General features: G+C 34.1%; 19 protein-coding genes across 22 annotated transcripts; 9 read left to right on the top strand and 10 right to left on the bottom strand.

The window, feature by feature from the left end:
- Nucleotides 1-1,218: 1,218 nt before the first annotated feature.
- Nucleotides 1,219-7,072, bottom strand: LOC130015141 (uncharacterized). The gene is made up of 12 exons (XM_056104730.1): nucleotides 6,780-7,072; nucleotides 6,517-6,649; nucleotides 5,721-5,962; nucleotides 5,155-5,432; nucleotides 4,559-4,968; nucleotides 3,946-4,243; nucleotides 3,401-3,603; nucleotides 3,089-3,292; nucleotides 2,566-3,046; nucleotides 1,945-2,415; nucleotides 1,544-1,863; nucleotides 1,219-1,272 (listed from the first exon to the last, which is right to left on the bottom strand). The coding sequence occupies exons 1-12, from the start codon at nucleotides 7,070-7,072 to the stop codon at nucleotides 1,219-1,221; spliced, it is 3,387 nt and encodes a 1,128-aa protein (XP_055960705.1).
- Nucleotides 7,073-8,296: 1,224 nt separating this feature from the next.
- Nucleotides 8,297-11,703, top strand: LOC126666806 (uncharacterized). Its single transcript, XM_050359681.2, has 5 exons — nucleotides 8,297-8,888; nucleotides 9,503-10,038; nucleotides 10,283-10,465; nucleotides 10,559-10,757; nucleotides 10,898-11,703. Exons 1-5 carry the CDS (start codon nucleotides 8,369-8,371, stop codon nucleotides 11,539-11,541), a joined length of 2,082 nt encoding a protein of 693 aa, XP_050215638.1. The 5' UTR covers nucleotides 8,297-8,368; the 3' UTR covers nucleotides 11,542-11,703.
- Nucleotides 11,704-14,543: 2,840 nt separating this feature from the next.
- Nucleotides 14,544-19,551, bottom strand: LOC126670013 (nucleotide-sugar uncharacterized transporter 1). Its single transcript, XM_050363667.2, has 7 exons — nucleotides 19,176-19,551; nucleotides 18,862-18,995; nucleotides 18,290-18,495; nucleotides 18,115-18,208; nucleotides 16,715-16,881; nucleotides 16,430-16,600; nucleotides 14,544-15,555 (listed from the first exon to the last, which is right to left on the bottom strand). Exons 1-7 carry the CDS (start codon nucleotides 19,264-19,266, stop codon nucleotides 15,279-15,281), a joined length of 1,140 nt encoding a protein of 379 aa, XP_050219624.1. The 5' UTR covers nucleotides 19,267-19,551; the 3' UTR covers nucleotides 14,544-15,278.
- Nucleotides 19,552-21,152: 1,601 nt separating this feature from the next.
- LOC126668776 (protein FAR1-RELATED SEQUENCE 5-like) lies at nucleotides 21,153-22,821 on the top strand. Its single transcript, XM_050361953.2, has 3 exons — nucleotides 21,153-22,053; nucleotides 22,137-22,637; nucleotides 22,722-22,821. The coding sequence occupies exons 1-3, from the start codon at nucleotides 21,581-21,583 to the stop codon at nucleotides 22,819-22,821; spliced, it is 1,074 nt and encodes a 357-aa protein (XP_050217910.2). The 5' UTR covers nucleotides 21,153-21,580.
- Nucleotides 22,822-25,373: 2,552 nt separating this feature from the next.
- Nucleotides 25,374-27,962, top strand: LOC126669531 (putative serine/threonine-protein kinase). Its single transcript, XM_050363020.2, has 7 exons — nucleotides 25,374-25,461; nucleotides 25,622-25,825; nucleotides 26,071-26,201; nucleotides 26,391-26,604; nucleotides 26,702-26,933; nucleotides 27,216-27,366; nucleotides 27,456-27,962. Exons 1-7 carry the CDS (start codon nucleotides 25,440-25,442, stop codon nucleotides 27,780-27,782), a joined length of 1,281 nt encoding a protein of 426 aa, XP_050218977.1. The 5' UTR covers nucleotides 25,374-25,439; the 3' UTR covers nucleotides 27,783-27,962.
- A 129-nt stretch (nucleotides 27,963-28,091) lies between these two features.
- LOC126669533 (glutaredoxin-C4) lies at nucleotides 28,092-29,721 on the bottom strand. Its single transcript, XM_050363022.2, has 4 exons — nucleotides 29,489-29,721; nucleotides 29,261-29,334; nucleotides 28,430-28,528; nucleotides 28,092-28,346 (listed from the first exon to the last, which is right to left on the bottom strand). The coding sequence occupies exons 1-4, from the start codon at nucleotides 29,656-29,658 to the stop codon at nucleotides 28,273-28,275; spliced, it is 417 nt and encodes a 138-aa protein (XP_050218979.1). The 5' UTR covers nucleotides 29,659-29,721; the 3' UTR covers nucleotides 28,092-28,272.
- A 573-nt stretch (nucleotides 29,722-30,294) lies between these two features.
- On the bottom strand, nucleotides 30,295-31,926 carry LOC126669532 (embryo-specific protein ATS3B-like). The gene is made up of 3 exons (XM_050363021.2): nucleotides 31,768-31,926; nucleotides 31,574-31,681; nucleotides 30,295-30,889 (listed from the first exon to the last, which is right to left on the bottom strand). The coding sequence occupies exons 1-3, from the start codon at nucleotides 31,888-31,890 to the stop codon at nucleotides 30,569-30,571; spliced, it is 552 nt and encodes a 183-aa protein (XP_050218978.1). The 5' UTR covers nucleotides 31,891-31,926; the 3' UTR covers nucleotides 30,295-30,568.
- Nucleotides 31,927-33,030: 1,104 nt separating this feature from the next.
- Nucleotides 33,031-36,102, bottom strand: LOC126668775 (receptor-like protein 7). The gene has a single exon (XM_050361952.1). The coding sequence runs from the start codon at nucleotides 36,100-36,102 to the stop codon at nucleotides 33,031-33,033; it is 3,072 nt and encodes a 1,023-aa protein (XP_050217909.1).
- Nucleotides 36,103-39,639: 3,537 nt separating this feature from the next.
- On the top strand, nucleotides 39,640-45,431 carry LOC126669577 (uncharacterized). Of its 2 annotated transcripts, XR_007638508.2 has the most exons (5): nucleotides 39,640-39,965; nucleotides 40,065-40,298; nucleotides 41,048-42,301; nucleotides 43,572-44,285; nucleotides 44,568-45,431. XR_007638508.2 is itself a non-coding variant. In XM_050363083.2 (4 exons), the coding sequence occupies exons 1-4, from the start codon at nucleotides 39,727-39,729 to the stop codon at nucleotides 44,173-44,175; spliced, it is 2,331 nt and encodes a 776-aa protein (XP_050219040.1). In that variant the 5' UTR covers nucleotides 39,640-39,726; the 3' UTR covers nucleotides 44,176-44,382. The 2 variants fall into 2 exon arrangements, 1 of the variants encoding a protein (XP_050219040.1); XM_050363083.2 differs by lacking the exon at nucleotides 44,568-45,431 and having other exon boundaries at nucleotides 43,572-44,382.
- Nucleotides 44,435-45,161, bottom strand: LOC126669578 (uncharacterized). The gene is made up of 2 exons (XM_050363084.2): nucleotides 44,988-45,161; nucleotides 44,435-44,738 (listed from the first exon to the last, which is right to left on the bottom strand). Exons 1-2 carry the CDS (start codon nucleotides 45,159-45,161, stop codon nucleotides 44,586-44,588), a joined length of 327 nt encoding a protein of 108 aa, XP_050219041.1. The 3' UTR covers nucleotides 44,435-44,585.
- Nucleotides 45,432-47,489: 2,058 nt separating the features above from the next.
- LOC126669888 (homeobox-leucine zipper protein HAT9-like) lies at nucleotides 47,490-50,228 on the top strand. The gene is made up of 3 exons (XM_050363527.2): nucleotides 47,490-47,891; nucleotides 48,458-48,537; nucleotides 49,946-50,228. The coding sequence occupies exons 1-3, from the start codon at nucleotides 47,550-47,552 to the stop codon at nucleotides 50,136-50,138; spliced, it is 615 nt and encodes a 204-aa protein (XP_050219484.1). The 5' UTR covers nucleotides 47,490-47,549; the 3' UTR covers nucleotides 50,139-50,228.
- Nucleotides 50,229-56,541: 6,313 nt separating this feature from the next.
- Nucleotides 56,542-58,452, top strand: LOC126669610 (putative glucan endo-1,3-beta-glucosidase GVI). The gene is made up of 2 exons (XM_050363113.1): nucleotides 56,542-56,703; nucleotides 57,307-58,452. The coding sequence occupies exons 1-2, from the start codon at nucleotides 56,637-56,639 to the stop codon at nucleotides 58,251-58,253; spliced, it is 1,014 nt and encodes a 337-aa protein (XP_050219070.1). The 5' UTR covers nucleotides 56,542-56,636; the 3' UTR covers nucleotides 58,254-58,452.
- A 169-nt stretch (nucleotides 58,453-58,621) lies between these two features.
- Nucleotides 58,622-62,863, bottom strand: LOC126669609 (protein trichome birefringence-like 5). The gene is made up of 5 exons (XM_050363112.2): nucleotides 62,202-62,863; nucleotides 61,290-61,482; nucleotides 60,458-60,651; nucleotides 59,874-60,032; nucleotides 58,622-59,514 (listed from the first exon to the last, which is right to left on the bottom strand). Exons 1-5 carry the CDS (start codon nucleotides 62,792-62,794, stop codon nucleotides 59,181-59,183), a joined length of 1,473 nt encoding a protein of 490 aa, XP_050219069.1. The 5' UTR covers nucleotides 62,795-62,863; the 3' UTR covers nucleotides 58,622-59,180.
- Nucleotides 62,864-63,668: 805 nt separating this feature from the next.
- LOC126670115 (nascent polypeptide-associated complex subunit beta-like) lies at nucleotides 63,669-66,021 on the bottom strand. 2 transcript variants are annotated; one of them, XM_050363780.2, is made up of 6 exons: nucleotides 65,909-66,021; nucleotides 64,690-64,757; nucleotides 64,426-64,574; nucleotides 64,289-64,345; nucleotides 64,116-64,154; nucleotides 63,669-64,001 (listed from the first exon to the last, which is right to left on the bottom strand). In XM_050363780.2, exons 2-6 carry the CDS (start codon nucleotides 64,755-64,757, stop codon nucleotides 63,841-63,843), a joined length of 474 nt encoding a protein of 157 aa, XP_050219737.1. In that variant the 5' UTR covers nucleotides 65,909-66,021; the 3' UTR covers nucleotides 63,669-63,840. The 2 variants fall into 2 exon arrangements, with proteins under 2 accessions (XP_050219737.1, XP_050219735.1); XM_050363778.1 differs by lacking the exon at nucleotides 65,909-66,021 and having other exon boundaries at nucleotides 64,690-64,763.
- A 5,444-nt stretch (nucleotides 66,022-71,465) lies between these two features.
- LOC126669672 (bifunctional D-cysteine desulfhydrase/1-aminocyclopropane-1-carboxylate deaminase, mitochondrial) lies at nucleotides 71,466-76,330 on the top strand. The gene is made up of 9 exons (XM_050363197.2): nucleotides 71,466-71,841; nucleotides 72,567-72,761; nucleotides 72,846-72,956; nucleotides 73,361-73,452; nucleotides 74,755-74,847; nucleotides 75,121-75,178; nucleotides 75,261-75,374; nucleotides 75,652-75,749; nucleotides 75,960-76,330. The coding sequence occupies exons 1-9, from the start codon at nucleotides 71,500-71,502 to the stop codon at nucleotides 76,162-76,164; spliced, it is 1,308 nt and encodes a 435-aa protein (XP_050219154.1). The 5' UTR covers nucleotides 71,466-71,499; the 3' UTR covers nucleotides 76,165-76,330.
- Nucleotides 76,331-86,686: 10,356 nt separating this feature from the next.
- On the top strand, nucleotides 86,687-90,788 carry LOC126667339 (glutamate decarboxylase-like). Its single transcript, XM_050360297.2, is given in 6 exon segments — nucleotides 86,687-87,106; nucleotides 87,277-87,477; nucleotides 88,267-88,585; nucleotides 88,588-88,731; nucleotides 89,246-89,298; nucleotides 90,233-90,788. Coding segments are annotated over 6 exon segments (1,458 nt in total). The 5' UTR covers nucleotides 86,687-86,815; the 3' UTR covers nucleotides 90,683-90,788.
- A 1,143-nt stretch (nucleotides 90,789-91,931) lies between these two features.
- LOC126668990 (uncharacterized) lies at nucleotides 91,932-104,049 on the bottom strand. 2 transcript variants are annotated; one of them, XM_056104519.1, is made up of 11 exons: nucleotides 103,535-104,049; nucleotides 102,699-103,446; nucleotides 101,206-101,833; nucleotides 100,855-101,026; nucleotides 99,374-99,686; nucleotides 96,651-96,761; nucleotides 95,078-95,429; nucleotides 93,331-93,556; nucleotides 92,982-93,203; nucleotides 92,316-92,460; nucleotides 91,932-92,215 (listed from the first exon to the last, which is right to left on the bottom strand). In XM_056104519.1, the coding sequence occupies exons 1-11, from the start codon at nucleotides 104,008-104,010 to the stop codon at nucleotides 92,204-92,206; spliced, it is 3,405 nt and encodes a 1,134-aa protein (XP_055960494.1). In that variant the 5' UTR covers nucleotides 104,011-104,049; the 3' UTR covers nucleotides 91,932-92,203. The 2 variants fall into 2 exon arrangements, with proteins under 2 accessions (XP_055960494.1, XP_050218221.1); XM_050362264.2 differs by having other exon boundaries at nucleotides 91,932-92,200.
- A 1,467-nt stretch (nucleotides 104,050-105,516) lies between these two features.
- Nucleotides 105,517-108,241, bottom strand: LOC126668993 (uncharacterized). The gene is made up of 8 exons (XM_050362267.2): nucleotides 108,084-108,241; nucleotides 107,599-107,730; nucleotides 107,375-107,496; nucleotides 107,069-107,204; nucleotides 106,851-106,966; nucleotides 106,139-106,322; nucleotides 105,852-105,984; nucleotides 105,517-105,681 (listed from the first exon to the last, which is right to left on the bottom strand). Exons 2-7 carry the CDS (start codon nucleotides 107,657-107,659, stop codon nucleotides 105,875-105,877), a joined length of 729 nt encoding a protein of 242 aa, XP_050218224.1. The 5' UTR covers nucleotides 107,660-107,730; nucleotides 108,084-108,241; the 3' UTR covers nucleotides 105,517-105,681; nucleotides 105,852-105,874.
- A 1,913-nt stretch (nucleotides 108,242-110,154) lies between these two features.
- Nucleotides 110,155-116,390, top strand: LOC126668774 (uncharacterized). Its single transcript, XM_050361951.1, has 10 exons — nucleotides 110,155-110,444; nucleotides 110,522-110,674; nucleotides 111,118-111,249; nucleotides 111,446-111,596; nucleotides 111,701-111,739; nucleotides 111,829-111,903; nucleotides 112,173-112,232; nucleotides 113,036-113,100; nucleotides 113,666-113,756; nucleotides 116,060-116,390. The coding sequence occupies exons 1-10, from the start codon at nucleotides 110,155-110,157 to the stop codon at nucleotides 116,102-116,104; spliced, it is 1,101 nt and encodes a 366-aa protein (XP_050217908.1). The 3' UTR covers nucleotides 116,105-116,390.
- The last annotated feature ends 1,196 nt before the right edge of the window (nucleotides 116,391-117,586 follow it).

Below are 117,586 nucleotides of genomic sequence, written 5' to 3'. Positions count from 1 at the left end.
GCACCGCCGAGCTAAGGAGCTGCCCGAAGATTACGACATGCCAGCAGATATCGAAGATTATCTTGCTGATGATCAAGACCAAGGGCCGAACTGATGCAGTGTAATAGTTGAACAATTTTCCTTTTTCTCTGTAAATTTTTGGGATATTGAGCTTCGAGCTCTTTTTTTTTTGTAAGTTTGAATATTTTCTTTTCCTTGAATGAATTTTTTTTTCCTTTGTATATATACATCTTGATCTTTACTTGCCTATGTTTTCTTTGTTATACTCGTGTTATTTCCTTGAATGATGTTTTTGTTTTCTATCTTTGAAAATTTTGGTTAAGTATGTGACAACGCGTTTGCATACTTAATTCGGGCTAGTTTCCGAGCTAGCTCCAGTAGTGCAGACTTTTTCTAGCCTCTTGTTTTTATATGTTGGTTCTTGACTTGGGCGTGGGATTAAAAAATGCTAGGATAGGTTCTTAGTTATTCATAGACCAAGTTTAAGCAATTTTCTCGGCGTGGATAGCCTGTTGTCTGGGGACAACTCGGAGTTGTTATTGCTCGGGGTTGAGAATTGCTTCGTAGTACGCAGGTGGCACCTAGCACACTGGTGGTGTATAGCTCGCGAGTGGCGCATAGCCCGTGGATGGCACATAGCCCGGGGATGGCACATAGCCCGGGGATGGCACATAGCCCGTGGATGGCACATAGCCCGTGGATGGCACATAGCCCGGGGATGGCACATAGCCCGTGGATGGCACATAGCCCGTGGATGGCACATAGCCCGTGGATGGCGCATAGCCCGTGGATGGCGCATAGCCCGTGGATGGCGCATAGCCCGTGGATGGCGCATAGCCCGTGGATGGCGCATAGCCCGTGGATGGCACATAGCCCGTGGATGGCACATAGCCCGTGGATGGCACATAGCCCGTGGATTTTTTACCGAGTAGAGTGCTCGGGTTTTTTGGAAAAGACATGAATTCTTTTTAATCTTTTATATTCATTGAGGGGAAAAACTTATGTTTGAGTTTTACAAAAGCCTAACTCAAACATAAGTGAAAAAACCCCTAGGTACCTCGAAAATGAAAGCAAGTAACTACTGATAGTATTTCCGAAGAACCTGGGAGTTCCAAGTTCTCGGGAGCACTCTGCCCGACATGTGAGCTATTTTATAAGCTCCTGCTCGTCCGACCTCAGTGACTCGATAGGGGCCTTCCCAGTTAGGTTCGAGCTTTCCTACTCCCGCGTTTCCCTTAGTAATGTCTGCCCGTCGTAGGACCAGATCGCCAACTTGGAAACTCAAGGGTTTAACTCTCTTGTTATGATACTTAGCCATTCTTTGCTTGTATGCTTCGATTCTTAGCGCTGCCTGCTCTCTTCGCTCTTCCAGCAGGTCTAAGCATAATTTCTGTTCTTCCTCGTTCTTAGCTTCATCAAAGAACTGGACCCTTAGAGTTGGCATCCCGATTTCCACCGGTATCATCGCCTCGCACCCATATGTTAGAGAAAACGGGGTGTCTCCTGTGCCTGCCCTTGGCGTGGTTCTGTAAGCCCATATGACCTTCGGTAGCTCTTCCAGCCACTGTCTATCGAACTCCCCTAGCCTGGCCTTGAGCCCTTTTAGGATCGTCCGGTTGGTTACTTCAGTCATCCCATTGCTCTGCGGGTGAACTACTGACGTGAAGCGCAGGTCAATGTGCAAGTCGCTGCAAAATTCCTTGAAGGCTCGGCAGTTGAACTGCTTTCCGTTATCAGTTACCAACGCTCTGGGTATACCGAAACGACACACAATTTGTCTCCAGAAGAAATCCCGAATCCGAGCTTCCGTGATGGTGCTCACTGCCTCTACCTCGAGCCACTTAGTGAAGTGATCTACTGCCACTATCAAGAATTTTTTCTGCCCCGTGGTTGGCGTGAAAGGCCCCAGGATGTCAATTCCCCACGTTGCAAATGGCCAAGGACTTGTAATAGGACACTGCTCTGTAGTAGGAGCATGTCGGATGTTCTGGTGTCTCTGGCAGTTCTCACACTTCTTTACTATCTCCTCTGCTTGCTTAACCATCAGGGGCCAGTAGTAGCCCTGCAATACTGCTTTCTTGGCCAACATGCGAGGAGCTATGTGTGCCCCGCAAATACCCTCATGTATCTCTCTCAACACATACTCTCCTTCCTCCGCTGTCAAGCATCTCGACCACGGGTGGGTGAATGATTTTCTGTACAAGACTCCGTCGAGGAACGCGTAGTACGGAGCTTGTCGCAAAATTTTGTAAGCTTTATCTCTGTTTTCTGGCAGAGTTCCATCCATCAGGTAGTGGGCTATACCTTGCATCCAGTTTTCCAAAGGCTGAGTTAGAAAAATGGTTTCATAGTTGTCGATACTGGAATGCTTTTGAACAGAGAAATGGACTCCTGGTATCTTTTCGTTCACTGTTGCTGCTTTGGCCAATACATCGGCCTCTTGATTTTCCAAACGAGGAACTTGCTCTATTACCCATTTTCCTCCGAGCTCCTGAATCTTGTTCAAGAAGAACTTGACTCTGTCTACGTATCTCCTCATTTCCGAATCCCGAGCTTCAAAAGTACCCAGAGTTTGACAAACGACTAACTGAGAATCACTCCTTATCGTTACTTGTTCGGCTTTGACCACGTTTACCATTCTCAATCCAATCAACAGAGCCTCATATTCCGCGGCATTGTTGGATGCCGGGAAATCAAATTTTACCGAGCTTCGGAGTGTGACTCCGTGGGGGCCTTTCAAGACTACGCCTGCCCCGGATCCTTCTAGATTTGATGCCCCGTCGACTTCTAATACCCACCGTAGGAGTTGTTCGTCAGGTTCTTCAGGTTGGTCGCTTGCAGTGGTCTCAGCTATGAAATCTGCCAGTACTTGTGCTTTCAGAGCCGGTCTTGGTTCGTACCGGATGTCATATCCTCCCAGCTGGACCGACCAACTGACTAGCCGTCCCGACATTTCTGGCCTCTGCAGCGCCTTTCTCAGAGGTTGGTTCGTACGTACTACAATGATGTGAGCCTCGAAATATCTCCTTAGTTTTTCCGCCGCCACCTTCAATGCCAAAGCAAATTTCTCAATTTTTGGGTATCTGACCTCCGGGCCTTTCAAGACCCTGCTGAGATAATAAACCGGGGTTTGCAGACCCTTATCCTCCTTTACCAGGACTGCCGCTGCTGTTTCGTCATTCACCGAGAGATACAAGTATAAGATTTCCCCAGGCTCAGGTCTACCCAGCACCGGGGGTGTGCTAAGGTAAACCTTCAGCTCTTCAAAAGCTGCGTTACACTCCTCTGTCCACTTGAAATTCTTTGTATTCTTCAGGATTTTGAAAAATGGCAAACATCGTTTGGCCGAGCAACTCATGAATCTGCCCAACGCCGTTACTCTCCCGTTCAACTTTTGTACCTCTTTCACCGAGCTGGGTGCTTTCATGCTCATTACTGCCTCGATTTTCTCCGGGTTGGCCTCAATGCCTTTTTCCGAGATGAGATGCCCTAGAAATTTCCCAGAGCGGACTGCGAAGACACATTTTTCTGGGTTCAGCTTGAGGTTAAAACCCTTCAGCTTTTCAAAAGTTTCTGCCAGATCCGCTGCATGTTCCTCGATCCCTTTAGATTTCACGACTATGTCATCCACATAAACCTCGACATTCTTGCCCAGTTGATCTTTAAAAACATGATTCATGAGTCTTTGATAGGTTGCCCCAGCATTTTTTAGACCAAAAGGCATCTTCTTGTAGCAATAGGTCCCCAGATCCGTTGTGAAAGCTGTTTTTTCTTCGTCATCTTTACTCATCGGGATCTGGTGATATCCCTGAGAAGCATCTAAGAAGGCATAGACCGCAAATCCGCACGTCGCGTCCACCAGTTGGTCGATGTTTGGCAGAGGAAAACTGTCCTTTGGGCAGGCATTGTTCAGATCAGTGAAATCTATACAAAGCCTCCATCTACCGTTGGACTTCTTGATCAAGACTACATTAGCCAGCCATTCAGGGTAGTCTACTTTCCTGATGAACCCGGCTTTCAAGAGCTTCTCCACTTCATCTCGGATAGCAATCTGTTTCTCTAGAGAGAAAGTTCTTTTCTTTTGCTTGACAGGCTTGCATTTCGCATCCACATTTAACTTGTGCGAGATGATCTTAGGGTCTACCCCCCCAATATCCTCTGGCTTGTTAGTGAACTCCTCCACGTACTGTTTTATCCGAGCTATGATAGCCTCCCGGTGCTCGTCTGGCCAATCTACCCCCAGCTTTACATACATCTCGGATCCCTCTATAAGTTCAATCGTTTCTAAGTTTTCTCGGGGTTTCTGAGCTTTTTCCTCTCTGATGAGCAGCTCGGGTGTATCGATGTTCATCGTTTCCACCGTGCTGCCCATAGTGGCCATGTAACATTGCCTAGACAGGGTTTGGTTTCCCCTGATAGTTATGACCTCGTTTTCCACTGGGATTTTCATCATCAAGTAACGAATACTAGTCACTGCACCTGTGCTATACAACATAGGTCTACCAAGAATACCATTATAAGCAAGAGGCATGTCAACTATCATGAACAGTGAACGTACCTTCCGTGTTGGTTCCGCCAGGATTCCCTCTGTTCCGTCCTCCTGAGGTATTTCGATGCCGAGCTCCAGATCCAGCTCGACCATGCCCTCTGGGGTGACCGGAGCTCCCCCCAGCCCCAGGAGAGGAATGTTCACAGGCTTGAGGTCCGTCTTGGATCCTCCCATTGTCAGAAAAACTGGCAGAGTCAACAAGTTAACCGAACTTCCATCGTCCACTAGCAATCGTTTTACCCATTTCGATCCAATGATGGCTGACACGATCAAGGCGTCTTCATGAGGAAAATCTACTCCTTTCGCATCCTCTGGCCCGAAAACAATGTTAGGCCATGGCGACCCAGCAGATACCGACATGACCATCTTTTGCTTTTTCTTTCTGCGCTTGCGACCGTACTCAGATTCTGAGGTTCCCCCTGAGATAGTGTTGATTACTCCCGTGACTTGTGTTTTCTTGGATGGGGATTGGGCTTCCCTACTCCCCCCGGGCTCCGACCTGACCGAGTTGACCCTCGTATTTCCCCGGTCTTGGCCCTCCTTGGCCACAACAAAATGTTGTAATCGCCCCTGGCAGACTAATTTGTCTATCTCGCTTCGCAAACGTCCACATTCCTCCGTTTCGTGGCCATAACCATCATGAAAATCACAGAACTTGGATCGGTCTCCATCTTTCACTAGCCTTGGTGGATAACGAATCTCTTCGTTGTTGTGCTTGATCCAGGACAGAATCTGCTCTCTTGGCGTGTTAAGTGGCACGTATTGTCTCGGTACTCCTGCTCGGTCCACATATCCTTCCGTTCCTCCTCCAATACTGAAACTTGGCTTAGGTCCAGGCCCCGTACCCGGCGGACTGGTCTGAACATTGAACGGCTTGTTACCTCTGTACCCCGAAGTTTCGTTCAGAGGTCGGTACCGATCTTGGTTACGGTTAGATCCCTGAGTATTCTGCGTTTTACTGGGAACCGGGCTAGCTGTCCCGTAAGACTTCCTCTGCCTTTCCTCGTCAAGATTGATATAATTCCAAGCCCTGTCCATCAACTCGGTGTAAGTGTCAACCGGGTTGGTGATCAGGCTGTCTCGGAAGACTTGCATGCTGGTGTTATCTTTCATAGCATCGATGGCGGTATCATCGTTCAAATCTTCTATCATGATCGCCTCGGCATTGAACCGAGCAATGTAAGCTTTTAAACTTTCTCCCGGTTTTTGAAAACACTTCTTCAAATCACTGGATCTTTTCTTTCGTTCGATGCTCGGGGCAAAATGGGTTTTGAAAGCCATGGCGAGCTCCCTGAAACTGGTAATAGAGCCCTCCTTGAGGTTCTGGTACCATTTTTGCGCTGCATCACTCAACGTTGAAGGGAAAACTTTGCACACCGTGGCGTCCGAGACACTTTGAACTCCCATGGCAACCTGAAAGCAACTTAAATGAGTCATCGGGTCGGATTTACCGTTATATCTGTCAATGGGCGGATATTTAAACTTATCTGGAAATGGGTCATCCCATATAGCCTTTGACAAAGGGCTAGCAATGCCACAGGTAGTAAAAGGTCGAGACTCTGCCTTGTGCCCTTTATGCCTATCCAGCTCGGCTTGGACCAGACGAGTAACTTCGTCATGCAACGTTTTCTGATGCTGTGACGCTGCACCCGAGCTATGAACACTTTCCGCCCCGTTTCTCCTGACCGGTGGAGCTCCTGCTCTCGCGGTCCGCAGAGGATCTGCCTCCGGGTCTGGGTCTCCCCTCCCCAAACCAGCGTCTCCGCGCTGTGTCCCCGGTGGTAGATTCTCGTCTTGCACCCCCTCCCTTCGAGGAGGAGGAGGATCATTCCGACCTTCGTCTCTCGGAAAAGGGCGATCATGCCGACCTTCGTCTCTCGGCAGATTAGTGTCACGATGATCTTCGCCTCTTGGTGCTTGATGCTCTGTGGGACCCCTAGGTCTGGGTCGTGGGTGATCGCTCCGACCTTCTTCTCTCGGAAGACGACCATCCTGAAACTCAGAAGCTCTGGGCGGTGCGGCCACAGGGGTGGCCGAGGGATTGTAACTTGGGTAGTACTGGGACATGACTGCAAAGTGCATCTGCTGCGCCTGGTGCAGCTGGCGAGCCATGTATTCTAAATATTCTTGAGCTTGTAAGACCGCCGGAGGTATATCCTGCCCAGAAGTTGTTCCCGTTCCCGTAGCCACCAGTGTAGCGTCTATCGGGAAGTTGAGTTGAGTGGGAGACAAGGTATTGTGGAGGAAACTCTGAGGCACGGTGGTTCCTGGGGTTGATAAGTGGGTGTGACTTGGATCTGAAGCAAAAGGGTTCGCCCTTGGATAGTTTTCCGACCCGTGCAAAGGCACAAATCCAGCTCCACTGCCGGAGGCCCTGGATCCTCCCACCTGAGCATTCGCCGGAGGAGTTAAACCAGTGATCACAGAGGTCCGACCACTAGCAGAGACTCCCCCAACCAAGTTAGCGTCGGTAACCGTAGTTCCCAGAGGATCTACCCTGTCCAAAACAGGATCATCAGCCATTGTTTCTTGTCAAGATCTGATCAGCAACGTCAAGAGAACCAGAGTAGAACAGGGGAATACAAAACGACTTCCCACAGACGGCGCCAAGTGATGAATCACCAAACTGAATCCGAGCTGTAGTGACCTGCACACCACAAGCAGACAGAGGTCAGAAAGAACTCCGGTGGGGGTCACCGGACGTTCACTCCGACGCTCAAGTAAGATTTTAGGTAGAGGAAGAAGAAGAAGAGAAAAGAGAGTGTTTAGAGTAGAGAAAAAGAAATTACCTAGGGTTTGTCCTTAAACCCTCTATTTATAGTTAGGGTTTAAGGACAAACCTGCCTTGCTGGCAGGCTGTGAGCCCAGTGGTCCCAGAAATCAGTTATGCTGACGTGGTAGAATATCCCTGCGGGAGGCACGGGTTGTTAGGTGTGTCAGAGGGAACATTCCCCACGTACCTGTCAGAAGATCTTCTGTGGTCCCAGGATCTGGTACACGAGTGAGCGCTCTTTGGACGGGACCTCGGAGCCCGGATAACTTGGGAGTCAAGTTATCATAGTTCCCGTATCTGGAGCAGCCCAGAGCTCGAACCAGATGGTCCAATCTTTCGGGCTTAGGAGCTCGGAGCTCGGCTCAGGTCTAAGTCGAGCATACGTCAGAGCTCGGGTAAGATTCTTGGTCCGACCTTATCAGGCATGATTGTCTCGGATGATGTTTGAATTCCCATCGATCCGGTGACCCCCCAAGTCATGCGTTCTGTGGTTTCGAGAAGGTCGGAAATTGTTACCAGGTCGGTGAAATGCTTGACTTAGCGATGTTCGTTCCTGGCGAGGTTGCTTCGCCCCTACTAGATGTGCTACGTTATCAGGAACAGATAGATTAAATAATGACCTAACCAAACAAAGAAACAGAGCTAGATTAAATAAAAACGACTTCACCAAACAACGACCACATCAGAATAATACAACATGGCAACGGTTTAATTAATTAAATATTGATAATAATTTATATTTTAATACACGACTATTAGTACAGGTAAATGTTTTATAATAATGTATTATGAACATGCATTGACAAATATAGAGGCCTATGGTGTGAATTCATCGGTGTCGGTGGTATCATCGGAGTTATTTATGTATTTCTGATACATATACAAAAACCGTTGACGTTAAATTGATCCAAAAAAAAACCGCTGAGGTTAGATATATAAAAAAATATTTAAAATATGTAAAAATCTCTTTTATAGTCGAAAGTTTTTTAGAAAGCAGATAAGTGAAAGAAAATAACTTCAAATTAGTTAAATTTCTTCAATCTTTTATGGCAGAGGAGAGAGGTAGCATAGCCTTCTACTCACAACTCAGACCACCGGCGCTGGACATATTTACTTGTCCGGTTCTGGCAACATCAAGCGGAGATGAGCTTCCCATGACTGACGGAGTCTCCTACAATTACAACTGCCGAGCCATTCCGACAGAAGCTCTCACGACACTTATCAAGCATCCCAAACTAAAATCAGAAGCCAACGAGGATGACGTTAGAACGGGCCGTCTCTCGGGGTTTGTTTTCGTGTCCGAACGAGACAACGGCCTCGAGACGCTTCATATCGGACTCCGCTTCGGTGACGGTGACGGAATACCTATAGTTAAGGTGTTCAGTTTGGCTGATGTCTATGGCACGTTCAATGGCATTCGCATGGAAGACAGTGGCTGCATTGCCGGTGGGCATTCTCTCGTCTATGTCAGTACCATGGAACGTCCGGTAGAACGTCGGCAGCCTTGGACTGCCGTTTACAAAACCAATCTCTTGACCGGAATAACCGAACGCCTTACTCCATCAGGTTCTCTCATTCAGCTTCTCAGTTAGTTTTTTTTATTGTTGTATAAAATAATGTTTCTGACATCATGGGATGAAATTTATCATTTTTATGTGCATATAGGCTTATTTTTGTCCTTTCGTGTACACTAATGACAAAAAGATAATGAAACCTGATAGTATGTTTTAAAAATAAAAATACTAATTTAAAATAAGTAAAGATTTTAAATATTATAAAGTAGATTCAGAAAGTTTAGGCATCCTTAATAAAATATTATAATTTCAGATTATTTTTTTCATTTCAAATTAATAGGCACCACCTTGCTATTTTTGACGTTTCAAATTATAGATTCTGTTTGGACTGTTAGTTCTTATTTGTCCTTCTGATCCGTTTGAATTGAGAGTTTAAAAATTGAAAATTGAAAATTTAAATTTTTTGAAATAGAGATTAATAGATTTATAAATTCCTATGTTTGAATATGAAATCTATAAAATTATAATAATATTTTTGAAATAATTAAAGTTTAACATAATCCTTCATTTCTTAAAAATGATATATTCTTGTGTTTGCTCAAAACCGTATATATCATTTTGGGTCAGATAAAATAATATTAAAATTAACTTGACATGGTTTAACAGGAGTAAGTGATCTGAGCCCTTCTGTGTCTCCATCTGGAGAAAAGGTAGCAGTGGCTTCATTTCAGGGAAAGGGTTGGACTGGTGAGATTGAAGATATGAAGACTGATATTTATGTGATGAACATAGATCGGAATCCATTAGATCGCAAGAGAGTGATCCAAAATGGCGGGTGGCCAACATGGGGAAGTGACAATGTCATATTTTTCCATCGATTTGTAGTAAAAGGTGGAGACGCGAAAAATGATTTTTGGGCTGTGTTCCGAGCCGATATTAGCACCGGTCGAATCGATCAAGTGACGCCGGATGGATTCGACGCGATGACTCCCGCCGCCGTTGATGCCACCAAAGTGGCTGTGGCAACTAAGCGCCAAGAATCAAACTACAGTCGACATATTGAGATTTTTGATTCAAATGTTCCAGACCAATCTGTGAAAATAACTCAGATTATCAGACCAGAAGCTGACCATTTCAACCCCTTTGTCATGGATGGAGGAGACCGCATTGGCTATCATCGTAGCAGAGTCGAACCTCTCCCGGTACTAATTTTTTCCGTGAAATTCATCGGTTTATTCTGGTGTTGTTAAAAATAATCTCACGCTGCTTAAAAACACAAATATAAATAGATTTATAAGTGTCAAGGTTCAACCACCTATTAACTACTAGTTATTAAGTCATGGTTGAACATGAGCACATTTCATAAACATGTGCGTTGTCACAATCTCACCTATATAAAATCATATTTCTAAAAGGTATATGCAGCTAATATTGTTAGTTTTGCAGAGTGGAGAGCAAAGCAACATAAATCTCCAAAAGTTCAGCTCGCCACATAAAGATGTTGGACTATTTAGGGTGCCTGGTAATTTTCCCGCATTTTCTAAAGACGGATCCAAACTCGCATTCGTTGACAGCGAGCTTAAATCCGTCTGGGTAGCCGACAATCAAGGCTTGCGCGTTGTCTACACGGTATAATTCATCCAATCATAATTATTTTTAACCCAATGACATTTGATATTTTATACCGTAAATAAATGATATAAAATATATTTGATTGTGCAGACAAAAACTTCAAACATCTTCGCACCTGTTTGGAACTCAAATCCTGACAAAGATTTGCTGTATATTTTGATGGGAGCTTCTATTGTGGCCGAAGAAGTGCAAATCTGTGCTATCTCCGAAGTATCCAAAGGTGTCGGACAGTTTCGACAACTCACATTCGGCTCGTCAAATAATGCCCTCCCATCCACCAATGAAGCTGGTAAATAGATTTATGATTGTTGTCTTTCTTTAAAATATCATATTATTTTAATCTTTTATTATAAATTTACTAAATATGTATATTTAAATTTTTATAAAAACTAATAAAAAAATTGTACAATGTGTTGAAAATTGTAAAAGGGACGAAATTAGTTTTCCGATCAACAAGGGATGGAGGAGACGAAAAACATAAAAATCTATACATAATGGATGCGGAAAAAGGAGAAAGCAGCGAGATCACAAGGCTAACAAATGGTGCCTGGACTGACACACAATGCCAATGGGCTCCGAAGGGAGATTGGATAGTGTTCTCATCGACTCGTGATAAACCTAGCCAGGCACCAGCGACTGACCATGGTCTCGATCCAGGGTATTATGCGGTGTACATTGTGAACGCGGAAAATTCAAAAGTGGTCAGAGTTGTAACAAGCATGGATGATATTGCGGGGCATGTGAACCATCCATTTTTCAGTCCCGACATGAAGAGCATTGTTGTGTCTGCGGATCTTGCTGCTATGTCTGTTGATCCAGTTTCCTTACCTATGATTAATCACTCGGGGAGGCCTTTCGGAGATATCTTCACCGTTGATATTGACTCTGATGATCTGAAAAAGAACGAGGATCTGAAAAATTTTGTTCGCCTCACACATAGTAGATATGAGAATTCTATTGCAACTTGGACCGGGTTTCCACTGGGGGATCAAATTGCAAAATGGAACATGCTTTCCAATAATTCTTACTCCCCAAAATGCCCTTACTTGAATTCTGATGGAGGTAAAAATTAGCTCATGACGAGTCATCTTTGTATCCCTAAAAGGCGTTGTTGATTGTTTTTTTTCTTTCGGTTTAATGGCTTGGTTTTTCATTCTGCTTGTTTATGTTAATTTTGTTTTCCAGTTAATAATGTATTGAAAAACTTTAAATAGTTTTTCATTCCGCTTGATTTATGTGATTTTGTTTTCCAATAATTTATGTATTGAACAAAATAAAAAAAGCTATTTAACAAAAATTGTTTGCATTGTCTTCTACTTTAATCACATTTTCTGTATTAAACATAAACCCTAAATTAGATTTTCTTATCGCTTCGTTCTTGGATTATTTTCATTGTTTTGTCGTCGATTATTATTAGTTTTACTTTCGAATAAGATACGATTTATATCAGTTTCATATTCAGTATTTATTTTAGTCTCAGAATGAATTCGATAATTATTGCTTTTAGTATTTTTATTATTATGTCTAACTAAACCGTTCATTGGAGATTATTAATCGAATTATATATGTTTAATTAATTTGAACTTATGAGTTTTTGTTCTTAATATGTTTTAATTATTGTGTTTAATGTTTAGCCTAAATTGATCACTTAGTCTATGTCATATGTTTTGGTTTTAGCTCGAGAGAGTAAAATTGGAATAGAACAACATAATTAAGAACGTAGGAGTTAATTGCGTGAGAGTGAATTAACGAGTGCGTGTTCTTAGGATTCACTTTATAACCCTTCAATTAGTTAGTAATTAGGTTAATCATTGTGCGAGAGTGAGTATTAACCTGCTATTTATTAGTTTTATGCTTTTGCTGTAATTACTCGAGAGAGAGTTTTAGGTGCATGCTTTCGATTAGTCCGACCTATATCAGAACAATACAATCCATAACCCGATCAAATAAACAGCATAACAAATATTAATAAGCCCTGTTTTTCTCCATATTTGTTAAACACCAATTTTAATTGCAGCTTTAGTTTACTTTAACTTACAATTGTTAAATTCTGTCTTTTAATTACACAACAAATAAAACTGTCTTTTCGACTATCCAAATAGAGTCTTTTAACTGGTTGTTTTTAGAAGGTTTCTCTGTGCATACGATATCCAGACTTCGCAGACTGTATTACAAGTTGGCATACGTACGCTTGCGTGTTTTTACCAACAGTTTCTAACAGAGTAACCACCGCGGAGGAGGCGGTTAACAATGGCCATTGGCGAAGCCTAAAGAGAAAACACCGCTAGTAAGGCAAACAACTTTATCTCGGTGATCATAGTTGATCGGCAATGATTTCCATGTTAGAACAACGCGAGCCTTTGGATTCTTTGTTGATTTCAAACGGTTAAATGACATTATATTGAGTAATGCACTTAGGTTGCCATTTCTTGAAACTTTCATGATTTGTTTCTATTTAGTTATTAAATTTTAGTTGCTTTTCAATTTGATTGTTAAACCTTAATTCTTTTCAGCGGGGAATTTTTCGGTCAAAAATGCATATGTAGCAACCGAATTTTATCTTTTTTTACCTAGTAACTTGACATGTATGCATAATTAGCGAAAAAAAGAACTCGTTTAATTCGAAGTTATGAATAAGTGATAAGTTTTCAGAAAAACAAAAACAAAAGTACTATAGTAATCATCTATACTAATTTTATTATGTAGTATTTTAAATCATATATTTTAAAATTTTCTTAGTACAGTTTTTTCTTTTGAGGAAATTTTATATAGTACCTCTTTTTGAAACATAATTGTCTTAACACCTTTTTTTAATTTATTTTCATGTCATACCTTCTTTTAACATGACGTACCTGTTTTAGAGTTTTAATTTCAAAAATATATTTTTTACTTTTTTACGTTTTATGTCTTTTTTTTATAAACTTTTTATTTATTTATTTTGTATTTTATGATGGTGTTTTTATGATCTTTTTCCTATGGTGTTTTTATAGTGTATTTATGGTTTAATTGTATGGGTTTTATTAGCGTAAATACACAAATCAATTCGTTGTGTGCGAAATCGGTAGCTTAAACACCATAAAACATAAACCAGTTAATTATTTACGAAATCAGTAGCAAAAACACCACAAAGAACATAAATCAATTCGTTGTGTACTCAATCAGTAAAATCAAAACAAGAGAATGAATAAGATAACAATTATATGAACAATAAAACAACTATATTAACAAAAGATCAATAGATCAATAGATCTATAATAATTCATGTACAAAAAATCTAGAAAATAAAAAAAAACTAAAAAAATTCTAAACAACCACAAAAAATTTAAAAAACGGAAGATCGATGATGATAGACGAAAATGAAAAAATCACCAGAAGGAAGAGGACGACATTATGGTCGCAGGTCTAAAAAAAGAGATGGAAAATCGTAGATCTAAAAAATAAAGAAGAAATAAGAAATTTGAGAAGAGAGTGAAAGAGAGAGGAGAGTTCGATAAAAATGAGAAAAAAATGGAAGAAAAGCAATGACGCCTTAATTAAGAAATATCATTTTTAAAATTAAGTTAGCAAGTAAAATACCGACTTACATTATAAAAATTGGCCAAAATTATTGTAATTAAATTTCAAAAGTAGGGTATTATATAAATTATTCTTTTTTTATTTGAGATAATAATCTCCTCTATTAGAAACAATTGTTAAGAGAATCAATGAACTGTATAAAAATAAATCGTTTTATTATATTGGCATGTGGTCTATTATCAAAAGTAATTAATCAAGATCATAAAAATAAAAAATTTAAAAAAAAATTAAATTATATTTAAAAAAAATTATTAAAACAATAAGTGAAAAGAAATCGACAGCAATAATATTATAATTAACAATGAAATGTTATTAGATGTTAAAGTTTAGCGTATGCAATCTACATTTGATAAAGGATATAGCATATGCTAAATTCAAACTATAGCCATGACTCAATGTTAGCATCTCATTTTAACATTTGCATTAGAGATGTACAAAGAACTTCAATAATACATGCTTGTAAATCGAACATATAACTGAACACATACAAAAAAAAGAATAACTAAATACTATTTAATTTCTGTAACTTCTGCAAGTCAGCAACTCGTCAATATATACAATGTCGATTGATTCACAGGGGTAAAGCAGGTTGGTACCTACAAAGTAGGCTAATCCTCTAAAAATCCCCTCACCTTTCAACCCCCTTTCGTTTGCACCCTCACCTTTTAAAATCCCCAATTTTACCCTAATTACCACCTTTCACTTTCAATTGCACCCTCGAAATATTAAATTGACCTTTTTTTCACTCAAAAAATTTCAAATCAATATTTTTTATTTTTACTCATTTTCTAAATAGTACTAAATGTTAAAATTTCAATAATAAAAGCATCTTCTCTAAAAAATATTTCAAATATTACTAAATTTCACATTCACTTTTATTTAATTTTACCGTTTTAATTCCATAAAATTAATTAAATTGGATACTATTTATAATATTTGTTGAAATATAAAATATTAATTTGAACTTTTTGCAGTAAAAATAGGTCAATTTAATATTTAAAGGTGTAATTAAAAGTGAAAGGTGGAAATTAGGGTAAAATTGGAGATTTTGAAAGGTGAGGGTGCAAATGAAAGGAAATTGAAAGGTGAGGGGTTTTTCAGGGGATTAGCCTACAAAGTATTAACCTGAGGTTTGGTTCAGACTCACGGCAAGTCAGTCGACACTCTACTTGTAAAATTAGAATTCCAATTGTAAGAAATAATCTAGATCAACAAAAACGATTGACAAAGATAACTACACAGATTCTCCGCCATATCCATCATGGCTATCTCCATTCTCTCGACTCAGCCTAGATTTTGTCGCAGACGACTTCTGCGGAGATGTTTTTCCTGTTTGTGATTTCATATTGTGTAAATTGAGGTAAGTGTAACCGGACATACCCGCAATGGCTGTAAATGCACCAAAAATGCTGGTGGCTCCTGGATTCGAGTCAAAGATATAATAGTTTCCGAGAAGCAAAACGCATGTTTTGAATTGACCAAGAACTACGTGTGAAATGGCAGACGTTGCCCTGCAAATTAATAAAATAAATTGATTCAAAACCAAACACAGAACTAGAGAGAAAACATGTTTATAATTTCAAAATTACAATTTATAACTAAGCTTTATGCCTACTATCTATGTTGCGCGGAAATTTATCAGCATTTGTTTCCTTTTCATAAAAGGCTTCTCTAAAACTGCAAATTTTATATTATAAACTATTCTAGGAGCATGTTGTTTTAAACGATGGCGAATGTTTATGGAATAGAATTCGAAACCGACAAACGAACATTTAAAAGTATAAAAAAGATTCATCGTCCAAATTAGAGTATCTCTTCCGTCTTTTACTTATAAGTTTACGAAAATTAGGAAAACTCAACATGACAGGAAGCCAATACTTCAACTGATAAACGCTTCTAAGAAGGGATACCACATTTCAAAGATCTGGACATCATGCCTAAAGGGTAATGAAGAACATGCAGGAAGCATAACTGGAAACAGGCAACCGGAAATCCAAACAATACAACCAGAAAAGCAAATCAGCAAGTGGAAATGAGAGAAACAGCAAAAACTATTATTTATTGGAGTGAACTTCCCATTCATTAGATAGAGAGCATATTGCGTGATCCGCTCCCAAACTTATTCCAATTCAATAAGAGATCTCGGATTGAATCAGTAATATATTAATGTAGATTTGATCCGAGATCTCTTATTGAATTGCTCATTCAATAAGCATTTTGAGAAAAACATTAATATCTCGTTGTGAAAATCTAAACTATATCTACATACTCCAATAATAGTATCCATATTTAGGTTTATCTAATAACATTTACATACATAAAGTATGAAAGTATAACTTTGTGCAAAAAAATTAGAGATAAAAAAAGAAAATACAAGTCACTCACCCGAGTGCTAAAGCGCCTGACCATTGAAGCAAGAACCCCAGAAAAGCTGACACAAGAACCAATGATGTGTTAGTGGCATTCCATTGATAGGAGAAGACACCTGGCGGATCTAAGAATGGAACCAAAGAAGCCAGGAAAAACAAAGTGATTGGTGTTGTCTTCCACATTAACCTATTCATGGAATTCAGACGTAAGATGCAAAATACAATTTTCTACTCGGATAAATCCAGAGCAGAACAAGTCCGAAATTCTAAACATGGGAGTTAGATAGGTCATGAGACATACGCTAATGCTGTCCAGTTTTCTCGCTGCTGCAGAGTGGACCAGAGGATTTTATTGACAGCACTGGGAATTATCCATGCCAATGCTATACATGCACCAAAAACGCTGAATTGCAAATCAGTTACTGTTGCAACAGAAACACCAATAGACACAACTGTAAGGGCAACAACCTGAAAGATTTGATCGCAAGATTCCAAAAGGACATTGTCAGTCAAAGCTTTAGTGCAGAAGGCATGACTCACTCTACATACAAAATAATCTTGCACATGCAAAGACTTAAAAGCATCTAAACATATACATTTGTATTCACTCAACAAATATTTCTCATATATGGCTTAGTGAAGGATAGACGACTTATAGATGAATTCAGCAAATAATTTTATAGGGATGACTGAGGACAATTAAACAAACTCTACAGTTCATCGTGGTTTTTGCAGAGATTATCTTGTTTTCTTGTGATTTTTGTCTTTCATGCCGGATTTAGCAATTCCATTACCATCTTGCATAATTAAAATGTTATTCAGTTCCGAAGTTTCTTAGTGTGGACAGAAACAGCTTGATTTTGTCTTTCATGATTCTACATAAAGTATTCTACTAGTCTCTATGAATCTATGTACTTTATAAACAAATTATGTTTTGATGAGTTAACAATTATGTGAATAGGAGCGCTGGAGAATCTAACTTTTGTTCTTTTAATCTCTCTCTTCTTCTCCTTTTCTTACCGTCAAACTGTTTCCGCTAGAACATCACATCTATTATTCTCATCTATCTTTCACCTTAGAACAACTTCTACAAACCCAATTTCAACTCTAGAACACTATTTTTGTGAAATCCTTTCCAAACTCATTAAACACCAGTAGACTCTTAATCCATCCAACACCACCACCTCTCACCATTTTACAAGGATTCCAAATCCTTGCAAGATATATTCGGCATTAACCATAGTAACATTCTCATCTATAAGACAATCAAACATGCTCCTACTTTCTTCATCCCTTGAACAAAGAATCACGGTTGATCATGTTTCATCACATTTCAACAAATTGTTTAAAAAAGGTCAAGTCTCGCAGCACACCGGCACCCCTCGACCACCACCAGGAAAGCCATTTATGCTAGATGAGCCTTCCCCAATACCTACAAATTAAGGAGCCCCCTGAACTAAGGATACCTCATATATATGCTAAGTAGCTCATAGGCATAAGAAGGCATAGTCTATTTTATGTTAACTATTTAATTTAAGAGAATCTGTTTGTCAATCAAGCACTTCAAAAATGCAATCCAGAAGGAAAAAAATCCTCCGAGTCATGTTACTGAATAATCAGAAATCATACTTGTAAAGCACATGTTACAAGTAAATTATAATTATGGTGAACAGATATGAACAAACATACGCCGCAGCTTACCTTAGTGAAAGAAACACGCTTTCCAAACCATACGAATTCCAGTAAAACAATTGAAGGTGTAACAGCAATCTTAGCCATCTGATAGAAACCAACACTGACACGAAATAAAGAAAACATTAAAGCGAAATTCAAACAAGAACACACAATGGAATCATAGATGAATAAAACATATAACCTGTTGTACTTCAAGCTGACATTAGCAAGGCCCGTGGATAGAGACATGACAAAGCCGAGAGTAAACAAGGATACAAGACTGGATTTCGAAGGAGGAGAAGCAGGAAGAATAGAACATGCTTTCAAAAGGGCCATCAATATCCAACTTATTAAATAATGAATAAAACTTAAGCAAATTGGGAAATGAAATCCAGCTCCTTGAAGCACCTAATGCAAACAAAAAATCAAAGGAAGTTAACTTAACAGCACAAAAGCTGGAACATTTTTGGGTTATTTGCATATTAAATCTCAATATTTCACTTTTGTAGCAATTCCATCTCAATCTTTAAAACGTTGCATCGCACATTCAGCCTTTCAATTTTTAGCATTGTGTAGCACATTTCCGTTTTTGTACACATTCTGTAGTTTTACATTTGGTGAAAAACGACTATAGGCTACACAATGGAAAAATGCGAAAGGTTGAAATGTGCGATGCTAACATTTTAAAGAACTTGATTAAATCGCTACAAAAGTGAAACATCGTGATTTAGTATACGAGCAAAATAATGAATTACCAAGAGTAAAAAAGTTTACCCATTTATTAATGAAAATAATACTAATAGCAACCACAAAATTGAATGAAAGAGCAACAAAAGGATCACATTTGCGTTGCTCTTGCCGCTTAACACTGTTGAACAACAAAGAACGAACTTCTTCTAAAGCTTTTCCTGAAATTAATGAGCCAAAACCCAAAAGGAAACAAAAATCTATAAGCAAAAAAGATGTCATTTTTGTATAAGCTGTAAATCTGCAATAATATTTAAGGACCCAAATGAAGAATTTACTTAATTACATACTAATGAACAGAACTATAAGAACCCAACTGTGAGAAATTAATGATAAATTACCTCGTTCACCAGCATCACTGTCTTTTCGTTTGAGTATCTTCCTGCCATCTTTCTTAACCAAGAAACTCAAAATCTGACTACTAAACAGCATTTTTCTCTTTAAAATTTTAAAACTAAGCTTAACTAAGCTAGCTAGAATGTGTCTAGGACTTAAAATGTTTTTAAAATTGAGATTGAGTGTTAAAAAGGTGCAGGATAAAATTAACAGAAATGGGGGCGTTGATGGCGGAAATTTAAAAGCTGGCAGGTAGAGAGAGAAAGCTAGAGAGAGAAACAGTGCGAGTGAGTGAGTGAGTCTGACTCACCGACCGAAGCAGAAAAAAAAGAGTCCTAGATTAGTAAGAGTTGTGTGAGTTACTGTCTTTTTCTGTGTCTGTGACTCGGAATTTTTTTGGCAGAAATTAAATTCCAATTTTCTTTTTTTACTAATTATTTATGATTTTGAGCTGTTTTTTAGTAGGTCCTGTAGATTCAAGATTTTCCGGAATTGGATATGATACTTCTTTTTTAAGGTTTGTTTTCAATTTATTAAAGTGCAATTATTGCCTTTAACAAGCTTCAAATATAATATTTGTGGAACTTTTTTTGGACCTACAATGTTAATAAATCATGAGATTTTTTTTAAAAAAGAAAACGGATATAATTCGAAATTGTAGTAGTGATCGCATTTTTTGAATTTTATTATAATTATTTGAAATAATTTTTAAGAGTTTAAGCTGAGCTTGCTTCAAATATCAATTATAAGGGCTCGTGAGACCTACGAACTTAAACGAGTCTCATGTAGTAAATTTTAATTTTTTTTTATTATGTGAACTAATTGTACCTCTAAATTTAAATATATGTAATGTTAATTGGTTAATTATACATTTTATAATAAATTAAATTTGCTATTTTTTAACAATATTTTTATTTTTACGAGCCGAGTTCAAATAGTTCAGATATTGCTTGCAGCTTTTTCGCGGCATTCCTTCTCAGACGTCTTATTTCTCGCCTAGCTTTTTGACTCCGGCTCCGGCTTATTCTTAACACACTGACTTCAATTTCGAGCCTCTGTAGCCATTTAGACATCAGACTCGAGCTCGGTCTAGCTCGAGCTCGGCTCGGTCCATTTAGACCTCTTGCATTCTCGTGTCTAGTAGATATTTATGTTGGTTATGGATAGATGTGGCGAGTCTAATGTGAGATACAGATTTAACAGTATTATATCTGTGAGGGTGTGCCCATGTCAAGTATTAAATCCTTATTATCTTTCGAAGTTGCTTATGTCAGGCGTGAGTTGTCTCAAGATCTTGACATTTTAATTCTAGTAAATTATGGGTTTTGCTATTCGCCGCCCCCTTTTGCTTACCACCGCACAGGCAAAAGACATTTTCTGCCCTTTTAGAAAAATTTGCAAAAAAAAAAAACCAAGATTCTCTCAACTTATTCGAACACATTCGGAAAAATATGTAAAAAGCCGAGTAAAATGACGGATAACGAGTATAATTCGTCGGGAAACGAGTATCGGCATTCGGAAACAAGTTTTTCCGGCTTTTCTGGGGTAATAATTAAATTTTTTAAATATTTTTTTAAATTTTTTCAAGGGGGACGATTGGATTTCACGTTCCCTCCAGAGGAGGGGACGATTGGATTTCACGTTCCCTCCAGAGGAGAGGACGTGAAATTCCACGTCCTCTCCTCTAGAGGGGACGCCAATTTTGGGCGTCCCCTCTTCTAGAGAGGACGCTCGCGTCCTCTCTAGAAGAGGGGACGCCGGCGTTTGGCGTCCCCTCTAGAGGAGGGGACGCCCAACTCTACGTCCCCTCTTCTAGAGGGGACGTGGAGCGCCGGCGTCCTCTCCTCTGGAGAGGACGCCGGCGTCCCCTTTTCCGGCCGCGACCGAAACGTCGCGGCCGGAAATTAATTAATGCTAAAAAAAACGTTGAAATTAACTTTTAATAATTACAGTAATTTTTTATTCCATATTATTACGACTTTTTATTACATATTATTTCGATTTGTTAAACGTAAGTATTTATGTTTTGCAGGTTGATTTAGAAGATTATGGCGGTGATGGAATTGATTACAGCGATTGGTTTAAGCTAGATCATGGGTTTGATAGTGATGTTGAAGCAATTACTTGGGCTAAGAGTACTGCTATAAAGATTGGATTTGAATTAGTCATTTCGTCACATAAGAACGAGGGGAAAAAGAAGCTTCTACGATGTGCTCGGGGTGAGCGTTACAGAGGTTCATTCACAGATTCTGATTCCTTCGTACGGAAAAATACGAAGACAAAAGCGTGTAAGTGCAAATTTAAAATTATTGTCAAATTAGGAAAGACTGCATGGTTTATACTTACAGATCCTGGTATTTCGAGTACACACAACCATGCTCTAGCTGTGTATCCTGAAGGATACCGTCAGATGAGTGGGCTGAGTGGCGAGGCCAAAGAAATTGTGCGAGATATGACTGCGGCACAAGCGAAGCCGTGTTCTATCATGGCAGCTTTAAAAGAAAAAGTACCATCTGACAACCCTAGAATAAAGCAAGTGTACAACTATAGAGAGACTTTGAGAAAGTCTAGCTTTGAGGGTAGAGATGTGGTTGGGCAATTTTATCACATGGCTCAGCAAAATGATTATGTACACTGGACTCTTGCTGAGGAGGATACAGGTGTGTTGACCCATATTTTCATGGCTCATCCTGATTCAGTGAGACTACTTCGTACGTACTACTGGATCATCGGCATGGACTCCACGTACAAGACGAACAAGTACAAGCTGCCTTTTTTGGAGATTATTGGAATGACTCCTTGCAACAAGAACTTCATAATTGCATATGCAATTATGAAGGATGAGACTGAAGGGAGCTACAGATGGGTATTGGAGAGACTGAGGTATTTAATTATAATTATGTTATTTGATATTTTAATGATATTCAAATTCAAATTACTTATTAAATCATCGGGCAATAATGCAGGTGCTTGATTGGGGAACATATTCATCCGAGCGCTATTCTTACTGATCGAGAATTGGGGCTTATGAGACCAGTGTCAGAGGTTTTCCCACGTTCTTCTCATCTACTATGTACGTGGCACATAAATAAGGACGTAGAAGATAGAGTGTACAGAATTAGTGGGAAAAACCAAGAGTTTGCTGAAATTTTCAAGAATAGTACATGGAAGAAAATTATCAGAGCGCCAAGTTTTGATAAATATAACATAGCTGTGGAGCACTTCAGAGATCGGTTTAAAGGTTTTCCAGGGTTGATACAGTACATTGAGGGGACTTGGCTGGGACACAGAGAGAAGTTCGTATCTTGCTGGACGGACTTAGTCCTACATTTTGGAAACACCACCACATGTAGAGTCGAGAGCGCACATGCTCAGCTTAAGCAGTGGCTCAACTCTAGCACCGGTGCTCTGGACACAGTCTGGACGAAGGTCGACAAAGTTATACAGTCGCAGCTGATAGATATCCGGTAACATTCTTCTCGAGTAATATTAGTACTTATACAAACTATGTTGTCATTGTTATTAACATAAATGTTTTAAAATTACTGCAGCAAAACACTTGAGGACTCCAGACGGACTATTGGCTACATCGACGCGGTTTTCCATTTGACAAGCTCTCATGCAGAGTGTCGCATTACTGTCTGGATTTAATATCGAAAGAACTAAGGCGTATGCGAGAATTGAGTACCGATGTCTACGATCGCTGTGGTTGTGTGGTTAGATCAACACATCAGATCCCCTGTGCATGTGAGCTGCGAGCGGTGGTCGATTCAGGTATCACGCACCACTTTCATTGAATACTAATATTAAAAATATTAATATTGTTATTGAAAGCTAATATGTGTTATTTGTAGGTAACCCGATCAGCCTTGACAGTATACACCCGTTTTGGACGAAACTTGTTATTCTCGGCGATGGGTTGGACACATCTGCGCAACCCGATTTTGCTGGTTTTCAGACTGAGGAACATCAGTATTTTCACGAGGTCGCCGAGGAGGTCATGACTAAGGATCCTTCAGTGTTGCGTGATATTTCTCGTATTGTTCGAGAGCGACTTCACCCCGAAGACTTAGGCTACATGGAACCAGAAGTTAAAACAAATGTCAAAGGTCGACCAAAGGGGAGCAAATCAACGAAGCGGGATCCGAGTCGTCATGAGTACAAGGACCGTGTACCTGGTCGTCCTAAATCTTCCAAAGCTCAGAAAAATCGTACATCCGCGTCAGGTAATTATCATCCACTAATATTCGTTATGTACGTCTACTGTAGTAGTATCCTTGTTATTTATAATAATATTTTTTTTATTTCCCGCAGCTGGTTTGCAAAATGCGGAGGTTATTCCAGGATTCCTTTTACCATTCGTTGACGAGCTTGTGGACGTGCGTGGAGACGGCAACTGTGGATTTCGCGTGGTGGCAGACCACATATATGGTGACGAGAAGATGTGGGGAATGACTAGAATGAACTAGAATGAACATTGCAAAAATAAATTATATTAAATTACGGAACGGGCGTCCGGCGTCCCCTCCGGAAGAGGGGACGCCGGACGCCCACGTCTCCTCCGGAAGGGGGGACGCCGTTTCCGGCGTCCCCTCTTCCGGAGGGGACGCCGTTCGTCCCCTCCGGAAGGGGGGACGCCGAAAACGGCGTCCCCCCTTCCGGAGGGGACGCCAGCGTCCCCTGTCCCCTCCGGAAGGGGGGACGCCGTTTCCGGCGTCCCCCCTTCCGGAGGGGACGCCGCACGTTCCCTCCGGAAGAGGGAACGTGGGAAATCCACGTTCCCTCTTCCGGAGGGAACGTGGGATTTCACGTCCCCTCCGGAAGAGGGGACGCCGGTTTCCGGCGTTCCCTCCTCCGGAGGGGACGTGAAATCCCGTTTTCTATTTTTTTAATTGTTTTTTTAAAAAAAAAAACCGAAATTAATAAAAAAAAATACTTACCGGAGGTTGTCGATTTCTATCTCGTTCCAAATCCGACATTTTCGTAAAATATGAATTTGTGAAAAGTTGAATGAGTTGAGAGGATTTAGTATTTTTTTTATGAATTGGTTATCTATTGAAAATGTGAAAAGGGTAAAATTGTCCTTCGCCTGTGCGGTGGTAAGCAAAAGGGGGCGGCGAATAGCAATCCAGTAAATTATTTGATTTTCCATAGAAGGATTAAACCTTTCACGATTTTTTATTTTGCAGTTAATTTTGTGAAATGTAATTAAATTTTGGTAAATATTTTAAGTTTAAAAATTTAATAAACTTGATCATAAAAAAAATTAAAAAGTTCTTTTTATATATAAATATGTCTAATCGGCTATAATTATAATTAGATCAAAATTGACGTTTATTGAAAAATTATATTGTAAATTAAAAAAAAAATAAGAAAATATTAAAAACAAATTATTTTAAGGTCACTGAGCTATATTATAATTAACAGTTTGATACCTCTTGTTTCAAAAGTCTATTTACTGGTCCCTCAGTTTCAATTATGTCAACTATTAGACCCTTCCGTTAATTTCTAACATTTACTTTCAAATGATTTGATACCTCATCTTTAATATCGTAAACATTTTGGTCTCTCACTTTTAATTTTATTAAACGATTTGGTACATCGGTTTTAGTTCCGTTAAACGATTTAGTCACTCAAATTAACGGAAGTGTCTCTCAGCTAACGAAGTCAAAACTGAGGGACCATTAAGTATACTTTTAAAACAAGATATATCAAACTGTTAATTATAATATACCTCAGAGACTTTAATATAATTTGCTCAAATATTAAATATATAGATCAAGCCAAGATTTGTGTTATCATTTATTAAAAAGAATCTTTCGGCACTCAAAGACGCGTATTGAAAGATTGAATATGTAATTATTATTTTTGAAAAATCGAAAAGAATGAGGTTTTAATTGAGATATCATGTATTTTAAAAAATATTAAATTAACTTTAAAAATTTAGATAGATTTTCAACGATTTAATCAAATTAGAATATATTTACAACTTGTGAAAAGTTCGGATCGAAAAAGTTTACTTTTTGGTACAATTAGACCTTATTTTTTCAATTAAGAGCAAAATTACTTAGATGTGGCAATATTAATCTAGAAGTTAAAAGCTATGTGGCATTTTGGAATTTAGTTACGGTCATTTATATATTAATTTGGATACTCCCTTTACCTTCGATTCTTTCAATGTTACTCATCCCTGTCATGCTATACAACACAAAGAAACAATAATAGAAATATAAATTTAGCTTCAGAATTTGTAATTTTACATCTAAACTATGACTCGTGGAGCTTTGGAAGGTATTTATGATTATTCGTTAATAAAATTAATTTTTCTAAGATTAATGGTTATATATATATTACATGCTACTCATGATATAGCTAGTAATAATAATTTGTAAACAATAATTTTATTTTTAGTTTCTTAGTTAATGAATTGTATGCAATTAAACGTGTGCAGTGAGTTCTCCACCTACTCCTAACGTTCCGATGGAGGGCTCGTCGTTGTCATCGCCTTCTTCGTCGCGAAATTCATCTCTCTTCTTTTTCTTGGGAGGGATAATTTTTTTGATAACACTACTCATTCTTATCGTAGTCATATGGAAATTTGTTAAACCGGCAGTATCGATGAGGTTGCTAAAGAGAAACAAAAGCAATAACAAAGGTACTACAATAATTGATAAAGTTTTAATCTAACTAATTCTGTTATAATTTTATTCGCAGAAAAAATTATTTTATTATTAATTTGTGAGAAATTTATCTATTATTATTAATTTCGCTAAAAAAATTAAGTTATATACGTAGAGTTTATGAGACAAATTGATAGCTGTTTCAATTTTTTGACTAGTGTAATAATAAAATTAAAATATGTACTAACTGATCAATAATCTAATTTGTACAACAATGTAGGTGCTTCTGATTTTCTGAGTGGGAGCCTTCGAACGGTAAGCTATTACGATTTCCAGACGTTGAAGAAAGCTACTAATAATTTTAATCCGAGTAATCTTCTCGGAAGAGGCGGATTCGGGCCTGTCTATCGGGTATGGATACGTTAATGATGAATCTAAAATGTTAGTTTTATTTATTAAATTCTTCATCCTGATTTGCTTTCTTACTCTGATAACTTCCTGAAGTGTATTTGCACTGTGAACAAACAATTCATTTAACTTAAACGTAGCTATTATAGTATTATTGGTTGATTACGGACATTTGCCGGTGCTATTTGATAGGGAAAATTAGGCGATGGAAGAGTAGTCGCCATAAAAATGTTGGCGCTTGAAAAATCACAGCAAGGTGAATCGGAATTTCTCTCGGAAGTGAGGATGATCACAAGCATCCAACACAAGAACTTAGTTCGACTTCTTGGCTGTTGCTCTGATGGTGCTCAACGATTACTTGTCTATGAATACATGAAGAATCGGAGCTTGGACCACATCGTATACGGTAAATACCTAAAATGGTTAGCAAGATTTTGCAGAAAATTCCAGTGTACCAAAAGCTTCAGCTAACTTTAATAGATACGCTTGTTGAACTAACGCAGGAAAAAGAGATCAATTCTTGGATTGGAACGCAAGGTTCCAAATAATTTTAGGCGTTGCACGAGGATTACAGTACCTACACGAGGATTCACACGTACGCATTGTTCATAGAGATATCAAAGCTAGTAACATTCTCCTTGATGATAAATTCCAACCAAGGATCGGAGATTTCGGCCTTGCCCGGTTTTTCCCAGAAGATCAAGCTTACCTCAGCACTACATTTGCAGGAACTCTGTAAGTATTTTCTTAACAAAAGCAGCATTAGAAAATCATCCAAGATCACCTTCTACGGATCCCACACTATCCCGGATAATCTAAAAATCCTTATCTCCATTTATTATAGAAATGTCGTTTAGTTTACTGATGCATGTTTGAACGGCCTCAGTTAATTCTATCTTTATTTTATAAGATTCAATACGATCCTTATGAGGTTCCTCTTCTAAATGAAGTCATATTCAAAATTATATGTGAATGTTGAGTTACTAATTGTTCATGTCGTCGTGCTCTATGCTTCAGGGGCTATACGGCTCCAGAGTATGCAATAAGAGGAGAGCTATCCGAAAAGGCAGACATTTACAGTTTTGGAGTGCTTGTGCTTGAAATCATCAGCTGCAGGAAAAACACGGATCTAACTCTTTCATCCGAAAAGCAGTATCTCCCTGAATATGTACGCAATTGTCAATTACATCCGCCAAAGTACTCGGAATACGAAATCTGAAAACCTGCTAACAAATTTTACATAATTTTCCTTGGCAGGCATGGAAGTTATACGAGAGGTCTAGTGTGACTGATATAGTCGATCCTCGAATGCGAGAACATGGGTTCGTAGAAAAAGACATCTTGCACGCAGTAGACGTAGCTTTGTTGTGTCTTCAACCTCATGCGAACCTGAGGCCTCCGATGTCGGAAATTGTTGCCATGTTAACATGGAAAAAGGAAATGATGGGAACTCCTCTTAAGCCAGCTTTCTTAGAAAGAAGACGCCCCATAAATGATTATCTTTCTTGGGATACCGTATCCGAAGTTTTTCCTTCTCCTCCTCTGCCCAGTGATTGTTCATCATTACCCCGGCTACCAAATTGATTACGCGAATACATCTAATCTCAAGGAAAATGACAACAAAATCATGTAAATTAGCATCATTCTTTTTTGAAATAATGTTGTCTTAATACACTCTTATAGCTTGGTTATTGAAATTACACACTGTAACATTGGGGGATTAGTGTTTTTTGGAGTGCAATTGAATTACAAATTTACAGTAAATTACATTTTTTTCAAAAGGTTGCGTAATTGATGCTTGCTGCCAAATATGATCAAAGTTTCAACCATCAAAAGTTTGATAGTATTTGCGAGCATCAATAACTATTTCTACGCAATTTGAAGGAATACGAATTGGGAACAACTGTCGGATTGCATTGATATTCATATAACCACTAAAAGCAATATCAATAGCTTGAAGAACTTTCTCATCTAACCAGATACACCAAAACACAAAATTCTACCTTATTGTTCATCTCAAGGAAGTGTTCACTCTATGTTTATTCAGATAATGAAGAGCGACTAAAGAACCGGATCAAAGATCATCCTTACCCTCACTGATGCCTAAAAGTTTAGCCAGTTCTCCACTTTCGTAAGCATCCACGGTATCTGTTACCAAGAAATCACAGAGACTTATGTAAAATTTTAGATAAATTTTTCCGCATTTGGTACAACATGTAAGTAAGGCTTACCATCAGAGCCGCCAATGTGCTTTCCATCAATAAAGACTTGAGGAACTGTACGCCTACCAATTTTTTTGCTCAAAGCGTTCTGAATGAGATTCCCATCATCTGTACGACAAAGCAAACATTCCATACTCAATTCTCCTTGCACTTAATTCCATCCCAATAATGATGAAAAATAAGACATAACGACTTAAAATTTGAAATATTTGTCAATTATACCATCCTTTCGACTTTTTCTATTGAGCTCAATAATTTCAATTTTTTTTTCAATTTTACCATTCTGTTCAAATTGAATAAATCCGTCACGTCATCGCATTTGACACGCGAACTGAAAAATTAAATGTAAAACAAACTCTACTAACCAGAATACCTTGAATTGTAAAATAGAATTCAATGTATATACATCTTCGATCAAAAAACAAAATTACATAAGTTTTTGTTTTTAGACCGAATTATGAATTATGGGATAATTTGTAAAGCATACTAGTCGGCATTTGTTCGAATTGAAAGATTGATTGTATTTCACTAGCATTAGGCCTAAAATCAAACCAGAAACATAGAGTATATAACCGATAAGCAAGTCCATTTTAAATAAAGAAGAACTCGACACCACATCAGAAGATTTACACAACATGAAAAAGAAAATCAATAATGCACATTCCTATAATAAAGTAGGTAACATTGATCAAATCTATGATTACTTGAAATCACTGCGATTGTGGGAGGAAATGAACTCATGGCATTAGCAGAATGCTGCTAAACGCTTATACCATTTGAGCTATAGCTCGTCGCAATCCATAAAATTAAAGAAAAAATCAGCAAAAAAAAGTGACAAACCTCTCTCATCAAGCTCCACAACATAAGGTTTCTGGTTCAACTCTTTGAAAACCGCTTTGGCCTTCTTACAGTATCTGTACAGTACATACAAAACCACCATTGTTAACTCCGAAACCAGCATTCTGGTAAATTTATGGATTATTACAGATCTTGCTAAATTAGTTAAATTTATGAAATGGGCATTGGAAATATAAGATGAAAATGCGAATTAAATGAAGAAGAATTTACGGGCAATAGGATTTGGAGAAGATGACGATCTTGTGAGCAGCGATGGTTTTCTTGACGAATTTAGACTCAGTGGTGGCGGCGTATGCGAAGCTGAAAGAGGCTGCGATTACTGCTAAAACTGCAGCTGTTGCCAAGATAGATCTTGCGCTTATTAACCTTCCCATCTCCATTGATTTGCAGGGTTTAGTTATTGCCAGATTTTGAGTTCACAAATTTTACGATTATGGATGTTAAATTGTTAATACATAAAAATGAGGGCTTCTGATTGAATTTTTCAATTTTATTTCTCCGGTCCCTCGTGTCAAAATTTGTTGCTCTTTTGGTCCCTGTACAATCGATTAATTTTGTCATCATTAGGAAGGGTGAATTTTAGCGTTTGCGAGATAAATTGAACACGATTTTAACAGAATGTTGTTTTACTATTTGACCTACAATTAGTTATTTTGTGGACATAAATTTTAAGGCGGAGACACTCGCTGTTAATTTACTTATTTATTAATTATGTGATTATTAATTTTAGAATTTGCAACAAACTAAAAGTTAAGTGAAGCTTTTAATATATCAAGAGGGTTATGATGAAATGTATTGTATAAGTAATAAAGAGCTAGTTCAAAGAGCTGAATTGCATTGATTTTATAAGTTAAGAATTGAGTTGCATTGAATGAGAATTTAGGTGCTAATAATCCTTTCATAAAAGTTACAAACGTATTTACATTTTCTATTAATTTTAAACAAAACTAATAAGTACTATAAAAAAAATTAATTCCAAAAAAGTAATATAAACACTCTTAAAAATGCAATCAAAATTGAACATATCAAAATATATTATTTAAAATATAATGAATAATTAATAAATTATTGTATTTTAAAAATAACGTGTAATACATTTATCTTACAAACAATACCAAAGATCAATTGATTCGCGGTTGGTTAGACTCAGCCGGCTTAACTCAGATTTTTTATTAATAAAGGCACACAAATGAGCGAGATATATCAGTCGGTATAAAAGAGGATTCTAGCACAGCTTTACGACAACTCCACCTCAAACCGGACACCGTATTACTATAAATTTGAACATCATCATATGATGAGAGTAGCAAGAAGAGCCAGGAAGGGATACAACAACAATCCTGCAAGTGAAGAAGAAGCACTACTAGCAGTAGCACAGTGATTAAATCCAGACCAAGTACCATTTTCAATAGATCTATAGAAGTTAAATTGCGGCGGAAATGAATTATAGCCGTAAATCTTGACGCTTCCGGGGATCCAATCATCACTTCCGCTTCGATACAGATACACATAGCACACGGCAGATGTACACGGACCTTTCATATGGTATGTATCAGAAGAGCACCTTCTGAATTTACTTATTGACGAACCTCCCAAATTTGCTGCATATATCTACAATTGTGCATTCAGTTTATGAGTTCAATAATCATCCCAAACTTTTAAAGTTCGTAAACATATCAGAATTTGACAATTTTGCTATAAATCTATCCATTTATTCCAATCAATTTAATTGTCCAAATTTTCACCTCACCATAAAATTCATTTGCCTTTTCGTTTATTTTCGAGAACTCGCATTTTTTATTTTAGCTTCAAAAAAATAGAGAACTTAAAATTGAATTTTGCAATTGTTGTTTTTAAATTGAATATAAGAATTAGAGTTTGCGCTTCTGAAAAATAAATTTTTCTAATTAAAAATTTAATATAAAAATTCAATTAAAATTGGATTAGCAAATCATATAAACAAAATTTAAAATTATTTTTGGACTTCTTAATAGTCCGGTGATCAATGGTTAAAAACAAATCATTTGATACTTCTTTTAAAAATAAAACACTAACTAAGAAGAAATAAAAATTTAAGTACCGAAACAATTTATCATAAAAATTCCAGACACCGATACTGTAATTCTTCCTTTCAAAATATCAAAACAGGTCAATCTGATCAAATTACTTATCTAAGCTAATTAGTTGAACATTACACAAAGCAAACATAATTTAATTTATGGAATGAATTTCTAAATCAAAAAATAATCCAATTTTCGCTTTTCTTTAGGGGAAAAAAAGAAGAAAAAAATCGACCTGGTGGCCGGAAGCGTCGCCGAAAGCAAGATCGATTCGATCGCGAGTGTATTCAGGAGAGGAACAGCTGGTCGTTATGGTCACCGTATATCTACAACTCTCTAATTTCTGTTTTATTTAACAAAAAAGAAGCAAAATCAGTTTTAATTAAGTAACTAATTAAGAGGTTAAAACTGAAAATTAATGAAGTAGACCTGGAGTATAGTGAGATTGAAAGCATCTGTAGGTAGAAGAAGATGATCATCGGCTTTTGACATTGAAAATAAAAGTTGCAGCGCCATGGCTATGCCAAGCATCATCGCACAGAGTTTTTCCATTTTCAGTGATAGAGAGCCACTCAAAGCCACAAAATCAAACTTCTTTTATCTTTTTAGCTTAAATACTAATTCACTCCCTCAACTTATACATATGTATGAACTTTACGTTTTTAATTTATTTGGTTTTTGAAATTTTATTTGAACTTATTTGGTTTTTAAACTTTACGTTTTTAGCTTACCTGGTCCTTGAACTTCTATTTGATCTTATTTGGTCCCTAAATTTTATATTTTTTTAGTTTATCTGGTTCAACTTTTATCTGTTTGAGGATTCGAGAAAGCAAAAAAAATCAAAGTTCAAGGACCGAATAAGACCAAATGAAAGTTTAGATAAAATAAACTAAAAATGTAAGGTTTAAAAATCAAATAAAACTAAATAAAAATTCAGAGATTAGATAAATTAAAAACGTAAAATTTAGGAATTTTAAGATGAACTAATCATAAATTCTAATACACTTATGTTTTCCTAATACCTCATGTTAACTTTTATCCAAATGGCTTAAAAGGCCAATTTTTTTTAATGTGTCGTCACTTCTAATTAAATCTTTTAAAAAGCTAATTTTACCAAATTTATAATAAGTACATTTTAATTTTAATTTTAGTCAATCACTCATTTGCCACATGTCAACTTCCGGCTACCACCTAAGCATTTTTGGCGAGAAATATCAAAATGAAAAAAAATGAAAGTTCAATGATTAAAAAGAAAAAAAAAATAGTTTAGTGACTGAAATATAAAAACTCAAAAGTTTAGTGATGGTTAGGATCAATTACCCTAATTGAAATATATTTAAAAATTGATATTTTTTTGATAAAAAATAAATGATTAGCTAAAATTGAAAATTGGTGTCTTTAATTAGGTTTGGTTAGAATTGACTTGATCCAAAAAAAATTGGTGTTTCTCAGACATTCAATCTTATTTTTAATCAACTCTATCTTTTAATAAAAAGTATATTTATTTGATGAATTTTAAACACAATTAAAAAGGTTGCTTTTTTTAATCAACTCTATTTTTTTTTTTTTTGTTATTTCAATAGCTCAAGTGCCAAGTATATGGCAACTTTGTTTTTGAACCTGTCGATCATCTTTGATTTCCATGCATTACAGAATTATTTACCCTCAATTTTTCAAGCTTCTCTTAATTCCTCACCTCTTGTTTTTCTTTGTAAATCTTTTCCTAAACCAGTATTGTTTTCTTCTAGCGAACTCGTTCCCGGCTACTACTCCAACCGCCACCCCACTTGCATACCCCATTGAAACTATAATCGAATTTATTTGGAATTCTGATTCGAATGATACTTCTTCTATGAATGATGGAGGTGCAAATACTGGCGTGAGTTTTGAATTTCCGCATTGCTTCGTCCAAGTATCCACCCACAGGTTCGGATTCCCTTCATATGATCTTGATTCAAAAGTGCAAAACTGATTTCCCTGCGGCATAGGTCCTGAAAGATCGTTAAACGACACGTCAAACGATGAGAGCGAAGTCAGTTCGGTGAGCTTCATAGGAATCTGCCCTGAAAGTTGATTCTTGGAAAGATCCAAGCATTCTAATGCCTTTAAATCTGCCAAAGAAGACGGGATGGCACCCGTAAAAGTGTTGCCAGAAAGGTTTAAGAGCTGAAGGCCTTTAAGATTTCTGATAATGTCAGGAATTTCTCCTTGAAATTTATTGTTGGATAGATCCATGCCCACCAGAATATCGGGGATCTTCATGTAATTCATTTCCAAGCCTTTGTTGTACAATGTCATTGAGTAATCATAGTACCCAAAATAAGAAAACGCGAAGATAGAATTCGGGATCATATAATCTTGCATGTATGTCATCCGGCTCGTGTTTCTGACTTTCATGGCGTTCAGAATGTGAAGGAATTTTGACGGAATCTTTCTGCTGAAATGATTATTCGACAAATCCATGACTCGAAGGTTGGAGAATCCAGTGGCATCTAAATTTTCCACCCTACCATAAAAACCATTAGACCTTAGAATTAGAATTTTCAACTTGGAAAGACTGCCTAACCAAGAAGGGAATACGTCAATAATTTGATTGCTTCCGAAATCAATCATCTCCAATGACAAACAGTGCTGTAAGGATCTTGGTACTCGCCCTTGTAATTGATTGTGGCTCATACTAATCATTTTCAGCTTACAATCATTTCTCCACATTGACGGAATGGTTCCGCGAAAGCTGTTTCTTTTAAGATCCAACAGCAATAAGGAATTACTAAAATTTCCTAGACATTCGGGAAGCTTTCCGTGAAAATTGTTGAAGGACAAATCAAGTGTTTGAAGCGAATTCAAATTGCAAACTGAAGGTGACAATTCACCTGATATCTTGTTGTGCGAAACTAGGTAGAAATAAGTCGATGATGGGGGCATCGGAAGAGATCCTTGCAGCATATTATACCGAAGGTCTAGACTACGTAGTCGGGACAATTGAAGAATGGTTGAATCTTTACGAAAACCAGTTAAATGGTTACGCGAAAGGTTTAAAATTTCCAAGGATTTTAGACCTGTCCAAGACGGAATTTGGCCGTGAATATTGTTGGAGGAGAGGTCTAGAAATGTCAACTTATCTAATTGGTTATGTAATAAGAAGCTCGGAAACTCGGATAAATTGCAGGACCCCAATCCGAGGAGATAAATATTTTTGAAGCTTGTATTTGTCATAGTTTTGGCTACCAATGATACATGATTATCTGATAAAGAAAGAGTGTGTAAATACTTTAACTCGGAGAATATATTGAACTCCAACATGCCAGTCAACTTATTTGAGCGAAGATTAAGATTCCCAAGATTGTTGAGCCGAGATAAATTGGTAGGAATTCGGCCTTCGAGTTTGTTAAATGAAAGATCCAAGTGAGACATGACGGTAAGATGGCCAATCTGAGACGGAATTTGACTAGATAATCGGTTGTGTGACAAGTCTATATGTTTAAGTTTGGTGAGGTTCATGAGGCTTGATGGGATCGGACCAGTAAGTAGATTATTATGCATAGTAAGATGAGAAAGTTGAGTGAGGTTCATGAGAAAAGATGGGATCTCACCACTCATATTGATTCTGTTCAAGAACAGTTGAGTGAGCTCGGTGAGCTTACCGAGCCAGGGGAATGAAAAAGTAGTCGAGGGGTGATAGTTGAAGTGATTATTTGAGAGGTCTAAATACTGAAGCTTGGTAAAATTAGAGAATGTGGGTGGAATCGGATGGGTGAAGACGCAACCCGTGATGGTGAGTAACTTCAAGTGGACGAGGTTTTCAATGGAGGCAGGGGTGAAATTGCAGTGAGATAGCTGAAGCTTTTCCATGTAGATAAGGTTTCCTATTGAAGCAGGTATCTGTGTAGTTGAAAGTGTGTTTGTTTGAAAGAGGTTCAGTGACTTTAGAGGTCTCCCCAATCGAAAATTCGGGAACTCAATTTTAAGATACGGGTTATAGCTCAGGTCGAGTATTTTCAGATTCGGGAGTTGGAAGACATCAACTGGAAATTCGCCTATTAAACGACATGTAGCAAGCCGAAGAGATTCTAAAGATAAAACATTTGAAAGAAGCTTCGGAACACTTGAAGAAATGCTTACATACGAGAGATGAAGTTGCTTCAAATTGGTAAATTTTAGAACAATATCACTAAAACTAGGCCTTTGCAGGTTCAGGCCGTAGTTATTAGATAGGTCGAGGGAAGCCAAGTTTGAGAGATTCAGAAGCTGTGGTGGGATTTGGCCAGAAAAAAATGAATTGGAGAAGTTGAGATACATTAGACTTGAGAGCTCGTCTATTCGCGACGGAATTTGCGACGAGCGGAAGTCATTATAGGCTAGGTTCAGGCTTTGAAGGTGAACAAGTGCAAAAAGGGTTGAATTAGAGTTGATAGAAGCTGAGATACAACTGTTGCTGAGATCCAAGCTTATGACATGATTACTTTCATTTTCACACCTTATGCCTTCCCATGCACAACAATCACCTAATATTTTCTCGTCCAAGACTTTCGAAAGTCCGTTGCTAAATCCTTGTTTTCTAGTAGTTTTCCATGACTCAACTTTCGAATAATCAGAACGAGAGTAGCAATTGTTGCTACTCGAAAAGCTCTCTCTGAATTGCAACAATGCCGACCTCTCGTCATCGCGGCAGCGTTGCTTTATAGACGAGGACGCCGGTAAAAATAATGCTGCCAAATTATACAGTATGAAAAAGAAAATTGCATAATTAGAAGAGAATTCCATAGGCCGAAAAATATAATTATCGAGCAACTTTAGTGTATAGTCTCAACTTATATACTATCTTATAGTCTCAACTTATATCTTACTATATCAAATTCATTTTTTTTTTCACTCACTATCTTATTAAATTCATGATACAATATTAATTATACATCAATTCAATTCTTAACGGTCAACAACCAACTTAGCCGGCCACTCACTCAATGGAAACTATATATACAGACATACCAACTTAAATATTATTTAGCCGGCCACTCACTTGATGATATAAACACATTACCATAAAATAGAAACGTTCAATTTGTCATAGCCTTTGTCAAACAAAAGAAATTACAAATTCAATTTAATTAAGTTTACGTGTAAATTGCTTTGCAATCTTGATTTAATATCTATATCTATAGTGTACTATTATTTTAAACTTCAAATTAAGCATCATGAATATTTTAATAAGTTGATTAACTATAAATTGCCAAATGGAAATTTGTTTGTTTTAAATTGATTTATTTATTTTTATTAAATATAATTTTATATTAATTAATACTAATATTCATAAGTTATAAAATATAAAATATAAAACTTAGTTAAAATTATAGAATTAAATTGTCTAATGGTTATAAAATTTCAAATTCATGGACAACGGGTGAAAATAAGCCATTTTAGAAGCCCTATGTTCCATTTTGGAATATTTTATTTTAAAACTTTTATTTCTATTTTTAGAAAAAAATTACACAAAATTTCTATATTCTTTTTTAAATTTCCTTAAAAGAACTTATATTGAAAATTTCACTATCATTAATGAGTGTAATATAAAAAAATAGTACTTAATATTTTTTAGTACTTTTTTAATTTGTGTGTAACATAAAATAGAACTTCTAAAATGGGACGGAAGGAGTAGCTGTTTTCGGAAAACTATTTGTAAAAATATTTTTTTATATTTTTTAATAAAATATACTCTTTTGTAGCTATCCGTAGATTGTTAGTAGATTTTCCATATATTTTTAAAAATAATTTTTCCGTCTCATAAAAATAGAAAAAATAGTCTTTCACGAGAATTAAAAAATTTATTAATTATGATTAATTTATTAAAATTTTCTTATACTAACACTTTTAAAAAAATTCAAAAGTGAACCATTATAAAAATACTATTTTTAATGCCCATACAATATAATTATAAAAATATTTTGATAATTTTATTTTTAATTAGCATTAAATTTCTATTTTTTTCCTACACTACATTTTTCCTATTTTATTTACAATTTTACATTGTTTTTTTTGTCTTTACTTTTCTAAATTTTTTTTTACGAAAAATACCGTTTTTTTAATTTCACAAATACCTTTTTCACTTTTTAATGATTTATTCTTTTTTTATAGATTTTTTTCTCCTGGTATTTTTTAATTATTTTATCGTGCTTTTAGTGTAACTATGGTTAGGGATGGCAATGGGGCGGGGTGGGGACGGGGAAGCCATCCCCATCCCCATCCCCGCGTCTATGGGGAATCCCCATCCCCTTCCCCGTTTAATTAATGGGGATAAAATCATCCCCGTCCCCATCCCCATGGATTCCCCATCTCCATGGGGATCCCCGTTCCCCGTACAATTAAATATAATTTATAAATAATTTTATTATTTTCATAAGATATTTGAAAAAAAAATCATTATAAAAAATACTATTACCTTTTATAATATTATATATTTAAAACTAAATAGAAACTAATAAAAAAATTATGTTAAGTTATTTAAAATTATAAATAACATACTAAAACTTATAATATAATATAAATATATATAAATATAAATCGGATCCCCATGGGGACGGGGATGGGGATCCCCATGGAGTGAGGACTATACTCCCCGTCCCCTCCCCATCTCTGTGGTTGGGGAATGATTTTCCCCCATCCCCATACCCATGGGGGTAATTGGTGGAGATTCTCCGCCTCATTAGGGGCGGGTCCCCACGGGGAACGGGGAATCCCCTCCCCATTGCCATCCCTAACTATGGTGTATTATAGTGTATCTATTGTGTTTTTTAGTGTAATTATGGTGTTTTTATAGTGTAATAATAGTGCATTTATGACATTTCTGTAGTATTTTTATGGTGTATATCATAAAAACACTGCAAATACATCATAAACACTGCAAATGCACCATAGATATACTAAAAAAATGGCAGAAATACACAAAAATATAGATATACCGAAAAACACCAGAAATACACTATAAATACACCAAAAATAAAATGTAACGTAAATATATTATAAAAATACTAGAGATAATAAATCAATTCGTTCTATACAAAATCAGTAGCATTAAAATAAATAAATAAATCAATAAATAAGAGAAAGACAAAATAATTATATGAACAATAAAACAATTTTATAAACAAAAAAATCATAGATTTACAATAATTTATTTATAAAATGTTTAAATCATCACAAAAAAATCTTAAAAAATTACAAAACATATAAGAACGATGTCGAGAAATCCATATCGCTAACGGAGGAGTCGAACGGAAAAGCGCAAACGGAAGAGATGAAAGAAAAAGCGACCGGAAAAGACGAGAAACTCATCGGAAGTAGACGAACGGAAAAACGAGCGAAAGAGACGAACAGAAAAGCAACCTGAAGAGACAAACGGAAAAAAAGAAAAAAAGAAGAGAGAATTTTGAGAGAAAGAGAGAGAAGAGGGAGAAAAGAAAGTGTGACTATTTAAATTTTAACCCAAAATGAGATAAAACTTCTATATATAGTAGGTATTTTTGTAAATATATTTGTCATTAGTGTAGAGTGGAAAATTACAAAAAGATGGACAAATTTGTTGTAAATATATTACAAAATGAAGTATTTTAAAAATAATCCCATAAAGAATGACCAATTTTTTGTACGGGACGGAGGAAGTATATATGTAAAAAAAATACTCCCTCCGTTTCAAATTGATAGGCAATTTAGGATAAATATGGGTATTAAAAAATTTATTTTTTTAGATAAAATGACTTAATACATAAAATTAATACCATAGTTGTTCTCATTTAATATAACGGTAATTTTTGTAATCTAGTGATTTTTTTTTTTCGTATTTTTAAGATATTTTACATATTTAATGAAGTATATTTGACTATTACTTTTTTTGAGAAGTAAATGATTCTATTAAATCAAATTGAAAACATTTATATTTGTGAGAAATTCAGAAAAATAAACAGACTTATTTCTAATGACCTGAATAGGAACTGACACATTGCGCAAGAACATGCACCGTCCGATTTGCAGATCGCCTCAAAAAAAAATTTGAACTGCTTAACAAACCACCATCAAAGGCTTATAATCCACATACTCGGAATTTCTAATCTCCAAGATCACCTCCATAGCATCCAACTCCACAATCAGCTTGTTTCGACCCTTCAACCAACTAAGAGGTTCCCTAATTACCATAATTAATGAAGGTATATATGACTATTATTAGTAAATATCTAATTTCTATAATTTAGGATTACAAGTGTCTATCAATTTAGGACGGATGAGTATATAATAAGCTTATTTTTGGAAAAATTTAAAAAAAGAAAGGCGCATAAAGTGTAATTTCCCGTCGAGAGAAACCAGCAAGCATTAGCAAACAGCAAAATCAAGAAACAAATGGAGAAACCAGAAAAAAACAAGAGGAAGAAGCGGAAGAAAATACCAGAATCTCCATCTTTTTCTGTTGCCCTCGTCAATGCTGACACAATTTTCCCTCTCTTACTAGCAACTCTTTGCAACAGCCAACCACCGCCCACCTCTCAATCTCTAACCAAAAAATGCCTAAACAAATTGAAAATGAACGACCCACTTCCCAATTCAATCCTCTCTTTACTCCCTACACTTCTCACTTCAAGGTAATCAAATACCCATCTCTAATCTACTCATAAATTTCCAGTCTTTATGCTGTGTTGTATGTGTTTTTGGATTTATCAAACGCTGTGTTGTGTGTTCAGGTACCCGGATATTGCGTGTCGAAGCGCGGAGGTTTTGGGGGCGGCTTCACTGTTATCAGTAGAGATGAATGAAAGAATTGCTTTGGATTGTGTTATTGTGAAGGCTTTACTATTTTGTTTAGGGAGTTGTAAGAAGAATGTTTCGGTGTCTGCTTGTAATGCTCTTTTGGATTTGTCTACTACTTCCATTGGAAGGTGTCGGTTGTTCGAGTTCTCGGCTCTTGAGAGGGTTATGTGAGTATTACTAAATTATGTTCTTTGGTTTTGTGTGTTGTTTAGTGTGTTTGGTTGATAATTGTTTGTTGTTGAGTTCTTAGTGAAGAAATTTGATTTAGTTTTGATTTGGTATAGCAATGTAATGCTTGTGTTGGTGTGATTTTGGATGTTGTAGAATCTGATGTCAGCTTATGATGTACTGGTATTTTTATTTAATTGAGTGACTTAGCTGAGTGTTAAGGATCGTAATTTGTTTGATTTGGTGTAATTACAAACACATAAATATATTGTCAAAATAAAAACACAAAGATTTGTCTAGTAATGTGCTTGTTTGTAATAATAATAATCATTTCGAGAGTTTTATTGAAGTAAATTTATTCAAATTCATGTTATTTTTGGCATAATTTTGTTACTTTCATTTTGAAATTTACTCAATAGTGAAAAATGAGACTGAAGATAGACTAACATAAAAACAAGATTCTCCCATCTGCTAGCTTTTCTGCTAATGAATAATGATCTTATTGCAAGTGTAAAGTGTAAAGCTAATATGAGAGAAAGAAATGATATCCGTATTGTATAGATTGTTTTATTTCATATGATATTCTTATCAGGTTAATAAATATGAAAAGGCAGGCCAATTGTTCAAACATGCCATTTTTTAAACAACCCCTTTATCCACTGAATTTCGATGATTTTTATTTTTTTATTGGCAAAATTATATACAGAAACTTTTGGCGTACTTTTGCATGTAGCTGACTATTCATTAGTATTTGTTTTCTTCAGGTTCCCAAGTCTTCAATATTGATTTCTTTATGCACTGATGGCAGAAAAAATGTCGCTAATATCAGGATAGTATTTAAGGAAGACAGGCACATGGTGTCTTTATTAAGTGCTGCAATATCTCTAATCAACACCTGCAACTTGGAGCAACTGAGTAATATCCCAAGGAGTCTGTGTGCAAGTTTCTTGGAATTTTTGAAAAATCTGTGGAAAGAAGTACGCACTCAAATGTTACATGGCAATATTTTGATTTCCATTTCAGAGACAAGCTTATGTACAAGCAATTTTACAGTTAACAATTTGGCAGAAAGCATTTTTCGGCTTTCTACGAATACTGATCAATTTGCTCCTCTTCCGTCTGTTTTGGTCGAGAGTAGAATTTTTGGTTCGAGTAAGTGTAGTTTTGAAACTTTCATGTTATGCCACTGGGAGGCATCACCATTTCTTGTGAGAAGGTCCCCAACATCATTAGTCGAGGTGAATGAAATTTTCAGTCCTTTTACAGAATCATTGACTCATACTCAATCACCTTACACATTTTTTTCTCCCATGCTTCAAAATTTCATTTCTTGCCTACCTATTGCTTCAGATGAATTAGACATATTAAATTTCCTAGAGGAGGTGAGAAATGAATTGGGTTGCCCTGTAGTTTACCATCAGGACATACGCGTACTAAGAACAGATAAACAATCAAAAAAGGAGGTACACTTCTTTCCTAAAAATTCAGAGACATGTCAAAGTAAAAATCCCCATGGTCTCACTCATTCTGATATTTTGAAATGTGAAGAAGCATTCAAGCAAGGTTATACAATTGCTTTGCGTGGCATGGAGTTTCGCTTTGCGAGTATTGCGGCTTTAGCAGACACTTTAGCATGTTTGTTTGGTCAACCATCAGTGGGTGCTAATCTATATATCACACCACCTAATTCTCAAGGGTTGGCTTGCCACTATGATGACCACTGTGTTTTTGTGTGCCAGCTCTTTGGAAATAAGCAATGGAGAGTTTTTTCTGAATCAAAGTTGCAGCTACCTCGCTTGTATGATCCTATTGAAAATCAGGCTAATTTTGATTCTGAGAGTTCGTTGGCTGATCACACAAAGTATCATCTGAGAGAAGGTGATGTTTTGTATATTCCAAGAGGCTTTGCTCACGAGGCATGTACAGATGATATGAAGTCCAGTGAACTGGCCAAGTTCTCATTGCACATTACATTTGGAATTGAGGTCGAACCTCCCTTTGAGTAAGTTATAACTTACTGTTTCTTTATTCGTTTCACCTATTTTTCCTTTTTATTCCTCTCAACTTCTCCGCATGATATTGAATTTGTTGGCCATTAAATTCCTTTTCGTTTCCTTCTAATATTAGGTAGATGAACACAATGATAGGCCTTATTATGTGTCTACCTGCTATAAGATGTTAAAAAGTCTGACTACATTTTTCCCTAGTCCAGTCGACACGTATATGTATGACCACTCAAACGGAATCATCTATAGGTGATTAAAGAGGGTAAAAACTAATGATGTTGGCGCATTCAGCCATTGGGTATTTGGATATCTGTAACACATGAAATCCATGGATGCCACCAATGTCCTCAGGAACAACAAAAAAGTTGTCAGCTGTGTTTGGATTTTATCCTTTTTTCGCATTAAATTCTGTAATGTTAAACTATTTTGAACTTTTCTTCTTGAACTGTGTTTTGTTATTCTCCTCACTTGAACTCATAATCCACATCTGTTTACAGTTTGTTTTTACGCATTTAATGAATCCTTATCATTGAAAGAATTATTCAACAGATAGTAACCAGAGCTAACACTTAAACGCACATGCTGAGTGGCCCATACTTTGGACAAAGATTTTATAATGAAAGAATTTTTGTCTGAGACATGTGGACATGGTCTTGGGTCAATGTTTGTGGAAAAGCTGACTCATTAACATACCTTTTGGAAATATTCTAGATCTATTTGCATTGCTGTTCCATCTATTTTTTCATTTTAACGATGAAATTTGAGAATAGGATGTGAGACTGCCTTTTACTTGCATTTTGGAAAGAAAAATATTATGAAAAGCAGACCTGCTTTCTGGAGTGAAAAAGTGAATCAAATAACTAACTGAAAGTATGAGTCTATTGACACTTAACTAAGCTGAAGTGAGCTTGCCATTCTTGGTTATATAGGTCTATTGATATCCAATGTTCATAGGATGTTGAATTCACTTATTATTGTCACTTACTAAGTAAAATTATTTAGGCTGTTGCTTCAAACAGAATTTAGATGAATGCCAATAATTTCTGACAAATTTTATGAGTTTATAGTGTAATATGCTATTAAATTAAGAACCTTGCCATGTTAAATTAAAGATTTAAAATTAATTAAGAAAAAGAATGAAATGATAAAGGTTAGCAATGAGAACCAGCAGGCAGCAGCCATGTTCAGTGCGATGAAGGCGAAACAAAAAAAGCGCTGGTGAACATTATATTTCAAGGCTATACTGAAATTAAGTTTCCGATGCAGATGGACAGGATTTGCGCATGTGGCCCTTCACCATTGGAACCAGACCAGAAAACAGTCCCCTCATGCCATGGTTGAGCCATTTTCTGGAAGTTTGAATGCCATTATTTTGTATCTGTTAGATACTTTGATTGAGCTAATTGGTGCTTCTGATCCTACCTTCCGGAAGGCTTGCTTGGTTTGTGCACTTTCTTCCTCATCGGACAGGAAGGACTGGCTTTTTTCTAAACAGAAAACCACTTTCCACTATTTGATAGATAAAATTAATACGGAGTCAAGATTTTCTGAAGTTCTCAGTATCATGGAGATGGCTATTGAAAAGAAAGATCTCCGTCAGCGCATGAGCTGGATTCAGCTTCTTAACAAGCAGAATGAAGCAACCGGAGAACATGATTTATATACAACTTCTGTTGAAGTTGAAAAATTGTTGCCAGTATTTGTTCAACAACAAGACAGGGTAAAAGCTGCATTTATGCAAATGAAAACTAAGTTCTGTGCAGAGGTGTTATTTGACGATGTGATAGGTAGCTATATAATGCTATTTGAGAAGTATAAGAAAGCGAGAAAGCAATATCTCAACGGAATGCTCTCTCTGCATTGTTGTTAGTTTCACTCTTATTTCTGACAAGCAGATAACCTGCTCGAGGAATCCATTTTCTGTCTCTCATTGTGAAAATCCGATGTGCGGTGTGTGCATTTGTTCGAGCTGCGTTGCAGGTATGTGATGCTTTACCATATCTTTTCCTTTTCTTGTATAAATGAAAGAATATTTATTGCCAAATTGACAGTGGAACTAAATTAGCTTTGCATTGTCTCTTACCTTTGCCGTGATCTTTATATGATCACATCACGACATGTATGATAAGTAAAGAGGTGAAAAGAAAACTATATATTGATAAACCAGAAGTTCTGCACGAATACTCATAAAAATGCTACTACATTGCTGACTAAATTAGTTTGATTGTAAAATAACATGTATGTTTCATTTTTCCATCTAAGGGCGACAAGAAAGAGATTCTATGGTCTCGGATGTTTTGGAGTCGGCACTGGATGAGTAGTCACACCATTGTAGTCAATGTGGTAAAGAAGCTCTAAATCATTTCTGCTCTCATGCTTTTGTTCTCTGAAATGCTCTTCGAATATTACTCGCTTTTTGTTGTCATCCAGAACCTGCAACTCATATATTCAAACTCAGGTCCTAGGAATATAAAATCTAAATAATGAAATATAAGTACTGTTGTGCAAAAACCGAAGCAAACCAAATAATCGAACTAATCGATAAATTTAGTTCGGTTTGGTTGACATTATAAAAAAACCTCAGTTCTGTTTGTTAAAAATATAACCGAACTGAACAAAATGTAAGTGTCTCCGCCGCGGATTCAGATTAAGGATTTATCAGCAAACAAAACTAAATCATACCTGTTCTTGGTGGTGTTCATTGCAACGGTCGAGTTGTGGCACCATCCTCTGTTCTCTCAAGGATCTCCTTCCCGTAAGAAAGGTGACGGACGGAGATGAAACGGATAATATGTAATGGGAACAGAAATACAAAGAAGAAGTGAGAATACATAAGATAAGAAGCAAAAAATTCATTGTATTAACAGGTTTGATATCCTTAGGAAATAGGAGGCTATGAATGTGAGCAGAAATGCATAAATAGAAGTGAGAGAGTCAATTATTGGTTAAGGGGTTGGAGAAACAGTGCAGAACCCATCTCTATAATTATGTTTGCTTGTGAGATTTGACCGAGACATACTATGGCATGTCCAGATCTTGTCATTTTATTGCTATTTTTAGTGACACTCTTTTTATTATTTGAAAATTCATCTCTCAACTTTTTAGAAATTTTGGCTTTTAGATTCAGTTGATTTCTAGTGGTAATGCAGTAGAATGATATTTGCCCTTTTCTTTGAGCAAACACTCAAGCCGGTCCTTAAAATTATGACTCGGGGTCAAATGATTCACTTTCAGCCATTATTTTCTATTTTTAGGTAATTTAGTATGAACAAGTTAACGAGCGGGATAATCCAATTTTGTTCTCTATTTACCTAAAAATTGAGTGTTACCTTTTATTGATATAAAAATTGAGAGTATTATCTTTCATTGACCTAATAATAAAAAATATTGTCTTTAATTATTTAAAATAGTTGAAAATGAATTATTTTTATCCCGAACTATAAGTTTATGAATAAGAATGACCTTTTACTCTTTCTTTTTATAATGGAGTAGATGGAGCTTGAACCCTAAGCAGAGTATAAAGGAAAATTATATAACTAACCAATAAAATGAGAAAAATGTTATAAGTAGTGGCATATTAAAAATGTTATAAATAGTATAAAACATATTAAAAAAATGAAGGAAATCAAAATAAAAAATAATTATATAAATTGCAGTAAAATTTGAATAGTGCACATACCATTTAAGTTATAACTTATCTCTTAGAATTTTTATACTAAGAAAATTTAGTTCATCTTTGAGATTAATATCTCTTTAAATTATTCGTGATGGGTGTATAAGATTCTATGTTCTGTTGTAATATTTGATTCGGTTCTTCCAAAAAAAAATCATCAATTTTTTTTTATCATAAACTAAAATGGAAAATCAGTCAAAAAAAAGTTACAGGTGTCATAAATTAAAATTAGAGTTGACGAATGAATCGCATCTGGATACACTTTTTTATGCATAAATATAAGAGATGATAAATTGATAATGATAAAAAAATATTAAATTGGTAAAATTTAAAGATTTAAAGATTTAATGTAAAATATTAATAATTAAGGAGTGCCACTTAATGGTAAAAAATATTAATTATCAGCAAATGGTGTTAGTTGATGGGTTTTGTGTTTATGGTTAAATGAAACTTCAATTACTATATTGTGACTTCACAACCTATTCAAAAGCTAGCCAGAAGTTAGGCAAACCATAAAGTTTCATGATGAAATCAATTTGCTTGCTTTTATCATTTTATGTTATGATCATAAAACTATTTTATTAATCATAATTGTAATTATTTAAAATTATATTAAATAATAATGTCCGTATTATTCCTATATCTAAATAGGGTTAATTGCAAATTAATACACAAACTTTACCCTAATTTGCAATTACAACACAAACTTTCAAACTTGGCAAATTGGTACACCGATTTTCATTTTTTGGCGAATTAATACACCGAACTGGAAAAACACTAACGTGGACATTGTCATATAAAGCCACATGTTGTTGTATGATTGGTCGGTGTACTAATTTGCCAAAAAAATGAAAGTTGGTGTATTAAATTGCCAAGTTTCAAAGTTCGTGCTGTAATTGCAAATTAGGATAAAGTTTGTGTATTAATTTGCAATTAACCCATCTAAATATAATCTAGCCCTAATTAAAAAAATTCACAATCGGTTTAGAGCTGACGTGACATGATAAATTCGAGAAGATAATGTTTTATATGAACTTCTTTAAAAAAATTGACAAACGGATTAAAATTATGGCTAGATTTTCTCTTTTGAACTTATAAATCCCGGACTAGATAAAGAAATCTTTAATTGATCTATACTGGTGGAAAACTTACAGTCTCTTGATTTCATCCAAGAAACAAGAAGAGAAATCAATTCATCAATTTTACTTAATTTTTGTAGAAAAAGAGAAGTTATTGTAAAATAAGAACAAATAAATAGTCCTTTATAAACTGTAAAGTCAAATTTTGGAATGAAAAGAAGTTATGGTTTCCTTCTAAGGAGCTATAGTAGCATTAGTAACTGAAGTTTGTAATTAGTATACAGCATACAAGTAAGCACCAATTAATAATTAATTAATATATAATTAACCACTTGTGCTAATTAATAACTGATTGATCAATCCCATTAAATTCTTTGTTTAAAGTCTAACCCTAATAATAATAATAATAATAATAAATATCCATCTTTTCACCCAATTATTCATATTCTTTCTTCTTTCTCTAAACCCTAAAAATAAAATATTAGAGAAACCATGGAAGATCAAGGAGATTATAATATAGGACTTAATCTTGGATTAAGCATAGGTGATCATCCACCTCCAACAAAAGTAGTGCAAAAAAGACATAAAACTCCTTGCTTAGATTTGTCATTTGCTCTTTGCCCTAAACAGGAAGAAGAAGAAGAGGTGAATGTTAAAGGGTCAAATAGTAATATCAAGTCAAGTACTCATGAAGAAGATGAAGAAGAAAATAAAAGAAATGGGTTAATTAGGTTTAATGATAATGATAATATTAGCAGAAAGAAACTGAGGCTTACTAAAGATCAATCTGTTTTGCTTGAGGATAGCTTCAAGTTGCATAACACTCTTAATCCAGTATGTATTTTTACTCATCTCCCTATCTTTATAATTTCTAAATTTGTGTAATGTTTTAATTTGCATAATCTTTTCATATATTTCAAGTGATATATTATATGGAAATGTGGTTTTATTATAGTTTCTCTTAGGTTTCATTTTGGTTTATAAAAAAGTATGTACTGCATTCCTAATCTTGATAGTTTGTATTTCTTTCATATATTCCATCTTTTGAATGATATATGCATATAAATCATTAGAATATAGTTCCAATGTACTAACTGAAATTAAAATTAGATTCTGAATTTTCATCTTGGAACATATATATTTATCACAAAATTATTACTACTTTATTATGAATTGCTAAAGCTAGAATCAATATCGAAGATATATTTGTAAAATATGTATAATATATTTAGTATTATTTGATTATACTAATTAGAATCTCAATTTTCAAAGAAATAATATCAAAAAGAAAACTGTTCTAACCTATATATTTAAGTACTAGTAATTATTAACAAATTAAATTCAATTTTTTTTTCAGTTGATTATAGGACTAATAACTGATGGGATTTTAATGCATGCAGGTTCAGAAACATTCACTTGCTGAGCAATTAAATTTGACGCCAAGACAAGTTGAAGTTTGGTTTCAGAACAGAAGGGCAAGGTAATGTTTTATTTTGTTAATTAAATTAATGTCTTCATTAATTAATTCTTTGAATAATAATACCAATTACACATTTCATTGATAATATTTATTCTTCTTGCTAAACTGCATTTTCGCCTTTAAAACTCATCATGCGATCAAAGTTGTAAATTTTATTACTTGTAACTTTTGCAAATTTGCTGTAGTTAATTACACACCTAAAGTGTTTCAAATAATAAAATATATTAATTTGCATAGCTCAAAATTGAAGTTGATGCAGAATTCTAATTAAAATAATTAATTTCAAATTTAACATTTTAAAAAATAAAACGATAGTTATAATTAGATTATGATTAATAGTTCTAATTAAAAGAAGTTTAAAATTATTAGTAGTTGTTTGAAATGAGCTAAAACTCAAAGGCTACAGTGTTGATGGCTCCACGCGAATACAGACCTAATGTGATCTCCTTCTTAGGATGTTCTTCTTTAATTTATATTATGGTTGTTCTGAATTTATACAAATTACAATTTACATTTTATATTTAAAATTTCAATGTACTAGTAGATATTGTTATAATTTAAGCTATAATTTTAAAATACTTTTAGCTTGAGCGATAAGTTTATTTTTATTTGGCTTAATCACTACAAAATATCTCACCTTTTTAACTGTTTTTGTTTGTGACCTAAATTTTTACAATTGTCCATTTCAGCCAATTTTTCAATTTTCAGTTTTAATTGTAGCCATTAATTTGTTTAAATTAGAGTAGAAAAAAATTCAAATATATCCTTCATATTTGAATTTTTATGATAAAAAGGCAAATTAGAACTATTTGGAGGATTTATTTGAACTTTTATCCAATATAATTTGAGCAAATGACTACAATTGAAACTAAAAAAAAAAGAGAAATAAGCTAAAATTGACGATTTTGGAAGTTAGACAATAAATGGAAAAAAAATCAAAAATCGGATATTTTGGATGAATAAGCCTTCTAATTTTGAAAGTTGCACAAAGGTAAAATTTTAATATTTTCTACAAATAAATCAAACTAATTTATCAGGAACCTTTTAATTGAAAAAGAAAAAAAACTTCTGTCCTTAAGACTTTTTTAATAATTACAATTATATTTTTGAGTCTATTATAAAATAAAAAATAGTTAGTTTTGAGTCTATTTTTAGGAGTATGTATTCGGTTCAAACCAAATCCAATTAAATTAAAACTTTCATATTCTTCGCAATCAAACCAAATAATTTATCAAGAACCTTAATATATTTATTCAAAACAAATGAACCTTTAATAATCCAAAAACTGTTTCGTATTAAATCAATAGGTTTATTTATTTTTTTCGATATTGTTTGTATAGAAAGCGATTTTTATTTAAATCGAACTGAATATAATAAATATATTAAAAAGGCATTTGCATTGTAACAGGACGAAGCTGAAGCAAACCGAAGTAGACTGCGAATTCTTGAAAAAATGTTGTGAAAGTTTAAGTGATGAAAACTCAAGATTGAAGAAAGAACTGAAAGAATTAAGAAATGTAAAGCTTGGAAGAACACCATTGTGCCTTCATCTTCCTATTTGTGACAAAATTGGAGCATTTGGAGGTGGTCCTCATCAATAAATTTTAAAGGCGGCTTTTAATCTTCAAAACTTCAATGATATTAATTATTCATCATCCTAATTAATAATTTTATAGCCTTTTTTATCATCACTATAGATGCCTTTAATTATATATCCAACAATTTTATGCATTGTATTTCAACTCCTCCATAAGGGCAAAGTCTGAATAATAATAATACCAAAAAAATTGAGTTGGAATAATATTATGAATAACTTTTGAGAGATTTTCCCAATTATAAAAACTATACATAATATTATCTATAATATTATAAATGACAGCTGAGAGATTATGGTAATCTAATTATTTTTCAAATTTTTTTTTACAATTGCATCCTGACATAGAATTTTTTTTAAATTTATCCCATTTTTTCTTTTTGTGTTTCAATTGTATCTCGATGTATTAAATTGACTTATTTTTACTTGAGAAAAAGTTTAAAATAATCTTTCATCTTTAGCCAATATTTCAATTAGACGCTAATGTTATTAATAATATAAAAAAAGCCTTCTTCCTCACTAAAATCAATAAATAATAATTATTTTATATTTAATTTATATTAATTGTCAATAAATTTTAAAATCAAATACCGTTAAAATACCCTTTATGAAAAATAAAACAAAGTTGATTTACGAGAAAAACAATAAAAACGCTTCATCGAAAAAAAAAATCTGAATCTGCTCTTCAAGAAAAAACATACCTAGATTTGGGTCCGTTCTACTTCAAAGAACAGACCATCGGGTTGTTCATTAAGGGAAGAAAGGACGCAAGGTTTGTTCTTTCATTGAAGTGGTTAGTCCTTTGCTTGTTCTTCCAAAACAGACCCAAATTTTATTCTTCAATGGAAGAACACACCCAGATGGGGGTTTGTTCCTCCCTTGAAGAACAGACCCGATGGCAGGACGACGTCGGTTTTTCGGTAGACGGCATCGTGTTCTTATAACGGAGGAGTACGGCGGACGATAGTGGGTAGAAATTGGGTTTTTATTTATTTAATTTTGTAATAGAAGTTTAAAAATTAATTTATTTTTTAATTGAGATTTATTTGAACGTTTTTAAAAATTAAGAATTTATTTGTATTTTTTCAAATAAAAAAGTTTATGAAATTATATTTCTATTTAGTTGTTTTAAACTTTTTCATCTTTAAAGTAATTAAATTATCAACAAAAATCAATTTGGGATACAATGAAAACATAAAAAGACAAATTAAGATAAAACGCCTATACAAAAAATGAAGTTGGAATAATATTATGAATAATTTTTGAGATATTTTTCCTAATTCTTAAACCTATGTCCCTTTAATATTGGCCAAATTTACCCAACGATTTCCTTACTTTCCACTTTATCTTTATTTTGTTTCTATACGTTTTTTTTATTTGATTTTTGTACTTTTAAAAATATTTTTATTAAATTATTATGTTAATAAAAATATAAAAATATGAGAGATTAAGTAAAACTATTTTTAAAATTACAAGAATCAAGTAAAGAAATAAAAGTTCACAAAATTGTATTTAAAAGTATAAGAATCAAGTAAAGAAATAAAAATGTAGAGAGATGAAATAAAAAATAAAAAGTAGAGAAATCTTAGAATAAGTTAAACCTTTAATCTATACAATATAATAAACAATATGACAATGCATTTCTATAATTTTGGCTATTTCGTTAAATATAGGGGCAACACGCAGGGCAGCGGCAGTTGCAGCACGCTGAGCAGCAGCAGCATTACCACGTCGTGCATCTTCGATGCAAACAGCTTGGAGTGCAGGGAACATTGCATTGAACAACGCGTTTCTCTTATTTTCTGCGCATGCAATCTATGCGTCCCTCTTAATCTCCTTTAGGTCTCTCTTGGCACGTTGAGTAGTGTAATCGCCACGTTGTATGCTGATTTTGAGCTCTGTATATAAATTTAAGTTAAAAATTAGAGTTGACATTTTATCAAAAAAAAATTTAAGAACCATATTTTAGAGAAAAAAAATCAAAAGTTGAAAGAATAAAATTTATTTTTTAAAAAAATAAGGGGGCGATCGCCACCTCAATCTATTAGGTTGGATCTGCTCCTTATCGTGAATATATTTGGTAAAAATTTGAAAGATAATGAATCATGTTGAGAAAATTTACAATATAATAACCAATATGACAATGTATATCTATAATTTTGGCTATTTCATTAATATAGGCGCAGCACCCATGCTAACGGCAGTTGCAGCACGCTGAGGAGCAGCAGCATTCCCACGCTGTGCATCTTCAATGCACACAGCCTTGAGTGCAAGGGACATTTTGCTGAACAACGTGTTCCTTTTGTTTTCTCACATGCAATTTTTGCGTCCCTTTTGGTCCCCTTTGGGCCTCTTTTGGCATTGTTGAGTTGTGTAATTACGACGTCGTATGCTGATTTTGAGCTCTGTAAATAAATTTGAGTTAAAAGCTCTGTCCGAACTTTTAGATGAGGGACATGAAAGCTCGGTACAGACGACCCGAGCTTTGAGATACACTCAAACTCAGAAACTAGAAATATGTAATTTTGGTTCAAGCAATCCGGGCTTCAGGTTCTGACCGAGCTCCGAGATCTGGCCCACGAGCACACGCACATGTACCAGATCCTGGGACCACAGAAGATCCTCTGACAGGTGCGTGAGGAATGTTCTCTCCACCTGACACACCTAACAACCTACGCCCCATACGGGAATATCCTCCACGTAGGCATAACCGTTTTTCAGGGACCACTCCAAGGACACCCTGCCAGCAAGGCAAGGTTTGCCCTTAAACCCTAACTATAAATAAGGGGTTTAAAGGCAAACCCTAGGTATTCTTTCTCTTCTCTGAATATTCTCCTTCTTTTCTCTTCTTCTTCTTCTTCTTCCTTACTCAGAAATCTTACTTGAGCGTCGGAGTGAATGTCCGGTGACCCCCACCGAAGTTCTTTCTGACCTCTGTTTGCTGTTTGTGTAGGCTTGAGGAGCTCGGATCTCATTTGGTGATTTATCACTTGGCGCCGTCTGTGACCCCCCACAGTCTGGTGTTATTATTTTCTGTTTCTTTCTCTGTGATCTTGTGTGAAAATGGTGGATAAAGAAAAACAAATCAGTGATGGAGGAGTTCTGCTGAATAAATCGGAAGGAGATACGGTCAGGACAACTTCAGAGTTAACTGGGTTCGAAGGTCAGCCCATTGTTTCCGATGGAAGGCCACCAGTGGGTACAGATTCAAACCCACCAGTGCACACTCAGGACGGTAACAACCGTGCTTCCGGGAGCCAGCCACTGATGATTCCTTCTTATGAAATGAGAGATTTTCCTGCCAACCATCCTGGAGGTTGGAATATGCAACCACCTGGAGTCTGAACTCTGAATCCACTAATACAACAAGGTTTCTTGAGGAACACGCTAACTCCTACCCAGCTCAGTTTCTCAACTGAGGCAACTCCGCCCGTCACGACCACCGCAGGGACTAATGGGTCAGGAGTAGTTCACGCAGGAATGGCACAAGTACAGGAATATATGGAATATTTGCACCAACAGATGTTGCAAGCCCAGCAGATCCAGCAAGTGTTCATGGCTCAGATGAACCAAGGAGTTAAATTTATTTAAAAAAAAATAAAGGGGCGGTCGCCACCTCAAACTATAAGGTTGGGTATGCCCCTAATTGTGAATATATTTGATAAAAATTTAAAAATTGATGAATTATACTGGTAAAATTAAAAAATTATGATACAATCAGCAAAAAAAAATTAAATTTGTGAATAGGTAAATTTATTTTATCTTCTAAAAAAGTGATTATAGCATTAAAAAATGAACTATCAAATTATTTTTTTGCGATAACCACATATTAAAAGTCAAGTGAAGCAACAATGAGTTATAACTCAAATAGTATAAGCGCTGACAGTAATCTGCTCGGTTGTGGGATCGATTTTTTCCACAAGCATTCCCCCTTCCCCCAATTATCAAAAAAAGGTTAAGTGAAGTAGAAGATCTAGGCAGAATTTTAATGGGGTATATAATAACAAAATACCATTTATATATGTAAAACGAGTTGGTTTAATTTTTTTGAAGAAACGAGTTGATTTAGACGGTTGATCATAGTGGGTCTCGCATTAATTTCACTTTAATTAACTGTTTATATTAACTAATTTATTGTGTACATGCGCTACACGTAATTCATTTATCTTTTTTATTTATCATAGTTTATGTATTAAATTGTTGAATATGATTTGCTAATTAGATATGTAACTTGATTTATATATGAGTTTGTTACATGTAGTTTCTTCTTTTTCTATTTTTCAATATTTATATTTGATATTAGTTAAATATAGAATTGAAAAATTAAAAATTAAATTTTAATAAAAATAACTTAATATGTATGACCATACAAAGAAGGCAAAATATAAAATGTTTAGATGTATATGACTTATTTAGATTTATTAATTGCAATTCTTAAAATTAAATTGTATATGTTCGTGAATTTATTTTAATTTTTTTTTAATTTATCTACTTTTGTTTTAGATGTGATAGAGATTGTTAATTAGTATAGTGATTGATATTGTGATCCTTTGATATATTACTTACAATAATAAATATAAAAGTAATTAAATCTATATTTTATACAATAAATTATATATATAAATATTATACTTTATAAATTAATCATTTATCATTTATATTTAAAATTATTGAGCGTGATTTTATAGTTTTATATTTATTATAATTTATATTTGAGATTGTTGTCTGTATTTTATTTATATATTTATCGTGATTTGTATTTGATATTATTTAAATATAAAATTAAAAATTAAATTAATAGTATAAATAATATAATGCATATAAAAAGAATCCATTTATTGAAAAATTGCAATATTATATATTTAATTAGGATTAGAAAAAATTTCTAAGTGTTAGGCCTCGCTTTATTTGTAATTATATACTTCCCGGAAAATAACTTTCCGGAAAGTTAATTATTTAGGAATTTAATTACTAGGGAAGGAATAATCTATTTTCTTTGTTTTTCAACTTTTTAGGGAAGTTATTTTTATTTTTATGCATTAAATAATAAAGACAATAAAACTCTTGACAAATAATTAAAACAATTAAATATAAAAAATATTATTGTATTTTACATCTATTTATTTAGGGAAGTACAACTTATCTAGGTTTTGCTAATTAAGGGGAAGTTTGGCTATCAACTTTCCGGGAAGTAAGACATATAAAATGAACCATGCAAATATTTTTATCATTTTTCGGAAAATTCTATTTCTCTAGTTAACTTATCCCCAACCAAGCGAGATCTAGTATTATGAAAGATTTTTTAAAAGTTAAGCGAATAAGTACAAACTTTCTATGTGTACATAAGAGTTATTGATTGATTAGGTTTAGAGAAAAAAAATTATAATTAAAGTCTATTAAATACGAAAAGGGTATTTTTGTCGGTGAATGAAAGTGTTTCCTTTCACAAATACACTTTTATATAGATATATTATAGGGTTAATTGCAAATTAATACACAAACTTTACCCTAATTTGCAATTACAACACAAACTTTAAAACTTGGCAAATTGGTACACCGATTTTCATTTTTTGGCGAATTGATACACCGAACTGAAAAAACACTAACGTGGACATTGTCATATAAAGCCACGTATTGTTGTATGATTGGTCGGTGTATTAATTTGCCAAAAAAATGAAAGTTGGTGTATTAAATTGCCAAGTTTCAAAGTTCGTGTTGTAATTGCAAATTAGGGTAAAGTTCGTATATTAATTTGCAATTAACCCTATATTATATACATTATTAAGGAATCTTGTTAGTTATCGTAGGTTTAACTTATTTTTGTAATGTTAAAAAGGACACTTTTCCTTTTAAATATATCCTATTTTAGATGTTATATTTTATTTCTATTAATATTTTAGGTTAAAATCTCTCCTTCCTTATTATTATTTAAATAAATTACCACTATGTTGAACATAGAGAGATTTTTAGGTAGACTCAATTTATATCATATTATGACACGTCATTAAAATAGTGACACTATCGTAATTTTATTTATTACTTTTTTACACTTTTAAATAATAATATTACGATAGTGCCATTATTTTAATGATGCATTATAATGCGATAAATTTAATCTAGGATGACATGGTGGACTGAATCCACCTCAAAATTTCTCATTGAACATAATTTACAAGATAAAAATTACTAATTAAGAATATATATACAATAATTCTCTTAAAATGGAACAAAGTAAGTAATAACATTAAATTTTGGTACAAGAGATTGTATTGATCCTTCTATACTTATACGGTAAGAAAAGTAAAATAAAAAATATTGTAGTATTGCATATAATTTGATTTACTTTCCCATATATAACAAAGATTTCACTTCCTTTTATATCATACTTAACATTTAACATTAATGTTTTTTCGATGTATCTTTCTACTATAAAATGGACCTCCATAAGCTAATTTTTTTCATACTTCTTTAAATTTATAATTCAATTTTTTTTATTTAAAAGAAGATGCATCTCCTTCTCATATTATTTCTCGTCTTCAGTTTGGTTTTGTGCTTCTTTTACAGACTTGCAGGTTAGATTATACTCTTTTTTTATTGTATTTATTTGTTTATTTGAATTTAAAATCTCACATACGAACAACTCCTTACTAATTATCTTATATTTTGTTAGTTTATATTTTTTAATTAATGGTTTATGAGTAGAATTTCGAACAGAAAACCTGAAAGCTTATTTAATTAAGTATTGAAATATGTTTATACACTTGTACAAGTTATCTACATATTCTTATTTTTCTTATGAATTTTCACATCACTTATTCTTCTTGTTGTAAATAGGAATTGATTTGTACGTGTAAAATTATTTTTGTTTCTACACAAAATTTAAAGATTAAAAGCCTAAGTGATACCGAAGTTTTAAATATAGTCCAATTGGGTACAAAAACTTCAGTTCGTAATGATACCAAATATTTAATTTTTAATTCAAGGTGGCATACAGTTAATTCTAAGAATGTGTTTAACCTGATCTCCTAAAATAAAATTAATTTTTTTATACCATTTTGATGCAGATTAAATTATTAGTATCAAACTGAAACAAATGATCAAAAAATCAATACAGTTTTTAGTTTTACCTCTAAATTTCTTTTCAAACTACTTATATTGTTTCTTTTCCTATGAAGGAGCACAAGGGATCGGGGTGAACTATGGATTGCTAGGGAACAATCTTCCACCTCCAAATTCAGTAATAAACCTACTGAAGCACAAAAACATTCAAAAAGTTCGCATTTTTGAACCGAATCATGATGTTTTGAGGGCTCTAGGAAACTCTGGTATAGAAGTTGTCGTCGGTGTTCGAAACGAAGATTTGGAGAAACTTTCTTCTGATCCATCCTTCGCAATTCAATGGATTAACACCAATGTTGTACCTTACGCCCAGGCCACAATAATCCGATATGTATCCGCAGGAAACGAGGTGATTCCAGGGCCTTTAGCGCAATTCGTAGTCGGTGCCATGAAAAATCTTGATTCTGCCCTGAAATCGGCTAATCTTCATATTCCTGTCAGCACAGCAATCCATTTTGCAGCAATAGGCCAATCTTACCCACCTTCAAACGGGTTATTTTCTGACGTTGCAGCAAGCATAATGGCACCTATTATTGATTTCTTGGAATACAAAGAATACCCACTTCTAGCCAATGTGTATCCTTATTTCGCATATATATGTGATCCGCAAAGCGTCGGGCTAGATTACGCATTAGGAAATGCAAACAGTGTCATCGTTAGCGATGGAATTCTGAAATACAATAACCTCTTCAACGCTATGGTTGACACAATGTATTCTGCTGTTGAAAAACTCGGCGGCACGAGTGTTAGGATTGTTGTTTCAGAAACAGGATGGCCGAGTGCACAAAATGGAGATATAGCAACTATCAGTAATGCTCAGGATTATGTCAATAATGTATTAGCTCATGTTAATTCTTCGGTAGGAACTCCGAAGAGGCCTGGTCACTCTACGGAAACGTACATTTTTGCTCTTTTTAATGAAAACCTCAAGGCACCTGGTACGGAACAGAATTTTGGTATGTATTATCCTGACATGAGTGAGGTTTATCCTGTCAGGATTTAATTATTCCCAGAAAATATTGTTTAAGAAACAATATTGGAATAAGTATTAGTCTAAATATGGAATGGGTTCTATGTAGAAGTCAGGTTGAAATAAATGAAACCTTATTCCATAGTAGTTTTTCAACTCAGTTATAAGAGGGTTTTTGCTTGTACTATGAATTCTTTAATATAGTTTCAATTAGGTTTCTATGAAGTTTAAATATTTATTTTCTGTTGGATAATAGTTTGGCGAGTATGTTTGCATACAAATATTATGTCAACACGCTCTCCAGCTATTGAATATAAATTTATTCAACTGCACGAAAGTACGTTCATATTGCTCCTAGGACCGAATGATAAGATGTCCATAAAGTGGCAAATAAGTCTATGTTTGTACAAAAATTTGTCAAATCCTACATTTCATTTGCGTTTCTGAAATTCTATAGCTTTAACATAATTTTAGAAAAAATATTATTTCACCATTTCTCGTTTCAGTGTTTTCCGTTTCAACCTTTACATTTTCTTCAGTGATGTAATGTTTTAGGAGAATTGTGTTCTACAATTAAGGTGGCAACATAGTAGTCTTGTGTGATAGCACTGCTATATAAATTTAAAGAATCCAGACTGCCAAACACAAGAAATTGCAAGTCAGTGTATATCATATGGAAGCTTGCGAGAGAGGAGGCGTACCATAAGAAAGTAACACGGTGGTAGTCAAAAGACCAGAGATGGTACAACCACCAGCACCATCAGAATCGCCCTTTCTTGACCATCTGCATGAATACGACTCCACACAGGCATACACAAATATGCTTCGCAAGAAAATGCAGTATCACATCATCTTGGTTGTTGAAAGATGGTGCAAGACCTGAGCGGTACAATGAAGCGCAAACTCATCATATTTTGTCGAATCTTTGTCATTCCGATAGGAAAAAAATATATGTTTGTCTTAATTCTTGGAGAATGCTTGTCCAAAAACGAGACTAGCATATATCAACTCATTCCACGCATCAGGAACTCCTGGAAGACACCAGTGGCTACAATCTTGCCGTCTTGTGGAAGTTTTTCTACCCGCGGTTGCATTCTTGCTAAATACTGATGGATGTCCATCTTTTCTAAAATTGGTCAACCTTGTGACATTTAGTAGTTTCACCGGTATCTTCATCTGCCCGATTACCTCATCCACAATCTTCATTTTCAAAGGATAACTATTTAGAATTGCGCCACTCAATACTGGTTCCGTCTCCCCATTACATGACCCTCCTGAATCCCAGTCCCCACCCCTGTGGACAAAATCAATTTAAGCCCATAAAAAGAATTTCCATAGTCATAGATGTGTATATAGACTGAACCAAGCCGAATAGGCGAATCTACAAATTTGGTCTTGTCAATTTGATATAATAAAAAAATTGATTTTTGGTTCGGCTCTGTTTGGAAAGTAAAAAAATTCATGTCACTTTTGGTTCAAACCAAACCGGGAAACCAAATAGAACAAAAATGAAAAGGAAAACATGAGATTTAGTCTATTTCTCCCTTGTCGTTTCCTCTTTTAACATCCATTATCGTCAATTTTTTGTCTTGGTGGGTACTGTCTAAAAGAAGCAAAAGAACTTCACAAGGAAAACAAGTCAAGGCAGTATACCTGAAATGAGCAGACGAGTATCCACGATAAAAGACCAATTGCTTCGCAGGATTAATATTATCATCAATCCACTTTGCCCATGTCCTCAAAGACCTTCTGTAAGCTTCAACTGCATCAAACTGCGGATGAATAAAATCACCTTCTTTATAGTAATTTTTCCTGCATTAAAGCAATAATTATTTCATATTCTTCTAGAGATTCATAAATGTGTAACTAACTGCGAACAAGGCATCAACAAAAAAGACGGCAAGTATTTGTTTGAGACTCAAACAGATACACACACGTACATGATTTTTTTACAAGTAAAACAAATAAAGAGTTTAAACATCAGATAGATATGGATCACACATGCGACTTTTTCCAAATTTAGCAAGGTGTCTAGAATATCAATCACAGTGCTAATGTTATTTTGTTAAATGGAGAAAACATATTGGTTGTCTTCTCCAATCCTAGACTCAGAGTATACTTTTTCTATCAAAGAACAAACAAGTAGCTATCTAGAAAAAGAGCAATTAGCATTTTTTTGGGTAATAAAACTAATTCACAAAATTTAAAAAAATGACGGAGACATGAAGTTAACATACCCACGAGCAGTTTTTCCATGAGTCCACCAGTGCCCAGTATTAAAAATTAGAATGTCTGCCCGCTTCCACCGCCCTGATGACTTGTCAATTCGATCAATTGATAGAGTTGGATTTGAATTTCCCTGAGCATTGATACGAACCCCTTCCCTTACAAGAAAATGCGACCTCACAAATTCCACCGTGCAATTATAGTCCTGCCAAGCACTTGCAAAATTAACAATTGCATAAACAATGTCTCATCTACTATTAAATTAATCATTACTTTGGTTAAAAACAACCTCTGCATAATCAGCAACTGGCATTTACTGGGGGATAAAATTAAGGAAAGAAAAATAAACACTACAGTGGTAAAACTTGCATGCATGTTCCATCAGACAATGGACTACATCAACCACTGTTTGTATAGTGTAACCTACCAGCTAGTAAAGCCTTTACAATTTATGTCGTATGTGGCAATTAAGAATAATGAAAAAATACCCTCAGTTGCCTGCAGTCCAATTTATTTTGAATATTAGCAACTGAAAAATAATTTTGATATGAACTTTAAGAAGCTTGATGTGTTTTGCCCAATATAATTCTGTCTATGCAAGAGAGAGAGAGAGAGAGAGAGAACAAAACCATTCTCTCAACAAGATATAATGTCAAAAATAGCCAGGAGCAGCTATTACTATTAGTACACACAAGGACTACATCCTGACAGATTATAGGTAAATTTCATAGAATGGTACTTCCGTAAGCTCAGTCAACCTACATTACCCTTGCTATTGATATATTTCAGCCTTATGTTTTAATCGAGTTATAAAAGCAGCACATCAGAATGTAATGCAATTACCGCAAATTTGAAGACATAGTATCCTCTTCCCTTTGTTATTTTGTAGCCATGCGTTTCTTGCATTCTGTCTTTGTCAGGCAGACCTTCTCGGAGCATGCATAAAATTGATTCGAACTGATTCCGATTCATGGAATCTCCAACCAACATCAGCCTCTTACCTCTCAATCTTGTCAAGAAGTCTGTAGCATTAAACCTACACGTGAAGAGTGAATGCAGAAAAGAATTGCATTTTTCGCTAAATTAATCAAGTAATTATAAACAAGGAAGAATAGATATAGCATGCATTTCATTCTTTCATGAAGGAAAATCACTTCAACTTTCCCTAAATCCATCCAAGGGTCGATGGCCAGAAACTAAATAGACAGATGTATCAACGTACATTTGTGTGCAGACCAAAAACAATGAAAGCAATTATCGAGATACAGAGAGTTGAAAGATTTATGATAGTTCTGGATTTCAATTCCTTGACTGGGATAAGCAACCTATTGTCGTACTTTCTCTGTAAAGGTTCAATGCAGTAATGGCAATTTGAGAGAGCCAAGAGAGGAACAGACGGTCCAAATGCCATGGCATTCCAGCCATAGCGACAAAACTTAACCAAAAGACTATTTCGTACATGGATAGAGATAGCTAGGGATAAATCCAAGAAAAGATAAGCACACGACAAGACATCAAAAAAGCTGGAGTTTAATGCTTTTCTTACAGCATTATCTTTCAAGCTCAATTCTAGTTCTCGTTATCTTCTTTAAATCCATAACCCGCTACAGGCTTTTCCGATACACATAACATAACCTTTGGCACAGAGACTAGCAACACATAAACAAAAATCATACATTTCATAGAACCTGATACTCTCATGTTATCTGACTAATATTATACCAAAAATAAAGTAGCAAAAAATTAGACAGATACCTCGGAAGATCACAGCCGTCAGGCTTCCACCGCCATTTAAGATAATCAGAATCCCTCCTCCCATTATTCTGACAATCAAAAGCTTCATCAACATAAGGACAAGACCCAGGTTTATAAGTCGGGTAAAATTCCTCATCTTTCACCCAGCTTCCCATATACAAATCACAATCCCCACCATTACCACTCAATTCATCCGAAACCACAACTGGTCCCTCCTCATTTTCCCTAGTAATCTCCCCAGCAGCACGATCTTGCTCTAATTCTGCCGTTAAATTCGGCGAAAATGCAGGAACGAGCTGGTGGGTAGACGATCGATCAGGCTCAGAATCAGGTACTGGGTCTTCATTAACAGTGGTGGTAGTGGAAATCGGAGGTGAAGATTGGAGGGTAATTGAGGAATCATTATTGGGAGAATCAGCAGTGGAAATGTGAAGATTGGGCTGTGAAAAGGAATCAGAGTAGAGGTGAAGAGAAGGCTCGAGAGCTCGTTTGGTGAAGATAAAAATGGTGCAGAGGAAGATAGCAAGGAAGAAGAAGATTGGTACAGTGTAACGGTTCTTTAACGAAGAAGATGAAATGGAGGGACTTGCCATGCGGTGAATTGGGAGAGAGGCTTTGTCTTCTTCTTTCTTGTATTTTTTTCATTATTTAGTTCAACCATGTTTTTTGGTGAATAGTACATAATTTATTGTTTTTAATTATTTAATTCTTGGATACAATACAATTTTGATCAACTTTAAAAAAAAAAAATCGAATTCCTTAATTTATTATTATTCATGCTTATGCTTTTTAAAAAATATTTTTTTGGGAAATTTAATTATTTATAAATTATTATTCGCTTGGTTTATTTATTAATCTTTCAGGAAGTTAAATTTTATTTATGATTTATTGAATATTAATGACAATAATTTCTCCATTAACTAATTAAATTAAATTTAGGATGTCATTGTCTTCAACAATTCATTTAATTAGAAAATATGACTAACCTACCATTCATATTAGTTGTTTTTATGATTTTTAATTGTTCAGTTAATTACTTAATTCTATATCTTTTTTTGTTTAATTGTTTAATAAAAAAATTCAATTCTATTAATATTTGAGCTAAATGGTAATATCTAAATAATTTTAGGCTTCTTTTGAAGTTGAAATTTTTTAGGAAAAGAGGCAGATTTGGACTTATAATCGTGACATTCAGGGTGTAATTGATTCTAAACTAAATTGATTTATACAAACTCATTTTAAAACCCATGCTTTTAAATCAATGGACTCCTATCAAACACTCAAAGAAGTATTCTGAAGAGACTGAATTAAAATACTTTCATTAGAATAGGATTAAAACAAAGGCGTTTTTTTACAACTAGCTACAAAATTTACTTAAATTCATTTCAAAGTGAATTATAAAACCAACAACAAAAACCTGCGTTCTTGACAGTAAGGTAAAACAAAATTGCGTTCTTGACAGTAAGGTAAAACAAAATTGGACCGATAGGCAATCATAAATTTCGCAAGAACATAACTGGATCAGAACATCAAACAAGAATCATGCGTCACTAAAACATAAAAAAAGTGAAGATTCTGTAACAAAAACAAGGGCATAGAAAGTGTATAATAAATCACACAAAATCCCCTTCCTATCTCCTTAAGAAGCAGCAGTTTTCTCCTCTGCGGCGGCTTCAAATGTCTCCCCTGGCACAAGCTCTGGAACTTCATCATCATCCTCTTGAGCAATGGCACCTGCGCCCGGTGAGTGCTTCTGGATCTCCTCTGCCAACCTCTTAAGGTTGTCCAAATTATCAGGACCTACATTTCCATTTTGACCAAAATTATCAGGTTCTCCAATTAGAAAGCTAACCACTGGGCATCAAAAACAAAATCAACAACTTATTGTGCAAGAAAAATCAGAAAACTGCTTACCCAAATGTCCAAGAACTTGAGGAAGGATATCCTGCAATTCTGAAGGGAGCAAAAAAAGCAAAATGTTACATCTCATTCAAAAATCAGATAAACCAAATCCATCACTTTTAAAACGAAAAACAGATATAATAAGTGTTTATTCTAGCAGATTGTCGGGCTTATAATAGACATACTCTTAGTTTGTGGAGCACCGCTAACTACCCAAGTATTTGCCGCAATGGATGCTTGAACTGAAATACAAAGATAAGATGTTTAGCTAATAAGAATGAAAGGCGCAAACAAATCTATCCATCCAGAGAATTAAATTTACCTTTGGGGTTTGTAAACTGAATAACTATGTCATCTTTGAAAATGTTGACTTCCTCAATAGCAGGAATGGCATTCACTCCTATTCTCTTTAGAGTGCTTTGGAGCCTTTTATCATCTGTAGTTGTAGTCTTGTGGACAGCCTTCTTCTTTCTGCACTTAGAAGCAGTAAAGATTAAAAAGAGATGCCAAAGATCAGCAACTAACAGAAAACAGATGGGAAGTCCGCTAAAATTCGGAAAAACTAGTAGTAGATAACACTGCCCACCTTCTCACGCTGCCCTTTCCGCCAGTGCGAACCGCACCAGCCATCTTCATAAGCCTTTCCCTATTCATCTGCATAAAGAGATGGCAAAGGTCAGCAAAAATCAGAAAGCATGCCAGGTATAATGTCACACATAGCAGACAAATTACTAAAACAATAATTAGGTGATGTGCATATTGAGAGGAAGCATTAGCACATAAAATTAGCCACTAATGACATGGACCACGTGCAAAATTGCATCTATATATAAAACAGGGAGAAAGAGCTATCGAACAAAGCTATAATCCCATTGAATGAAGCTGTCACCTAAGAATATTATTTTAAGATTACCTGGTTGAAATGTACTATTTTGTACTCAATTAAGAATTGTATAAGAATAATTTTCTATTGGTATAGAACTCTTAACACTTCAAATCAGTCAAGAAATTAATCACCGATCTGATAAAAAAAAGCCAAGAGTCTAACACCAACTCCAAAAATGTAATCATGCCGGAACCTAAATACAAAGCCAAGCAATAAACCACTTCTCGCACAAACAGAAACGAAAAATATGGAAGTTTTTAACAATCTATATAATCTATTTCATTGCACACATCTTTTCCAGTAAAACAAAGGCAATTTAGTAAAACAAGAGCAGCAAAACAAAAGCTTCGCAAGCTGGAAGAAAAACAGACTGTCTAGGACACTGATGTTTAACTTTGAACTAGCATATTATTATGCAACAAATAATACCCCAACATTGTAAAGGACCAACCAATAATTCAAAACTAAAACTAATGAAATGAAATCTGGCCATACACTCAGTTTAAGACATTAATCTAAGACACTTTGCAAAGATAAACAGTAACTAATCAAACTACACTAATACATCTGTCCCATAGCTTGCTAAACTTTTACATCCACAAGACTTTAAACATCAACATAATCTCCTTGTTTTCAGCTATTTTCCATAACTGGTAGCTAAAGATCTAAAGTACACAGCAAATAAAAAAAATCACAGCATTAACTGCTACAAAATCATTAAACCAAACGGTAAAAACAATAAAAAAACACCATAAACCCAATTACAAACGGTTAACGTTATCCAAAGCAGAAACGAAAAAAATGACTACAATCTATTAAAACCCTGATAAAATAATTTAACAGAAAATAATTAGGGTTTAGGGTTATTAAAAAGAACAATGAAATGAGAGGTGCGTTGAGCAGATTGAAGAGTAATTACCTTTAGATTAGGGTTTAGGGTTCGGTGAGGTTAGGGATAAGAAAACAGAGTTTTTTGAGCTCACAGACGGCGCGGTCCCTCTCGATAATGCCCTTCCTTGCTTCTGTAAGAGAGTAGGGATCATATATACCAGATCCGACGGCTATTGTTAAGTTTGATGTAGCCACGTGTCAATATCCTAATGGATTCTTATTGGAGAAAATGACAAAAGAACATTGTGATAGTAAATTAAAATGTTATATTTCTATAATAACTTAATCTTAGTTGTTAAAAATAAGTTAATGTCAAAAAAAAATTATCAACTTTACACGTTTTCTCATTTTAATCACGTAGTTTAAATTTTCTCATTTTTATGCACGAACTAACACTTTTTCTCAAATTTATGCACGGTGCTGAGGTGGCAATCATTCATTGGTGTAAAATGACCTCCACCTCAGCGAATTACACCAATGGAGCCGTGATACCTCAGCACCGTGCATGAATTTGAAAAAAAATGGTAGTTCGTGCATGAAAATGAGAAATTTTAAACTACATGATTAAAATGAGAAAACGTGTAAAATTGGTGAATTTTTATGACATTAACCCTTAAAAATAAAGATTTTTTTTTACATGTTCATGAGATTTTCTGAACAAGTCTCAACTATGAGACAATAATTTTAAACCTTCCAAATTTAAACTAATCCCTATTTAAATTGTGTAGGTCTCTTGCGGGAGCCAATCTCTAACTCCAAATTTTAAATGACTGAATACATTAGTATGGTTTGAACCCACGATCTCACTTAAGTTAAAAAAGTATTTTACCAATTCATCTGCGTCTTGGGGTTTAAAATAAGAATTTAATAGATAAATAATTCATCTATTTATCTATACTATCTATACTATATATAAAAGCACGGATGGGGGGGGAGGACAGGCAAATTTACCGAATAATCATTTTCAGTTTATTACAAAATAAAGGTTTTATAGTCATTAACTAATTAGTTATTTAATTAATCACTATTGTAATTAAAATTATAATTAGAATAGGTAGCTAGATTATCTCCAATTTAGTTTTTAGTATGTAAAAAATAACTAAATTGTCTCCAAATTAGTAGGAATGCCTATTTTTTAGTTTGATTTAACTACAAAATTAAAATACTGTATTTGGTCAATATATTATTATTTAAATTTCTATTTTATTAGTTTTAAAGATATTATTAATAAAATTAAGTCAATTATTTAATTATGATTATTATAAAACCAAAAGAAGAATAAATTTAGTATGGAAAGAAATTTTAATAACCAAAAATATATTATATTTACTTTTATAAAAATTCTTAACTAATTTAATATTAATTATAAATAAAAAAATTGATATAATTATTATAAATTTACTATATATACATTGACGAGTTATGTTACGAGCCACGTGCATAGCACGTAAAGCGAAACTAGTATAATTAAGAAGACCAACGGAACATTCTTATTGATTCTCACTAAATAAAACATTCTCATGAGTTCATATTTTTCTTAAACTGCCTATTTAAATTTTATTTATTTTAATAGATTTTTAGTTCTCACTTTTATTAAACTACTTACAATGCAATTTTGGTCGGAATTCCACCTCCTAACCTTCATTAGTTCTTTTCTTCAATAAATCTATCGACTAAAGTTTTTTTTCTTTAGTTGGTTCAACAATCATTAGTCTGATCAAGAAAATAAGTGTCTTTTCTATCAAATTAAGATCCTCGAACTTAAGGAAATTATTGAGGATTTTAGAAATGTATATGTGTTTGGTTTTAATATTTGGTTTTGATGCTTGTGTTTGATTTTAGATTTATCTTTTAAATTCATATTGAAAATAGAGTTCGGAAAATATGAAATTTAAACGAAACAAGCGGTTTAATGAAGGAGATAGTAAAGTTGTCTCCTTCACCAATAGAAAAGATGAGGTATGTTTGTCTCCTCTATTAATGACGACACGAACATACATTTTCTCCATGGCTGGAGCAAACGAGCAAGTCTCGTTTTTTTTCCAGCCATAGAAAAGATGATTGGTGGCCGGATTGCAAGCTGGCGACGGTCGGAGTGGGAATGAGCGGCCGAAGTGACGGGTTTTTAAAAAATTATAAGTTTAATTTTTATTAATGAAAATGATGTTTTTTTATTTATTTGATTTTAAATAAAGTTAAAACGAATTATATATCTATCAAATAAATTTAAAAATTTATAACTTAAGTTTAATTAAATTAATTTTTATTAGTTAATTTAATAAATTAAATTTTTTAAAAATATATATAAATTTATAATAATATAATTAATTGATTTAAGTTATAATTGGGTTTGATTTTAGTTTGATTATCATTTAGGTTGCCATGAGGTTTAATGAGATGAGTAGGTGTTTCCACGTTAGTAATTTACTAATTTGGTAGTGATGTGAATGCCAAATAGGCAAAATTTCGGTTCGATTCAAAAAAAGTTAGAAATTGTTATGAATATCTCAAAATGGGCTAATCTTTTTGATTTTAAAAGGTTTGGGATATAACTGAGGACATAAGTAAAGGTTTGATATTAAAAAAATTCCTTTATATAAACTATTCGGAGTTTCTGTTATTATTTTTGTGTCTTTCCATTAAATACGAATGAAAAAGACTAAAATGCCATTTTATCCTAAATGACGACGTATTATGAAGGAAAAGAGACAAAAGAAACTTGCTAGAGGTTGGTTCATATGAGACAAACCCAGACGAAGGTTCGTTTGAGGCTGTGGTGGTTTTCGAAAGGAAGGCGGTTGCATGTGATATACTGTGAGGAGGTGATGGTGGGAAAAGGGGGGAAGGGGGGGGGGGGGGGTCGGCGATAAAATAAGAAATGAAGGTGAAGAAGAATAAAAGGAAAAAAGTGTCAAATTATCTCTAATTTCTCTTTAAATTTTAATATGATTATATGATATTATTAGATTTACATTTCTCATTTAAAATTTGACTAATTTTTTTAGACTGTAAATTAACGGAAAAACATTAATTAAAGCTCATTATCATTATAGGAATTAAGAATAAGGGGTCATTAACTATAATTTTATATAAATAAGGGAAAAGGGCTATCTATGTTGCTAAGATTTGTAGTTAGAATCAAGTGAGCTTTTAACGTCTAAAAATGTTACCTTATTTCCCTAACGTCTGGAAAATAAACAACATCGTTTGACACCGTCTCATTATTTTCCAAGTTTCGTTAGTGTGATCCTACTTGGCTAAGAAAAAAGGGTCATCATGTCCCAAAGGTTTGGAGCCAGAATCAAGTGAGCACTAAACGTTCAAAAAGGTTCACTTATACTCCCAACGTTTGGAAAAATGAACAATTAGGTCCCTAAGTTGACACTGTCTCATTTCTTCATACACGCCATTATTATGATCCTACGTGGCTAATTTTCACCGTCAAATTTTTCCTATGTGGCGACAGTCTTTCCCTTAGCCACAATAGTTCGTTGTTGCAAAATCAATTCATTAAAAGACCAAGCTAAACCAATATATCATCCTTCTATAACAATCAGACGAGAATTTCTCTTCATTAATCAGTGTCTTCTTTGATGAAACCTATAACGACAGAAACAAAAAACAAAAAACATTTGGCGAGGTTAGTTTTTGGAAAGATGTGATTGTCAAATTAAAACACACAAAAAAGATGAAGGAGCTGGACTTTTTTTTTATATAATTTATATTTCATCATAATTATGTTTAATACTCTTCAACAATAGCGAACAATTATTACCAATTAATTATTTTACACTGAATGCTTATAATTTGATTAAATGACAAACAATTGGCCACTAGGACCACATTAACGTCTAAGAAGCAACGAGACAGTATTTGACTGTTAACTTTTTTAGACATTGAAAATATAAGTAAACCTTTTTAAGTGTTGGCATAGATGACTGTTTTTCCTTATCCACGAGGATCACACTAACAATCAGAAGACAATAAAATAATGTCAAACTTAGTGGCTTGCCTATTCATTTTTCGGACGTTGTAGGCATTGGTAAACCTTTATAGACATTAAGGAATCACTTGATTCTAACACCAAACGTCTCTAAATTTTAAAGTCTTAAATGATCCTTTTATCAATAAAAATGGCTAATAATCACCCACGGCCCCTGACTTTAGGGGTACCTTACGACAAACCCCCTGATAAAAAAAAACGATCAGTAAACCCCCTAATCTTTGTGGCGGCGCTCGCTAAATCCCCTAAACCCCAAATATGACGAAAATACCCATGGCGCCGTTTTTTTCAGTCAACTGTCATTTTTTTGAAAAAAAAAAACAAATCTGACGGCGCCACATAAGCTGTCACGTCAGCAAAATACCATAAAAAATTTAAACACCCAAAATACCCCTAATTTAATTTGGAAAAAGACAAAAATAAAATAAATCAATCCAATCTAAACCATTTAATTAACCGACCCAACCACCGCCACCCGACCAACCCACCGCCCGACCACCGCCGGAAAATTTTCCGGTCATCTTCTCCGAGATGACCGGAAAATTTTCCGGTCATACTCAGATCTGTTCTTGGAACAGATCCACCATGGATCTGTTCAAGAACAGATCCACGCCATGGATCTGTTCAAGAACAGATCCATGGCGGGGATCTGTTCTTGGAACAGATCCACGACGGATCTGTTCAAGAATCTGTTCCAAGAACAGATCTGAGTATGACCGGAAAATTTTCCGGCGGTGGTCGGGTGGCGGGTTGGTCGGGTGGCGGTGGTTGGGTCGTTTGTGTTTGGGTTGATTGAATTGTTTGGGTTAGATAGAGTTGAGTTGAGTTATTCTATTTATTTTTTAATTAAATATGGGGGTATTTTAGGTGTTTTAATTTTTTTATGAATTTTCGATGACGTGTCAGCTGACGTGGCGCTGTCAGATTTTTTTTTTTTGAAAGTCAGTTGACCAAAAAGGACGGCGCCAGGGGTATTTTTGTCCAAAAGGGGTTTAGCGAGCGCCGCCACAAAGATTAGGGGGTTTACTGATCGTTTTTTTTTATCAGGGGGTTTGTCGTAAGGTACCCGTAAAGTCAGGGGCCGTGGGTGATTATTAGCCAATAAAAATATCAAAATTCATGTATATATATATATATATATATAAGGGGTTTAAAAATAATTTGCTATTGTAGTTTTATAAATCAATTCAATTTTATTTAGTTTTTAAGAAAATATTATTTAATCTATCAAAATTAACCTATCTGTACTGCTTGACGTGATATTTTTTTATTTATTTTTAAAAAAAAATGTCTCAGATTCTCTTTTTAAATATAGCTACTGGTTTGTTGACACGCCAGACAATAAAATAAAATAAAATAAGTTAATTGGAGTGGATTAAATAGCATTACTTTTAGACCATAAAATGGAATAGGTGCGGAATGAAACAACTATTTTATATAAAATAATAATTCTTTAGTTTGATCATGGAATGGATATTTCATGAAATTGCTATTTTAGTAATTTTATGGAATGAGTAGCCCTCTTAAAAATCAAATACCAATAGATACTATTCTATTTCTATTTGATTTGATGGAACCAATCAAATACTCTTGTCATTGTGGTCGGCTGGTGGGAAATGCTGTGCAATCATTGCATTCACTCTCTCACACTCACTTCTTCTTCTTCCTTGAGCTCACTCTGCAACAAACCCAAACCCACTTCCCACGCCAAATTCTTCATCAGATCATTACTCACAAACTCTCAAACTCATCATCAAACAATGCAATTCCATGAAAACAACAACAATAAATACAAATCTTCACTCCAATTCTTAACCCAGAAACCCTACACTCCACCTTCATGGGCAACCCATCTCAATCCTGTTCCCACCCATCAATTCTCTCTCGGTCTTTTTCCCACGCCCATTCATCGTTGGCATCTCCCCAATTTGCCTAGTGGCACTGAGGTTTATCTAAAGGTAGCTTACTGAACACCCATTTCTTTATTTCAGCTTTTCTTTTTCATGAATAATTAACCGTCTCACTGTTTTTTATGTTATTCGTGTAGCAAACTAATAAAAGACGGGCTATGTTGGAATATTTAATAATTGGAAATATACATAATTATTAAAAATTCGGGTTAATTATAAATTAAATCACGAATTTTAGTGTTTTATAATTACAAATTTATAATATAAATTTTGAAATTTGACAATATCGGAAATCAACTTTCACTTTTGACAAATCGAAACACCGTTCCTGAGTTGGAAGCCGGAATTGCCACGTAGGTTGACACATTGAAAAATAAAAGGTGTTTCGATTTGTCAAAAACGCTTCTGCCAAATTTTTAAAATTTATCTTGTAATTGTAAATTACACTAAAGTTCGTTATTTAATTTGTAATGTTGGCAATTACTGAAATCCAATATGTCTATGTATAGCAATTTTGGCTTCCAACTCAGCAATTTTACATCGGAAACAAACGGTGTTTCAATTTGTCAAAAAGTGAAAGTTGTTATCCTACGTTGTTAAATTTTAAGGTTTATGTTATAATGGCAAATTACGCTAAAATTTGTGACTTAATTTGCAAATAAGCTTAAAAATTTCCTATGTAAATTTTGGTTTGCTTGTTGTAAAAACAACTCCTTTGCATTTGATAAATTTTCTGCAAAATTTTATGTTTGTTGGTTTGTTTGTTTATACAGAGAGATGATTTATCTGGAATGCAATTGAGTGGTAATAAAGTGAGAAAGTTGGAATTTTTAATGGCTGATGCGGTGGATAAAGGTGCTGATTGTGTGATTACTATTGGTGGTATTCAAAGTAATCATTGCCGTGCTACTGCTGTTGCTGCGAAGTACCTTAATCTTGATTCTTATCTTATACTTCGAACATCCAAGGTTAAATCTTTTGTTGTTTAGTTGATGTTCTTGAATGTAGTTGGATGATTTTTTTTGTTGAAAATGTTCTTGGATGTGTTTCAGCTTTTAGTGGACCAAGATCCTGGATTGACTGGGAATCTGTTGGTGGAGCGTTTAGTTGGAGCTAATGTTCAACTTATTTCAAAAGAAGAATATTCTCAACTTGGGAGTGTGGTTTGTCATTACCACTCATTAATTACCTATGTTGCAAGGAAACTTTTGAATTCTCTGTCTCGACCTTTTGACTCCATTTTCAAAAATCTTCGGAATGCTAAAACTCTATAGTTATAGCCTATTCCTTAAAAAATGTCATTTCGCCATTTTCCTTTCTGCATTTCTCGTTTCAGCTGTCCCTTTTGTTAAAGGGTTTCACTGGTATTTATTTCATGAACTGATGGCAATGCTTTGGCAGCTAATGTAGCTTCTGATTGCTTTGACTAGCACATTTTGTTATGCTGTGGTTTTTTCTTTTTCTCTGTTTTCACACACTCTCTTCTCTCTGAATTAGTATTTTAAATATCATACTAGTAACTTTAATTGATAGCTTCCTAATTGTCTCTGTTAAAATTTTGGTTCAGAGTCTTACTAAAATCTTACAAGAAAAGTTGCAAAAGGAAGGGAGAAAGCCTTACGTTATTCCTGTTGGCGGATCAAATCCCATGGGAACCTGGTGAGTTAGGGTGAATAATGTATATCTTCCTTGATATGTCATATCAATTACCACGCATATAAACTGATACTCCCTCCGTCCCACAAAGATAGGCCATTTGGACAAGCACAAGATTTAAGAAAAATATAGTTAAGTTTGTTAAAATTAGTTTTTTTATTCAACTTTCCAATTTTATCCTTTTATAATTTTTAGATATACAAATAGTATATTAATGACTAATTTTTTTTATTGGTGGGTCTTGTATTGGAACATGAAGTCATTAATGCATTTGAGGATAACTAGACATATTTATTAAGGGTATATAAGACTTTGAGTGTTTAAGTTGTTTACCAAATATAGAATGTGGCCTATATTTTGGGACGCCAAAAATAGAAAGGTGGCCTATCTTTATGGGACGGAGGGAGTAATATTTTATCTTGTGAGCTGGTTAAGGATTTTTTTACATCTATCAATCTTTCATCCAGCACCTTATGCATAAATTTAATCACCTATGCTGGTTAGGTTTTACTTTTTAGCAGTTGCAATACTAATTCTTAGATGAGATCAACAGTGAAGCACTTCTACTAGGTGCTTGGCAAGGTGCATTTAACTAGGTAGTCATGAAGCTTTATACTAAAAAGCATGCTTTTCGCACAGACCAACAGATTTTGTGTTCCATTTTTAGTTAATCTTATGATGTTTCTTACGATGAGTATCTCCTTGCATTTATATTAAGTTGAGCTAAATGCACCTAGTATATTGACTTGAGCTAAATCTCCTTGCATTTATATTGAGTTGAGCTAAATCTAGAAGATAAGAGCACCTAGTATATGTCCCCCTCATGGGAGCTAATGAAATTTATCTTCAAATTCCTCCTGTTAAGTACAAACGTTCTGATGGCTTTCGTTTGCTCCTAATTTGGTAAGTGCGGGTCAATTATACTTTCTTATCACTTTCGTTTCTTATCACTTTCGTTGTCTTTGCTCTGCATTATACGCCTTTTTTAGAAGTAAAAGAGGAGCTAGTGGCATTGTCTACTCTTATGACTTGCTTGATCTAAGTGTTACAAAATGCAGTTCATACAATGTTTTATTCACTTCAATATGAATTCTGATCCATGAACGACGAATACAATGAGAATTGTAAGATTGACTATAGTAAATATGTCTCGTTGTCCGCATTTACCCTTATCTACTTCTTTTCCTCTCTATGGCATCAAAGTTTTTAGAATTATCATATGGAAGCTTTTCTTTCTTCTTATTGTACGCTCTTTCTATATCATTGAATTCAATATATGTATTATGTTTGAAAATCCCTTTTCAGGGGTTATGTTGAAGCAATCAGGGAAATTGAACAGCAAGTTCAAGCCAGTAGTGGCACACTAAAATTTGATGATATTGTTGTAGCATGTGGCAGGTTCTTCTCTACTGCACTCATTAAATCCTTATAGATTTTCTCCCTTTTATTTTCCACGTCCTTGGTTTGAATGTAGTATACGGAGATCCTCCAACTTATATCTCATATCAAGAAGGATTTTTTTTAGAGGGAACTATAGATGATTTGACCATTATGATTTTTGCTCATTTTAAATTCATACAATGAGTGAGATCTAAATTCTAAACTTATTGTTTGCAGATATGAGCTTTTCATCCTTTCCTACTAAGATTTCCTTTTCTTACTGATTTACAGTGGAGGTACGATAGCCGGTCTGGCACTTGGATCATGGTTGGGTACTTTGAAGGCAAAAGTAGGGTCCTATCAATGTTTTTAGATTCTTAATTTGCGTTTTAGATCCCAGTTAACTCTACTTGCATGTTCCTATTATATAGGTTCATGCATTTTCTGTTTGTGATGACCCAGATTACTTTTACAATTTTGCTCAAGAGCTAATCAATGGACTCGAAGCAGGTGTTAATGCACGTGACATTGTAAACGTTCAAAATGTGAGTGCTTCAGCGAATTTACAGAGAATCAATTCGTTCTCTTTTTCGCAAGTTTTTTGGTACATAATTGAGTAGATGATGATATCTATGTAGATGTATTTTATATATCGTAAAATGAACTAAATACATCTTTTTAGATATTATCTGTTGAATCTCTCGTGTTAAGTTAGACTAGAGGTTGCTTCGATTGTGATCGTCCACTAAAACGAAAAACATGCATCAGTAATCTGATTTTAAACCTAAAACATGGACTATATTATCTTTTTTCATCTGACAGGCCAAAGGTATAGGCTATGCAATGAACACCTCTGATGAGCTTCAGTTTGTCAAGGAAATTGCTGCTGCGACTGGCGTGGTTCTCGATCCAGTTTACAGGTACAGTACATTGTACTATAGTTCTTAAGTTTTGCATATTTTTCTTTTTTACGTATTTAGTATTTATCGTCATCTATACTTATGTCTTAACTGTACCAAGTTAATTGAGATTAGGGATGCATCAAAAATTGAATTAGACTAAACCGATCTAATGTATAATTTCTTGATCTTACAGTTAATAACACAATAGTAGCTGCTTAATTCTTGCAGTGGGAAAGCTGTTTACGCAATGATGAAAGACATGGCAGAAGCTCCAAAGAAGTGGGAGGGGAGAAAGGTCCTGTTTGTTCACACTGGTGGGCTCCTCGGCTTATACGACAAGGTCGATCAAATGTCTCCGTTGATGAAGAATTGGTCTCGCATGGAAGTTGATGAATCTGTTCCGAGGAATGACGGGATCGGTAAGATGTTTTAGAGCAATCAACAGCTGTATCATAACTATTGTATTTTTATGAAGTTCAAGTTTGTGCACACCTGAATGTGTCCATATTAATTATTTGGATTCATGAAAAACACCCTTGTATAAACTTGCAAAATAAATGCTAGAATGGAATAACAGTAGCATTCGGGATGGAACTAAAGGAATATGGTAGCGGTTTCCCTGCAACTGTAAATAGAATTTACGTAAACTAGGAAACGTAATGAATAAAAGGTTAAGTTAAATAAAATTAATAATCTTAAGTTATTTAATTAGTAGATACATGTTACAGGCATTAAATCCATAAGTTAGTATTCTAATATTTAAGTTGATAGTTAAAATGTTATGTACGTTTATTTTATAAACTACTATATAAATTCATGTAATGTCTCATTTCAATATAAGCAAAGCTTCGACGAAAAGAATAATATAAGCAAAGATAAACTGAAATAAAGAGTTTAGTAATATGTTTTAGAGGAGCAATCAACTGCTGATGCAAATGCAGAATAGGAGAAAAGCTGAGGAGCAAATGCCCAGGTGACTGTTAATTCTAAGTTTTATGATGGATTATAAGAGATTTTTTTTGGTAGATTTACTTTTATTTCAAAATTAAGATATTAAAATATTTCATAAATTGAGAACTCGTAAAATCTCAAAATTCACAAATTTAAATGAAGTTTCTTTTTTTAATGATACTTTTAAAATATTAAGATATTAAAATATTAAATATAAAAAATTTAAACAATCTTAGAAATATTATATTTATAATAAAAAAAATTAAATAAATTGAAAAATCATGATAAAATAATTTATATACTTATATAATAATAAGTTTTAGAACTAAGATAAAAAAAATTAAATAAATATTTTACGCAAATGAAAACTTAATAAGAATGTAAATTAATTGAAAAATTGAATAATTTTAATTTAATATAATTAAATGTCATTGTAAGAAAATAAATCACAAACATGAAACTCATGAGAATAAATCATAACTTTTTCAAAAATAATAATTTTTAAAGTGGAATTTAAATAATCTAAAAATAAAAAAAATTATAATAATAAAACAAAATTAAAATAAGTTATATAAATTGTAAGCTCATTATAATATTAATTATTTTCAGTTTATACATAAGTAGTTTAATTTATGAGAATAATACTTTTTATAATGTAAAAGTAAAATAATGTGATTACATTTTTATAATTAAAAAAAATCAACAAATTGTTTATATAAAGTGAAAAATAATGAGAATTATTTATTACATTAGCTTTTAGAGATAGAAATTACATAATTATTTTATTCAAGTTGAAAAAACTAATAAAAATTTGTTGATTTTTTGAGTTATTTATTACAGAGATAGAAATTACATAATTATTTTATTTCATCAAATTTTTTGATCTGCTACCTTTGACTGCATATTCAAAAATTTGATAAAGGAACAACAACTTACCAACCAGATGACTCACCTAATTAGTGAATTTGCTAAAACCTTCCAATTAGAGGATTGATGTTTTCATCTCGGTAACGAAGTTTGTCTTTATTTAAGTTTATTAAAATCTTATACATTATGGAATTTTCTATTGCCGGTAAACCTATTGTCGGTAAGAAAAAGACAACCAAAGATAGTGGAAGGAGAATTTAATGGTGTCGTAGAAGATGAAAATGACTTGATCAAGGGTGATAAAGGATTTAAATTAAAAACTCTTAAAAATTGCAATGAGGGATAACTTTCTGCTAGAAATGAGGGTCACAGCCACAATGCTATTTATTATTGGATGCATATTGTTGTTCGACTCTCCCGGTTCATATTAACGCTATTAATTGCTCATTTTTAAATAATATACATGCAATCAAAACTATACACGGGTGAAGCTGTTCATGCATCTCTGCACCATACTTTAAAGGATTATAAGGAAAATGGATATAAAACAGTAATTGGGCACTCGTTCATGCTAATGGTAAGTATTTTGAGTCCTTCATTTCAAATACCAACATATTTATTTCCTACTAATCAATGTCGAATTTTGTTATTTTGTAGGATTTTATTTGTACATATATTAGAAAAAATAAGGATAACTTTGATCACACTGGCTATAAACTACATTCTATTAACTTATCGGTTGGTTTAAGGTTTTAATAAAAACATCCAAAAATTCAAATAAAAAATCAATGGAAAACCTATTTTGAGATTTTAATTGGGGTAAGAATCGTGCTTCCCTTAATTTCTTTCTCCCAACTCTTAAATATCTAATCGTAACCATATATTTGGTGCAACATTTTCATGACGATGAGTTCATATGCTGACCTAAATAATCTGTTTGATGAGAGTTTCTCCAATTCTATAAGAACTGGAAATGAATAAGGATGATAGCCACGCAGGTGTGCTGAAAAACTTAATTTGACGGATAACCAAGTACAAACTATGAGAAAAGATGTCAAGTGATTTCTATTTTTTGATAAAAAAAATTGCAAGGTAATTTTTTGTTTTGCTTTATTTCTAATTCATTTGATGATACTTATTAGTTTGAAAATGAAACAATCAACTGTTAGATAATCTTGCATTTGATTTGTGGTGATTAGGAACCAATGTCTGTTCTTATTTAAGTGCATCAAACAAACTCAATCTAACTCGAATTCGGTTTTAATTTCAGTCCTTATAGTGCTTTATTTAAGTTTTTTACGAAAATTACTGAACAAGAACATCAAAAATGGGCACATTACTTTCTTGCTCTCTCTGTTTATCACATGACAATGTTACATGTTTCTATAGGCTTAGGTTAAAAGAATTAAGCGTTTATAAAAGTCTTTTTATCCAAAAGATGTCAAATAGTTGTGCTGTATTTGAATCCATAAGTGGCTGAATGGAGAAGACTTTAGATAATGATGGTTCACGTGTAAGTCTTCCTCTAGAGATCGATAATTTCACGTCGAAACCTACAATATACGTCGATTTAACTTCATCAGGTGATAGCCAACTTCAATAAATGGAACATGGCACGCCGAAAAAACAGCCACCCCAAAAAAAAAAATTGGTTTAAGCGCTAAAAGACTCTCTCAACTAAAAAATTAAAAGAGAATATCACAAAAACCATCAAAGATTAGTTTAATGGAATCAACCATCCTTTTATGTCTTATATTATATATGTCTTAAACTATGTCATCCGATGTTGGATGATTGTATTGCATCTTTAATTTGTTTCTAGTCAATTTGTTTCATGTCTTAAATGTTAAGAGGTTAAGCCCATACTGAAATGAAATTCTAATTCAGGAACTATTGCGAATTGAAAAATCTAAGTGAAAGGCGTCCATGCAACACAAGTTTACTGATAATTTTTAGATTTTTCAATTTGCAACAGTGCCTAAATTAAAATTTCATTTCAATCTGAGCTGAACCTCCTAACATCTAAGACATATGAAAGAAATTGACTGAAAACAAATAGAAGACGCAGTACAATCATCCAATATCGAATGATATACATAAAAGAATGATTGATTCCATTAAACTAATCTTAATGGTTTTTGTGATATTTTTTTTTAATTTTTTAGTTGAGATGGTTTTTCAGCGGTTAAAATAATTCTCTTTTTTTTGGGGGGGGAGGCTGTTTTTTCGGCATAGCATGTTCCATTTATTGAAGTTAACTATCACCTGATGAAATTGAACCAGCGTATATTATAGGTGTTGACGTGAGATTATTGATCTCTGGAGAAAAACTAACACTCGAACCATCATCATCTAAAGTCTTCTCCATTTCAGACTCTTCGGGATTCAGAATACTGCAAAAGTATTTGATATCTTTTGGATAAAGAGGTTTATTATAAAATTTCATAATTCTTTTCTCCTAAGCTTATAGAAACATGTTACATTGTCGTGTGATAAATAAAGAGAGTAAAAAAGATAATATTTGCCCATTTTTTATTTTCTTATTCAGTAATTTCCGTAAAAAGTTTAAATAAGACACTTTTGTAAGAATTTGAATCAAAATTGAATTCGAGATGGATTGAGTTTATTTGATGCACCTAAACAAGAACAAACATTAGCTCTTTAATCACCACAAATCAAATAGGAGACTATCTAACAATTGATTGTTTCATGTTCAAACTAATAATAAGTATCATCAAATGAGTTAGAATGAAAGCAAAACAAAAAATTAACTTGCAATTCTTTTGATCAAAAAGTGGAAAGCTCTCGACATCTTTCCTCATAATTTGTACTTGGTTGTCTGTCAAATTAAGTTTTCCAGCACACTTGCATGGCCATCGTCCCTATTCATTTCCAATTCTTACAGAATTGAAGAAACTCTCATCAAACAGATTATTTAGGTCAACATATGGACTCATCGTTATGAAAATCGTACACTAATATTTGATTAGGATTAGATATTTAAGAGTTGGAGAAAGAGATCAAGGGAAGACGAGTCTTATCCCAATTAAATTTTTAAAATAAGTTTTCCATTAATCTTTTATGGAAATTTTTGAATGTTATTATTAAAACCTTAAACCAACCAACAAGCGAAGTGAATGTAGTTTATGGCCAGAGTGATCAAAGTTATCCTTGATTTTTCTAATATAATATAAATAACACCCTACAAAAACAAAACTGAATATTGATTAGTAAGAGAAAAATATGTTGGTATTTGAGATGGAATCACTTACCATTAGCATGAATGAGTACACGATTAATGTTTTATATTTATTTTTCTTACTATCCTTTAAAGCATGGTGCAAAGATGCACGGATATCTTTACCCTATGCATAGTCTTTGGTTACATGTATATTATTCAAAAATAAGTAATTTATAGCTTTGACATGAACCGAGAGAGTCGGGCAGCAGTTGTAGAATTATGATACTCAGATAGATTATAATGGTGTGAAGTACAAGCTTATATATAGGATACATAAATGAGTCATAGTCTAACTATACTACTTTGATGGCTATCTAGTACTGTAACAGTATTAAAGATATGTACAGATATTTCATATCTGTAATTCTTATAGTTATCCTTATCACCCTCCCGCAAGTTGAGCGTGGGTTGGCACAACGGTCAACTTGTCTCGAAGATATCCGAAATGATTGCTTGGCAATGGTTTGGTAAGAGCATCTGCAAGTTGCTCATTGGAACTGATAAATTTGACCTCAATTTGCTTAGTAGAAACTTGTTCCCGTACATAATGAAAATCGATTTCCAAATGTTTAGACCGAGAATGAAAAATTGGTGTGGTCGTAAGATAAGTTGCGCTTAAATTATCACACCAAACCGTTGGACAAGCTGAAGCTGAAATTCCAAGTTCTTTGAGTAAAGACGTGATCCATTGTAGTTCGGAAACTGTGGTGGATAATGCACGATACTCGGCTTCGGTAGAGGATTTGGCTACAACTTTTTGTTTTCGTGACCCCCAAGTGACCAAATTTGAGCCATAGAATATGCAGAAACCAGTGGTTGATTTGCGATCATCAACCGAGCTTGCCCAATCGCTGTCACAATAAGCTGAAATATGCGAGGAGCTGGTTTTCTTAAGGAAGATGCCATGATCAAGAGTGGCTCGGAGATAGCGAAGAATGCGTTTGACGGCTGTCCAATGATCATCCGTTGGACAGTGCATGAACTGAGATACTTTATTGACGCTGTAAGAAATGTCCGGTCTTGTCAGAGAGAGGTACTGCAGTCCCCCTACAACACTACGATAGAGACTTGAATCTGCCATAGCAGTCCCCCCGGTAATAGACAGCTTGTGCTTGCAATCTGCTGGTGATGAGATGCCTTTAGCTTGATCCATTTTGGCTTTAAATAATAAATCCCGGATATATTTCTTCTGAGTTAAGTGAAGTCCATGTGGTTTCCATGAAGCTTCAACCCCGAGAAAGTAACTCAGTGTGCCTAGATCTTTAATCGCAAAATCTTTGTTCAATGAGGTAACAACTGACTGAAGAAACGTATTGTCATCACCCGTAAGGATAATATCATCGACATAGATAAGAACATAAGCTTGAACAACGCCAGAATTATAGTGATATAAGGAGCAATCTGTTTTAGAAGCAGTAAACCCAAGGAAAACAAGAGCAGAAGATAGTTTCTTATACCATTGACGTGGTGCCTGCTTGAGACCATATAAGGATTTGCGAAGTTTGCAAACATAATTTGGGTGATCCGGATGTGAGAAGCCAGGTGGTTGACTCATATAGACCTCTTCATCAAGAGTTCCATGAAGAAAGGCATTGGAAACGTCGAGTTGCTTGACAGGCCAATTATTCGAAACCGCAATCGATAATAATAAACGAACAGTTGCCGGACGGATAACGGGACTATAAGTATCATGAAAGTCAATTCCCGGTCGTTGGTGATAACCTTTGGCCACTAATCGTGCTTTGTAACGAGCAATAGTACCGTCTGGATGCTTTTTGATGCGAAATACCCACTTGTTGCCGATGACATTTTGATTCATGCTTGGAGGAATAAGATCCCACGTTTGATTGAGAAGAAGAGCATTAATTTCTTCGGACATGGCAGCTCGCCATTGAGGAAGTTTTGACGCTTGTGAGAAGCATGTCGGTTCATTATCAACGTCTGAAATGCTTGCTAAAAACTGCTTTGGTTTGAGATTTCCGGTTTTGGTTCTAGTATTGTATGGATGAGTGGTTTGAGAAGTAACAGAGGTGGATGGTTGAGTTATGACGGTGGAGGAGTGTTGTGGTGGAGCTGTTGTTGGACTTTGGCTTAGGCGGGGATTTATGTTTGAAGTGATTGGTGAAGAAGGTAAGGACGTGGGCACTGTTGATGTAATGGTGGGATTTGTTTGAAGAGTTGGCAATAATATGGTAATTGGAGCAGCATTTGGCTGTGCAGGAGAGTGCAAAGCATCACAAGTCTTCTTAAATGGAAAATCAGATTCTGCAAAAATGACATGGCGGGAAGTTATTAGTTTCAGAGATGATAAATCAAGACAGATAAAACCTTTGTGTAATTTACTATAACCAAGAAAAGCGCAAGCCGACGAGCGGGGTGATAGTTTATGTTGAGCATAAGGTCGGAGCCACGGATAACAAAGACAACCAAAAACGTGTAGTTCATCATATTTAGGAATTGAATTAAACAACTTAGTGTAGGGTGCTTTGTTAGCTAAGACAGAGGTGGGTAATCGATTTATAACATAAAGTGCAGCGTCAAAAGCGTATGTCCAATATTTTTGAGGAACATGGGCATGATTAAGCAAAGAAAGACCCGTTTCAACAATATGCCTATGTTTACGTTCAACCGACCCATTTTGTTCAGGTGTTTTTGGGCAGGCACTACGTTGAGTAATTCCATTGTCAGAAAGATAAGTTTTTAAGGCTATAAATTCTCCTCCTAAATCTGAATGAAACACTTTGATAGAACGACCAAAATACTTTTCAACGACATGACGAAATTTGATGAATGTATTCAAGACATCAGATTTATTCCGCAAAAAGTAAATCCAACAATATTTAGAGTAATGATCATGAAAAAGAACATAATAGCGAGACCCATCAACCGAAGAAACCGGCGAGGGTCCCCAAACATCTGAACTTATCAAATCTAAAGGTCCATCACAAATAGTTTCAGAAACAGAAAAGGGTAGTTTATGACTTTTACTAATGCTACAAGCATGGCATAAATCAAATTTATTATCAACTAAGATATTTGAACTAGCTAAAGCTTGCTGAACTGTGCGAATATTGGCATGGCCTAGTCTGGCATGCCAAGTAGACAAAGAACATTTGAAGGCTGCTTTTGAAGAAGAAACATCATGGTTCGGCATCACAGAGACAGTATAGAGACCATTGTCATTCGGGCCGGAAAGGAGCACCTGCTTCGTGCGGATATCCTTAATTTGAAAATAACACGGAAAGAATTCAATAGAAACTTGATTAGCATTAGTAAATGAAGATATAGATAATAAATTCTCGCATGCTTTCGGGACTCTAAGAATATCATTTAAATAAAAAGATGAACCAGAGATATTAACAGAAGAGGAACCAATATGAGTTATGGGAACAGTTTTACCATCTCCGAGTTTGATGCCATCCGGGCCTGTATATTCAGTAGAGGCAGAAAGATTGTCCATTTGCGAAGTCAAGTGATGCGTTGCACCCGAATCCAATATCCAAGGCTGGTTTGACTGGTTCAGAATATGTGAAGGCTGCATGTAGGTAGGTGTGGCAGAGGCAAGGTGAGTTGCGGGCTGAGTAGGTTGTCTGGAATCACGTCGAATTTTCGGAGACGAGCAAGTATTTGCATAATGACCATTTCCATAGCAGTTATAGCATGTAATTGTCATCGGATCAGCTGTAAAGTTGCGAGTAGGATGCTGCCATGTGCTAGTGAGCTGGTTTGGCTGATGGGAGGAATGCCAGGAGTTACCCGTCGCACCAAAGGAACGGAAGGGCTGGTTCATTCTGCCTCTTCCACGAAAACGACCACCCCGTCCACGGTTATAGGAGACAGACCGACCGCCAATTGAGGGGTATGGTGCAGCAGCAGTATTATGAGGTGAATAAGCAGAATAGGCAGAAGGAACAACATTGCTTTTCATAGATTCATTAGTTAAACTTGATTCTTCGCTTAATAACAATCCATACAAATCATCAAATCCAACCGTATCGAGACGGTTTTCCAAAGAACGAGTAAATGGACGATAAGTAGAGTCTAAGCCATTAGTAATTACCTGGACAAGATCGTCCTCTTGAATTGAGTTGCCCAAGGCAATTAGTTGATCAAACATAGATTTGGCTCTTTGAACATATGACGCAATTGATTCAGTGTGATCCTTTTGAAGACGAAAAAGGGCAGATTTAATCATTCGAATCTGAGCCTTAGAACCAGATGCATAAGCTGTAGAAAGCTTTTGCCATGCTTCTCGAGCACAGGAAACATTTACGAGTTGAGAAAGGAAATTTTCTGAGACAGAGCCAATGATCCAAGTAAGAACTAATTGATCATGTTTGTACCATTGTTGATAAAGAGGGTTTGGTTGTTCATTCACTGTTTTTGGTGGAGGGTCGATATCGCTATCAATATGGCTTGCCAGATCATATGATCGTAGTAGAGGCAATAGTTGTGCTTGCCAAAGAAGGTAATTTGTTGTGTTGAGTTTGATTGAAAGATGAGTAGTGAAGTTGGCGTTTGGAAGATTCATGTCTGCTATAGAATTTGCAGGAACAATCGCTTGATCGTTTACCATTTTAGGTGTTCAACCCTTGTAGGGCTCTGATACCATGTAGAATTATGATACTCAGATAGATTATAATGGTGTGAAGTACAAGCTTATATATAGGATACATAAATGAGTCATAGTCTAACTATACTACTTTGATGGCTATCTAGTACTGTAACAGTATTAAAGATATGTACAGATATTTCATATCTGTAATTCTTATAGTTATCCTTATCAGCAGTATGCATCCAATAATAAATAGCATTGTGGCCGTGACCCTTATTTCCAACGGAAAATTATCCTTCACTGCAATTTTTTAGAATTTTTAATTTAAATCCATGATCGCTTTTGATCAAGTCCTTTTCATCTTTTACGACACCGTTAAAGTTTTCCTTGCACTATATTTGATTGTATTTGTTTTCATAAATTATAGATTTACTTGTAATAGGAACTTCCATAATGTATAAAATAATTAATAAACTTAAATAATGGCAATACATCGTTGCCGAGATGAAAACAACAATCCTCTAATCAATATGTGTTAACAAATTCACTAATTAAGTGAGTCATCTGGCTGGTAGGTTGTTGTAGCTTCATTAAATTTTTGAATTTGCAGATAAAGGTAGCGAATTAAAAAATTTGATGAAACTACAACAACCTACCAATTAAATGACTGATCTGGTTTTATGGCTACCTTCTCCGACATGATTTCATAAGTTTAATTTTGATGGTGCTGTTGATATGAATTTTAGAATAGGTGCGGTTGGTTTTGTTGTTAGTGATATTGCGGGTAACATAATCTTTGCTGGATAGGCGGTTTATTGGCATGGTGATACCATTGGTTATAGAGGCTTTGGCGCTTCGGACATCAATGGAGGAAGTGTTATCAACAAGACTTACTGCAGTAATCTTTGAAGGAGATTGTCAAGTATTGATAAATGCTACTAATACCTCCTCTAGTGACGACAGAGATGCCAGAGTAGTTTTAGAAGACATATTCAATCTAGTTTCCCGATTTTCGGAAATTAGATTTCAATATGTTAACATAAATGTAATTGGGTAGCCTATTTAATAGGGAAAAAAGTCTTTATCGGTAACTATTTCTGCAGGTCTCATCATTCTATTATGGAATGGCTCACTCAAATCTGTTGAAGAGATTCATTTGTGTATTTTTCATTGAAATATAATCTTCGTTAAAAAAAAAAAAAAAAGAGATCGTATTATTTTCTATTGTGTAAAGGCAATTGACCATTGCTCAAGTAAAATATTGATGGCGAGCACCACCTGTCCAACTGCATGTTAACCTCGTCACCTCCCAAACCAATCCTTTTCAACTATGACTCACCATTTGAAGCTCCCCCCCCACGAAAACACAACACTCTCATCCTTGTCCGCTTCTTCTTCTTCACCCTCTTTTCACCTTACCAGTTAAATATCATCACCACCGCCGCTAGCATTCGTAATTAAGTGAAAAAGATGGTGATTTCAACGACAAACACAGATTCCGACGAGCTTTTGCACTCCACGTTCGCTTCCAGATATGTCCGCACTCCGGTCCCGAGGTTGAAGATGCCGGAGAACTCCATGCCAAAGGAAGCAGCGTATCAACTGATTCACGACGAGTTAATGTTGGATGGAAATCCACGGCTCAACCTCGCTTCCTTCGTCACAACGTGGATGGAGCCGGAGTGTAACGATCTTATAATGGCTTCCATTAATAAAAATTACGTTGATATGGATGAGTACCCTGTCACCACTGAGCTTCAGGTTTCGTTCATTTCTCTTTTTTTAAACTGCTAAAAAACAGCGAATTACCCACGGAAAAACGATGGATTTCAGCCTTTTACCAACGGACGGAAAAATCTGTTGCTAAAATGCTTTTTTCTAGTAGTTTGTGTGAAGTGTGAATGTATTTTAATGATCTTGGGGTGTTGCAGAATCGATGTGTTAATATGATAGCTCACATGTTCCATGCTCCCGTCGGAGATGACGAAACTGCTGTTGGCGTCGGGACTGTGGGATCGTCGGAGGCGATAATGCTGGCGGGTTTAGCTTTTAAGAGGAAGTGGCAGAAGAAGAGAAAAGCTGAGGGGAAAGCTTGTGATAGACCCAACATTGTCACAGGAGCAAATGTCCAGGTGACTGCTAATTCTAAGTTTTATTATGGATTAACAGGATTTTTTTTTTTATATTTAGTTTTATTTTTTAATTTTATGGTGATTTTGGAGAAAAATAATATTTTTAGGGTGATTTTGTGGATGTGGGTTAACTTAGGTAGACTGCAGCTGCTAATAATAAATATAATAGTAATAATAGAATTGAAAAAAAGAATAGTTGTGATAAAATTGAAATTCAAAGGTTGTGATTCTTTTTGCAAATTTTAATGAAACAATGTGTTTCATACATGGCTGCTACAATATATTTCTGTGTGTGGCTACCTCAACTCAATGTCACCGGATATTTAAACGGTACGTAGTATAATTGCGAAAAAAGAAGGTGGTAAAGATGGTGAATGAAATTGACAACTTATAAATGTCGTAAAAGAATTATAATAATTTCGTGAAGGGTGGTGATTTTGCATGTAAGTAGCCTTTTAATTTTGACATTGTTTTGATACTAATTGAAATTTTGGCATCAAATAGAAAAATGAAATAAAGGCTTATATAAAAAGGGTGGATAGAACTTTAGCTTGCTGATTGATTATTTTTTTGGCAAATTATAATAATGTGATGTATATTTTACTATAATTTTATTAAAAAATGAAATAATTTTGTTATATTAATAATATTATTTAAAAATTCAAATTTACAAGATGGATAATATGTTTTACATAGGCTGGTCTTAGTTACAAATGTTTTAGTTTTTACTTTAGCCCTTTAGTCATCTTTTGTAGTAATATTGAATTTTCCAATCTGAATGTTTCACAGGTCTGCTGGGAGAAATTTGCAAGGTACTTTGAAGTTGAACTGAAGGAAGTGAAGTTAAGAGAGGGCTATTATGTGATGGACCCTGTCAAAGCAGTCGAGATGGTGGACGAGAACACAATCTGCGTCGCAGCTATTTTAGGTTCGACTCTGACCGGAGAGTTTGAAGACGTGAAGCTCCTTTCTCAACTCCTCACCGAAAAGAACGACGAGACTGGTTGGGACACTCCAATCCATGTTGATGCCGCCAGTGGAGGGTTTATTGCTCCTTTTCTTTACCCGGATCTCGAGTGGGATTTCCGTTTGCCTTTGGTGAAGAGCATCAAAGCGGTCACAAGTATGGTCTTGTTTACGCCGGTGTTGGTTGGGTTGTATGGAGAACCAAGGAAGACTTACCGGAGGAGCTTATTTTCCACATCAACTATCTAGGATCTGATCAACCTACTTTCACACTCAACTTTTCAAAAGGTGAAAAAGGGATGACTTTAATTTCATTAATATCATTTATATTTCAATTTAATGCTAAAATTTCAATTTGTATTAAAGTGGTTTTAAAAAATTGTTTGCGATTACAGATACTTCTCAATAGTTTTTTAAATTATCGGGAAGGGGAATTGTTTACGCTTGTGGAAAGATTTGATTGATCTTACCACTTGAGTTATAGCTCATTAGTACTTTTAATATTTGGTATAGTGATTGGATGAAGTTTATTTTTAAAATATGATGTCATGTTATGTCATTTTCTATCGTGACGTCTTACATAGCACTATATTCTTATAATATGGTGCTACCGACTACAATACAGATTTTTTTATTTGAAAAATTTAAAGTATTTCCGTTTAAAATAAAATTAAGTGAATCAGTTTTTAGTATCGAATTAAAGGTTAATATAATTTTTTTATTGTTGTCTAACTAACCGTTTATTTGATTGGTTATTACATATTTATAAAACATGCCACTAATATTGTTTCTTTTTTGGCAGGATCTAGTCAAATAATTGCTCAATATTATCAGTTTATAAGGCTTGGCTTTGAGGTAAATCACAAGTTGCTATCTTTTTTATGGTCAGTAATTTCATTAAATTGATACTTTTGCAAAATCATTTTCTCTGCTGATGCATTAACACTTTGACAATTTGGTCCTCACTTTAGTTTTAGCCTTATATGCTAGAGGTAATAATAGAGTTGAAGGAAAGGACTATATTTTCCAATCTAGGAAAAAATAATTTTAAGTTTTTTGATTTATGGTTATTTGAAGTTTGCAAAATAGAATGACGAACGGTATAGTCAGATATGAACAGAATGAAATATATAATTATAATCTGGTCTTTTTTATAAATATTATCATTGAATCCTCTTGGTGCCAAAGAAATCGAAAAAGAGAAATTAAAGGCAGATATCCAAGTCCTTAAAAAACATCAGAAACCAAAAAATATTTCTACTGATGCAACAGGTTCATTACACTGCTTTTCTTTCCTATACCCGCTTTCGCTTTACCTTCTACCCGAAATAACCATCTAAATAAACTCAAATTGTCTATCGAACACGAGCTTATAAGTTTTTGGTCTTGAAAAAAATTATTTAATAAAGACTTGGAAAGGGTAAGTTTTCAAATATATATACCTCTATCGGAATATCTTCATCCTCAATAGAATCGACTAATCAAGATACAAGAAGCCTTTTTAACTATGATACTATGATCGATCCAATCCAAAGAATATGCATAGTCTTGACATGGTCAAATTGATACATAATCTTCATCATCTAGTCTATTAAAATTTAAATTAAGAGAAGTGTTGAGCACTGGAATGGGATAGGGTCAACAAATTTAAAGTAGAGTCAGCAGTTCTTGATTTCCCTGCAGATTTAACGAGTAAAAGTTGGTATTTACAAAATCTATTTTGCATGCTATGCTAGAATACTTAATTTCTCTTAAATTTCATGATTGTTTTATGGTTAACTTGTACTAGGGCTATAAAAAAATAATTGAAAACTGCATGGAAAACGCGAAAGTACTGAAAGAAGGACTCGAGAAAACAGGTCGGTTCGACATCATCTCGAAGGATGTCGGGGTTCCCCTTGTAGCATTCTCTTTGAAAGACAACAGTCAGTTCAATGTGTTTCAGTTGTCTGAGTCTCTCAGAAGGTTTGGCTGGATTATTCCAGCTTACACAATGCCTCCTGATGCCAACCATATCGCTGTACTTCGGGTTGTTGTGAGGGAGGATTTCAGCCGCGGCTTGGCGGAGCGACTCGTCTCGAACATGAAACAAGTTCTGGAAGAAATGGAGTCACTTTATAGTCAAGTTACAACTAAAGGTGCCATTGTCAAGAAAGATAGCAGTGAGAGGGAGATAGAGGAAAAGGTAACTAAATATTGGCGGCGGCTCGCAGATGGCCGGAGTCTCGGAGCTTGCTAGAGACATCATCTGACTTCAGTCAGCAGTCGAGTATTGTATGTATATATAGAATCCTTTGTACTATTCTCTTGTGAATTGTCATATATTTGTAACACTTCTAAAGTGTGGTGACATTATATAACAAATGAAATTAATAAAATTTATTTTTTAAAAACAAATGAGTTTAAAATTTATTTATTTAATATATAATTAAAATCAAATTTAACTATAATTTAAAATTGAAGTAAATCTATAAGAGTTTCAATTATTTTATATAATAATATGTTTTTCCAAAGAATAAATATTTATTTTAAGACTCAAATAATTAAAAGATTTATATAAATTAATGAAATTAGTGCATATAGATATTTATGGTTTAGAAAAAGGTTAACCAACATTGACATATCAAAATATACTATAAATTTTTATTTTTTCATATAATGGTAATGGTAAAAGTTTCAATTTTATGAAATAAAAGATATAAAAATATTATCAAAGTTAAGAGTCTAAATAAGAGTATCATTTTAATAATAATTGTACAAAATTTATATTTAAATTTTAGTATACTTGTAAACAAAATGATTGTTTATAATTTTCTTGAATTTTATACTATGCTTAATATATTTACTTATTAATTTTTTTAAAATAAAAAAATTATAGTTGGATGTATCTAAGAATAAAGTATTTTTAACAATTGATCTTGTTACTTAACAATAAGAAAAATATTATTTTTATACTTAAATTAATCTATTAAATTCATTTTGTATATTTTAGGAAATACTATGAAATTTATAATAAGTTGGTATAAATAGCTATTGATAACAAAGCTTTTTTTTACTTTCATATGTTCATTAACTTAAAAATTTAAATAATTATTATTTCTAATTTAAAATAACTTTTATTTTGAATTTAATACAAAAACAAATATATATTAAATAAGCTCAAAGATAACCATATCAATTTGTAAAAAAATATTCAATTTTATTCTTTTCTTAAAGTTGATGCAGTTACATAAACCTTTTCTTCTAGCAAGTGACTTTCACACATGATGGAGGTACATGAACGTAAAAAAAATATAAAATTTAAGTGTTTAAAAAGATTATCACATAAGTGCGGGTGTGCGAGTGACCAGAAGGCTAAAATTCAGATGTATAAATATTCATTTAGCTTTTGTAGTTTATGTGTCTTGTAGAGGCGGTTCCCTTAATTTTTAGATGTTTTGTTGTTGGAGCGGTTTGCCACATAAGCTTCGAACAGTCGGAAAACAGTATTGGAGAAGAATAAAGTTGAACAGTCGGAAAAACATGAACAGTCAAAAAATTTATACGTCCGTTGCATTTCACTATATACATTTTACATGTACCCTTTATCTAATAATTTTCTGAAATTTTTAAAAAATAAAACACTTTGCATAGCCAACCTTGTCTTGTAAGGAACAGCTGTATGACTCGGAACAGCTTGTGACTAGCGCAAGGTACCATCTTCGACCTGTTGGGGGTGGTCAGTTGATGCCAGTCCGACAAGCGAGGTCTCTCATTTCTATCATCCAAATAACTAGAACAGTATCAACATCCAAAATTCTGTTTAATGCCCGCCAAAGAATTATCAAATACAACTTTGAAATGCAACCACAATTATAAGTTTATGATGATACCAGCTCGTCTTGCAACAGAATTTCGTATATGTCAGTCTTTAGGTTCAGTTCCTTATCTCGCATCACTTCTTGGAGATCAGATAACTCTTTTGCAGATAGGATGGAGTTCAATTTTAAGAAACCATCCAGCCATAGTTTTTTAGACCTGAAAAAGATGGATCCAAGAAGAAACAATCGAGCCAATAACAAAAAAGATCACCAGCACCTACATTATACAGAAACTTATGGAGTGCTATATTTTCTTATTCCGTTTCCATTTCCGAGAACACTTAATATTTTCAACACGTTCTTAAAAAAAACTTATTTTATTGTTTCCCATTTCATTGTTTCTCATTTCAGCATTTCTGCTTTGAACAGCATAGCCCGCACTCATCAAGTATTACGGAGAGTCATTTTCATACCAGATATTATTTATTCAATTACTGATCTCAGATCAGTGATTACTGAGAAGACATTGCACAACCTATTGAAGACCATGTCTTGTGGAAAAAAGAAATTGGTATCTATTTCAGTGGGTTATATTACCAATTGAAGTTTGAATACCACAATTTTAAATTAAATCTTAAATTAAATCTGAAAATGACAATATGAGCCAATTTCTCTGATTAATCAGCATAAATTGTGTGAGTAAGAAGTATCACATTCAAAACTTGATCAGGCTCTTACCAGGGACAGGCATGAATAGCTCGGAAGAACACACGCCTAGCAGCAGAAGGATTGTGTGCTACGTCAATTTCATAAGCAACATACATACGCCAGAGAATGACGGATTTGCACAAGCTGTCATTTGCCAGTGCTCTTTCAAACAATGCATGAATTCTATGTTGGGAGCCTCCTTTGCTCATCTCAAACGACAATGCAAAAATCCAAACAACAACGGAAGGTTTCCTAACAATATGAAAAGCATCAAATTGAATTAGTTTATCCAGCTTATACCAACTTTAAAAAGGAAATACATAGACTAGACAGTAGAATGACACTAAGAATTAAAAGAAAAATAAATGAACTATGTCACCTGTGACCGTACTCATCAAACATCAAGCGTAAATTGTTTGGTGTTTTATAAAGATTCCCGATCTCAACTAACGCCTTGAATAGTTCAGGGCTACAAGGATATATTTGTAGCCCCTGCGAGATGGATTCCCATAATTTTGATAAGCTTGATTGCTTATGATGTTTAAGAAGCATCCTCGTATAATAGTTGAACAAAATTTCAAGCTGATAACTGTGCCGTCTTCTTTCTGCAGGTTATAAACAATGTATTACTCCCAAGAAAAGAGCAACCAACGTGAAAAAGAGAGTAGAAAAGGCCTGTCTCATTTCCCCATCCATATCAAAATATCTCAGATGAATGCTTATGAACTTAAAGAAAAAAGAAAAAAAAAACAGAAATAGGAAAAAGAGATGAGCATGATGATACAGCCAGTAAAAAATTGTAGTTAAGACTAATGAGATGGAGACTATCATTTTATTTTTATTTTTTTATTTTATTTATGCTTATTACTGTTGATTTAAAATTTGAAAGTTTTAATCCTTTTAGAGATGGAAATATAAGTTCTGATAATCACATATGTAAACTGAGTTATTTTACAAATATTTATTTAAATCAACTAAAACTGCAAACTTCATGTTGGTTGCTTGTTTTCAGCTTGTTTCAACTTCATTCCGGGGACACGGGTCTAAAACATAAATAAACCTGACAGTACCATAATTAATGTATTTCATCACACCAGATGAGTCAAAACACAATGTGGAAGACACTAATAAGTAATCACATTAAAAAAAACATACCCACGCTCATGGTGCTGTTTCGATTGCGATTAGTTTCCAATATTGTATACACATGATATTTAATTAAAACATCTTGGTCATAGTCATCAAATTCGCTTGATTTGTTAATCCTTTTGACAATTTAAACAAATACACCCTTATTTCTATGTTAAGAAAAGACTCACTATACTTCTGTCCTTGGTTTACATGTTTGCTTGTGCTTGTATGATCCAGACAAGAAAGAAATCGGAAAAAAGAAGCAGCAAAATTCAGAATTCCAGAATTTCCGTCTAATATTTATTATTTCACCACCTAAAGGTTATTTCTAAATTACCAGCTTTGCTTGATCGGTATTTTACTAGTCTTTTATTTTATTAAAATCCTATTGAGTCTTTACTGGCTTAAAATTTTCCAAATTGGCATTAGTTTAATTTTCTTACAGTTCAAAAACAAAATTTCCTAGTCTAGGATAAGTGAATTTAGTCACAGCAGTATTAGATTATTAGTGCTTCTTTTTACCATAGAAATACTTAAGGTTGTAACTTTTTCAGACTTTAGAGAATTAATAAAGCTTCAGAATTGTGCTGCTTCGTATTGTGTTGACTGTTGAGTCTATTCACTAACCCTACTTACTTTGTAACCTTTCAGGGTGTGATTTTTAGAAGAATTTTCTGTTTTTTTGGTAACTTTCTTACTTTTTAGATATGAATCTTATGACTATTCATAGATTTTATCCTAACAAAACAATTAGCTTCCATGAATCTGCCTATAGGATAATTCACACCAAGCTTCCCTGCATCATTGTCAGGTCCTTCTATGAATTGACACCCATCGAAATATGATTCAAATATACATATGATGGCTCCGAGAGATCAACAGCTACATTAATTACAGATATTGAACTCAAATGACTATCTTGTCATGGAACAACTTTCTTGCGCTAGAAGAGAACAAAAAGGATGCAAAGAGAAATCATGGTTATGGTCACTAACCTGGAAGTACCATTTTAAAAGCTTCATCCAGCACTTTAACACCTGCGTCGAACCCGGTTGTTAACTCTTCAAACAATGCTGCTGAACAGACCAGTGCAGTAGATTGATCATTTACAACACCGTGCAACCATGTTGATTGTACTGTTTTCATTCTTTCTTTAAAACCTTGATGTGCCCTTAACATTTGCAAGCTTGATGGTTTAGTTTCAAACGGGCTATACTTTGCTCCACTTCCTAAGCACGACAAAATATGCAGTGCACGAGAAAATGATTCTTGGGTATCACCACATACACTGGCAAGTTCTACTTCAGCATACCAGAAATATAAAAGAGGAGCATTTGACTGTAAATGCTGTAAATTAAAATGTAAGAAGAATTAATATGCTATAAATTATTCAATCAACACAAACAGTCAAAGGAAGACTATAAGTTGATTATTTCTGACTTGTACTTTATGATGTAATCCAAGTATCAGTCATCCACAACAATGACAAGATTAATAATAACATGAATAACTTATAGCAGTCAACAAAGCAAGATAATTAGGCATATGAAATTCAATATGAATTGGGATCATAAGGTATGTATTGAAGTTGGTTTGCTCAAGTTCATTCACTCGAAATGCATAGTGCTACTGCCAATTTCTGCACATGCGCGAATAATAAACTTATGTGCATTGAGATATTAAGATTTTAAGCACCCTACCATTACATCTTATGATTTAAAATCAAAGCAGAACTTAGCACCATAACAGTTAAACCCAATGATCCAATAGTAAACGCATGAAAGAACAAAATAACAAATTTCGGGATACAAGTTAGAAACTACTTTCTAATTATGTAGCAACTTGATATACCACAAAGCATAGATGAATGATCTTAAGCTGAGTGAAACATTTTCATAAAAAAGCAGTTCCTCATTTTTCAAGGAGCACATGGTGCTGGGTCCATTGTAGAATCTAAGAAAATAAGAATGACACTGAAGTAGAATCTTAGTTCTCACACCCAATATAATACATAAATGAAATCCAAGTAAAACTCGAAAATTACAGCATTATATAGAAAATTACAAAATAAGAGTTCATAAAAAAAAACCAACCAAAACATAATTACTTTCTTAAGAAGCCCACCACTAAAAGAAAATATCTAACAATAAGAAACCCTTCTTTCCAAGAAAAAATATGGGACTTCACCTCAGATACCGCTTGTGTGGAGGCATTAAACAACAAAAATCTTGTATAAAAGATAAGTAAAAATCAAAAGAATCAAAATAAGAAACATATAAAAAAGTTCAAAATTCACCACCAGTGATGGAAGGAGGGGGGAGGCATGGGAGTGTTATGGCCCCCTCAAAAATTTCAAAATTGTTAAAATTAGCATTAAATTTCTAAATATTTTACAATGAAACCCGCTCTAATTTTTAAAATTATCTACTTCATATATTACATATTATAATTTGGCCCTGTATGTTGAAGTCCTGACTCCGTCACTATCCACCACTGTCAGCAAAAAATACCAACAAAGTACGGGCTTAATTAATAAATATTTTTCAAAAAATAATTAAAAAGATTTACCGGTGGAAGCGCTTCAATCAATGATAATGCCATGTCAAAAATTCTTCTTGCATGAGCAATATTACCAGAAGCAGCTTCTCGTTGTGCATAAACTCCACACAGCAACACATCCTGTGACAAGGACATATTTCATTCAAACCAAAGGGCTCTTTCTATTTCAATTCCTAAAATACAAATATCCAAGAACACTTCCTGGCAAAGAACTAAAAAATGATATATTCTCATTGGAACAAGTTACAGTGTTTACAGAATAATTAGCCAGCCAAAATCTGTCTAGTGGATGAAGATGAACTGAAGCTAATCATTCTGCATACTGTTTTCATAATAGTTAAGAATGTCATGATGAGTGAGGGATGTGCCTATGAGAGTAGCAAAAATTCTGCCTCGGAAAATCCATTCTTCTCTATTTTTTGCTAATCCAATGGCAAGAACAAGTTACAAAAAGGGTGATACTACTCGGTCCCTGGTGATTTGTTTGGAAGGAACACAAAATACATAAAGGAAAGATTTAAGTAGTTTCAGTTTTCCTTCAAAAAGAAAAAGTAGTTTCAGTTTAAGAAAAATAAACAGAACTATGGCATGCCTTTAGTTGCATGATTTAGAGTAATCTCAGTCATCAGTTTGATACTATCGTATAAGCCATATGGACCAAAAAAGGCTGGGAAGATTTTAATTTAAGCACATATTAGCTTATAAAACAAAAGCATTTTGATAATCTAAGACGAGCCCATATATGTTATGGCCTTATTCTATATTTAGTTGATTCCAGGAGAAGAAGAATCAGCAATTACCTTAGTTGTCAGATTATTATTTAATAGCTATTTAGTAGTATTATGTTTCTTATTTAGTATTATTATGTTTCCTAGTTATATTCTAATTAGGAATCTTCTTTTATTTCCTAGTTCTATTAGGAGTCTTGCTACTCAAGACTAGTTGTATTATAAATAGCTGTTTCAGCTTATTAATAAAGACAACCAGAAAATTATAAACAACTCAGATAGGCAACTCTCTCTAACGAGTTCCCGGATAGGCAGCTCTCCGTTTGAGCTCCAACAATCACCATAGCTCGAAAACGTAACAAGTCAAGTACAGGACAACCTTCAAACGAAGGTCATCGCCCTGTGACTCGATCCATATCAACGGGTCATAACAATTTGGTATCAGAGCCAACAGTCATGGGGGATACACATGCTCAGATGGAACAACTTTTGGAGATGATGAGCAAACTGTCAGCAGATCACGCAGCCCTATCTGCACGTGTTGATGCCATGTCTCAGCAAAAGGAAGAAACAATCAGAAAAGAGAAGGATGTGGAGGATAGTAGCAGTCAGGTTCATGGTTCCAAGCAAACTTTAAATTCATCTAGTAAAGAAGGAAAAAGTGGGGCTGTTCCGCGGTATACAAAGCTGGAATTTCCCACCTACAACGGCAAGGAAGACCCTCTTGGATGGCTTACCCGTTGCGAGCAGTTTTTTGTTCACCAGAATACTCCACAAGAAGAATGGATCAGGTTAGCTTCGTTTCATCTAACAGGGACTGCGCAGTTATGGTTTGTGCATTTGGAGAAGGCAAACCCGTACTTAACATGGGATGAATTCAAGAAATTTTGCAATATGCGGTTTGGTCCGCCAGTTCGAAGTAATCCAGTCGGAGATTTAATCTCCCTTCGACAAAAAGGCACGGTGGAAGAGTATCTTGAAAAATTTCAAGGATTGTTAGCTCGAACGAAATCCATAATCCCAGAACATCAAGTAGCAATCATGATGGCTGGGTTATCAGACAGATTGCAAATCGATGTTGAATTGGCTAAACCGGAGAATTTAGAGGAAGCTATGAGTCTTGCTCGAGCTTTTGAGAGACGTTTACAACTAGAAAAAGATTCTGAAAATCAAAAATCATGGGCACAGGCAGCTGCTACAAAAACAATTGCAAGTGGGAGCGTTTCAACTCTTCCTCATTTTATCAAAAAACTAAGTAGTGCAGAGATGGCAGAAAGGAGAGCCAAAGGTCTTTGTTACAATTGTGATGAAATATTTTCACCACGCCATCAATGTAAAAGGTTGTTTTGGATTGAGGTTGCTATTTCAGAGGAAGATGCAAACACTGGTAATGACGACGACCATGCTAGAGATCCTAAAATGCCAACCATTTGAGCTTGAGGGCAAGCTCGATTTGGAGGAGGGGAGTGATGTTATGGCCTTATTCTATATTTAGTTGATTCCAGGAGAAGAAGAATCAGCAATTACCTTAGTTGTCAGATTATTATTTAATAGCTATTTAGTAGTATTATGTTTCTTATTTAGTATTATTATGTTTCCTAGTTATATTCTAATTAGGAATCTTCTTTTATTTCCTAGTTCTATTAGGAGTCTTGCTACTCAAGACTAGTTGTATTATAAATAGCTGTTTCAGCTTATTAATAAAGACAACCAGAAAATTATAAACAACTCAGATAGGCAACTCTCTCTAACGAGTTCCCGGATAGGCAGCTCTCCGTTTGAGCTCCAACAATCACCATAGCTCGAAAACGTAACAAGTCAAGTACAGGACAACCTTCAAACGAAGGTCATCGCCCTGTGACTCGATCCATATCAACGGGTCATAACAATATATTCGTAACTAATTCAAGAAAATGACATGTTTTACTATTTTTTTCTTCTTTAATGTATCTGGCTTTTCAGATTCTGTTTTATTACAAGAGAACCAAACAGTGGAAAACATACCTGTCTATCACTTTTTAGCAGGGACTTAGCAAGAGATCTGCAAGGGGTAGAGGAGTCCGTCCTTGTAGCAGACAACTCTTCAGCAACAAGAGCAGCTTGTTCCAATTTGTGATTACGTGGAAAAGCAGTTAGACATAGCAAGATAGCATTCCGAAGAAATTTCATTATATCGCTTCGCTTAGAAGTGTCAACAGTGTTACCCAAAAGGAATACCGGATCATTACAGATTAAAGTCAAATGCTTTAACATGGAATCTGGCAGCACGTCTAAGCTAAGGATTTTGTCAGTCCAACTTAAACTGTTTGTGCAAATCCTGATAGAAAAAATTCACTAGATAAGTTGGTAAGAAGATTATGAGCTGAAACAATGCATAAGAGTTTGTCGACCACAACAAGCAGACAAAGCACATCATATTACTCTATTTCCTATTGTGAAATAATCTAGATTCAATATCAATCAATAACTGAACTGGAAAATAAATCAATCAATAATATATGCAAGTAAAACATACCAACTATACATTATACTACGGCTATTAATGTCGGCACTAGTATGATAACACTTTACCAATGAAATCTCTCGTTTCCCATTATACATATGACATAACCCAAAAGGCAAGTCAAAGTCCAATAACCGGCTTGTATTTGATAAATGGAGGCAGCTAAATAAGCAAGGACCAACAGGTCGGAAAGAAGCCATCAACGAGCAGAGGCGAGGTAGTATAAATCTCAAAGTGGTCAGACACAACCCTAGAAAAGGAGTGAAAATCCTAAATGACTTGTGTGAACAGTTGTATTTATGGACAGAAAATATGATAGTTACAATCTAGTAAGGCGGGTTCTACATGCATAGTTGGTCATATAGATATAACATGGCACCAGACATCCTAGAAACTAAAGTCAGCATCGCGACTTCTGAGCATAGTAGCCTACTGTAGACTCTCGGCACTGATGTCCACCACGCCAAACATTTCTACCTTATTCTATTTAGTCGAATTACATCTAAGAGAAAAAGCAAATAACTGCCCATAAAAAAGTCATATTAAAATTGATATACTAACAAATGATTCTAAATAACCCTGCTAAATTCCAAACCAAAAATAGATCTGAGACGTACAAACGCATTTCTAGCCAATTGTAGCGGCATCCAGGAACCAAGAGAACAGTAAAAAAAATAGAGATTAACTAGTTCTTGAACTCTACCTAAGTTCTAATTCATTTTTCTTTGTGGTTGCTATGTATTCCCATTAACTATATCCATTACATTAAGCAAGTCAATGACCCATGTCAGTGAATTTCAAATGGAGAACACACAAGGGACCTGATAACATATTAGTAACATACAATTCACACATCACATAATCAGTAATCTCTTATAGTTGAGAATGTTTAGATTTAAACAAAAAATGAAATAAGATGGTGTCTTTGTATAGGAATGATCTGACTAGCTAATTATGGGAAAGAGAGAGAAAGAAGTGTTACCACTGTGACATATCACCACCAAAAAATTCGATAAACTGCGATAAAAGAGATAAGCGGGCTTCTTCTGAGCTTAATGAAAACAGAAATTCACTGACATCTTCAAATAATATGACTCTTAGAATTTGTTCATCAGCTTCTCTGTCTGGTGTCTCAATACTCAATGAGTTCATGTCTGTTGAATCAAATATTGTAGAGATACATGAGTAACCATGAAGAAGAAACTACAGTTACACATTCATAAGTTCAAGAAATAAAGTAAGGCTTTGCTATAGACAAATATACAATTGCACATTCATAAGTTTAAGTAACAAAGTAAGGCTTTGCTATAGACAAATATAGACAGAGACAGACCGTCTGTTGTTCCATGTACAGGCATCCATTGGCTACAATCTCTCAGCGACTCTTCTTCAGACCATCTAATCCAGGTTGAAGTGTCTTTCACCTCACTACTAGGGCCAGCATCTACATCAATACCAAGCTCTTTTAGCAATAATTCTGTATCATCTTCTTGCATGATCTCTTCATCCTCAGATTCCTCTAGTAATCCCTCAGCGACATTATTGTTGCTGCTTAAAGTTATTGGAGTTTCATCAGTTTCCATGTGTGTGGATTTTGGTTCTGACCAGCCAGTCCAACCACCTCTCTCATCATCAAGTGAAGTCTCCTCTTTCATAATCCTTTGTCTATTTTCCTCCTCTTTCTCTAACCACAAGGACCAACCAGTGGCCCCCTCTTCTCCAATTCTTGGACCATTTCCATTCCAAAAGTGCTCAAATAATCTCAATTTACTGTGCTCATTTAGGAGTAAAGAAGGACAAAACAAACTAAATTCAATTTCAGCTTGAAATAGAGCAGTGGCCAACTCCTGGTGTCCTGCCTGCCACTCAAACCGACAGAGACTAAGAAAGACATTGACCAGTCCTAGTTCTAGCTCTACTGTATCCAGATCCTTAGAAGAGGGTTTTGTATTTTGATGAACCTGAGTTAAAAATAAACAAATAAATACGAGAAAAAATAGCAGCACTAAGCATATTACCGATATTATGTATTCAAATTTAAAACTGTCAAAAAAATGAAGAAACTACAATAAGCTTCTACTTGAAAAAGAAAAACAACACAACAGAAAAGGCAATAATGCATTGATTTTTCATAAATCATCTTATTTTCAGCAAATTATCCAACAAATTGCACTTCACCTTGATAGTTTAGTTTCAAATATGGATTTAGTCTCTTTTGTTTGCAGGAAAAACATTTTTTAGAAAACATATTCTCGAGAAAACATTTTTTTGAAAACATTATATATAAAACATATTCTGACGTCTAGAGTGCATTAGGAACCGCAACTTTTTCTATGATAACCTTCAGAGTTTGTTTGTTTGTTTTAAAGAACCTTCATAGTTTCATTAAAAAGTGCTGTGAAAAACATGAAAGAATTGCAGTAGTTATCCAGATATGATAGGAGATAGTTGGTAACTAATAAACACAAACTATATAGGCTATTTCCATCATTACAACATGCAGAAAAATTAAAAATACTTTTATGAAAAGAAAAGGTTATGATCCAAATGTCCTATGGTTGTTTCGACTTGTAAAACACTTTTTTAGCAGTTTCAGTGGTGTAGCAAATAGTAATAGAGAATACATAATGATATCTCTATGTGATTTTTAAAGATGTTCATGAGCAAAAATGTATGCACATTCGTAATGGTCAAGACAAATAAAGTATGACATTTCAAGTTTTCAACAATATGCAATGTGGCGGCACATTGTAAAAATACTGCCTTAAAATCTCATAAAGATAGTCATGATTGCCAACACAATAAGAAAAAAAATTGAAATAGAACCTGCCTAAGCTGCTTATTGCACGCAGAAGAAAGAGCTTGAATTGCATGTGCATACATTTTTCTCATTTCCGAAACCTTGAATCTAGAAAATTCCCCTTGAAAAATACGCAAATACTCTCTCCACAGCTTGGCACTACCGTAATGGGTCAAAAGTACTTTTTCCCATCTTCCAATTAATACATCAGTGCTATCCCTGTTCTGATAAGCCTTCAAAAGAGCAAGTAACAGTTCCTCATTATCAAGATTAAGCTCAACAGCTTTTTCCAATATGCTAACCTTCTTCTCAAGCAACTGCAACCGAACCCCTTTTTGCGGTTGCATACTAGCAACCTTATCTTGAAACTCCGCAAAATCTAACCATAACTTCTCATCATAAGGACGCTCTCTCGTTAACACATTAAACTCCCGTGTCTTACGCATCAATTCATCCTCCCACGACTCTTCAACAAATGAAGAAGCAGCTTCTTTGGATACCACTTCAGTATCCGAAAACGGAATAAAATCATCAGAATCAACAACTACAGGATGTCTAGGAGCATGAAACCGAAGACGTTTAAAGTTTTTATGAAATTCTAAGGCTCCATTCTTCGCAGACCAATAACGACCATTCGATTTAAGTTTAACGTCGAGTCCATCAATATCACCATCTCTATCAAAAATCGAACTCTTCTTCTTATTCGAAAGGTATATTCCATGGGCAGATAACAGTTTTGCAGGGTTAAAAGGTCTATAGCGAGGGACATTCATTCTACATATAATGCATTGAATTAATCATATTTTTAACATAGCTTTAATAATTAAGAAAATAAGGAAATTAAAATTAATTACAATTCTACCTGTAAAGAGAGCCGTAGACTAAATTATCAGCGTCTCCATGAGAATCAAAGTAGTAATCCTTAGTATGTTTCGAATGTGTAACCCTAACATCATCATTAGAACTTTTCTTCTTGTTTCTTCTCCGTTTTACCCTTGTCTTGCTACTCTTTTTACTCCCACTGCCACTATCAGAATCAGAAGCTTTCGTTTCTTCTTCTTCTTCTTCTATTAGCTGATAGGAAGTGGAGGGTTTAACATTGGAATTATGCGGTTCTTCCTCTTCTTCTTCTTGGTCTGATTCGGTTAGGGTTTGGTGATCTTTTCGGAGAGCTGAAACGGCGTCCTTTATGACGGAGAGGTTGGTGGTGAAGCTGGTGTTGCAGAGCCAATTAGGTGCTGAAGTTTGCTGGATAGTATCGGCTGTTGAGACGCCAAATAAATTGAACATTGAAGAAGATGAAGTGTTTGGTTCGTCTTTTTCTGGTTCTTTCTCCATTTGCAATCGGAAAAATGGTTGACGGAGAGCTTCCTGTGCTGTTCGGTTTTTTATTTATAAGATCCTTCTAATTTTTTTTCCTTGGGTTAAGGTACAAAAATAACCTTAATGTTTACTTTGTGGTTCACCTGGCCCCCTAATGTTTTTTGGGTCTCGAAAATGAGTCAAATGTTACCAAAGTGGAACAAATCGTTCTATTCAATTGCATTTTTTGTGTCCTAAACTTTTAATTTTATAAATTTTAAATTCCTTCTCTTTATGAAAATAATTTTTAAGTCGTTATTCTTGCCGAGTTGATAACATAAAGCATGGTTTAACCGAGAATTAAAGACTAATCAGGTTGAATTCTATCCTGATATTTGAATTTTTGGTTTAACTGTTTCGAATAGATAAAACCATAAAGAACAAAAAAAAGTAAAAACTGGTTAAACCTTCAAATTCCTCAAGCAGGATTAGTACGATTACTTAGATTTTTCGAGCTTCCATGTATAATGTATTGAGGTTTTTACATGTATATCTAAAAAATATATCAGCAAAAAGCACCTTTATAAAAAAAAAAAAGCTAAAAAAAATTCTTCAGATTTTTTTATTTTTATGATATCTCTCCTTACATTTATGTTTTTACTCCAACTTGGTAAGGGGTCAAATTGATATTTTAACCAGTTAAAGCGGGTCAATTTGGTATTTTTTTTTCATTTAACCAAAATGTGATCAAAGTTTTAATCAATAAAAATGGGTCAAATTGATATTTTTACATTAAATTTAAATATGATTAAAATAGTAATTTAATTGTGATCAAAGTTTTTTTTTTATTTATCAATTTTATATGCAGCTTCAGACTAATACGAAATCATTAGGAAAATGTCATAAAATTCATAGGAAATAAGAATGAAAATTATTTAAAATCAATCTATATTTAAAAAAAAATTCATATGAAACTCAATTTAAATGATTTGAAATTTTATGAAATTTATATAAAATTTCTAAGGAATTCTTATGAGATTTATATAAAAATTTGTGAGAAATTCTTATGAAATTAATATAAAATTTGTGAAAATAATATTATGAAATCTTATAGAACTCATTAAATTTTAAAATAAACTGATTTAACAATTTTATTTCATTAGTTATAAGATATAACAATTTTTATAACATTTTCATGAGGTAAAAGACGGGCATTTTCACAACAATTTCCTAGTATTTGAATAATAGTGACATAGCTTTTTGCATGATCATTTCATAAAAAGTAATAAATAAATAAATATGATGAGACATTTAAAAAAAAAAGTATTTTTACGAGTCTTTCATAAAAAATTATAAATATAAGCTAAAATAAAATTTCTATTAATGTTGAAATGCGTTTCATAATATTTTCATAATTAATGCTAACAATATAGGGAGGGATTATAACTATAGACCCTTTAGGGTGTTTGCAATAGGTAACTGTGTCAATCAACAGTTGTTTCAATTTCTTAACAAAAAATATTAATAACAAAAACAAGTCTCTATGAAACATATATACATTTTTAGTTAAAAAAGTAATAAAAATAATTATTTCATCCAATCAGATATAATTACCACTAATTAAAGAAACAATTGTATTTACAGTCATACAACTTTTAAAAAGTCTTCTAAAATTAAGGACTCATGAGTAGCGCGCACTTACGGAATCTGCATAAGGGGAAAAAATATCATATAACATCTTCGCGTAAAATTTTGCTTAAATTTGATTATTTCAAAGACACAAAATTTAGCTAGAACTCGTTGTGACCCCAGGTTATTATCGAACCTTTCAAGTTTCACCCATTTTATTTTTCAAAATGCTGTTTAAAAATGCTTACCTTTATAAGAACAGACTACCATCTCATTCGTATTTAATCTGATTTTCAGGTTGCGTAAAAAACTCTTTGGCTTTCTGAGCCACTTCAGCCTCAACTATGGCTTCCAACAAAATGTCAGATCCTTTTACATCATCTGTCAACACAACAATATGCTTCTTAAACATCATTATGCATACACGTTAAACAAATCAATAGTAGCCATGAACAAGAACATTGATGGAAACTTGAGATGATGATAGATGAAAACATTAGTAAGTTACTTCCTGCATCTTAGTAAGAATTACTACCTGGACGGTTCGGTAAAATTCCAGTACTTTCAGCGGATAATGGCAGAACATTCAGAAGATCAACATCATCAGTCAGCTTTCCCGCATCCATGTCACTTTGCAATGAGCCAATCTTTAGGGTGGATAATTCAGCCAATCTTGCATATGCAGTTGCTTGGCTGTGCATGTTACACGATTCCGAGGTCTTTGAATCAAAACGCCAGAAGCAACACAAACATTTCAAATAAAAAGGGTTTAAAAGAGCATCAAATAGCAATTAAAAACAAAAAAGCTCGTAAAACATGCACGTGGTGGTTTGGCGCTTTTTCATTTCTAGCATGTGATCTCTCGCTTAACAAACTGCAGTATGTAGTTCTTGCCATTATAATAATCCAAACCGTTGCCATATAATACTGTTAGCTTTCTCTGATATGGCACTTGATTGAACATTTTTTGATGATGCAGAAACTCATTTTTTTGCTGACAAGACACTTGTTTTGGCACACTTTTGTTTCTACTAGGTAAAAGTCACATCAGCAAATTGAAGGTTTTATGCAATATACTTGATTTTGATAACATCAGAAACAATATGCATAATTTGTCAAGAAAACTAAACTACATATTTAATATTTAAAATGCACTAAACCACAAGCTTGTCTTGTAAGCTTTTCCCTCGTAAAAATACGAACTACTTGAAAACTATAACATGAGATTAAGTTTACGCAATAGAAACCTTGGAAACCTTAGTTGTTGTTGGTATACTCCCTCCATTTGTTGGTTCAATGTGAGGCTTATAAACAGTAGAATTTGGTGTATTCTCCGTCTCTAGACTTTCACGAACATCGCCCACTAAGATCCTCAAAAAAAGATGATAACAAAAATGAAACTCTCACCTCATACTTCAGAAAGAATCATCATAACTTAGAAAATATGGAACATAATTGAATATACCATTCGAAGAAGGTGTCTGATCAATATTATCGACAAGCCTCCTAGATAATGGATTAGCATTCAACATAGAAATGCTTCGCATTTCATAACGAATGGCTTCAAGTTGAGCCATTGCGTCTTTAAGTTCCTTATGGACCTAATCAACAGAAAAACCATTTATCTCAAGAAATAAAAGCGCAAACTAAATGCTGCAATTCAAAAATATTACCTGCTTATAAAATATTAAAAGAAATCATCACCTCGTATAAGGTGATTACAAAAAATGCTAGACAATTTACACATTTCTACTCCAAAAACAAATGAAACCTGGCTAGCTTGAGATTGCTGCATAACATTATCAAACTGGGAACGAGCCAACTGGACATAACCAATGGCTCGACCAGCTAATCTACCAGCTGTTCTTGATATTATGGGTAGATCCTTAGGTCCTACATGTACAAATGCACTAAATCATCATAAAATGAAATTTTATTAGCGGAAACAAAAATAAAAAAGATATAAAAACGAAAGAGGAAAAAAAGAGAATTAACCGATTAATGCAGCGGTGGCTCCAACCAAAAGGAACAATTCTCCGTAAGAAATCCCAAACATGACAATAGTTTACTTGATACAAACAGGTTAAATGTCGTTGTTTTCGTCCTTATGGGCGGTGTCGGCTATGGCTGGAACAAAAGTAAAGAAGAGACAGACAGAAGATTTATCAGGACAATCAGTTGCAAATCCCAATTTGTGTGCATATTTATCAGGCTCAAATAATCAATTTATAGAAATATAGTATTAGCTAAAAAAAAAAAAAACAATTTCAAATATACAGGAGCAATTTCTCATCTCATGTGCTTTACATTTCATTGAGGACTTCAATCAAACACATTGAGAGCAAATACTGACGTTGTAAGCTAGTAATTAATAAAAAAGCAATGTGACTACTAATTAAACAACCAAATCACAAAAATATCACATATAATCAAATTTTACACAATCAAGCTCAAACACCTAATTTAAGTGAAATCAGTACCATATTAGCCAGTGGCTATACACTGCTCGGTGGTGGTGTTTGCAACGGGGCAACTGCTGTCAACGACAACGAAATCCGACGCTTGGACAGACGGTGGACGGCGGCTATAAATAGTAGAGCGGTGGTTTGTCTTTGAGTGAAAAATGGTTTTATCGATTTTATTTTTTTTATTAATTAAATGTAATAAATAAAATTGGCTTAATTATCAAAACAATCCTGAACTTTCACACATCTTTCAATTAGCCCCAACTTTAAATATTTTAGAAATTTTACACTTCTACATATCTTTCAATTTTAGCACCAATTTTAAATTTAATAAAATGTAATGTTAAGTTTCAGTTTGTTTTAAAAAAACCTCATGATGAGACTTAAGAAAAGAATAAATGATACATAATTAAATTATTTTATGTAAAGAGACGAGTGAGTTAGTAAATAATTAATAATTTGCTAATCAACTCATAATTTATGATGTTTTTAACAACTTATTTAATTATATTGGTTTTTTATATAAATAATTGTTATTTTTCATATCTAATATAACATTTGATTGATTGATTTTATTGAATCTTAATTTCAACTAGTATTTAGAAATATGGACTGAAACGATTAGTTCAATCGGTTTTGTGTTGGATATGTGTATAAATATTGGTTGGATACCTCCACTTTACACTAATTGGTTTGAAGATGGAATCTAACATGGTATCAGAGTCTTATCCATTCACACAATTTAAATTTAGCTCGGTTCATGTAAAATGTATGAGGGGGGATTGGTTGCTCGGCCCGAACACGCTACGCATGAGGGGGAGTGTTTGAAGTGGGAATCTCACATTGGTTATGCATGTGAATAGTCAAGTGTTTAAATATTATTTAGACACCTCCACTTAATACCAATTGGTTTTAAAATAGAATCTAACAGGTTTGACCGACAAACCAAATGCCAATCTAGTTTGTTTTTTTTTTATAAAAAAAAATGTAGTTCAATTATTTTTAATCAGAAAAACTCATATGAGCTGATGAACCATTAAAAGAATTATTTCACTCGCCGTATTTTTGAATGCTATTCTTAAAAAAAAACATAACTAAAGCTTAGTGTTATTTTTATTGAATGTGAAAGTGCTAAAATTGAAAAACACTTAAAAAATTTGAAATTAAGTGCCTTACTTTAGGATTTTTTTAATAAAATATATTATTCAGAAGTATACTCTTTGCAAAGTATGAAGCGAATGATAATAGTAAATAAACAAATATGTAGTGATTTTCTGTTTTTCAATGCGGGAATATATATATTTTTATATAATGAATTGGTCTTATTGTCAAAATAATCCCAAACTTTCATATTTCTTTTAATTTTAAAACTATCAAAATTGACTTAATGTTTTAAAACATCAAATCATTTTGGATAAATTAATTATAACCATATTTTTTAAAAATACAAATTATAGCTATTATAGCCATTTAATGATTCATTCATTCAAAAAAGCCAAATCCTTTCGAATATTTTTAATTAAAACTAAGTCTAATATAATCTCGAATTACTTATTAAATTTAGGATGTAATTGCAAAAAATAGTCATAGCCAAAACAAATTTACTTAAAAAATGCTTGAATGCTATTGAATATAATTATCAAAAATTTGTTAAAATTAATATGTTTAAAAAATTTAGTTAAAATTGACCTTACATAAAAAGATTTGAAAATTTTGAGAGATTATGCATTTAATAATAAATCAGAAAGAGAAAATTTAGCTGTAATTTTTTTCCAATTGCACTAGAAATGTTTACCAAACCGATTTAAGTAAATATTCAGATTAATTTAAAATAGTCGGTTTGATTTATTTATTTTAAATTTTTAAAATACTTGAGGTAGATTAATTTTAAATTTTTAAAAATAGAGATATAAAAATATCTTATATATAATTTTTTTTTTATGAATTTCTTGAGTCAATTAAGCAAGGTTAGAGTTTTGTTTTATTAAAACCATGAGATTGACCTAAAATTGTCTTTTGTGAAAAGTTCAGGGACCAAAATAAACTTTTACTGACATAAATTCCACGGTCGATTGCTGCTAATGCTATGGCTCTTCTTCACTGTTCTTTCCCTTGCTATTATAATATTCCAACACCAACAACGCACAGACAATTTTTCCCATTAACACCAATAAATACAGTAATTACCAATTCTCACTCACATTTTCGCACTGATGAACTTTACCTGAACAAGAAGAAGAAGAACACGTCAGTGCTCGTCCGTTACAGTGAGGCCGCCATTGCCACTCCATTGTACGATTCCGACCTCCGTTCCGTTCTTGAACTCGCCACCGACTCTGAGCTATACGAGCTTTACAGAATCTTATACGGTCCAAGGTCAGTATTTATTTTAACATAGAATTAAAATTCGAAACATTAGTACTAATTTTTTTGTTTGTTTAAATTTTTTTCAGTTACTTCAGCCCTTTGATTAAATCTGTAGTGAATAATGACGTGGAAATCGATTATTCCGCCATTGAAGATGACGTTGCAGAGCGACAAGCGTTTATTGCTGCTCTTGAGTCCAGATTTCTTTACCTTGCTGCTGATGCCAGGTCCACTTTAAGGTAATTAATCAATTCGGTCAAAAATCCGGCGATTTGTAGCTGACGTGGTTTCCCGAAAACGATGTGGCACGGCTAGTTGGATGCCATATATAATTGATCATAATTTGCACTAATATTTTGGAGAATAATCTGTTGTTTCGTATTAGAAATGTAGTCCTAAATTATGATTTGAGGTGAATAATAAACTTAGCAGCATGATATATTACTTGTGGCATTGACTCAGCTGAATTTTTCGAACGGTGACATAATTGCAAAAATTTAAAAAGTGGTGAATAAAACTTGACAACTTTTAAATTTCGTGATAGAATTATAATTTAGTGTAAATGTGGTGATTTTATATGTAATTAATTCTGTAATTAAACATATTGATTGTTGCATTTGAATTAGTATATATATAATGGTCTCATTTGTTTTTTTTTTTTTTGATGTTGTTGTGTGTTAAGAGGCTGGAAGCCTTCATATAGAAATGTTTTGCTTGAGGTTAGAAGAAAGTTAAACATTCCTTGCTCGAAAAAATTGCCAACTGAAGATCTTGAAGCGGAAATTTTTCTTTATCTTCTTCAAGATTATTCAAGGTACTTACCTATTTCTATTTCTAGCCCCAACTTCTAGATTTACTTTGTTTTTAGCTTAATTTGTTATTTTCACTATTGGATGAAAGTGATAATAACTCATTGTCATGGTTGTTATTTCCAAAAAAAAAATTGCATGTGGAGAAATCCTGAGTCTTATTGTTCTGTTATGATCTAAAATTCTACTCCCTTCATGTAGTGAAGAATCGGGAACTATTCCAGACTTCGACCAATTATCTGAATATCCTAATGATCAAGGTAGTTTAGAACTTGGACTTAGGCAGTGGAATGGGCAAGCCATTGCTGCTGTAAAATTGGGGCTAGTAGAGCTCCAATCGATAATTTTAAAGGTATTTATCTTTCGAAACATGCACAATTGAATATGTTTTGAATTTTAATACATAGAAATGATCTCATACCCCCCACTTTAATGTCCTTTTCTTCCTCTTTCTAGGGTGGTGGTGTGTTTACACTGTCAAAAATTTATCAATCGGTGAGACGTGTACTTCTAGTTTTATTACGCTATAATTCGCATTTGAGTCTGCTTAGTTGTTTTCTTATCCTAGTACGATCTTCTCGTAGTTAGCCAGCAAATTATCTGGTAAGGTGTTTCTAGAAGCTGCCAACTATCAAATTAAAAAGGAGGTTATTAAGAAGGTACATGCTTTATTGTATCCTTGATATTGAACTTTTAAAGAAATTTGAAATAGCTTATTAATCTTTAGATGTTGCCGTGGGAAACTTTCTTCTATGTTGTGAAGCTTTGATTCTTTTTCAACCAACAGTTCTATTACTTTTAAGATAATGATACAATTGCTGGATCCTCCCCCAATAACTTGAGATTTTGAGCGAATTGGTTATTTGACATGGTATCGGAGTTCGGCAAGTTATCAGCATCTTGAAACTATTTCTTTCTTCCTACTCAGGGTGGACAGCTAGCTGTCATTAATTTGGAATCCAGAGTAGCCTTGCTTGCAGCAAAGCAGGTGATCATATCATATGTTTTTTCTTTTTGAAAATTTTTCTATCACTTTTTCTAATTGCTTGATTGTCAGTAACATGATATGGATTTTTCAGTAAACTATTTTCTCGATGCAATATTGAGGCTCAGTTGATTACATAAACTTTATTCTCCCAGTTCAGTGTTTTGGGGACTTCCAGGAAAATCAAACTATTTTCGGTCAATGAAAAATCTTTGCTTGGTTATAGAGAAATTTTTGTTTTATCAATGGGAAAATACATTTTGCTTTTAAAATGGGAAGTGTTGTTCCCAGATTCATAAAAGGGAATGAAAAAACGCATAGAAACATGGCAATTAGTCTAGTCTACTCTAAACACGATTAATCATCCCTCATCTTCCATTCTGCCACAAACCAGTAATGGCTTTAGCTGGTATCAAATACATCTTACTTCTGCATTCTTCTCTCATATGGAGTAATTTCGCCTGTGGATTTCTATAGTTTTGCTTTCTTTCCTTGAGATAAAATGATTTTTGACCATACTTTATAAGCTAAAATATAGTTTTCAGTTAGTTCTCAGTATTGCAACCAAATAATAGAAAGAATAAGAGTCATTTCTCAAGGAAAAAAAAAAGTTCTTATCAAAAACAAATTTCTGCAATTTTTTCCTCAATGACTCAATGGAGCCTAAGACAGTTGCTGAATTAATTATAGCAACTTTAATTGTAGTATAAGGACATCAAGATAGTTTGACCATATGTTATTACCAAGTGACAATATACTATTTAAGGTCTTCTACTCTATTATTTCTGATTCTCATAAAATTACAGGGTTTAGCTGGAGCTGCATCAAGATATCTGGGTTTTAGGAGCATGTTATCATTACTTGGGCCAGTGTATGTAGTACTCTTCTGCAACAAGATAACATTTTTCTGATTAAACTCTGTTTGTTTCCATTGATTGCTTTCTGGATGTTACTTGTGTTGTGTTGAGGTTTGCTATTTTGTTTAAATTTTATCTGGTCTAGTTAGACTTTCTGGAATATTTTAAATCTAGAGGATAAACTCATTATGAAATCAAATTGTTATCAGAACTCTGCGAACTCATTTACTGTGTATTGATGGTATATTTTTGCTTGCGTTCTTACTCAACTATTGGCCACTGTTGGGTTACATTGTGAGTTTCTGTGCTATATCCGAAAAGAAAATGTCCATGCGTACTCCAGGTGTATACATCCTGCTGTTTGATTTGTGACATAGAGAAGCTAGTTATATAAATGATAGACTGCTTTTATTGCTTGAGCGTAGAACATTTAGGATACTTGTCACCTATCAAATGATTTAATGCAACACACCCTCCAAAATAGGCAAGACTTGTCACTTATATGACAGATGCAACTGAAGGTCAGTAAAGATTAAGATTTCCTGTATGCTCATGTCTTTTGTATGGTTTCGTTTGCAGGTTATGGGGGACTTTTCTGGCAGATGTTGTAATTCAGATGCTTGGAACTGATTATGCTAGAATCTTGCGAGCAATTTATGCATTTGCAAAGGTAACATATCATCATCATTGTTCACTTTTATGCAGTTTTTATCATCCCTCCTAACCATTCCAGATTCAATTGTTTATGTTATTAAGTAAAGATGTCTAATTGTCTACTAACTTTCATGCACTAAGTAATTGTGGATTTCACTCGGATATAATAGGTAAACGCTTCAATTTATTTAGGTGGTCATGTGATGGTTGATTTGAGTCGATGATAAAAGTGTTGCGGACTTTTCTTTTGGGTTGCGTAGTGGTACCATAGGCTCGGCAGCTAGTGGGTTATTACAAGCTTAATCCTGTCGAAGTAAAAGATTCCACTTACCTAAATTATACCACAAGCATAATGTGAACTATAAGATAACTTGTATGATTCTAATTTCTGCATTTTCATAAATAATAAATTGAGAAGAAATTTTAGAATACCAGGGTTCTTCCTTCTTAGGTTATTCATTATCATTAAGTTTACTACCTCAGAAACCAGCTCTGGTAGGGTTGAGTGTATCTTGGGCCCTGAATTTTTGATGCCCCAGACCAGTCCTTACTCCTTAGTGTTGTTCTGAGCCTCTTGATCGAATGAAGGACATTTTATCTTTGATCATTGATTGAAAATTTATACACTATTTTTCATATTTAGCCACCCAATCCTTCTCTAGTTCCTGTGTGTGTGTGTCTGTGTATAAAATGTATGTTTGTGTGTGTAAAATATTGGCTTAATATATCATTTGACCTCTAAACTATACACTTTTATTCTCTGAGACTCTTAAACTAATTTAATATTCTATTGAACCTCTTAACTTTATTTTTTGTTCTATTTAACCCGTCAACTGCAACTTTTTTGCCGATCTGACCTTTTTCCTCCAACGTGGTAAAAGCGCGTGTTTTCAAACGCTTTGAAGCGCGTGAAAGATAATTAAAATGCATAAATTGTTCTATTGAACCCCTGAACTACACTATTTTGTTCTATTTGACCCCTGAACTTATTTTATTTTTCTATTGCACCTTCAAACTTTTAATTTTTACCCATTTAACCTTCTCGAAAATACAATTATTTAATTACCATCCATTTAATCTTCTAAAAAAATAAAAAAATATTGAAATTTAGTCAAATAATTACATAATATAACTTCTTATAAATGTAAATATTTGTTTACATTTCAATAATGATAAATGAAGTTTGTCTGTTTTTAACGATATTACAAAATATATAAATTTACTATACTGTGATTATTTAAAAAAAAAAGACTAAATTTTTTAAATAATTATAATTTTTAGTGTGTTTCACGAATTTCCAATTTTAAAAATTTTAATACACCAACTTTTATTTTTTGCAATTTCAAACTTTTCAAATCAATTCTGAATTTTTAAAATTAGTGTTAAAATTCGAAAACACGCTAAATATCATGATTTTTAAAGCCTTAAATGATTTTTTCAAATAATATGTAAAGTACGTCACTTTTTATTTTAAATTAAAACAAATATTTAGGCTTAATATATTTTTTGACCCCTAAACCTTACCTTTTTATTCCCTATGACCTCTAAACTATTTTAGTGTTCCATTGGACCTCTTAACTATTTTTTTTATTCTATTTAACCCCATGTCAGCAAAGCCATGTCAGCAATTTTATCCACGTCATCGCGCGTGGTGTGCACATTCCGAATGAGGGGTTATATAGAAAAAAAAAAGAGTTAAGAGGTCCAAAAGAACATGAAATTAGTTTAGAAGTCGCAGAGAATAAAATGGTATAGTTTAGGGGTCAAATGATATATTAAACCGTAAAATATTCATCATTTGTCAACTTCAATGGACTAGATATGAAATAAGTGCGTACCTAGTGAGAAAAAGTTACATGCATGGGAGACCAACAATGAATGCGTAGGAGATACATAGTAACGGGCATACCTAGGAAGTTTCTAAAGGAAGTAGTAGCAAAGTTAGCAGTCTACACCTTTCGAAATGGTGGATTAAAATTCAGGTAGTTTGTCCACTAATATTTTGGTATAATGGCTTGTTTGAGTTAAAATAAGCATTTGGACTAAAATTAAAGAAGAAAGAAAGAACACACTTGCACACTTCCTTTTTATTCTGAACTCCTAATATGTTCCTCTATAGAAAGACCACGGCCAAAATCAATACATCATCGTCATCTTTCCATCAGATGGAACCATAGTAATGGTATTTTTGAAGTCTTATTTTCTTTTACAGAGATTAACACTCATGTTGACTGAATACGTCGACTGAACAACTTCCCAGAATCCTATTGTACGTATTTATTTTATTTAATTACTTCGAGCTTTCTGTGTTTGCCTCAGATTCGGATAACCCGCACCTATAGGCTGCCGCCTGACATTGATTGAAGTCAAAGACTGCATTGAGCGTTTAGGGAGGGTTTCAGTTGGTTACTGTGCTGTTAGAAGACCGGATGAATAGGTGACAACCCCAGTTGTGCGAGTATTTAGCTTCTGATTTTCTGTTTAGTGTTCTAATTCATGTGTATATATCTTGTTATATATGAGGTTCACTGCTTCAGCCACTGAGTTTGCTGAATATTTGACCTATGTTATGTTATGTTATGTATTAAATTGATGGACTTATCATATGTTTATTTTTGATCTGGTGAAAACACTAAAATTTCATTAGCAACCTTATGTTCAACATTACAGTATCTAATCCTACTTATCGTTAGCAATATTGACACATTTAAATGCTGGCCATAAATCTTGGTTGAAAAGGACTCCGTGATATGCTGCTTTACTTCTTCAGCCGTTCTCCTTGCCATATCGGGATCATGAACAAATTTCGCCGTGGCTGAAGAGAATGATTGAGGCGTCGAATCGAAAATAAACCCAGTCACTCCATCTTTCACTGGTTCCACAAGACCACCTCTTTTGCATGCCATTGCCTTCACAATGCTAATCATCAACTCACTCATTGTATAATCTTAGTCCACTGTACATCAACTCACTCATTGATTAATCTTAGTCCAGCCAAATTCACCACTTGACCAATTTTATTCATGGCATTAAAGTAAAATACGGATTTTTAAAGTAAAGTAAAGTACCGTAAGGGATGGTAAAGGGAGGTAAGGGTTGTGCATAACCCTTTCATATTTGGGAAAATAATAAAGTAAATGAAGGGTTTATAAAAAGAATCAGTTAAAAATAATCCAACACCCCAATATGGGGGGTTGGCATATGAGGGTTGAGGGGGGTTGGGAAATATTTTTCAACCCCTCAAAACCTTTAAAAAAATTTTGCTAAATAGGGGTTGAAATTTTACAACCATTTCCTTCCCTTCCTTTCCTATCTCAACCCCTAATCCAAACAATTTTGATCCCTTCCACTTGTAAGCAATATATAAGTTAATTTTGTGGAATTTAGTTTTTGTTTGGAAGAGAAGGTATTAAAATAAAATATGGGTTTTTAAAGTAAAGTAAAATACCATAAGGGACGGTAAAGGAAGGTAAGGGTTGTGCATAACCCTTCCATGTTTGGGAAAATAATAAAGTAAATGAAGGGTTTATAAAAAAAATCAGTTAAAAATATTTCAACACCCCAATATGGGGGGTTGGCATATGAGGGTTGAGGGGGTTGGGAAATATTTTTCAACCCCTCAAAACCTTTAAAAAAAATTGGCCTAATCACTCAAAAACCCCTCACCTTTAAACTTTTTTTCAATTCCACCCCGGCGTTGAAAATTTGTCAATTCTACCCACTTTTGAATTTTCCGTTTTCAATTGTACCCCAATATTTTAATTTTTGTTAATTTTTTTACTTAAATGATGAAATCATTCAATTAATTAAGTGTAAACATGAAATTAAATTCTTTTTTATTCAAAA

Source organism: Mercurialis annua, linkage group LG2, assembly GCF_937616625.2.
Source record: "Mercurialis annua linkage group LG2, ddMerAnnu1.2, whole genome shotgun sequence".
NCBI classification, from domain to species: domain Eukaryota; kingdom Viridiplantae; phylum Streptophyta; class Magnoliopsida; order Malpighiales; family Euphorbiaceae; genus Mercurialis; species Mercurialis annua.
This window is presented reverse-complemented; position numbering and strand designations above follow the sequence as displayed.

Coding starts and splice junctions, on each gene's coding strand:
- LOC126669609 (XM_050363112.2), bottom strand. CDS start 62,794: ATGGCAAGTCCCTCCATTTCATCTTCTTCGTTAAAGAACCGTTACACT. Junction 61,483..62,201: donor GACGGCTGTGATCTTCCGAG/GTATCTGTCTAA, acceptor CTTCACGTGTAG/GTTTAATGCTACAGACTTCT. Junction 60,652..61,289: donor ACTATGTCTTCAAATTTGCG/GTAATTGCATTA, acceptor AGTGCTTGGCAG/GACTATAATTGCACGGTGGA.
- LOC126669577 (XM_050363083.2), top strand. CDS start 39,727: ATGGAGAAACCAGAAAAAAACAAGAGGAAGAAGCGGAAGAAAATACCA. Junction 39,966..40,064: donor CCTACACTTCTCACTTCAAG/GTAATCAAATAC, acceptor TTGTGTGTTCAG/GTACCCGGATATTGCGTGTC. Junction 40,299..41,047: donor TCGGCTCTTGAGAGGGTTAT/GTGAGTATTACT, acceptor ACTATTCATTAG/TATTTGTTTTCTTCAGGTTC.
- LOC126669532 (XM_050363021.2), bottom strand. CDS start 31,890: ATGGAAAAACTCTGTGCGATGATGCTTGGCATAGCCATGGCGCTGCAA. Junction 31,682..31,767: donor TCAATCTCACTATACTCCAG/GTCTACTTCATT, acceptor TAAATAAAACAG/AAATTAGAGAGTTGTAGATA. Junction 30,890..31,573: donor GCGACGCTTCCGGCCACCAG/GTCGATTTTTTT, acceptor GCACAATTGTAG/ATATATGCAGCAAATTTGGG.
- LOC126668774 (XM_050361951.1), top strand. CDS start 110,155: ATGGCTCTTCTTCACTGTTCTTTCCCTTGCTATTATAATATTCCAACA. Junction 110,675..111,117: donor GATGCCAGGTCCACTTTAAG/GTAATTAATCAA, acceptor TTGTGTGTTAAG/AGGCTGGAAGCCTTCATATA. Junction 112,233..113,035: donor CCTTGCTTGCAGCAAAGCAG/GTGATCATATCA, acceptor ATAAAATTACAG/GGTTTAGCTGGAGCTGCATC.
- LOC126668775 (XM_050361952.1), bottom strand. CDS start 36,102: ATGGAATTCTCTTCTAATTATGCAATTTTCTTTTTCATACTGTATAAT.
- LOC126666806 (XM_050359681.2), top strand. CDS start 8,369: ATGGCAGAGGAGAGAGGTAGCATAGCCTTCTACTCACAACTCAGACCA. Junction 8,889..9,502: donor CGAACGCCTTACTCCATCAG/GTTCTCTCATTC, acceptor ATGGTTTAACAG/GAGTAAGTGATCTGAGCCCT. Junction 10,758..10,897: donor CCCATCCACCAATGAAGCTG/GTAAATAGATTT, acceptor AAATTGTAAAAG/GGACGAAATTAGTTTTCCGA.
- LOC126669672 (XM_050363197.2), top strand. CDS start 71,500: ATGCTGTGCAATCATTGCATTCACTCTCTCACACTCACTTCTTCTTCT. Junction 75,179..75,260: donor TGGGTACTTTGAAGGCAAAA/GTAGGGTCCTAT, acceptor CCTATTATATAG/GTTCATGCATTTTCTGTTTG. Junction 75,375..75,651: donor ACATTGTAAACGTTCAAAAT/GTGAGTGCTTCA, acceptor TTCATCTGACAG/GCCAAAGGTATAGGCTATGC.
- LOC126670013 (XM_050363667.2), bottom strand. CDS start 19,266: ATGCTGTTTAGTAGTCAGATTTTGAGTTTCTTGGTTAAGAAAGATGGC. Junction 18,996..19,175: donor CAGTGATGCTGGTGAACGAG/GTAATTTATCAT, acceptor CATTAATTTCAG/GAAAAGCTTTAGAAGAAGTT. Junction 18,496..18,861: donor TTATTTTCATTAATAAATGG/GTAAACTTTTTT, acceptor TGTTTGCATTAG/GTGCTTCAAGGAGCTGGATT.
- LOC126668990 (XM_056104519.1), bottom strand. CDS start 104,010: ATGGAGAAAGAACCAGAAAAAGACGAACCAAACACTTCATCTTCTTCA. Junction 101,027..101,205: donor TGTACATGGAACAACAGACG/GTCTGTCTCTGT, acceptor TTGATTCAACAG/ACATGAACTCATTGAGTATT. Junction 99,687..100,854: donor GGTGGTGATATGTCACAGTG/GTAACACTTCTT, acceptor TTTTTCTATCAG/GATTTGCACAAACAGTTTAA.
- LOC126669578 (XM_050363084.2), bottom strand. CDS start 45,161: ATGAATTTTTTGCTTCTTATCTTATGTATTCTCACTTCTTCTTTGTAT. Junction 44,739..44,987: donor ATGAACACCACCAAGAACAG/GTATGATTTAGT, acceptor TATGAGTTGCAG/GTTCTGGATGACAACAAAAA.
- LOC126669888 (XM_050363527.2), top strand. CDS start 47,550: ATGGAAGATCAAGGAGATTATAATATAGGACTTAATCTTGGATTAAGC. Junction 47,892..48,457: donor TGCATAACACTCTTAATCCA/GTATGTATTTTT, acceptor TAATGCATGCAG/GTTCAGAAACATTCACTTGC. Junction 48,538..49,945: donor TTTCAGAACAGAAGGGCAAG/GTAATGTTTTAT, acceptor GCATTGTAACAG/GACGAAGCTGAAGCAAACCG.
- LOC126668993 (XM_050362267.2), bottom strand. CDS start 107,659: ATGTTTGGGATTTCTTACGGAGAATTGTTCCTTTTGGTTGGAGCCACC. Junction 106,967..107,068: donor TCAGACACCTTCTTCGAATG/GTATATTCAATT, acceptor TGAGGATCTTAG/TGGGCGATGTTCGTGAAAGT. Junction 105,985..106,138: donor AATTTTACCGAACCGTCCAG/GTAGTAATTCTT, acceptor TTGTGTTGACAG/ATGATGTAAAAGGATCTGAC.
- LOC126669531 (XM_050363020.2), top strand. CDS start 25,440: ATGACTCGTGGAGCTTTGGAAG. Junction 26,605..26,701: donor CTTGGACCACATCGTATACG/GTAAATACCTAA, acceptor GAACTAACGCAG/GAAAAAGAGATCAATTCTTG. Junction 27,367..27,455: donor AGCAGTATCTCCCTGAATAT/GTACGCAATTGT, acceptor TTTCCTTGGCAG/GCATGGAAGTTATACGAGAG.
- LOC126669610 (XM_050363113.1), top strand. CDS start 56,637: ATGCATCTCCTTCTCATATTATTTCTCGTCTTCAGTTTGGTTTTGTGC. Junction 56,704..57,306: donor CTTCTTTTACAGACTTGCAG/GTTAGATTATAC, acceptor TTTCCTATGAAG/GAGCACAAGGGATCGGGGTG.
- LOC126670115 (XM_050363778.1), bottom strand. CDS start 64,763: ATGCAGATGAATAGGGAAAGGCTTATGAAGATGGCTGGTGCGGTTCGC. Junction 64,575..64,689: donor GGAAAGGGCAGCGTGAGAAG/GTGGGCAGTGTT, acceptor TTCTAAGTGCAG/AAAGAAGAAGGCTGTCCACA. Junction 64,346..64,425: donor TCAGTTTACAAACCCCAAAG/GTAAATTTAATT, acceptor TTTGTATTTCAG/TTCAAGCATCCATTGCGGCA.
- LOC126668776 (XM_050361953.2), top strand. CDS start 21,581: ATGAGTGGGCTGAGTGGCGAGGCCAAAGAAATTGTGCGAGATATGACT. Junction 22,054..22,136: donor TGGGTATTGGAGAGACTGAG/GTATTTAATTAT, acceptor GCAATAATGCAG/GTGCTTGATTGGGGAACATA. Junction 22,638..22,721: donor TCGCAGCTGATAGATATCCG/GTAACATTCTTC, acceptor AAATTACTGCAG/CAAAACACTTGAGGACTCCA.
- LOC130015141 (XM_056104730.1), bottom strand. CDS start 7,072: ATGGCTGATGATCCTGTTTTGGACAGGGTAGATCCTCTGGGAACTACG. Junction 3,293..3,400: donor CACCCAGCTCGGTGAAAGAG/GTACAAAAGTTG, acceptor AAGAATTTCAAG/TGGACAGAGGAGTGTAACGC. Junction 3,047..3,088: donor GGGTCTTGAAAGGCCCGGAG/GTCAGATACCCA, acceptor TTGGCATTGAAG/GTGGCGGCGGAAAAACTAAG.
- LOC126669533 (XM_050363022.2), bottom strand. CDS start 29,658: ATGGAGATGGGAAGGTTAATAAGCGCAAGATCTATCTTGGCAACAGCT. Junction 28,529..29,260: donor TGTGGAGCTTGATGAGAGAG/GTTTGTCACTTT, acceptor TTTGTCGTACAG/ATGATGGGAATCTCATTCAG. Junction 28,347..28,429: donor GCACATTGGCGGCTCTGATG/GTAAGCCTTACT, acceptor TCTTGGTAACAG/ATACCGTGGATGCTTACGAA.